Source organism: Thermobia domestica, chromosome 5 (assembly GCF_964235325.1).
Source record: "Thermobia domestica chromosome 5, izTheDome1.hap1.1, whole genome shotgun sequence".
Classification (NCBI taxonomy): Eukaryota; Metazoa; Arthropoda; class Insecta; order Zygentoma; family Lepismatidae; genus Thermobia; species Thermobia domestica.
In genome coordinates, this window is record NC_137458.1 from 266063137 (window position 1) to 266207315 (window position 144179).

Consider the following 144179-nt stretch of genomic DNA (forward strand, 5'->3'; position numbering starts at 1 on the left):
TTTATCCTCGTATGTAAGTGTTAAGTGAAGATTGTGAAGTGCAAAAAATCTCTGAGTTTTACGTCCCACGGTTATGCCGGTTAGGCTAAAGGAGACGGTGATGATGAGTAATGAATGAAATGGTGGAATGAAGAAAGTGGGAGGAAATGGGAGAACCCCGAGAAAACCCACGCACACGGTGTTTGTCCACCACAAAGTTCACTTGGCGGGGGCTGGGATCGAACCAGAGGTGAACGCTCTACCACTGAGACACCGCGGCCCCCGATTGTGAAGTGCAGTGAACACTTTTTTTTTATTTATTTATTGAGAACCAAAACACTCTTTTCGTTTTCTTATGGTACGGTACTTTTATGAAGCTGGTGCAATCTAATTGTGGTACAAGAGGAGTGTCGCAAATGGTGTTACAGATAAACTACGCGGAGTGAACGTAAGTACAAATTAGTCTATCTATATTTATCTAAATCTTTCTACCACAATGTTAATGTCTACGTAGTTATTGATTATTATTATTATTATTATTATTATTATTATTATTATTATTATTATTAATAATAATAATAATAATAATAATAATAATAATAATAATAATAATAATAATAATAATAATAATAACACAGCTTTGTGTGTATTCACTGTTCTCACCAAATTTCCACTAGAACCTATATGCTCAGATTGTAAAATCAACCAGTATACTACGTTCATATAAATGGTATTATAGAAAACACTAGGGATCATGATTAACGTAAGGGCCCCTTTTAAATTACTGCGGGGGGCCCCAAAGCCGGTTTCGCCGCCACTGTGAGATAGTCTATATAGTTTGGAAATACGGCCAGTCCCATTTTTGGGACGATATCAAAATGTGTAAGCATTTCATATCTGCTTTTCGCAAACGTATATAAAATTGGAAAATTTATTATACAGTAATTTTTAAATGGCCTACATTTTTTACACACTTGATTTTTTCACACATAAGTAATGCAAATATAATTCATTGTTATTCTATAGTGCGGTAGTTTTGTACACTTATATTGGCACATTTATTACGTTTGTTCGAGCATTTCCATCTTTAGGAAAGTGATGAAACAAAGACCATTTTGAGAAATTACAAAATGTGTGTACTTCACTAATTCACATAGGCAACAATTATTACACTACAATTTATGTGTGAAATGAGTTAAAACGTTTGCCATGAATTCCTACGTTACATCTTTCACATATCTTTATTGTCTTCTTGCAAAATGCACACCTTTTCTGTGGTTGGTTACCATTATAAGATGATTTCCTGGATCCGTACGCACGTCAATACTCGACTTCAACCTAATACTTTGTTTCAATGAGAGTCCCTTCTTGTAGCAAAACTGTTTCCCTTCGAAAGGTAGAATAAAACAATTTGGCTTCGAATATCAAACATAAAACAATTTGGCAATATGTTCTCATTTCCATTGACAATCGGAAAGATACTCCTGGTGTTGACAACTTCGACATTTAACGTTTGGTGAATCAAGTTTACCATCACTCCTTTGATCAAAGCCTTACCTTGTATAATATTATTTGTTTATCTTGAAGGTATATACTTCACTATACACTTTGAGAAATATATATATCTAGTTGTTGAAGTGATATGGTATGCGGTGGTATGGCATACCGCTTCTGGTTTTTCAATGATTAAAATATGCAAGGGCGCCCATGTTGGGGTTTCCACGGGGGGGGGGGCAAGTATAAGCGACATTTCAAATATAGTTTAAAATTTTGCTGTAACTATTTCTAAAAATTCAATTGAGTTTTCGATATTCCGAAGTACAACTTCTTCAAGGTAGGCGAGCGCCCCACCTTGCCCCCCTAATGGGTATCCTTGATCGTCACTGAAAGTGTATGCTAAATATCTTTAATAAATCAATTTTTATACACAGTAATTGACGAATAGCTTTGTAAATTAAAGATTTTATTTCCTATCTAGAAATAATTTCTAAGTTGACAACACCGACATTTTATTTATTTTTCTTACCTTTTGTTTTTAAAAATGAGGTGTATTCAAAGAAGTTCACCTAGTTTATATTTTGATGTGCCATATTAAATTGTTATGTATGTGTGTATTTCTTCTTGCCTTAATGCATATAAATGCCATGTTATGAGCATGGGCGGATTTAGGAGTTATTTGCTGTGAGTCAGGTCTTCCGGGTGTTTGGAATACCCAACAGTCGAGTGGAGGTACCGGGAGTTTTTCCGCAAGAAATTGTTAATAGCCTCATTCCGTTTTTGAGCATTTTCGTGTATAATTCTCTATAATACAACACAAGGGGATTTTTTCAGAAAGTTGTTGGTAAGGGACCAGAGTCTCTCCATATACCCCCTCATTACTACAGAGAAGCTCTCCAATGATTTTCAGTCATCATCTAAATAGAAATGCAAACTTTTAGGCAACATACCCTCACTGAATTTCAGCATTATATATATATGCGCGGATCAAGGGCTATAGAGTCTATAGCCTTCATGCTCAGGTATACACTGGATAGAATGAGCTTCTACTTAAATTCTACTTCCTTTATACTGGATAATGCGGCAAACTATGGTTTAGCCTCTCCCTGGATTCTCGGCTGTAATATATATATATATATATATATATATATATATATATATATATATATATATATATATATATATATATATATATATATATATATATATATATATATATATATATACCCTTTTTTATTTTTGCTTCTGGGAATAACACTACAATGGAGCGATCGTGTCATAGTTTGTTGCAACAGAAACGGCTTTGTTATCATTCCACAATGAGAATTTCATTTTGTTTCTCAAATCTATGCTCCAGAAACTACGTTCTGTTGTTTTTCCCTCTGTTTACTGTTTATCAGAGAGTAGTGGTTGGTACAGTTCTCACTAATAGTTCGGTTGCTTTCAGTCCGTCTTCAGTCAATGTAATAAATGTGTTTACACTACAATAAAAGTTGTAAAAAAAATATTTTATACTCCTTTCTGTCTGCAGCTGGGTTATAATCTGTAAGTTGCTGAATCGCTCTGTCACTAAGTGGTCTACTCTTCCCATTGCTACTACCAAGCATGGTGAAAAGTTGTAGAGAAAGCCTGAAGAACTAGAGTACGTTTGTTTTATCTTGGCACACTCCCTCCAGTGCACTTGGTTGACTTTTAAAGATTTTCTGCTAGTACTCACGTGAACGTTTAAATCCAATAGACATCTTATTGGCTTTATCGTGTAGGTGACGTTAGTTGCCAGCCAGCCAATCAAATGAAGTCATTGCTATTTGGCGGGTAGTTGAAATGCTTAGTTGCCACACGCGAACAAGTGTGTTACAGTGATTTGTAAGTGCTGTGGTGCATTGTTGTTTCCTAGTGTATTGTAACTTACAACTTAACCGTAGCGTTGCAAGAACGCGTTGCAGACAGATCCATCCTTTAGGCGGGAAGCGTGCCAAGATAAAAACAAACGTACTCTAGCCATACGCCATAATTTGTTACCAAATTTTATAGATTTTCCGCGAATTAACATTTTGGCAGGATGTTTCCGTACTATCGTACCATCATCTCATCTAAAGACAATTCTTGGTGGAAAATACTGAACTTCTGAAATTCTTTTCTCAAAGTGTCGAAGAATAAACGACCTTATACATCTTATGCCTCTTGTCAATTTTAGAACTATGGTTGAGATGTAAATATATTATTTCTTTATTTACTTAAACTTGTTTCTTGACATGGAGTTGAAAACGCGTGGAACACCCACATATCGTGCTTTTTCCCAGTACATATCTTCTTGTGGAAGCGTGTTTATTCATTAATTACAGAGACATACAGTGAGGTGAGTGAAGGAAGGAAAAAACATATAATCAGGAACAGGCATAACATGATGGGAGGTCAATAATGTCACATACACATTGAAGAGCGTAACATGCATTTAATGTCCTAACATGTTGAGGTACGGTGATTGCGGAATCGGAGTAAATATAATGCAGGGTACAGTAAGCAGAGAAGTAGATGGAGATGAAATGCAGTTCTCTGAACTAGGGATGGCCAAAAATTTTCGGATCCGGATATCCCGGATCCAGTGAGATCCGGATCTCGGATCTGGATCCGAAATTCGAATCTCAGATCTTGATTCGTATCCAAACCTGCATCTGAAATTGTGATGATAAAATTGAATATCTACAATTCGTTAAAACTTTTTTAGGATTCACTGATATAGTAGGTTGCTGTGCTTTTAAATGTTTTCATAACACGTTTGTGTTACCTTTGTTCTTTATTTTAACCTTGCAATATTTACATGTTGCACTTTCTGTCGAAGTCTCTTTAGTAAAATGTTTCCCAGTTTGATTTCTTCCCATTTCAGAGTATAGTGAACTGTCTGAAAACTGACGTAAATGGTAACAAATTCTTCTGTTTAGCTCCTCTTCGAAACTTAATGTTAGCTTCACATTGAAAATATTTATTTTATTATTAGAAAATAAACTTTCTTCTTTTCTCATATACAAATGAAATATCTTTTAGATAAGGCCCTTCTAATCGCAGGGATAATAGACAAAACAAACTCTTTATTAATAGTAGTTTCTGACTCACGATTCCAACCACCAACAAATGTAATAATGAATATCTTTCACTTCGAAGGTATATGCAACAAAAAATATAGACTGGTTGACGTGGAACAACAGTAGATTTTTAAACATACACACGAGAATTTCAGGAGAGCCATATGGTTGTGTTCGTTGTATGACTTTGTTACCTAACTTATGGCTTGCCCTTCTGAGGTCGGGAGTTTGTTGAAGGAGTAAATATAAAAGAGATCTCTGTTATTTTTTTTCTTCACCCTCCAGGTTTCTTTAATCATACATTGCAGGACGTAACCACAACATATCCATGCATCGTATCATTGAAGCGTTTTGTGTTTTGTATATTAAAGTGTTCAAAAATGTTTAACATATTCGCATTTGTTTAGTGATCTCTGGTTCAATTCTCGGTGGGAACATACATGAGAAAATTGAAAGCCGAAACAATCTATATATATAAAAGAGAACGTACAAATCCTTTGTCCGCTCATCACGCTAATACGGCTGAACCAATTTCTTTTATTTTTGGAGGGTTATTAGGATTTGGACCCTAGATGGTTTTTATCATATCACTTTAATTTTCAATTACCAGTGTCTTGAGATAATTGACCATTCAGGTGTCCATTACGTACAAATCCTTTGTTAGTTCATCATAGGTATAAAAATAAACGTATGTATATGCAACCCGCATGACCGTGTCACTCGGCGGGTTAACATAAATGACAGGCGTTATAATGGTTTTTATCATATCACTTGAAAGCGAAAAAGTAAAAATTATCTAAGTAACAAAGTTTATTGCGTTCGGGGGTGACCGCAGCGAAGCGGGGCGGGTTAACATAAATGACAGGCGATATAATGTTAACATTTACTGCAATCTTCTATGGTTTTTATCATATCACTTGAAAGCGAAAAAGTAAAAATTATCTAAGTAACAAAGTTTATTGCGTTCCGGGGTGACCGCAGCGAAGCGGGGTGAACGCTGCTAGTATGAAAATAGTATTTAAAAGTCAGGAAATTGATATTAAAACTTTAGCTATCTATTGGCACTGTAAGGCTGTAGTTAAATTAACCCACACGTTTCGTGAAGATATATTACGTCGTTATTGTTTATTTACTATAAGCTACCAGATACATTCTCAGAGGCCATTTTACACTGTAGTAATCAACAGATTAAAACATTGGAAAAGGAATGGAAGGAAGGTCTCCAGAGCCTTTGATCAAGGTACTAACCTAGCATTTGCCCAGTATAACTGAGGAGCAACCCTGGAAAATCTTCAGTCAGGATGGCTGGTCTCCGAATTCGAACCCGGTATTATCCAATTGCGAAGCAAGAATCCTAACAAGTAGCCTGAGCTCGCTCCGTATTATTATTATTATTATTTAATTAACGTAATGTTTTAAAATTAGTGCAAATTAAACCGTACTTTCTTTATTGCTGATGTTATACTTAATAAGCCTGCATGAGACATCTAATACTAGAACTGGAAAGCCTAAAGAATACTAGAACTGGAATTCAGGAAGCGGGGGTGAAGAGATTAATAAGGATGAGGAAACCATGTACGATGCAAAAACTGAGTAATTATGACTTCGTCCACTCTTACTTTTTATAGTGGCAGGAAAATGGCCCGCTTTTGTAAACGAACACACTAAGCACGTGCGTATAGGCGCAATGTCCGTGCAAAGAAACATAGGTAAAACTAGAAAAAAGAATAGGGTAAGCGAGGGGAAAATGATAAACCTCCCTTTAACTTGAAAAAAAAAAGAAAACAAAACAAAAATAACTAAACTTAGAGCTACGAAAGACGCGAGGTGAATTTTATTGAAAAGATTGTTTTTTCTTAGTGATTAGTTGTGCTAACTATGAACATGAATTAAAAAGAAAACAAGTAGCTAGCTCTGAGTTTCCCAAACTAGTTGAAAAGAAAATATTGGATAAAATTTAATAATAAAGAAGCCATTTATAATAATTAAAACAAACTAAATTCTTGGCAGGACAGTCCTTTGGTTCCTACCAGCGGGCTTACGTTGAAAGTGGAGATATGTAGTCAACGCATCGACACCCGAAGTCCCTAATGCCGGCTTTCTAGACTGCAGTCCGCTACCTCTTACTTAAGATAACTCCTCAATTGTCCTCACCAGTGTGCGAATTGAAAAATTTTCCCAGGGGGGGATGAATTTCACTCATAAGCGCAAGCAGTCCTCCCCCCATATATATATATATATATATATATATATATATATATATATATATATATATATATATATATATATATATATATATATATATATATATACACACTAACAAGTACAAAACAGTTGAGATGTGAGATCTTTCATAAATTTTCACTCAAGTAATATTTAGGTTAGCTACGCAAAGTAGACCTACTTATCTTTATGTCCACTTAAAAATACTCCAGACGGAGAAAAAGTTATCCCTGCCAGGGATAAAATTTTTCTTCTCCAGGGTGGGAAAGATTTTTGTCAGGGGGGGAATCCCTGGCATCCCCCCCGCCAATTCGCATCCTTGTCCTCACGATGCTGGGTCAACATCGAAATTGTTGAGTGCCTCTCCGGGAATTGAACGCATGACCACGAGCACCTAAGGCACGCTCTCTGTCTTCTATAGACGAAAAGCTATAGTTACCCACATTGTCTAATACAGAAATAAGTTCTGATTCTCTAATAGCTGCTGATGGTGATAGTCAAGGTTCACCGAAGCATGATCCCAAACCCAAACTGAGATATTGATGTCACTGGAATGCCTGAAAAGTCATTGTGGGTAAGTGAATTGCCCACTTGTCAGGATGAAGGGCGATGGTGATGTGAAATGCGGGGCTGTCAGAGGTACTACTTATGATAATTGGATTTATAATATTCTATGTTGCCATAAACCCTCTTCAGGAACAAAACTGTTAATCTTAGCTTTGAAAATGTTGCATAAGGAGTTTTATTGCTATCATTAGGTTGTATTAGGAATTATCGGATTTATTTTAACGCTTAACTTTTACATCTCTTCTGATTTACGAATATTTAAATCGCGATTATCCTCTTAAGGTCAATTAGTGATATTTTAAATCATTTCGAACCAACTTTATATATGGTTAGTCTTGTTATATGGGAATAATTGAGACCAGAAGCAGTCTACAGGCTAAGTCCAAAAGAATCTTGGCCGATCTCCTGATAAACCACGTCTTTCAGCAAGGTGAATTGTGGCAATCCGATACCCACATGAGGAAATCTTCGGTTCAGTGTGAAAGCTTCCATAAGAACCAGCACTCTAATCAGTGAAATGTGCTTTGCTAACTTTTATTCAATGTGAAAGTACCTAACTTTATTGCCAGAAAAGAAAAGGCATTTATTTCAAACAAGTCGCCATTACAGTTTTCGTATTTGAACACAACACTCATGAAAAGTCATGTTAAAGCGCAACTTGCCCCTGAAAAAGAATATTTATCTGTTTTTAGTTTATCGTGTTCCCCAAAGTACCGGTACATGCGGAATTAGTGCTCGCCTTCCGCTCGCATTACCTAGGTAAAACGGCTACGATCTTGGTACTAGCACTTGTTTCGGTGTAAAGATCTCAAATATTTATCTTTCAGCCTGATTCTATGTATGAATCCGAAATTTCAAATCTAGATAAGGGAAACCAAAATTCATAGTTTATTCTCGGTGCTCATATTGTGATTTACTAAATAATTATTAAATCTAATTGTAAGGTGTACATTTGATATTTAGAGCAGACTGAGCAAGATAAATATACGTAAAAACTAGTCAATACTTGTCTTAACTGTTTGTTTTCTTAACTGTCAAAGAAATAGGTGTATTGAGGAATTTTAAATATTCGAGTTTTGTATTCCGGTTTCAAATATAAATATGTGTGTATTTCATCTCGGTCCTGCAACCGGGTGGACCTAGATTCGACAATCGAATTCTCATCCGGGTCAAATCAGATTATTTTTTAGTAAGGCAAGCATTTGATCTTTAGTGTAGAATGAAGGAGACAAATAGACTTGTCAATATCCGTCTTAATTTTCTGTTTTCTTCTTCACTGTCAGGACTTCCTGAAATTACTTTCGATGAATTTTTGATATTCAAGTTTATCACAATTTGGGTGGGATGTGGGTTTGGATAAGAATCAAGATCTCAGATCCGGATTTCGGGTGCATATCCGAATCCAGATCCGAGATTTGAGATCCGCATCCAGATCCGAAATCAGAGATCCGGACCCAGATCCGAGATCCGAATCCAGGTACGAGATTCGAGATCCGGATCCAGATCCGAGATTCGAGATCCGGATCCAGATCCGAGATTCGAGATCCGGATCCAGATCCGAGATTCGAGATCCGGATCCAGATCCGAGATTCGAGATCCGGATCCAGATCCGAGATTCGAGATCCGGATCCAGATCCGTGATTCGAGATTCGGATCCAGATCCGAGATCCGGATCCAAAGGATCCGGACCCAATCAGATCCGGATCTTCGGATCCGGCCATCCCTACTCTGAACGCCACAGACGGGGTCCAACCCAAAATTGTCAAACGGAAAGAGGGGACAAGTGGTATATCGCTTGAAAGCTCTTGTAAAAAGAAAGAAGCTACAACAAGTCCCGATTCGCTACGATCACCCTATGCAACATGGTGGCGGGTCAAAATGTCATCAGAAGTTGCATTGAAATGAATGTGAAAAAACACATGTTCCAGTGGAATTGGCGGTAAAATTGCTGGACAGTGCTCGGCAGCCCTGAAGAGTTGCGGTGTTCATCATAAAAACACATCAGCGAGTGGTGCACACAGCCGAAATATTGAGTCAATGACACTAGTCAGTCGGGAGAAAACAACCGTTTTCACTTTGCTTGCACAGAATTCTTCGAGATGTGGAACGAGGCAAGCATGCTCTACCAATGTTTCCTGTATCTATTTTGTAAGAGGTCTGGGGCTCTTCACAGATCTTGACCTTGGTGTCCGCACAGGATGTGTGTTTGAAAGCCCTTTGTCGGTAGTTGTGATGTTGCTTCTTATGGTGGCCTCTCCCCTCCCAGACATCCGACACTATGGGATCAAGGAAATTGAACACTGTATCCTCCCGACTGGCTAGTGCAACGGACGAAATATTTCGGCTGTGTGCACTACGCGATGATTTGTTTCCATGATGCACACCATAACTCTCCAGGGTACAGCAATTATACGGACCATTCCCCTGGGACATGTTATTTTGCACCATTTGCCCGCATTCAGTCCAGAACCCAAAACGGCGGTATAAATATATCTGTATTCTGGACTTGCCGTGTGCTATCCAATGACGTATAAATCTTGCCAATCCCCGAGTGTCACGTTGCGACCCTCTCCGCGTTATTGTGTTATTTCCGTTCGAGAATGCATTTTCCCCCCAATTGCCGACCTAGGTTTGAATGATGTCACAGCCTGGTTCGTCTGTATACCTATCTTAAGCTCAGTGTTCCTCAGTAACAACAGGCGAATAATGGGATTGACGCAAGGTTCCAGCCCTGTCCTTACCTGCTCTTTTCTTCCCTATGCGTCGTGTAAAAGTGAAATTCATGAGACATTAATGTCGTGAAACGTATAACTTCAAATGAAATACCGAAATGAATAAACATACACATCTTTGATAACGGTTACTGCAACTGGATTGTGCTGTTAGCTGGTATATGTTTGTTGTGCAAAACATGCGCCTTTCGAGAGAAACAGTCGCAGACAACCTTGAATTGAAATGCACGAACGTGAGGTACGCTGGAACACAGTTTGTTCCACAGTAAGTTGAGCAGGCTTTGCTGAAGGGTCGTTAGTACTTATTGTAATGAAGTATTTGTGCTGTGCAAAAGTAATACACGCTACGAATTGAGGTGTGTGTGTGTGTGTGTCAGAAGGCTTCCATTTCATTGTAGAAGGTGGCACGTACTACCCTAATATCGTGTGTTAGTTCAGTGTCGGCTAAAGATAGCATTGTATTGGAACAATGCCATATACGAACGGGGAGGCATTTGACATGTTAATGGTGTTAGGGAAATGTAGGCAAAACTATAGAGCTGCAGCCCGAATTTATAACGCAAGGTTCCCACAGCGACAATCAATTTCCCATAATGTACTTCGACGGTTAGCAAATCGTCTGAAACAAACAGGGCGAATACCTCCTCAATATGGGGGTCACAAACATGCTCCAATTGTAGATGACAACGATGTCGTTATTGATGTTTTGGCTGCTGTCGAAGTACGTCCTAATGCATCCTCAAGAGATATTGCCTGGGATCGCGGAATTAGTCAAACAAGTGTATTGCGTATACTGTGGAAGCATAAACGCCACCCGTATCATATCTCCTTGTGCCAGGTGCTAACAGATGCCGACTGTAATAAGCCCTCCAGTTTTATAATTGGGCCCGTCAGAAATTGAGGACAAACCCAACGTTTTTCAGTATGTACGTGCTGTGGACAGACGAAGCAATATTTACAAGTGATGATCATGTCAACCTACACAATGCGCATTATTGGGCTGCGGAGAATCCGCACTGGACACTACAGATCGACCGACAAAGACGTTGGAGCATCAATGTGTGGAGTGGTATCATTGGAACACATGTAATTGGGCCCTGGTTTATTGATGGAAATTTAACGTCGGCTCCGTTCCATCAATTCTTGACAGAACATCTACCACAACTGCTGGAAAACATCCCACTTCATATGCGGCGTAATATGTGGATGCAATTGGATGGTTGTCCAGCACATGCTGCTCGTATATGCAGAGGTGCATTAAATACTTTATTTCCGCACCGTTGGTTAGGAAGAGGGTCCAATACTTCTTTCCCTCCTCGCTCTCCAGACCTTACGTGCATAGACTATTATTTCTGGGGTCGACTCAAGGAGCTTGTTTACACGAATAGACCAACTACACCAGAAGATATGAGGCAACGTATAATAACCGTATTTCGAAGCATAGGAGAGGCAGAGCTTGAAGCTGTGGGCTATAATTATTATCGCCGTCTGGACCGTTGTCTTGCTGTACATGGACGACAATTTCGGTAAAACGTGATGTAAAACGTGCTGTGTGAAGTGCACATCTGTTACATAACAGACAGCAGCCGTCTCCAAGGTAAATATGATATATCCTTTGTACGTTATGCGATGGTAAATTAATTCTTACAAGAACGTTAGACGTTTCAATATAATATGCTTACCTGTCCACCATAACGCTTCCATTTTCATACTGTTATGTTACCAGTGTTGACTACTAGACGAGACAAGACAACACTTTTCATTAGTGTCACGAAAGAGGACTGAACAGTCTCTGTAGTATTGTATCCGGAAAATGTATGTTACCAAGGAAATATAGCTGTTCAAAATGTTCAGGGTCTTCCCTCCAGCACAATCAAACTACTGCTAATTTGGAAGTGGACCCTGCCTGGATATCTAGAACTGGTTACCGTGATATGTTGTACTTTTGAAATAATGAGACACTTGTTTTTCAACTTTTACGTCTGGCTGCCCGTTTCAGATTTATAGGGGTGGCCATATTGTTTTCAATGCAACTTTTGATGACATTTTGACCCGCCGCCATGTTGCATAGGGTGATCGTAGAGAATCGGGACTTGTTGTAGCTTCTTTCTTTTAACAAGAGCTTTCAAGCGATATACCACTTGACCCCTCTTTCCATTTGACAATTTTGAGTTGGACCCCGTCGGGGACCCTGGGACGAAACTTTTTACTTCGCTCTGTTGTCCTTTCAACTAATGGGATACGTGTTTTTCAGTTTGTACATATCTCAGACCGTTTTCGATTTAAAGGCCTGGTACGCCTGGTACGGACTAACGGAATCACCCGATATATATATATATATATATATATATATATATATATATATATATGTGTGTGTGTGTGTGTGTGTGTGTGTGTGTGTGTGTGACATTTCATGCTATTTTAAGCTCTTATACGTAGACAGACAGACGAATGGACATAGCCGTTCAATTAAACTTCCTATTTATGCATGGTATAAATTGGAAGTCTAATATCCTTCAGCTGTACTCATGGATTTCTGTTTTCATAAACTTAGAGATAGTCCAACTTAGGCCTTTTTCCCCTTTCAATTGATTTACAAGGGGTATTCATTTTTCAATTTTAATTCTAATTGAAAGAAGCTTCTCTATTAATAGAGTCAACATTCATTTGTAGTATATTTGTGTCTGTCTACCATAACTTACGCAAATGTATTTAATGCTAGTGAAACTTCACATCAGTTTAGAAAATAAATCTTTACTTGTTAGTAAAATCCGTGAATTGGTATTGAAAAACAACTCCAAATGGAAGCTGGCGAATCATTATAAAACGTATCTGTCTGTAAGTAGCGCTAATTCCTAATAGTTAACATAACAGTAATGCTAATAGAGGTGCCGCTATTTGTTTGACGCCAATGGATTGCGCTAGCATGCATGGAAGTTAAAGATTTAAATCTGTTGTGACGGCTTAATTGCAATTTAATCTGTATTGTTTTCAATTTAATTATTTGAAAATGGATAGTGTTGATACTGAACATTAACGTACTTTTTTAAACTTTAAGGTTCTACGATTATGCACACAGAGGCTAAGGAAGATGGAAGAACCCCGAGACAAAAACATGTACACGGTGTTTGTCCACCACGAAGCACACATACCGAGGGCTGGGATTGAACCAGGGTCCCCGCTCACCTGAGCCACTGTGGCCACTTAGTACTTTAATGTTCATTAGGGCAAGGGGCGCAACCATACTTAGATTTGGTGAGACCAAAAGAAAACTTTAATTTAAAAGTTCTAATTCTTTACAATAAGTAATTTTCCAGCCTAAAGCGAGTATAGCAAGTCGAGGGCTTCGGGAGGGGGTGGGGGAGAAAACTTAGTTCTCATAAGTACACCCTTTAGGCAACTTTTATTGTAAGCACATACAACGTTTTTTAACGTTTAACAGGTTTATTTTAAAACTATTTTTTTCTTAATAGAATTTCTTTTTTAAAAAAACAAAAAAACTTTCCCAATTTTGATGGTCCGAAACGGGAACCAAACCTCTGAACAAAAAAGATATTTCACTTCCGTACTACGCAATCCAAGGCCAACTTCGATGCCAAGTTTGGTCACGGTCGGATAAGTTTTGTCGATAATTTATGACATATTGTCATTGATATTGTAGTATATCGTATGTCATGTTCTTAGGAGAAAAAAAAAAGTTTCTATAAACTTGAAGTCCCTTGACATTGGGCGTATTGCCAGTGTGAAAATTATCTTTCTGTTATCGGTGTGACGTCTTCAGGATAAATTATTGCCGGCTAATTTGATTGCTTTTTTTTTTCTTCTTACATACGGTATATTGCAGTATCAAAGACGACATATTATCCTTGTGATTGACTATTTCTTAGAAAAATTAGATGAACGAAAATGGAAACGGAAACAGATTTCATATAACAAGCACATACTTACCAAAATAATTATAAAAATGTAATGGAATTTGAAGAGCGAAAATATTCAATTAGCTCGATCTTGAATCGAACGTAGGTCTCCAACATAACATACTATGCTGGTCAGTAGCGTAACCAGGATTTTTGTTTGGGAGGGGCCTTAGTGTTGATACATGCACTCACACACCCACCCATCCGCACACACACACACAAACACACACACACATAAAGTACGGGACAATAAACGACCAAAATCGTCATTAATTTTAACGGTTATTGTGGTCGTTTATTTTTGTCCCGTACTTTATTTATATATATAAGCATAAATTATTCGCTTTGCTAGGTTAAATTAAGAAAAAATAGTAATATCTTTCGTTAGCAGTCATTTTTTACTATTACTAAAAAGGTTCTCTGATATTAGTCATTTTCATGTCTCCTCATTCCTCCTCCCCCATATTATGAGGCTGAATTTGGATTTAATCGGCATCGGAGCTGTCACTGTTCATCACAGCAATCCTGAAAACTATGAATTCGGTTATATATATATATGTCCCCTATCCCTACTTCCATGTTGCGGGCACGGCATTTGAAGTGTCACTGTTCATCTCACCGACTCCGAAAACCATGGATTGGTCATTTTCGTTCATTTTTATATATCTCCTTCCTCCTCCTCCCCAAGTTGCGGGATGAATTTGGATTTAGATGGGATCGGAAATGTCACTGTTTATCTCAGACCCCGAAAACTATGGATTCGATACTAATATTGGTAATTTTTTAATCATTTTTGTTTCTCACCTCCCTCTCCCAAGTCCCGGAGCGGAATTTGGATGTAAACGGGATCGGAAGTATCACTGTTCAACTCAGCAACCCCAAAAACTATGGATTCGACATTGATATTGGTGATTTTCGAACATTTTTAAATGTATCTCCCTCTTCCCCCCTCCTAAGTTGCGCTGTCAAAATGATATAATAAAAACCATCCCAGGACCGAACCTCATCAATGTCGAAAATTTGATTGAGATCGGTTGGGTGATTCAAGAGATTAAGAATCACAAACATAGTCACTTTCGATTTTATAATATGTACTAGCAGCGTTCACCCCGCTTCGCTGCGGTCACCCCGGAACGCAATAAACTTTGTTACTTAGATAATTTTTACTTTTTCGCTTTCAAATTGCAGTAAATGTTAAAATTATAGCGCCTGTCATTTATGTTAACCCGCCGAGTCACATGGTCATGCGGGTTGCATATAAATACGTTTATTTTTACCTATGATGAACTAATAACAAAGGATTTGTACGTATGGACACTTGAATGGTCAATTATCTCAAGACACTGGTAATTAAAAATTAAAGTGATATGATAAAAACCATCTAGGGTCCAAATCCTAATAACCCCCCAAAAATGAAAGAAATTGGTTCAGCCGTATTAGCGTGATGAGTTCACAAAGGATTTGTGCGTTCTCTTTTATATATATAGATTTGGGTAGCTGGGGGCTTCGTCCCCCAGACTACCGCAATTGCTTGACCTACGGCCTCGCATCTCTTTATGTATCAGCCTTTGCATCAATAGTGAATTTCGGGCATTTGTTCTTCATATTTCCTGAATTTGCCCACCTGAGGTTTCGCCCCCACACCCCCTCCTTTGCTCGTCCTACGGCCTCACACTTCATGAACTCACAATTCAAGTAAAATTTCAAGTTTCTTTTTGTATTTCACCTATCTAAAATATAAGATTTTGTATCCCAAGAAAACACCTATTTAAATAACATGGAAATTTCTTCATCCCCCTTTAGTCCCTTAATAAAATAAAAACATTCACTTTTGGTAAATTTCCTGTAGGTTAGTCCTGGAAAGCTAAAATCATGCCAAATTTAACCTTTCCACGTCAACCAGAAGTACCCTAATTTATGTCAGTTCATGTAGTTTTATGAATAGTTAGAATATATATGCGTTTGTTGCGCCAGAAAGTTTAGTTATAATAATAATAATAATAATACTCACATCTTTCTCTGAAGTACTGGCTTTTTTAGATATTTCTTCGTTGTTTCTCGATTGCTGTTTTGCATATTTTCTTCGTCAAAATTAACACCGCCACTGTCGTTTCTTCGTTCTAGCAATTTTTCTAACACGTTTCTCGAGTCTTTCTCTGAATTAATATCTTGTTTAGATTTTTCTCTGTTGATTTTGGTTTCTTTGTTTACACATTTTCGTCACCAAAATTAACATAATTGTCTTTTTTCCGCTTTAACTAATTTTGTGAAACATTTTGCGATTGTAAAGTTCTTATTACGACAAATTGAACACGTCTAACTCAAGCAAATATTCTGAATTGCTCTAATTGATCAAACATCAGAGACTGCTGTATGAGAGTCACACGCTACAAGTCTTTACTACTGTTTTCCACGCTCTCCTGTTAACAATTTTTCCTAAAATATTTTTCATCTAAATGAAACCAAAACAGCAAAGGAAAATCTTTAGTTTAACCCCTCCATTTTTTTTTTCTTTTCCTTGTGGGTTTGAGCATTTATCGAAATCCAATGACCGCCGCTTTCTTTGATACCAATTGCGGGAGGTTCCTATTGTAGTTAATCCTATTGGGAACGACGGTGAATGATACAAAATAGGCGATGACAGGTCACGTGTTCTGTTATTTCAAATATGTCTGTTCCCTATCAATCTTTCAGCTAAGTATTTTTTTTTTTCCGCAACCAACTTTTATGACCAGAAAGAAACTGATTCTTTTCTGCCTGCCTGGTTCAGTCTGGAAATGCTTTGAGTCGAAGAAGATGTGGTCATTGCTATGTCAAACAGTAGAACAATAACTTCAAGGTCACAATATGTATACAAGGTCCTCATCCTCTTTCGTTTCTTCCCTTTGAAGAGCAGGGATTCCTGGAAAACTCGATTTCCATAAACCCCCAAAATGCAAACATTTTTAAAGAATAAAGACGGCGTTGACGAACATAGCTAGTCTAGGAACTGTTTAATGACATATTTGGTTTTGAAATGGAGTACATGGAAGGCAATTGCTGATTTTTTGAGAAAAAAATTACAATCAAAATACATTGCCGGAATCCTTTTTTTGGGGGGAGGGGGTAGATTTCCTATGCCACTGATGCTGGTGAACTAACCACTACTTCACCTGTCAGCTTTATGGTTTAATCACCCATCTCAAGAGTGAAGTTTTAGTTAGTTAGGAAGGCATTAGGTAAAGAAGTAGTCAGTGTATCGACATGGTAAGCCGGATACCTGAGTGATTCTCAGTCTAGTCGAATATTTTTCTCTTTTTAAATATGAAAAATCTAGTTTAGCTGGGGAAAAGCTCTTTAGATAAGTATGTAAAAGCTTACTTTTTGCCTGTTTACAGAAGCTGAAGTAATGAATTATCCGGTACTTACTTTACAACATTTGTGATAAGAATAGTGTTGTGAAAAATGCATTCACTGTGTTATATGTAAATAAAATATACAGAACATTTATTTGAAAATAGTAATTTATTGTTGCGGACAAATATTGCATTTTAAATATCTCACTTTGGCTTAACATTTTTCATGACATTTCAATACCATGTTCAAGATAAGGACACAGAAATTCTTTATAGAAACAGGGTGAACTTGAATACATATCTTCTACTCAGTTGTCAATTCATTTTGATAATTTAATAATTTCGATATTTTTGTTATGATAGATTAATGCAAGTTTTCAAACATATTTGCTTTCTTGTTGCAAATATTTATCATTAACATCGGTATAAATTCATACAGAGAGGACACATTTCATAAAAGAAAAAAAATCATTACGCCAAAGCTACTACATACATCAGAAGCAGCATGATCACTTTCAACAATCCAGTAATGAATGATGCTATCTCTAGAAGCCTATTTGGACCTTGTTCATTTGATGAAATCCACGAAGATTACCGGCAAGATAAGCCTTTTATAAAACTAAACTCCCTGGCTTTCCAATCCATGAAAATCTATAGATTACAAAATGAGTCACGTGTAATCAGACTGACAATATGAATTATCCTATCGTTGTAATATTTGGCTCTCTACAGTGGAATTCGTTACCTCTTAATTTAAGTAGATCCCTATGTATTATGATCTGGTTTAACAACGAGGCTTTTTCGGACATTCTATATATTTAATGCATAATAAGAATATATTTGTGTATACTATGTCTAAACCATACACAATAAAAATTTCATAAGTCACAATCATGTTCATGTTCATTAAGAATATAACTTCATGTTCATTCTGAAACATATCAACATCATTTTTACATATGTAATACCATAAATGTAATTATCATTCAAATTTCACAATATCCATAATATAACAATTTATTCTGCAGTCTTTTAATTTGTATCTCAATATTGTGCAGTACAAGTAAAGTTTACAATGAAGGAATACCCGTTCAAATTTGAAAATAAAAGCTCGCCTCGAACTCCTACTAGCAATTTATGAAATCAGATGCAACGTAACACTCGAACCTGTGATTTTTTTTTTTTTTTTTTTTTTTTTTTCATTTCAACATTCTCAATACACTGGACAAATGTCAAATTTCTGAAACTATAAAACATGACAAACTTTCGAAAAGTGGTCTCACAAGATGATCAGAAATAAACTTAATAAAGTACTTCTTAAAACAGTACTCAACAGAGCCCACAGACAAAATCAAAGAAAAATGGACACAACACTAAAGTATAGATTGTGGATTGTTTAAATGGAATTAAGCCTAGGAGAAAGGAATAAAAATCAGGAATACTGCACGATTAGGAAGATTTGTATTGAAAGAAAAAAAGGTATAAATTGTTTTGATAATTTAAGGTTATCTACAGACATACACACTGAAAGCACCAAACTTTTGAGTTACAGTGGTTTATCCTGAGCATTAAAAGTATTAAGGAAAACGAAAGAAAAGAACTCGAAAAATGCATAAGATACCTGATGTTAGCTGTTAGCCTTAGACCAGACAAATGAGAGCGGAGCCCAGGAGGCTAGATGAAGACATGCAGGTGCATGTCTGTTTTTAGTTATCTATATATCCGAACGAGTAGATTGTAATTTGATTATTTGCTTACGAAAGACTTTACTGTTTTCATGAACTGGGAGAAAAACAGAAGACAAAGGTTTGCTGCACGGGCTCGTATGATAAAAGCGGGATCTTGAAGAGGTAGTACACAACCTGCACAAGGACATTCAAGAAAGAACAAGAACCTCAACCATCAACAAGTGGTGCATCGGCTCCTGTTCAGAAACCACATGAAGAAAGGAAAAAGACCTCGAAAATGCATAGGATACGAAAGAAGACTTGAATGCTTTCTGAAAGTAAATTAAAACTACATAAAGACTACACAATAATGGAAAATGTAAATGAAAAGTGAGTACCACCATAACACTGCACCCGTAATTTTTTTCTTTACATAAAACAAGTGAAATTCAAGCAAGTTCAGAGTAATAATATGCTCAATTGAGACACATTATTGTTGTATATGTCCGGTTTCAAAATAGTACTTTTTTTCTTTCTTAAATGACAGTATTTACAATTATTCATTTTTTTTTCTCAGTATATTACAGTTACACATATTTACAGTTTTCGTACATTACGACATGTATAGAAGTTCGAAAAATAGGTTTCCATAGTATCACTCGTAACTCTTAGAGAAAAAGAATAATTATCAATAATATTCGATCAAATACATTGCAGAGTGCAGTTAACTATTAACCATAATTAAGTAATGCACAAAGCCAGATATTTATAATCTCAGTAATAATCTGTCTGGTTATTTCATCTTGACATATTGTGTTAAAACAACTGAATTCTCGCTTTTGTAACATAACAACTCTTACAAGAAATGCATGTATAATAAATGCTTCTCAAGTCAATTAAAACTTCATATTTTAGTATTAATATTGGCACTAAAATATTTTATGTTGACTACTGCTGTAATTTTGCTACTTGTTCCACGTTGGCTGTTCTATTGTAAAACTACGAAGCTCGAGTCCAGAGAAGAAAGGCGATCCCACTTTTCCCCACTCCGCTAAAAGAACAATTTTAAATTTTGAAATCATAGTTTTCTTTTCTGTTCAAAATACATCTGGAACTGACAGGACGCATTTTAACATTGATATAACATGTTACTTATTTGAGCAATATACCAGGTTACGAAATTCAAATCTGATTTTTTTTAACTTTAAAGAAAATCATTTCGCCTTTCTTCTCTAAACTTTTTATATATGATTGTTAGCCTGGCCACTTGTAAAGTTAGACAGTTTACAGAGCCAATAGTGATCAATCAAACAAGTGTCACGGTATTTAGTACAGTTTCTTGTTTGTTTCTTTGTTTAGGCAAGAAAGCACTCAGATATCATCACAGAATATTTTCTTCTAAGGCGAGTTACATTTAAAATTTGAACAACAAACAGTATGTTTAACTTTCCTAAAATAACCGAAAAAATTATGTTGAACATTAAAGTATACACTAACGTCTCTGGTGCTTTCTAATAGTAATAATAATAAAAATAAATTATATTGGGCATTAACGCATGAACTACGTATAGAAATTATCAGTATAATTACAAATATGAACGGCTGTAGATTTTTGTTTCTTACCACGATTCTTAATTCAATATTAAAAGCATATGCTACTATGCTATACACTGTGTTAATAAGCAGATACAGATATGCATGATTATTATTATTATTATTATTATTATTATTATTATTATTTTAATAAAAGGAGTATCACCAAAATTACGAGAAAATGAAAATTGTTGTTGATTGAGTACCTTTGAGTTGCTGGAAATACTTCAAGTACACACACAATACGGTATGTTACAATGTAAAAATACTACAACAAAATCTACAAAAATTATTTTTAAAAAATGACAACATATAACTTAAAGTTGATTCTTTGTGTTTAAAAATAATTTAATATTTACAGGGTTCTATACAAGCACTATACAATACTATACAAATTGTGCAACATACGCCGCTGCACAGAACTATTGCGCAACTGCATGAAGATGCGCTGGTTCATTCTGTTTATCCCATTGTTCCCAATATTCTTTCGTTTGCATTTCGGACAACCGGGATACAGTTCGGTCAAAGGCGAAGATTTCTTCCGAGCCGGTAAAGAGATTGGCGGATGCGCTCTCCTGCAAAAGACACAATATAGAAAGTAAGCAATAGTTGCACAATATGAATATATTGAAGAAACTATTTGAAGAATATTAAATTCAGTCATAAACGGAAATACAATAATAAACATATAATGGCAAGGCTGATAAGACCTCCATATAGACGACTTTGAAGTGTTCACTCGCCTATGACAGTCCGGCCTTCCACTACCAGCTGAGTTTTATGTAACTACCAGCATTCTTTACGATTGTCCGAAGCGCACTTTCGATTGGAGAAGACCTCTTTGCGAGCTCCCTTGTGGCTGTGTGGATAGCGAACAATCCAGTTTCAATTCCCGGCGGAAGCTCACGTGATTCGGATCTCACGTTAAGCAGTAGGCCCATGTCTCATAGAGCCTCGCTGCTGAAAGGGACGCTAAAATCAATATTTTATTCCACTCCAGAGACCGTAAATTGTGCACATTTCTGTGCCTTCTTAAAAAAGGCGGTTTTTCGGAAATCCAAAGACACAGTATCTACTGAACTCAAATCAGGACTCTTCGCTGAGATGTCACTGTACGGGATTAAACGAATCCCTATCCTACATTTCCCTGGACGCCTTCTTCTGATGACGCTCCACTCGGTTGCTGTTTGCTTAAAACAGTGTGCGGATTTCGTTGTTGTAAATACCTGTCAAAACATATTCCTGTTAATAGCAGTATTGGTTGGCAACGCACGTAGATTTAATTTTCCCAGTAACAAAATTCAGCCACAAACATAAAAGCGTTTGGATAACTTTCACTGTATTGAAGAACGAAATTGTTTCGTCTTTGAGCATTAAAGCTTCGTACACTTCGAATTGCTCGGATCTTTATACACTCGGCCAAATATATCAATGCCTCGCTAATGTAATTACAAACTTCCACTGATATCTTGCCAAGTGGCACTCATACAATTCCTGCAGCTCGATTTCCTGTTGTAAAATATCTCTGGCTTTCAGCACAAGAACATTAGCCTTAAGCCATAACTTTTTGTAAACATCATCGTTGTTGGGACATATGAAAATGTGTGACCAAGCAAGGTATATTGATGGATTCTCCGACATCGTCAAAGTCTTAATTCCGTGCAACATCGCTAGTGCAGGTTCACTGTCGCTCATTTCAGAAGTGGCTTAGTCGGGGGACGGCTGCGTTGCATTTCGTCGCACTATGACATTCATAGTGGACCGTCCAACAGAAAATCTGTATTGGTGGTGCTGTTTGACGAAGCTGGAACAACTGAAGTGTGTATATCAGAAAGTGCTACAACGTAGCCTTCCCAGAATTGACTCACTTTCGAAACCATTAGGCTTCGACGAACACTCAACTTTCATGTTTCTGCGCTGCGCCTGCGCAGATCCATGCTCTTTGCATTTCGTTTATATGGAAGTCTATTCGCCTCTGTATATAATTGGAACAAAGAAATACCGAAGCGGAAATAGAAAATGAATTATCAGCAAATACTGGAAACATAATTACAATATAAAAAGTACACAATTAGCCCTTAGATTAGATCCCTGAGAAATTTCGTTTCACAGGCCCAAGAATTTCTAGATATACGTTCTAATTGCTATATTTTCCAAAGACGTTTGCTGAAAATGCTAAAAATTTTAAATTTTTTCTTGGTGCCGCGGTGGGTCAGTGGTAGAGCGTTCACCTCTGGTGCTTGGGGTCCCGGGTTCGATCCCAGCCCCCGCCAAGTGAACTTTGTGGTGGACAAACACCGTGTACGTGGGTTTTCTCGGGGTTCTCCCGTTTCCTCCCACTTTCTTCATTCCACCATTTCATTCATTACTCATCATCACCGTCTCCTTTAGCCTAACCGGCATAACCGTGGGACGTAAAACTCAGATTTCATTTCATTTTCATTTCAAAGTTTTTCTTTCTTTCTTTTTTTCTTAAAAAAAAGCAGTGGCGTTGCTAGATGTTTATAACACTTATCCTTACCCCATTTCAATTAACAGCGAAGAATGTGAGAACTATGGTATGTATTGAATTAAAGAATATTATATTTTATCTATCCACTATCCATCTATCTATCTATCTATCTATATATATATATCTATCTATCTATATATATATATATATATATATATATATATATATATATATACGCAATCACCACTATATAATTGAAAGTAATTATATCAATCCACCACTGATATATAGAACAAAATGTGCCTTGAGAATCTTGAAGTATAGCTGTAGTTACCCAATATTTTGATTCCAAGTAAGCAGTGATAATTCAGAGCGTGGCCCTGGAAAAAACTCCCCTCCCTACCTGGTTACATTTAATGTGTGCCACATTTCCTCTTCATCAAGCATATATTGGAAGTCCCCACTGGGGACAGTGTTTTGAAATCACTACTGTAAGAGTAAGCATTATGGAACAGGGCTTTTATCAAACTTATCACATTAATTATTATTATGAAAAATTAATGATGATACATGGGTGAGGAGAACTTAGTCAAGATGCCATCTCTAGTCAAAAAGCTTTTTCAAAGTAAATTCCTGTTTAGTAGTATTTGATATAATGATGTCAGCTTTTAGCGGTATTTTAGCTAATAACATACATTCTAGGTTCAGAATGAATGTAAATATTCTGAAATGCAAACAGAGATCAAACTAAACACAAAGAATGCTTTTCTTTGATACACTGAAAAAATTACTTGTACATACCGATCCAACTGAAATTCCCAAATCATCCATGAGTGCTCTGTGCTCATCAAATATTTGTTCGTCGGGAGCTTTCGTAAGAAACAGCTGCCGGTGAGGAACATCGGCCGTAATGACAAGCCTTACCTGTAAATATAAGAAATGTTGTTAATTTACCTCCAAATTAAGTACTAAAAACTACATGACTTTGCACGTTAAATCTTAAACCGCATACATAATCCTCAACAGAAAATAAGTAGTAATAACTATGATCATAACAACGGAATTAAGCGAGTATAAATCTAAAAACAACACTTGGAAACATTTCTGAGCGGTATCTTACAACACGTTCATACATTACAAAGGACCATGAATATGAAGGTATATTGAAATTGAATCAGACATTTCGAAAAAGGCCATATATCCACCAAAGTAAATTGTTGAGGAGAAAGAAAAAACTTTGGATTGCAAGCTCGCGTGTACAATGGCATCGATGATATTGAGGCAATAGTGTAGGATATGTAGCATAATGTCACCACACAATTGGTCTTTTCACAGGGGAGGCGCGTTCCTTTGCGCACGTCTCAAATTTGCATTAAAGTGAAAATGTGGTGGGGATGGACATATGGCCTTTTCGCAATGACTGATTCAATTAAGGAGCAACAGAGTATATATGCAAAAGTGAAATTATGAGAATTTTATGCATTACAGGTTTATTGACTTTCATATGCTGACGTAATACAACACTACAAATGGACTCACCTTGTTATCATACAGGGTGTCTATAAGTGTAATAAACCGCCTTGCTTGAGATTTAGTTTTCAAACTGAGCTGAGGAACATCACGTATGATTATTGTGTGGAACACTTGGGACATCGTCAAGTAGTCGCTCGCTCCCAGAGGCTGAAAAATAAGATGTATTAAATCAAGAAGGCAAACTATATATAAAAATGTAAACATCTAATGTTTAAGAATGCATAATCTGAAGATATCAAACTTAAAATTTCTAAATGACTGGTAAGATGCATATTTAATAATGCAATACGAACCTTAACTCCACTTACGCAGTCGCTTTATTAATTTTTTACTAAACGTTTCGACGATCCTTGTCATCATCACCGGTATGTAACTGTTTCTACATTGATTCATAGACTTACAATGGTAAAATTTTCAGTCGTTACAAAAAATTTGTTGACACAGCGCAACTGTGAATTTATTATACCAATATATCACTTGAAGGGTTGATGAACGTCAGCGTCACACAATGTGTACCTTCTAGTTTACATCTTTGGTGCGGATGCTTAAGTGGAGATCAAGGTTAGTATTTCGTTATCTACTTGTAATATGACAACATGTTAAAAAATATATCAAATTTACCACCATTCACACTAATCAAAATAACTTGCAAGACATTTCGGGGGAAGGGGGAGAGGGCTTCATCTGCGGACGATAATACTGAATAGTACGGTTGGATATTCTTTTTTCACATACTGCGTGCATACCCTTTTTATGGTCAACCCTCAATTTCAAATATATGTCCACAATGCATATATGCATAGATTAACTTCTTTTTTCTTTACCTCATTTCTCCTGATACTAACCCACTACGGTAGAACTGCATGGTATCCCCCTAGTTGAGAACCACTATCTGGTATTATAGTTTTCATTCAGAAATCGGCCGTCCGACAGTGCAACGGATATCAGTGTTTACTCTCTACAAAATCCGATTCCTCGGGTAGTGAGATCGCCGAGGAACGTCATTTCTTTTATGTGTGACGGGTCATTGACGTCGAAAGCCCGAAATTAATTCCTAATCCTAATCCAATTGAACCAAGATTTGTTTGACACAAATACATCTCAGAAATTGTACTAAGTTATTCTACTCCCAGTCAGTAATTACTTCCTTTCTCTCCTTTCTTCAAGGAAGCTTCTATTAATTTTCCGTATCAACTAACAACCAAAACAGAAAAGAAACCACAAATGAATTCAAAATGATATTAGATAGTTAAAAATTTAATCTGTGTCCAATGACTATTCTCTTCACATTTAGATACATTTTAATATTAACTATATTCAAAAACTCATTTCAAAAGTTTAGTATTTCCTATTTAGGTATAATACTCCTTTTATATAAGAAATGAGTTGATATGAATTCATTTTCAGAATATTGTTGCTGATAACAATGAATGTTCCGATGGTTGAAACTCTCCATTATCAAAAATATAAAAGCTGCATTCCTGTACAGTCTTTACTGTTGCAAAATGTAATTTAAGAACTTCTGTTGACAATTAATTGTAATATTTTTGTTTGTTTCTTTTAAATTATATATTTTGTAGAGGCAAAATTGAATTTTGTTAAATCTGTCAGAGTTTATTTTAAATTTTCGCATATTGAATTGTTATTATTTTCTACGTCTACTGTGTATATGAAGCTTCAATCCAAAGGTTAGATAAAATGAAGAAACTTTCATCGTATCGAATATCACTTCGCTGACTCACACGTCATACTACGTTTAATAGTAGACACTGGTGTAAGTAGAAAGAAAGCTGTCTTCAACGAATATGCTAAATAAAAGAATAAGATAAGTAAAGTCACGTGAAAATATTAGAGAATTTGTTAAATGCACCTAAATTTAGTTCTTTCTTTGTTCATTGAAGGCTCTAAGCTCTTTCACGGATCAGAATATTTGATTGAAGTATTAGTTTAATTCATTAGTTTGTGCCGTTTGGAGTCAATGGATACACTTGAATGGATTGAACTAATGAGATAATGAGTCACTGATATATTCTTCCTCATTGTTCGTGCGGTAATTCCCAACGTTCTTGCAGTTGGTGGATGCCTTTACGAAGAAAGGAAAAAAAAAAAAAAAAACTCGGTGGCTTAAATGTATAGAAATCCTCAATGAAATTTTGAGGCTGCTCATTATTTTCGAAGGATGTGCCACGGAGTACATTTGACAGAGACCGGAAAAGATGGTAATATCTAGGAGTAACATCTGAGAAATACGCCAGATATAAAAGAACCTTCCATTGCAGTTACTGATTAATGACAGTATCATGTGTGCTACAAGTGCTGTAGCGTTGTCCATATGGATGATGATGACATGACGTTTATCCGGTCTTTTTTCTTGAAGTGCTGCATGACGTTGGAGTTGATCACAGTATACAGAAGCAATGATAGTACGATTACGGGGTAGAAGGTCACTGTCTGAGTTTATTTTAAATTTTCACATATTGAATTGTTATTATTTTCTATGCCTACTGTGTATATGAAGCTTCAATTCAAAGGTTAGATAAATAAGAAGAAACTCTCGTTGTATCGAACATCACTTCGTTGACTCACGTCATACTAGGTTTGATAGTAGACATTTGTGTAAGGAAAAAGAAAGCTGTCTTCAACGAATATGCTAAGTAAAAAAATCAGAATAGTAAAGTCACTGTTAAACGCACTTAAATTTAGTTCTTTCTTTGTTCATTGATGACTTTAAGCTCTTTCACGGATCAGAATACTTGATGGAAATATTAGTTTAATTCATTAGTTCGTGGTTGAATTGTGTAGTTAAAAGGTTGAATTGTGTGGATTCGTATAAGGGACAAATATACAAACCATATTACAGAAAATGTTCCCCCTTCTCCGTTAGAAGCGAAATTTATGAAACCGCTCAGATACGTATTTAATTATTTTTAATTAGGAATTTATACACCGAGTTTCATTTCCCTAATTTGAAGGGCTTCGGAGATATTCGTACTTCATTTCTGGCATAAATTTTAAACTTCCCTTAGGGTCGCATAAAAATATTCTAAACAGACTACGGTGTCTTCTAGATCTCATCGGTATAGCTACCTAGAAGATAGTCAAGTCAATGATGTGGATTGGTATATGAGGCAAACATACAAACATTCATTTTTACATATAAGATTATTATTACTATTACTTTTAAAAAGTACTAAGCTTTAGTGTACAAAATGTAATTAATTCAACTTTTGACGGAAGTGTTTTATTATGTGCAGCTACAAATCCGAAACAGTATAGTTGCATACATACTATAAATAATATAAGAAGAAAACTATGCGAATATTATATTATATGATACGTGGAAACATCCGATTTCAATTTTCTTTCACTATACCTATAGGTGCGAATTAATGAAATGTAAAGACTATACCGGGAATCGAACCCAAATCTTCAGCTTAATGTGCCAGTGTCCTAACCAATACGCTACCCTGTCTGCTTCCTGACCAACCGCATACTTTCACTCATGAAGTTTGTGCTGCCATTCAAATCACATGCGTACTGTGGGGTTAGCGTACGCGCCTTTGGCGTGGGAGGCCCGAGTTCGATTCCCGGCGGGAGCTCATGTGGTGCGGATTCCACGTTAATCAGTAGGTCCACGTCTCATATAGCCTTGCTGCTGGAAAGGGACGTTAAACTCAAAAAATCAATCAATCAAATCACATGCATGTACCACAACTCCTGATGTTCTCTGATAGCCCAGTGCTTATATTCATGAACATCTATGTCGCTTAAATAAGATATTATACAATGAAGAGAACAATTGATTTTTCTCTCACAAGTATCTTTAGTACGTGCAAATTAGAATCTATTCAAAGAGTGAAAGGGTCGGGATTCTAACCTGGGTATTTGGTTTGTCGTGCCTGAGTTTGATTTGAGTGAAGGAGTACTTACCCTATCGCACAATTCTTCGAAAGTACAATCAGCCACTTGACCACAAGTCCTTTTCAGTGTCATATTTCGACCTCTGACGTTCAAGGTTCTTGGCCGTACCACATCATTCTCTTTCGCACACAGGAACTTGAAAATTCTGTCTGCTTCCTCATTGGCAGGTTCTTCGGATTTACTGTTAAAGAAGGAAATAACTTATAATAATTAAATGAAATAGAAAAGTTTCGGTATTAAACTGTGGTGTGATTATTGCAAGATCCGAAGAAATCATATTTGTGACCTAATTAGGACATAAAACAAAGTTTAAAATAGCTAGTCATGTGTTGATAATAAGCAACACTGTCATTACTATGGCCAATTATAATTTGAAATATTCACATGAGTATTTTGTTGAAATATCTTCTTACTGACCAAGAAACCACAAACGCAACAAATTTTCGCAGAACTCTGCAAATAACGGTTCTGCAGTACTGAATTTGACTGTCCTCTGTTCAGAAGATAACTATTTAAACAAGTGATCCGCAGAGTACTGTATGGAAGAAATAGTGCCAACTGAAGTTATCATTCGTTCGTATAACGCAATAGAAAGCGATGTTGCTTATAAGGAAACAGGGCCAAATAACAGAGTTAACATAAATGTCTCATCAATAGGGAATTTTGATCTATCCAGAACAGTTGAGAATTGGTATTTCAGTGCTCAAACCATAAGCATATGCACAGAAAGCACATACTTCTGCTTTGTAAAACTATTCTTTTATTACCTTCAATCACTACTACCTTTAATTGATAAAACGAACATAAACTTGTACTTTTTATACCTTAAGTTAAACTTACACATGTGTATCAAATTGGATTTATATTATTGTGGCGCCTGGTTTTCAGAGCTGGCGCCTAGGTCGAAAGAATATTTTTTTGAGCCCCCCGCCCCCGCCCCTATGAAAGACAATTTTTAGTCCAATCCAAATCAAACAAAATAAAATGAGCATAAGTGATTATTTTACACAAAGTTCGCTATGTGCAAGTTCGGACTAATTATTACTAACTTCTGTCTAAACTCTTCACCTATGTGCAAGTTCGGACTAATTATTACTAACTTCTGTCTAAACTCTTCACCAAGGAGATTGTGGGCTATACTTTACAATACTGTTGAAAATTCGTTTTTATATTTACTTTATTTTGTGTTAGGTTAAGTTCCCTTCCATTTCTAACTCTATAATCTATTTAGTAGTAAACCTCCCTTTTATTAGAAGGAGCTTACATAAAAGCTGGAAAATCGTAGATGGAATTTAACACTGCAAGACGGAATTCTACATAAGTTTAAGTATATATTTTTCTTATTCTTTACGAACTATTATATGTAAAAAGTAATTATTATGTCCGTTCTTCATAGTCGAAATACACATGCTTCAAAAGCACTGTGGGAGCTCTCTATTAGTGATAATACGCGTCAGTATTACTTTAGGTTTGCTTTCTGTTCTTCACACGTGGAATAAAAATTTCCACATAATAGAACCTTTCATGAACCAAACACGACCAAATCTTAGAATTAAAAAGGGGTGGTATTAATCAAATCCATATCGATACACCATCTTATCAGGTGCATTCATGAAGGAAAAATCATGTACGTCGTAGCTGTTAATATTCAAAATACAGCATCTAAGTTGAATCAACTAACCTTATTAATAGTTACTAACGTCTACATACAATGACTACTTAATAACTACTTAGCTATTTTCTCTATTCTTGTAACCCACTCAAGGATTATTATTCTAAATCTTCTACGAATTATTGTACAAATTACTCCATTTCTTAACGTGATTGTCAATTGATAAAATATTAATTCTCGTTACTTCCTACAACTAGTCCTCGATAGTAACATATCATCAAACACATCTCATCATATCTTGGAATCTAACAACGAATCAAAATAATATTTTCACCCTTATCAATCTTCTACCACATGCGATTAATACTAGGTGCCAACAACTAACATGGAAGAAATTATAGAATTTCTTTCATGAATTGATTTGTTTCTTTCCTCTGTTTAATCTGGCTGCGGGCCAGCTACTAATTCTCTTCAGAAATCTTGTTTCCAACATTTAATTTACGGAAGGTTTGTTGTACACTTGTAATTCGAATGTAATTACAAGAAATCTCAAAGAATATGATCACGATTCTGTCGTCCTGTGAGCTTCTCTCCAAGGTTCGGAAACAATAGTTTCACCATTAAGCACTGTATTTCTCTTAGATGTGTACAAATACTGACTTAAAACAAAGAAGAAAGAAATATACATAAGAAAGTCAGCAAACACTTACACAAAGTATGTCTTCTCTTTGCCCGGAAGAGTTTTCAATCGATAATCTATTCCAGAGTCCAGAGCTACCACTTCGCAATGGTCTTTGAGAACCTTTATGAAAGGAACAAAATTCGATCGCTGAAGGCCATTTTTATACAAATCATCCGGCGGTCTGTTGCTTGTGGCCACAACAACAACACCATTGTTAAAAAGCTCAGTAAACAGTCGCTTCAGGATCATGGCATCACCGATGTCTGTAACCTGTAAAACCAAAATAAAATTATATATTATAGCTGCAAAGAATTATTATTAAGTTCAACACTACTAACTAAATTTAATGAATCAAAATGAAACTTTCCCATGCTATTCTAAAACATGAAAGTAATCTATACTTTGTTCATTGAATACTCACGAGTAAGTATACACAAAAGCTATTGCAGTTTCAGTTAGGTTCTTAACTATTGGTTTCTTTACATATTACTACTAAATTAGTTTTGAGTTTTTTCTTCTTTGATGCATGTGAACCTACGTTCGATTCCTAGAGGGAAAACACTAAAATTCGAAAGCATTAAGTCGATTCCACTTTAAACTATCTTATATGCCTTGATGCTTCAATGGGCGCTGAACTACAACAACATAGTTATTAGTGAAATATGAGATGGTCGAAAATCATAAACCCTCATAAACATTGAAAAATAAACATATTTCACTATTTGCGATAACACATATCTTTAATTACGATATACTGTTACCGTATTCATGAGCAAAAGCGCTTCTAAAAACAGCATGTTGAAACACTTATTTGCATCTCGTGTTCTCCTATACGAGTTCAGCAAAGGTTCTAGTGCCGCAGGTATCCAGACAAAACTGAGCAGTGTATGGAGAGCACGCTACTGCTGAAGGGACCACCAAGAAATGGTCTGATACGTTCCACAATGGAGAAAGTTTAACTTGAGCAATGCCCCACGTTTTGGTTACCCATTCCATTTTGATGAGGGCAATTTGTATGACTTGATCTACTGTGGCCTATGATCTATAAGCAGTGAACAAACAACTGTTGTGCAACATCTTCAACTTACGAGAAAGGTTTAAAAACTGGGTTCGTGGGTGCATCATTTACTCAGTGCAGACAAACCCCAGCATGTTTTCATATGTGGTTCTTTACTTATGCACATCCTGTCGCCAACATCAGCCCATTCAATTACGTATTGTTACCAGAGATGAGAAATGGTACATGTACGTGAACTTTAAGCAGAGGAAGGAATGGGCCAGCCTAGACAGGCAATATCTTGACCCAACAGGATTTGTATTTCAAGAAAACAACTGGGACTATTGTGTGTCTGGTGGGACATGAAAGGAATTACTTACAGTGACCTTCTACCCCGTAATCGTACTATCATTGCTTCTGTATACTGTGATCAACTCCAACGTCATGCAGCACTTCAAGAAAAAAGACCGGATAAACGTCATGTCATCATCATCCATATGGACAACGCTACAGCACTTGTAGCACACATGATACTGTCATTAATCAGTAACTGCAATGGAAGGTTCTTCCATATCTGGCGTATTACTCAGATGTTGCTTCTAGATATTACCATCTTTTCCGGTCTCTGTCGAATGTACTCCGAGGCACATCCTTCGAAAATAATGAGCAGCTTCAAAATTTCATTGATGATTTCTATACATTTAAGCCACCGATTTTTTCTTCTTCGTAAAGGCATCATCAACTGCATGAACGTTGGGAATAACCGCACGAACAATGAGAAAGAATATATCAGTGATTCATTATCTCATTAGTTCAATCCTCAAAGTGTATCCATTGACTCCAAACGGCACAAACTAATGAATTAAACTAATACTTCCATCAAATATTCTGATCCGTGAAAGAGCTTAGAGCCTTCAATGAACAAAGAAAGAACTAAATTTAGGTGCATTTAACAAATTCTCTAATATTTTCACGTGACTTTACTTATCTTATTCTTTTATTTAGCATATTCATTCAAGACAGCTTTCTTTCTCCTTGCACAAGTGTCTACTACCGAACGTAGTATGACGTGTGAGTCAGCGAAGTGACATTTGATACGATGAGAGTTTCTTCATTTTATCTAACCTTGGATTGAAGCTTCATATACACAGTAGACGTAGAAAATAATAATTCAATATACGAAAATTTAAAATAAGCTCAGATAGATTTAACAAAATTCAACTTTGCCTCTAGAAAGTATAGAATTTAAAAGAAACAGACAAAAATATTATAATTAATTGTCAACAGAAGTTCTTAAATTACGCGATGCAACAGTAAAGACTGTACAAGAATGCAGCTTTTACATTTTTAATAATGGAGAGTGTCAACTATCGGAAAATTCATTGTTATCACAAACAATATTCTGTACAGTAATTCATATCAACTTATATGAAAGAAGTATCATGCCTAAGTAGAAAATTAAACCTGAACATCAATATAGATTACTTTCTAATATAGGAGATAACTAAAACGTGAGAAAGAAATTAGTTTCGACAGGAAGTGTGGTGGAAGGAAAATGGAGAGAATTACAATTGATAGATTATATTAAAGAGGGTAACTCACATATCAAAATCAAGAATTCGGTGGGGAATCACAGTGTACGGAAATTTTCCTATTTGCTGCAATAAAGGTTAACATTGAGAGCTAGGATCTGGCCGCTGCTCTTTCTGAAATAATTGAGACTTTAAAATGCTTGTATAAGTAAACGGGATAAATAATCAAATCTCTCCAACCAATAATGATCTCGGACAACTTCCGCAAACGGCATTCGGGTAAAGGAACTATCGTAAACCGACGGACTACCGTAACATTACATACAGCGAGTTTGCCATGTACACTAAGACAGTGTGGCTTTAAACTCAGACTCACATTCACCCTAAACGCGAGCGCATTATCCCACTCGGAAACCAAAAGTAAAATGAGTCTTGAAAATGAAATAAAATCTTTAAATTTTACGTCCCATTGTTATGCCGGCTAGGCTCAAGGGGACGGATGATGAGAAATGAATGAAATGGTGGAATGAAGAAACTGGAAGGAAACGGCAAAACCCCGAGAAAACCCACGCACGCGATGTTTGTCTACCAGAAAGCTCACTTTAAAACGAGTCTTACACTAAGTACGCATTTGTACAAGAACTCACCTGAAATTCATCAAAACAAAGTAACCATGCGTCGTTGGTAATGGTTGCAGCTACTGGTGGTATTGGATCATAAGGCTGTGGCTTCGTACTATGAACATTCTTGACAATATGCTTCTTCACTTCATGAATTCTTGCATGAACATCTAACATGAATGAATTAAAGTGTACTCTCCTTTTTCTATCAATTTCACAACAATCGTAGAATAAGTCCATCAACATTGTCTTTCCACCCCCCACAGCACCATAAAGATAGAGTCCTTTTGGAATTTTCTCTACGCTGGATGTTCCCAGCAACTTCTGAAAAAATCCTTTCGTTGGGGGAACATAATTTTTGATATCGTCATACACTCGCTGCAACTTCTCAGCGACATTGATTTGATACTCATCTGCAATCAGCTCACCGCTCTCAATTTTGCTCTGCAGTGCAACGATAGGACGGAGACCATTCGAGGATCGACACCGCTTAGCTACAGTCCATACGACTGGGCGATTGTTCAGCAGCAATTTGTAGAACTTCTGGTCTGTTAGTTGGACAATAAACCGAGGCACAACAGGGACACTCATTACTGAAAAGAAAAAACAAAATATCTTTTACAAATAGTCAAAGAAGGAATAAACTATTATATACAGTATGACAGACAAAATATACTATGCATCTGTTTTCTTTTACCTCCTACATAAATTTGTTGAGCAAGATTAGGTTTTCCCTTTCGATCCCCCATGTTCTCATCTCACTAATACTTTGATAATCATTCATTTCTATTTATCGCTTGTTTCTTTTACTTAACAGACCATAATATGAGACATTACACTAAATATCTCACTTCATATATATACATATGTATCTGTATTCCGAATATTGTGCTTATTTCAGTTACAGAAGTACAAACTGTAAATATTGTGGCAATTTGAACTTTCCTATACTATACAAGGAAAAGAGCAAAAGTTGAATGAATTCTGGAAATCATACCTAGTTCAATATCCACTATTTATGCTCCAGGTTATGGAGAACAATGATGAGTGATAGCAAACGACCTTAAAAAAAGAAAATGAGAAAGTGACCCGAAACACAAAAAATCTAAAATTTCAAGGACAAGATGCTCTTCGCCATACGCCAATAAGGCTTGAGGTCCAACGGAGAACGTACCCCACTACAAAGTCGCCATGAGTGCAGTTCTTATCTGTTTATTGATAATTATCCTTTTACAAAATGACGCATGAAAAGAAAATTATTTTGGAAATTATATGTCCACTAACACATTATGATAATAAAGAAATTAAAACGAAACTCTAAGACAAGACTACATTACATTCGGATAATAAATATTTGAAAATTCTTGCCTAACTATTAAGAGCGACTGGTCAAAAATACAGGAGGCAAAGATAGTATCCCAAGTCTCTATGGCGTTCCTCTGCATGCTATTCAACCCTCTTCGTATGGAAGTATATTAATACACACGTATCTCGACCGCTTTTCGCTTTAGCTACTTAAGAGAGTTTCAAGTGTTTCCTAGAACTGAGGATCTTACGTGCATCTATGGTCATACGTGGAAAGGATAGAAAAACATACCGAAGCTTTGGTAAGTACTGTACAAGTTGCACTATTGAAATATGTAAATAATACGCTACATTAGAAATACGTATGTTATACTCTATAATAACTTTAGTTTAGAAAATAATTTACTTTTGTAAGTTGTCCATCAGTCAAAGTTAGCCACTTTTTAATTGAAACAAAGGTAGCTAACATAGACAGGATTCACTGTTATTTCAATTTCACATACCTGACAAAATATCGTACAAAACGATCAATTTAAACACACAGCATTGGGATAGCGAAAATCGTTGTCTTCAGTAAGACTACTTCGCGGTATTACTAATAAATTCATCTTGTACATGCTATTAAATTAGCATCCCTAGTTCAAAGTCTGAACACAAATCATCTTAAATGATTTTCAGTTGTAGATAAGTTTAACTCAATTTGGGTATTGATTCTGCTGATACGTAATATTCATAACGTCTCCGTCACTTTATTTACAAAAAATTGAAAAGGAAGAAAGTTAACGCATGACCTATAACGCAGATTATCAGACATACAGACTCACTTGTGATAAATATTATTAAATAAAGAAAATCAAAGGGCAAAATCAAATTACGGTAGTAAGTGTGCTTCTTGTCGAATGTCAAGGACGGAAAATTAAATACGTCACATTCAACCTTGAAATTTGAAACACGAGGTATAACGTCTAAATGCAAAGTTGCTAAGTTGGAAAGTTTTCCCAGCAGGAAAGTTTTGAAGGTCGCGGATATTCTTTCAGGAAAAAGATATAAAATCAATAACTAAAAACAGGAAGATTCTATTAAGCTATCTTTTATGTTCAATTTAAAAAAAACATATATATAATATGAAATTCCGACCAAGGACAATTAAACTTATTAAGATGCATTGCTATTATGCTTTAATCTCAATTGCATCCTTCACGTATTAATGCCCTGTACACTAGAGAAGAGAAGTTTGATAATTGTCACTGAAGAGTGGAGAAATAACAGGTAATCGGATGGAAGAATATAGCTCAATGGAATCACTATTACGACATTAAGCATTAGAAAGAAGTGCTACTTTACTGAACTATTATATTTTCCCATCCCCAAGGAAAATCTGAACTGACTTTAAATAAATGCTTAAAATCAGTTGTTTTGTGTATTAAACAGAAAGTGAAGACGGTCCTAGCATAGCAGATAAATTTTAATAGCTGGAGTTACAACATTTGATAAAATTCAAAAGATATCTTTAAATACATGTGACCTTCTAATCACGTTTAGAACTTTCAATTGTGAGAGTATCTATATATTAAAATGCTGTTTATATGTTTGTGGCTAATTCTTTTGACAATATCTCTGAAACCACAAGCTCTAGCAAGATGCAATTTACACTGATCTAATTGCAAATATTGTGTAGATTTTCAGTTCTCATTGAATATTTAAAAATGGTCGTTATTTTTTATTGTATTTTTTAGGGTACACTGAAAGTATTGAAATTTTAAAAAGTAAAGCATCATATCCTACGAGTTATACATTCCAACACCACACATTTGTATACGTGGTTAGTATAAATTTCCAGCATTTATTTCATGGCCAAACGATAACGAAAAACGAAGGCTAACCATTTCTCCAGTCTAAGATTAATCTTTACTGTTTGGAGTGTTTTGCCTAATGAACACTATATATATCACGGACATTATAATTGTGTGCGCAATATATTTTCTTATTATATACTGAATGCAAGAAGGAAGAAAACACTGATCAGACATGAATTAGAAACTCCAACCGGAATTAGGCTCAAATCTTGCAAACGGTGGAGATATTGAAAAAATAATCGAAAAAATCTCCCCTTTTGGTACCCTTTGTCGATTTTTATCAAGACGTCTTTCACTTGTGTGTGTAAAGGGACATGTACAATGCTGTGAGGAATAACAAGATTCATGCTAATATGTGAATAATGCGCTGTGTAGAAAGCGCAAGTTCAGCTAGTTAAATTGAAATGAAATGTTTCAGTTTTACGTTTTATGCCGTGTAGGGTAAAGGAGATGTATGATGAATGAAAATGAATTATTTTTGAAAGAAATTGCTGAAATGAAATGAGAGAGGAAACGGGAGAATCCCGAGAAAACCCAAAGGACACGATGTCGTCCACCATACACTCACATGGCCCCGGATCGAACCAGGGATCCCCGCACCAGAGATGAACTTTCTACTACTGAGTCACAGTGCCTTCATAAGTACAGAAGTCCTTAATGTACACATATCCAAACAAAATAATAGTCATTTAAAACTACACTATGAAAAAGTAATTTGATCTTCGACAATATACGTTGTTTTCAACTTTAAGAATTTTCCAAATAATAAATGTTTCACTCAAAACATTAAAAACACGGGTGCTTAAGTGAGTTCAAGATCAATATTTTATCATGTGACACTCATTCCCCCCCCCCCCATTAATACACTATAATTACGTATATTGTGGGCACAAAGTCCCGTCAACCCCTTTTTAAGTATAAAATATGTAAACTGTAAATATATGACGCAATTACAATGTATTTTTTTTTTCTTATTTCAGGTATAAACAATGGCTGATATAACAGATTATATCACTGAACAACATATCGTTATAAGCACTTGGGTTTACAAGAGGCACAGAACAGGGAAAATGTTCGAGCAAGTGCGAATGGATTTCCAACTACGATTCGGACAACAGCTCCCTCCAAAGAGAACACTCTTGCGTTGGGAAAAGGGATGTTGTCTACCGACAATGTTAAGGATAAACCACGAAGTAGTAGACCATCAACATGAAAGGAATAATGCAAAGAATTTGGGGTGTCAGTGGAAAGATTACCAATGAAGTCAACTCGGGAACGGTTCGTGGAATTTGGTATACTCCGATCAACTCTGCACGAACACGTGAAACATGACTTAAAATTACACCCATATTGATCGAAATTTGTTCAAGAATTATCTGACAATGATTTAAACCGAAGGAAGAAGTCATGTGACGCACTTCTTCAATGTTTGGCACTATCCTGAAATATGAAAAATTCATTTTCAGTGATGAATGTATCATATACTGAAGCTCCTGAGCAAGAAATGTTGTCTTCTGGTCAAAGGAAAACCCTTATTTTTATGAGAAGATTGAGAATAACCCTCCCAACATCATCATATGGGCTGGCATGAACAGCAAACAAATTTACGGTTCATATTTTTTTGATGGACTTGTTAACCAACATTGACATCTTGATATGCTAAGAAACTGTTTCATTCCCCTTTTGGAAACCCGAGGATTCGAGGGGATAGTTGGTTTCAGCAAGACGGAGCACCTCCTTATTTTGTCACTTGGGTTCAAGAATATCTCAATGAGGTGGTTTCAGGACGCTGCACGGATCGCCTTTATTGTTCGCTCCACTTGACTGGTCACCTCAAAGCCCGGACTTAACATGTAATAATTCGCTCTGGGAATTCATCAAACATGTTATTGCAACAGAACATTATGCTACGACTGATGAATTGAAAGAAGGTGTGAGACTTGTTTCAGCGGCTTATTCCAGCAATTCTGAGAAGAATGTCCCAAAGGATTTGGTGACACATTATTTTGTATTCGGAGCACGATGGAACCCATATTAATGTGTTCGACATTTACATTAAAGCAACAAATGTCCATTACACATAAAACTCAATCAAAAGACCTCTGAAGTGGAGATGGTTGCATCTAAGCTGTATATTTTTATGAATTATACAACAATATTAATAACATTCTACAATCTTAAATAGCAGCATTAAAGTAAAGATGATCATTATTAGGGCTCCAAATATTCCAGGCGGCAAGTAAACTGGAAATTTCTGGCGCCTAGGTTTTCTTTTTTCTCATTAGTATTTTCAATCTTTTACTTCCCAGTAGTTCTAATTTCGGACCTAAGTTATACAACGACTCACCAAAGGTAATCGTCAACCTGGTTCGCCTAATGATAAAAGTAAATCTTGAGTGGTAATAATTGTTTATACATAAAAATATCTTCAATTATTATATACACTATTATTCTCACCTTTTCTATCGAAATTACAAGTCGATGATCGGTATTAAATGGTTTATTAGTTGATACTCTTTTAACGTATTTTCACTCAAACTGTCTTGGAAACATACATGTTGACTAGGTATCTATAAACAATTACATAGCAACGAATTATACAATAATGTATACTTCTTTACATATATTAAAAACATTCTTCTTCTGTTATTTTTAAATTAACATTATCTCAAGTATAGTGCTTGAGTATGAGCACTTTCTGCCCAAGGTACAGGTAATTATTAAACAATACAAAGTATCTCGTTATATAAAAATGTCGCCCGACGATGGGACTGAATATAAAAGTTACAAGCGAGCTTGGCTTTTATATTTAAGAATCACTGGTCCGTTTACAATAATGATGTTACATTACTTATGTCCTTTATATTTTGATCGCCCTTCGTATATATATCTTCATTAAGCTTCATATATATATATATATATATATATATATTTATAATAAATCTTTTATTCCATTATCATTTATCTTTTATTACAAAAACGTCGTCGCTTAATAACATAATTACTGAAGGGTGCGCAGTTCAAAATCGTAAGAGGCAAATTACCTTTTAAAAACATAAATCACAATGATTAGCATTTTCAATCATTATTAAAACGGTGATGTTAAGAAAAACAATATTTGATCTTTCCAGGGCGCATTATATGATAATTACGTTAGATGATGTTTTAAAATATACATTGTATCCATAAGGCATCAGAATATAGAAGAATCTTATTCGGATAATATATAAAGTAGTGCATAAAGACAGTCGTCGGATAAATAGCTTAATAGAATGAACCTTATTCTTAACATAATCTTTGACAACAAATTCTCAATACAAATCCATATAATATAAATAACCTTTGCCATTAATCAATTATAAATCAAATTATAATTCTTCACATTAACAAGAGAGAATTAAAAATCATTTGAAAATTATCATTGGTTAATAAGAATTAAAGAAAATTAAATTAAGTAAAAATCAAAAATTAAACGTAACCTATGTTCGGACGAACAAAAGGAAGAAAATAAATCTAATTTTACACAAACAGAAAACACTCTTTTATATTTTTCTTTTAGTCTCCTTCATTCTTATTAATTTGAGCAAGAATGTCAGGTGCAACTAATCTTTTTACTAGACGCATCAATTTGGTAGTCAAGGAATTCTATAGCTGATATGGGTTTGACATTATCGCTTAAATTTGAAGATAAATGTTCATAAGAATCTATAGCTGATATGGTTTTAACTCTTACTTCATCAACTACAGTCAGTTTACATTCGTACTTGCATATGACTCTAATAAAGTACATTGTACTGCACAATCGTGATTAGGTCCCACATTGTTTTGTACATGAATTGCGTCATTATCCTGATTTTGGTATAAAGTGACATCTCTTGAACTACAATTATGTCTATACATAGGATTTATAGCATTTCTAGAATTTCGCCATGAATTTCGACTGTTTTTGTGTCTACTTCGATTAAATGATCTGACATAATTATTGTCACGGTTGGTTAGGTTAGGTGGATTCCTATCATATCTCTGCCTATTTTGCTCGTTCGGATTGCTTAAATTCACTCGATTTAGGTTGCGTTCTGTATCGTTCGCATTACGGATATTTAGATTACGAACAGGTACAGAGTGATCTGAATTATTTTTAATTTTACCTACTCCCGCTAGATGATTCTGAGCGTGGTATTGAGTTTCATAACATTGTACCAGCATTAATAAATGATTAAAACTCATACACTGGGTAGAAAACAGGATCTGTTGTAGCTTAAACGGTAGCAAATTTCGGATTGATGCAATTACTCTGGATTCCGATTGCAACGGATTAACGACTTTTAATTCGTTATATGTATTTACAACAAAGTCAACAACAGATTTGTGCAAACGAGGATTGAAAGGTTGATTTCTAATTGTGGCATCTCTGTTTGCAAGCAAAAAGTCATTTTCGTAATTTGCAATCAGCGCAGCTTTAAATTCATCATATGTATTGACATGATCTCGTACTGCTTTAAACCATAAAGAACATGGTGGGAGTAATAAATGAGGGATTAGTTTCATATATTGCGATTTATCTATACACATTATATTGCACTCATCCTGAAATTTTTCTAGGAAAGAGGTAGCGTTTTCGTTACATTTACCACTGAACTTACTCATAGCACGTATTTCACTCATCTTTACACTTAACTTTACCTGTCTTTCACCTTTCCGTGTTCGTGTTGAGTGACAATTCCTACCTACTGCATGATGTGTGGTTCCACCATCTCTTTTACGCCCATCTGTATTCCTTGAATGAATTTCTTCCAAAATTATGTCCTCATCGGAAGGATTACTTGACGATGATATAATGTGAGGTCCACGTTGATCTGCTACGGGTGAACGCGAGGTCATCTCCTGTGAACAAGGGAATTCCAAATGTTCATTAACCATGTTGTTTTGGTATGCGTTGTCCTTAATCTGTAGCATCCTGATTTCCTCTTGTAAAGCAGATATCAACTGAGTATTCGTACGTATTTTGGTAGAATTATCCGTGACCTGAATCTTTTGTTGCCGTATAGACGATTCTATGACTTCCAAATCCTTTTTTACACAGTTGACTTCTTGAATTGTATGGCTATAATTATCCTGGTAATCTTCAGATACTCCTCTTAGCTTTTCATCGAACTGTGATGTAATGTCAGTCACCGCCTGGATAATAGATTGTTTCGTCTCTTCGGATGTCTGTTCCAATCGTTTACTTAATTCCTCGTACAGGTTACTGGAAGTCTGCTTTAATTCGTCATATTGTTTACTGGAAGTCTGCTTTAATTCTTCATACTGTTTACTGGAAGTCTGCTTTAATTCTTCATACTGTTTACTGGAAGTCTGCTTTAAATTTTCCGACATCTGGGCTAAACTTTGTTCCAATCGTTGTTCTTGTTTCTGTAAAGCCATTAAAATTTTGTGTTCTAACGATAACATTTCGGGTACAACAGGAACTGAACTTTGTTCTTCATTACCACTGTCTCTAGTTTCTTTCTCCATTGCCTCACCGATCATCATTTTTCTCGTAATTATTTTACCACTTCGAAGTATAGTAAAGTTCGTAGTCATGAACCTTATTACAGAAGTAAATTCACCCTTACTTTATACTTCAGGATGAGAATTTACAAAGTTCCCGGGTGAGGTAAACCAAAAATTTTACAACGACTCACCAAAGGTAATCGTCAACCTGGTTCGCCTAATGATAAAAGTAAATCTTGAGTGGTAATAATTGTTTATACATAAAAATATCTTCAATTATTATATACACTATTATTCTCACCTTTTCTATCGAAATTACAAGTCGATGATCGGTATTAAATGGTTTATTAGTTGATACTCTTTTAACGTATTTTCACTCAAACTGTCTTGGAAACATACATGTTGACTAGGTATCTATAAACAATTACATAGCAACGAATTATACAATAATGTATACTTCTTTACATATATTAAAAACATTCTTCTTCTGTTATTTTTAAATTAACATTATCTCAAGTATAGTGCTTGAGTATGAGCACTTTCTGCCCAAGGTACAGGTAATTATTAAACAATACAAAGTATCTCGTTATAGTTAAAAGCAAATTGTCCGATCCCTGATCATGGTAAATGACGATAAAACTTGAAGAAAAAAAGCCACATAACCTGGAATAGACAAGAATACGATACAAAGAGTGAAAAAACATAAGACTAGACTAAGATTCGAATCCAAGTCTGGATTACAGTGACGATACGTTAACCACTACGCTACCCACGTACAATCCATATGATCTGAATAGCTGAGCACTGACTAAAAGAGTGGCAGGATGTATGGCTATTCAGGGAGCTGACGGAATAGTATAATACTTAACGCATCTGTACGGTAAGCCGGAGAGCTGTGTTCGAATCCCGGCCTAGTCGTGCATATTTTCACTCTTTGTATATCATTGAATTTGCACCTATGAAGCAGAGAATTTGATTATATAAAATCGATTATTTTCCCCATTTATTAAAGCGGTACACATTATGATCGGGTAATGGTAATTTACATAAACATTCGAAATTTGATTACGAGAAATTTGTATGTTTATTAAAAATAGAGTCCCAGCAATTGTTTCTAAAAAAAAAATGTTACAATTTCCCTAATTTCCGTTCATATTAGGTTAGTTTAGGTAACTTCAGGTTACATTGGGTTAGATTAGTTTATATTGCATTATGTTAGCGTACGTGTCCAGCATAATTTTCCAAAAAATTATAGAATTCCGTTTATTTCTACTAATATTAGGTTAGATTAGGTTATGTTATGTTAGGTCTAAAAACTTGCATCATTCATTTCTCCTATAAAGATTATGATTTCTAAGGGCTATTATTTAGCTTTGGGGGGCCAAGTTTTTAACCGACTTTTTTTTTTCGATATTCTATTCACATTTGGTTAGGTTATGTTAATAACATTTAATTCCGACAGTACTGCCGAACAAGCGTCAGCGAGTGTAGGCGGGTTAGAGCCCCGCAGGGCACATTATTTTTTGTCTTCGTTAGTGTTGGCCCCCAATTACTAAACAATTATCTTTTCACGTGCCTCTGGACCTTTCTGTTAAACAACCAAAAATCAGGATTGGCAATAAACCATGGTTTTTATTGAAAAAAAAAACAAAAAACGCGTTCTTTTGTTTAAACCCGGTTTTTTTGGTTTAAATAATTTGCTCTATGTATTTATATCACATATGGACAGAAATAAGCTTGTTTCGCCTTGGTGTAAGTATGCAACAACCGGGTTATGCTGGAAGGGGTTACATAAGCTTAAAGCGGAATCCAAACCGCTTCTCGGCTTACATCCAAGAGAAATTGTCTTCTATTTGAACTCGAAACCGGGACTAATAGGCCACAAATGCTATACGTCTGCCGACTCACTCACGAAGGACTCCTGATAAAAATACGTTGATTAATCTTTACATATTTGTTAGTATAATCGTCAAGAGTCATTAGGACAAAAAGAAAACAATTGCACAAGTGGAACCATTATACAGAATTACATATGGACAATTTCAAAGTACTACAGAAAAACTAATTTAGTCCAAGTCAGTTCACTTGACTTTTATTAGTCCAAGTTAAAGAAATATAACGACTTACTTTGCATATCAGTAAGAAAAGTGAATAAAGATACGAATTATTTGAGTCCACTTTGGCTCTGACCCAAGTTACCAAAGATTCTTGTTATTTCAATAATTGCCTCCAGTGGGATTTGTATGACCCCACTCCCCCCAAAAGTACGGCATTTCGATGTATTTTATCAATAGTAAACATTATTAAAACGAAACAATGTTTAGAATTTTCCTTTTGTTGCATAACAATAACAAACTATAACAAAAATCACAAAAGAAACATCCATAAAGTTACATAAAAAAGTTGCTTTTGTAATATAATCTCTCTGAGTAAAGAATGGGGAATTTAGGTCGGAATATAGTACGAATATGAAACGTAATAATGAAGTAATACATGGGAGTGAAACGTAATAATCCACAAATATGTGTTCATCAATATTTTACGAATAGCTACACTTTTACGAACATTTTTTGATTTTTGGTTTAAACCAGCCAACCTGCCAAAAATAATATTAAACTATAAGCTATAAAAAATAATAAGGTCACATGCGGAAGACAACACAGAGAGAAAGAAAAAAATATATTTCTGAGTTTTTAATCTGCACATAGCTAAACTTCGAACTGGAGCATATTAATACCCTTGCTTGTATAATAAAGCTAAAGACAAAGATGAACCTTGATTTAATTTTAATTTCATGTCCGGACGAAAAGAGAGAATATTCCAAAGGAAGATAGATGTTAATTTTGGCTTCGAGCAATGATAAGAGTAAAGAAATTTTGTAGTAGTGAAAGATACTAAGATATGCTATTACGTTTCGTAACTCCTACACGCTGAAAAAGGTTTTTCGAGTCTCCGTCTGTATATGCAAAATACTCAAGACCATACAATATAGCATGAGTTTACAGGTATTTTATAAATCTGTACACTGTTAGGTGACAGGCATCATGAAAATAAGACTAGAAAACAATGGGCTACTATTTTTCACGAAGAAATATGATATTAAGGAATTGTATCAACATGACACCGTATTTTTATTATGCACGCTGAGGTTTCTAATCTATGAATTTTTAAATAGAATGATAAAAGATATGGTAACAGTTTAGAGATGGGGGCCAAAACTGACAAAAAACTGGATTGAGTAAAGTGTGATGAAAAATTTAACTAATTTGGCGCTAGATTACCGAACTTGAACTTTACAGTGACTTATGTGAGAACAGAAAGTGAACTATTCGTAACGAAGATAGAAAACAACGTGCCTTGAGGGATTCTAACCTGCCTTCACTCGTTAACCTGTTTTTCAGAAGTGATCGCTCGGCAATAATGTGTTCATTAAATATTGAAATGAAACGAAATCTTTGAGTTTTACGTCCCACGATTATGCTGGATATGCTGAAGGAGACGGTGATGATAAATGAATTAAATGGTAGAATGAAGAAAGTGGGAAGAAACGGAAGAACCCGAGGAAACCCACGCACACGGTGTTTGACTACCACAAAGTTCACTTGGCGCGAGCTGGGATCGAACCAGAGACCCCATGCACCAGAGGTGAACTGAACGTTCTACTATGAGCCACCGCGGCTCCCTGAATTACACATTGGTATCCAAACCTAATTTAACGTATGGAACCATACAACGACCGAATCTGAGTAGAATATCGCAAAAAAAAAAAAAAAAAAAAAAAAGTAGGTGAAAAAAGTGGCCCCCCATCGCTAAACAAAAGCCAAAGATATATATATAAATACGTAACATGTTAACTCGATTCAAGTACTAGTAAATACTTTACGAAATATAGAAAAGCACTTCCAATAAAATATGGAGTTAAGCAAATATTGCAGTTTTCATTGTAATTAAAATTATTTATGATAATACTAGCAGTTTATATCTGGGCAAGTTTTCACTTACTTTTCTCCTTAAAATATAAATAGCAAAATATTTAATAAAATATAACGTACTCACCTAGAATCACCCACGTAATCAACTAACCAATTTTGGCATTATGTAATACTGCTATAGCAGAAGCTAAATTCAGCAGTTTATCGCGCTTCAGTTGTTAGTTTAACAGTATTGTCAAGCTGTAACTTAATATTCACTGTTTTTCAGAAATGATTTTTATATTGATACTTGAGCCTTCATAATAACCTTAAAAGACACATTTTGTAACGTTTTCGTCAACGCAACGCAAACTTGTACGTTTTTCTTTGAGATAATTAACATAGTACTTAATATGACTTTTTTTTTTTTTTTTTTTTGCGTTGCATTGATGTAAGATGAATGTAGAGTACCTTTACTTAACTCGAAATCTCATTCCTTTAACGTTTTTCTCATAAATCCGGGATCGCAACGGAATACAAGTAATGAAATGAATAATTACAAGCGCAAAGCCTCGAAACCATAAATTTTATGCTGCATTGACTGAAACCCGTATGGAATGAGACCCAAGTCAATATACATTCGCGAGTGGTATGATTTTAGTGAAACAAGTTTATATAAGAGACTCTTGTTTCTTTCACTTGGAAATCCCAATTGTTCTTTTGAAGATTGTTCGTTCTGTTGAGGTGTGTAATATTAAATCCATTGACCAGTGGCTGATCTAGAAGGTAAAAACTCTGGGGGGGGGGGGGCAACCAGTACCTAGACTATGATAGGTACATATAAACTCAAAAATACATAAATATTACCTTAAATTATTTTGTTACTGAAAAAACTGGGGGGTTAGGCAACTGTCCCTGGCCTGGATCCGCCACTGCCATTGACATGGATGAATTTTGCGAAGAATTCAAGGTGTTTCAAGAAGTAGCAGTCTCAGATATGTTCAAGAACTGTGCAACTGTTGAAGAAAGGTTTCATGTGAAAACACCAAGCGAAAAAGGTTTTGAGAATTAAAAAAAGTGGGTTCATATATCCTTTCCATACAAAGTAATAATGCTTACACAACAAAAAATGAGGTGTTGAAATAACACAAAATGACTACCACTTTAGCGTGTTACTTGTGTGTTAATTCAGCACAAAGACATCGCCTTCCGAGCATATCAAAAATAACTAGTCACTACCTGAGAGAATTTGCATTGGTGTTTATCGTTTAATATGAGCAAAGCTTTGCGAAATATCTTTGGTACTTCTGCCAAGTAACGAATAATGTTCTATGTTTTCAATAATCGATGACAATAATATTGTTGTAAACCTGTGAATCATCTGACAACAATTACACAGGTAGCTGTGCTCCTATCTGTTTTCTTTATCTGTTATTCTTGTGTCTTAGCATATATGAACATAAGATGGCAGAACTGTTGCCTGTGTTATTGTTGTCAGACGATTCACAGTTTTACAAAAATATTATTGTGACCGATTATTGAAAACATAGAACATTATTCATTACTTGGCAGAAGTGCCAAAGATATTTCGCAAAGCTTTGCTCATATTAAACGATAAATCCAAATTCTCTCAGGTAGTAACTAATTATTTTTGATATGCTCGGAAGGCGATGTCTTTGTGCTTCTCTAGATCAATTATTCCGTCTCACCATAGCCATTTATAATCAGTTTAATACAGGCTTTCCTTCTTGCCTTGTAACGTTTGATCTAGAAAAAGTTTTTGACAAGGTTTTGCACCCTGGTTTACTATACAAACTTCGTAATTACCTTCTACCAACCTCGTACATCCGATTCATACACTCCTTCTTAATAGGGCGACTAGCTTATATCTCGATCAATGGAACGCTACCTCATCCAATCTTCTTACACTCTGGAGTACTGCAAGGCTCATTTCTGTCTCCTTTATTATACTTATTGTACGTCGCCGATCTAGTCATTCCTAATACCACCACAATATTCCAGTTTGCGGACGACACTGCGTTTTTCACAACTACCCGCACAGTATAATCTGTTAATAAAACCATGCAAGCAGCTATTGATGCATTCGTGCGTTGGTGTCATATATGGAGGTTGAACAGTAACTCTTCCAAAACACAAGTCATAGTTTTCTTGCCACGTAGACGCCGCTCTCGAGTCCATCGAAATCCAAACCTACTTCACCTTCAGGTTGATCTTACGCCTGTTCCCGTGTCAACTACTATTACGTATCTCGGTGTCATTTTTGATACTTATCTTACCTGGACTCCACATCTTACCAAACTCATAGGCCAAGCACAAAACGACTTAATCTTCTGAAACGGCTAGTTGGCACAACTTGGGGACTACGACTTGGGTACCGTAATCAATACATATAAAACATTCATGCGGAGTACGTTAACATACGGACATATAGCTTGGATATCTGCCGTTAAAATTCTACCAAAAAGTTGCTATCCTCGAGCGCCATGCTCTACGCCTAGCATATAGTATAAGTCTGCCGCATCCAACGAGATTACTTTATGAGGTGATCGACTTTCCGCCATTACTAAATCATCTTGAACAACTTCGTATACGTTTTATCTGCAAACGAATTGCTCAGCACATCCTCTGATGCTTGAAATTCTCCGCTACGACCGTGATAATGATACACCGCCTCATTACGTTGATACTCCCCTTCAGCACTTCATGACACTAATCATTTACAATTAGATAACGATATGCTGGACCCCGAAATCTTTGCACTTTATCGCCCGCATGAACTTTCATCTCATATCTATCCATCATACGCACAGTAAGTACCTATTAATTTGTCCTCATCAGTTCCTGAATCGCCCCAGGAACAGAAGATAACAAGCCCAGTGATATGACGTCCAGATCACTTCATTTCATCCATTCCATTAATTACATCTGCACCTTTATTTCTGAGTTCACAAATTCCTCCATGATCTGTTAACATATTCACTTATAGCACCTAAAATATTATAGTTCATGTATGTGTTTCTTTTTATATGTATGTGTGTCTATGATTAATATTAATATTAATATGATGAATAAATAAATTATAAATAAGAAATCTCTTAGACCACCTACATTTCCTTCAATTCAATCAGTCAAATTAATGCACTTACCCGAAGAAAGGGCACAACCCTTTAATCAGGATGAAGGACAAAAAAATCTTTGTGCTTACTTGTGCACCTCTTAGACCAGCCACATTAAACTGCAAACTACCTTTTATATAAAGCACTTACCCGAAGAAAGTGCAAAACCCTTTAGCGGGACGACGGACAAAAAAAAAAAAAAAAAAAATCTTTGTGCTGAATTAACACACAAGTAACATGCTAAAGTGGTAGTCATTTTGTGTTGTTTCAACACCTCATTTTTTACAGTGTACTGCGAACGAATATTTTCATTAATGAATGCTGCTTGACAATAGAACGCAACCGAATTAATATCTCCATAGTTAAGTCCGAAATTCAAGTTTGTTTCAACTTTGAAGGAAAAAGTGAGAATGGAACTGCAGTGACATATTTAAAGAATTCTTGCAGAACAAGCGTCTGTTGAAAGCCGCTCGCGGAGCAGAGAAATATCAACGAGGTAAGAATTTTAACATGTAAATGTAGCTATTTTTAAGTGCAGCTTTCCCAGCTTACTTGAGCCAAAGATACCTAAACGCAATTAATTAAATGAATTGTCATATGTGTGGGGAACAGTTTACAAATTCATAAAGTCTGTCTTTCTAAGTCAATGCGTCCGGCTTTTTAATCATTGTCTTCTGGTCTCGCTCTTCACGATATTTCCAAAACCGTTCGGTCTAGGAAACTGAAATTTTACACAAATGTTCTTATACGCTCTAAGTTATCGGTAATAACTTTGAGAAAGTTTACTTCGAACAATGGGTAGGGTAATTCAGAAGTTCTCAGCTTCGACAAAAACAAAAAAAAGCACATAAAAATTATATATTTCGGGGAATGGGAATAGATTAAAAGATTTTTTGTAACGAATTATGTGCATTTGGATGGATCCAAAGCTTTGGGGTACCAAACAACGATTTGGCACTTTTGATGTTATGAGAAGTTATTTAGGACGCTGGTAGTTGGTGACACTGTCACAAGATATTAGTTTTTTAACAGTAAATTGGTTTGCTTCGCTCAGTGATTAGTTTATTTTTAATTATATTATATAAGAAGGAAAGCTGGTATAATGAAGAGAAACACCAGTGAAATTGAACTGTCAGCATATGTATAGATATATTGTATATACATACCAAATGTTTTTCCTGAGTGCTATTTTTCCCGTGCAAAAAACTTCCGAGCACTTCTGTTAGTATGGAGATAATAGAGACACGATAGTAATTGTCACGTAGTTAGACCTAATATATTTTATTTACTTTACGCAATAAAGTAAACTATGCTCGATAAGACAAGTTTCTTTTAAAGAAAAAAGACTACTCAATAAATTTCTAGATTTTTTCTAAAACTAACGTTGTTGTTCTATTTATATGTATTTACTTGCGTCTACTGCTCGTAGCTATCTTTCTTCGCGTCTACAATAAACAATGTGAAAGTTCAGCGCGCGAAGATAAAACACAAGATACTCATCTTGAATGAACTTCGTTCAATGTCTTGGCTTTATACTGCTTTCCACTGGAAAATTCTCAACATAAAAAGGAACAATGTATTTGCTCTTAAGCTGCTCTGACAATGACAGATAACCTAAATCTTAGTTAAATGTTTTTTCTTCAATCTCGTGTCAAGATGCCTAAATCAAACAGAAAAGAAACATCTCACTGTATTCTGGGACAGAATTGAAGCGGCTTTTTAACGCTACATGTTTACCTTGTATTCATCTCACAGCAAATTTTCCAATGGCAATAAATACCTCAATTAAGTCATACACTTCAATACAAATCATTCAGATAATGAATGATCTTTGAAATTGTTATGTCCAGAACTTGTATGGGTCGCGTCATGCTGTTCTGGATGTTATGACTTAATTTGATTTCATAACTGCATAGGAACCTAGTAGAATTACAAGTTTTCTGCCTCTTCACAACAAAATTGTTAGGTGATTGTGTATATTTAAGTTTCAGTAGGCCGTATACAGAGTCGTTCTGACGCGTGATTAGTGCAATACTAAAGAGTTCGAAAAAATGAAATGAAATTTTGAGTTTTACGTCCCACGGTTATGCCGGTGAGGCTAAAGGAGACGGTGATAATGAGTAATGAATGAAATGGTGGAATGAAGAAAGTGGGAGAAAACGGGAGAACCCCGAGAAAACCCACGCACACGGTGTTTGTCCACCACAAAGTTCACTTGGCGGGAGCAGGGTTTGAACCCGAGACCCCTAGCACCAGAGGTGAACGCTCTACCACTGAGCCACCGCGGCCCTCTAAAGAGTTCGACTAACATATGTTTCCTGCAGTAGGCAGTCCTTTAGTATGACGCTAATCACACGTCAAACCGACTCTGCATAAGGCCCAATATGTTTAAGGATATAGGTATAGAAGAATAGACAGATGGCAGTAGCGGCTGGTGCTTTGAATTTTAGGTGGTGCACAATAGATGACCTCTCCTTTTTCATTATTATTATTATTATAAATAATAATAGTTTAATAATAATAATAATGTAAATAATAATAATACTTATTATTATATTAATATTAATATAATAATAATAGCAGTGGCGTATTCACGATTTTGTTTCGGGGGGGCTTAAGCCCGGAAGCCCCCTAAATACGCCACTGATAGATATTATAAATAATAATAGCGATTTCTTCATGGCATGCTTCAAGCATGCAATGGAGAAGCTCATTTTGTATGATTTTTGACGTACTCTTGAAAATTATTGCGCTTTCTAAATGACTCTTGAGAGCGCTGTCAAGTTCTGCACTGAAATTAATTAATCTACGAGAAACGCCTCGATTTGAAGACGAGTCTGTTTTTCATCATGTCCTCTTAAAGCCAATTCGAAGGTGCCACGAAACCAATTGCAATTGATGATTATATTGAGTACGTACCTGTTTTGAGTCACTTTTTGATTGTGATTCTCAATGGACCGCCCATAACCAGCATTTAGTTGAGCAACAATATTCACCTTTCTCAACACAGTGAGATCAGAACGTGTCTTATATGACCTGAGACTTTTTTGTCGTGCAGATGCTGGATATCCGCAATTTCTTTTTTTCTTTTTTTCTTTTTTTTTCTTTCTTTTTTTTTAACTCCATGCATCTTCCTCCGCCCCGAACAACAAACAGGGAAAACAAAACAAAACATTTTTAATTTCACATTCACATAACCACTTATGCTGTTCGTACAAGTTGAGATTAAACTTCCTTGTAAATGTTCGTTTCTGACTTCTAATTACTTGCGTTATATTGAGAGTCAGAATCGGTCTTCCGATGTCTTTCACAAGTAAGTTTGCTTCTGAAGTTCTTTTCGAAAACGGCTAATTCAACAGAGACGTTACAGAATTCATTGCTACTGCATTGCTAGTTCACGTATATCAGGGACAGACACGTAATTATGCAATTACAGCAACAATATTCCAATGAACAACAAAGACTGGCACACACACATATACGCACAAACATACAAAACAACAAAGTCCGCTACCCGCTTTAAAATCTCACCCCTTCCCCAATTAACGCCCTTTTTCTAAAAACTGCCCTCCAATTTTCTCATTCACCCATGCACACATGAAAAGGAAAACATTGTATCTATGCTGCCAAATTTCTACTTATTCAGATACGAGTCTATTAAATATCGACACCCTCTATTAGTCTTCACTCTTCACGGAGTCGCCTTTACTGTCTTCATAGCTGCCTTGACATTACTTGGTTGACAGAACCAATAGTTATGACCACTTGGCAATCTCGCTTTTAGGCAAGGCGCAAGTTTCTCTCTCTCTCTCTCTCTGTAGCGACTTGCTTACGGTACGCAACATTGTCTCAAAGGAACAGACTATTCCCCTTCAGGCGAGAACCGTGTCAGCCAATACTGCAGGGGGAAGGAAGGTGGTGAAATTCCAGTCCCAAAGCGTTATGTTTTGGAAAGGCTTTTTTTGTTTGGTAGATTTGTTTGCAAAAGATGTGCAAACATATGGATCCTTATGAGGCAGTGCATGGCGTGATAACCCCCCTCTTACTGCGCACCCCCCGCAATGGCCCAAAAGCTGTTAAAGCTGGGGAGTTTGGCAAACTATCAAGCAGAAAGCAACTAGCCAGCCCCGTTTCAAACGCACTTGTTTAAAAAAGATGATGTTGACAATAAAATGAAAAGTGATTTAGCACAAATAAAAAATGAAAATATTGGAAGGAGGTTTGTACAAACATGCAAACATTAAGAGAAACCGCCACTGACAGATGGAAACATAAAGATAAATTTGAATACACTTGTGACTCAACAAAAGAAAGCAAGTTAGTGATACTTTCTGCATCTTTGAGCTCTTCGATTAGAGCCTTGACACTTAAAAAATTTGCTAAAAATATACAACGCGTCAATTAAGTACCTAGAAAAGTGATATCAATTTAGGGATATACGAGGTATTCTGTATATTTTCTGTCATTTTCGGCAGGTCACATCTGCAACTCAGAAGCTTCCATGCTCCACGGTCTTCCGCTAACCTCTTCATGTTCATGTCCAATTTCTTTATTTTAATATCGTTCATTAATTGTAGTCTCCTTCGCCCTTTCCTTCTCTTTCCTGCCATCATACCCTCTAATACGTCCATCATGATATAGTTCCTTCTTACCCAATCTCCCAACCAGTTTCTCTTCCTCTTCTTAATAATATCTAAAATTGTTTTTTTCTCCTCCACTATTTTTAATACGCTCTCATTCGTTTTCCGCTCGACCCAGCTTTATTATTATTATTATTATTTTCCTCCAGATTCAATTTCGATAGCTTCCAGTCATTTTTCTCCCTCTTTGCGTAATGTCCATGTTTCTGGCCAATACAGCACAATACTCCACGCGAAGGATTTTATAAGTCTTTTTCTCAACTCTTTATTCAAGGTCCCAGTATCTTGTTTCCCTAAAGGTTTCTTTCGCCATTCCTATCATTGCTTTTACTTCACATTCACACTTCATATCATCACTAATAATATTACCCAGGTATCGAAAACTAGTTATCTGTTCTATTATCTCCCCACCTACTTCTCTATTTTACCGGAACCCTTCGTTCCAATCATCTTGGCTTTCGTTTTTCTAACACTTATTTTCATCCTATATTCTTCACAGCCCTTCTTCAAGTTTTCTAACATCTTGTTGATTTTCTCTTCAGATTATGCAAAAGCGTCATATCATCTGCAGACTGTAGGCCTATACATCTAATCATTCTATCTCCTACTGAAATGCTGTCTTCATTTTGTAGGATATTTTTCACTATCTCTTCTAGATAGTTATTAAATAATACAGGCGACACGACAGCATCCCTGTCGAACTCCCCTTCCAATTGCATTCCCTCTGCCATTTCCTTTCCTATTCAAACACTTACTTGTTGGTTTATGTATAAGTTTCTTATGAGCCTTCGATCTTTCCATTCCAACCCAATCTTCTTTAGAACTTCCAACAACAATTCCCAATCACACGGTCAAAAGCCTTTTCTAGATCAGTTCTCCTTGCCCTTTTCTATAAACCTTTCACCGACCACCCTTAATAATCCAATTGTATCTTTTGTGCTACCTTTTCTGAATCCGAAGTGTTCCTGTTATTTGTTCTTCCATACAATCTTCTGTTCAGTATTCGGAACAAAATTTTAGATGCGTGAGATATGAGACTAATAGTTCTATAATCTTCACATCTCTCTGGGTTTGATTTTTTAGCCATATATATATCATGATCGCCTTAAGGAAGTCTTTCGGTCACTCTTTTGTTTCATATATTTCATTGCAGAATCGGAACAATCCTTTCTTGCCTTTGTCTCCTATTTTTTAATGAATTCAACTGGTATATTATTTATCCTGGTTACCTTTACATTCCTAATCTCGGATATAGCTTTCTCAAACTCATCCCGAAGAATACTAAACCATTTATCATCCTCGCCTACTTCATTTTCTACTTCAACCTTGGCCATATGTAAATAAATATAAATATACGAAGTTTGAGGTAATTTTGTTCGAGATTTCATGGACGGTGATGTTTGAAAATAATTTCATTGGGTGTAGGATGGTCATATTAATATGAAAAATGCAATTAGAAAAGTATCGAAGCGTGGACACTTTCACTAGGAGTATCTTAAAGATTCCAACTTTGAGGTCATTTTCTGGTAACACAAGGGACAGATAAGTTTAAAAATAATTTCATTGGATTCAGTATATGCTCAAATTAATAGGACATAAACGTGCATTTGAAATGTATTCAAATGTGAGCATTTTTTAGTAGTAGCATGATCGTTAGTTCTCTGAGTCTGCGTAGCGTAGTCGCTAACGCTCTCGTCTTTGATGCGAGAGATCCTGAGTTCAATTCCCGATGGGGACGCTCTGTCGAGAAAGTATAAAAGCTTTTTCAGGTCAGTCATTCTACGTGATATTTTCCTCATTCACACCAGGCAAATGCCGGGATGGCACCTAACATATAGGTCCTAGGCCGCTTCCTTTCTTCCTTCCGTCTTCTTGGATAGTCTGATCGCCGAGAACGTCATTCCTCATAGTTACGAACTAACATGGCCATAAAAGCCGAAAGCCCAGAAACCTAATTCCTAATAATAATCATTATTTTTTTTCTTTTGTTTCTGAGAAATTTGTAAAAGCTCGAATTAGTTTACTGTTTCCGAATATGTTGGTGTAACGTCTCATCTTTGGTGTGTCGTCTCATCTGATCTGCACGCCAAGAAAGACGATAAGAGTACAGTTTTAAGGGAAAAGTAATAGAATGAGGAAAAGGGAGTGAAAGGTGATAACTTGAAAACGAAAAAGAAAACCTACACAGAAAATATTCACCACAAATTTACACATTATAAGATAAGAGCCAAACACACGTAACAACCCTATCATTAAGACACGTTGCCTTCTAAATTTGATTATGTAGGCTATACAATAACAGATGGATGCATTAGTTCCAGATTTCCATTCTTTACTTTCTGGGCTCATTAATTTCACTAATATCAATTTTAAGAAGTAATTCAGTAAAATTGTCAAGGTCAAGAAGCTTCATAATTACCAATATTAAAACAATTGATTCCTATTGATGGCCATGAAAAATTAACGATTAGAGTTACGTAATAGATATAAAAGCATGCTAATACTCTTTTGAATTAGGTAAAAGACTGCAAGCATAGTACATGAGATAACACGGAAAGTTGTTACAAAATATACTTATGTTCTGGACGAATCATCCAAATGCTTGCGTAATGTACTTTACAAATACCGGAGTACTCAATGAAACTTTGTTTACTTTGAAATACTCGTAGAGATTGAGATTTGAACTTCCTGATAGAAGACACATGCTTTCATATCTTTAATAAGGGCAAAACAAGCTTTGTTCTGTAAGAGATCAACTTATGATTTCGTTCGGTTTATATATATATATATATATATATATATATATATATATATATATATATATATATATATATATATATATATATATATATATATATATATATATATATATATATATATATTCCTTGAAGCTTAGTTTATACCTTTAAAAATTAATGAGTACAGTTATGTGCCTATAACTTATGCTTTAGCTTGCTTATAATTCCACAATAATTAATTTTATATCATTTCGATTTATGTCCACAACACCCATGAAAGATCCTATGCTTTCCATAATTTTTAATGAATCGTTTATATAATTAATTCTGCGAAACTGTTCTTATGACGCATGTTGACAGGAAGTAACCATTATCTTCTCTGTATATTCATAACGTATTGTAGATAAATATTACGTAAACATAAGAGAAACCTTCAATAAGATAATCTGACCAAATAAAATGCGACCTTATACTGACCTTTGAACGTTGACGTTTTTTTGTAATAGCTTGCAGTCCGTTTCCACGTGAATAATTTCAAGAAATGCGTTATAACTAGTTTAATTTGTTTGTTATGACTGCAGATGAAAACTATACATATTGTAAAATTGTTGATACTCTGTCATAATAAGAAGTGATTCTGGTGTACTTAGACAAGAATAAAGTCCGGATAAAGGACAGATTAGCATTTGGAACTTTTAGACTTCACACTATTATTTCACAAAGACAGGGGGAGAAGAAGAAGAAGGTAGTTGAGTTTAACGTCCCGTTCAGCAGCAAGGCTATATGAGACGTTGACCTACTGATTCACGTAGAATCCGGACCACATGAGCTCCCACCGCGAATCGAACCCGGGTCCCCCACGCCAAACGCGCGTACGCTAATCGCTTAGCCATGAAGGAGTACAAAGACAGAGGCATATAAAAGAAATTAAACTATGCTGATGATATATCGTCCGGCTTTGTATAAAGTCTTACTAAATTATCTAATCTAACCAAAGTATTCTACTCTACCTCGGCAGGAGCTCACGTGGTTCGGATTCCACGTTAATTGGTAGGTCCACGTCTCATATAGCCTAGCTGTTGAAAGGGACGTTAAAGTCAAAATCAACAATCAATCTACCTCACCACTAACCTGCCCTACTACCACGCTACCTTTGTGTAGAATGTATTCCTTTTACTTAAGAAAAATAACTTTATTTATAGTTCTTATATATGTGCAAATGTGCTTTGTATTTGCATCTAATACATATGCGTACATATTACAATTTGCAGATATTTGACTGTTCCCTTCGAAAAATGGTTCCCAACCTATGTGTCGCGCAGTCCCACAAGGTGTGTCGCGAAATTTTAGAATTTAAAAATCATGAAGCATTTAATAATGATTTAAATATTATGAGATAGATTATATCAATCAATGCCTCCAACAGTAGCAACAATACTCAATACTATTAATACATAGAGGCACTTTTATATATATATAAGCCAATAGGCTTACACTAATACGATTTATGTTATTATTAATAAAAATCAAACAAGTGTGTCACGATACCGTAGGTGCTCCGTAAAGTATGTTGTAAGTCAAAAAAGGTTGGGAACCACTGGCTTAGACTCCTGCAAGTAGAGAATCTAAAGTGGGATTTTCATTGATACGATAAATACTTTCTTGATCACGTGTTCATAATTTCGTGGTATCTTTAGTTGTCATGCCAAATGAATACCAAAGCTATGCGTGTCTTATCAATTAATTTTATTGGTCATTTTCATTACTCCTTGAATATGCGACTAAATGCATCTATGTAAACATGCCTTATTGCCATAGGCAGAGTTAGGAATTGTCTCCTGGGGGGGGGGGCAGACCTTTTTTCTGCTGGAGGGACACGGTAAATACAAATGAGAATTGAAGGATCTTATAGACGGCATTTTTGTTTGTTGTCAAAAAAGGTAGGGGGAAATGCCCTTCTATGCCCCCCCCATAGCTCCGCCTATGCTTATTGCTTAACATTTCTAGTTAAGCACTCTTATGAAAAGCGCGGTGAAAGGAAAAAATCTGCTCCTATATTTTATAAATAGAAAAGATGTGATGAGACGTCAGGGGCCACACAAAATTAGACTGGCCCATCCTGACAGAATTTGACGGTTATGGCCCTATTAATATGATAATAATATATTCCTATGATATCCAATATGACATATTTAAGATGCATTATGAAGTCCTTTTGCTGATGAGACAGTAAATTTGTTGTTCTTTAGAAAGATGAAATCATTTATAAGTTGACAAATAAGTTGCTTCAGTGGTATATTACTTATGTATCCTCGTCGCCAGAAGTGCCTTTACATCACCGTGACGGGTATATGACACCGCAGTACTCCAAGGAAGGGATGGTTGTATAAGAATTTGTGATTAATTTTGAGGAGTTTTTATTTTGACTAGGGAATTAACATAGGTGAAGGGAGTAAAGACACAGATTTGAAGCATCAGTGCACTGTTATTGAAGCATCAGTGCACGAAAAGATTCGTATTCTCAGTTTTTCTATTTATTGTTTTATATGTTAAGTTAAACACCACAATATGATATCACTGATATCGCAGATCGTATTACTTTTTAAAATCGTGTTTGTAACCTATTGTCAAAACATTCATCTCCAGATATGATGTAGAGAGAAGAGAAAGAGATACGTCATCTGTAATACATGTATATGTGATTCACTAAGTAACTGTAGAAATTAGTTAAAGGACACATAAGACAGGGAAAAGGAGGTCTAGAAGTCTGAACTTTTTAGAGACGTCCTAGATAGGTGAAAATATAGTTAAAAATTGCAAAGGGTATCACGTAATTTACCTTTCTTTTCGTATATTCTAGTATACTTTTTCTTTCACATCCAAACATCTCTATTCAGAATTATGAGATAAAGGTGAAGAGAGAAACATTTCCATTTCAAGAATTATATCAGGAAAAAAATCTTTTGACTTAGACTAGATTCGAACTCGCAACCCTTGAATCCATGGCTCAGCGCTCTACCGATTGAGCTAACAACTTCTGTTAGCAAAGCCAGATTTCTACAACTACCGGTTGCTGAATGGTGTGTATTAACCAAGTTTGCCGAGATAATTGCTTCATATAGGTATTGCAATAATAATAATAATAATAATAATAATAATAATAATAATAATAATAATAATAATAATAATAATAATAATAATAATAATAATAATAATAATAATAAAGCAGAAGAAGAAGAACAGAATTTAAAAGTCGCATATGTTAAAAGTTTGACGTACAGAGTAAGTTCTAATATGAGATTTTATTATTTATATATAATAAATGTAAGCGTGGTTTATTCGTGCTTGCTACTCAAACTGCGCAACTCACTACCTAGTCCCATAAGAGTAGGTACAGTAGCCTTGCCTCCTCCAACCGTGAAGAATGTTTGGGTTTGAACCTATGCGTGTCCTAAGAGGAAGGAAGAGATTGAAAGGAAGAAAAGTGGTTTAGAAATTATTCAAACGCAGAATATCTCACGAGGTGAGGTGATATAGAGTTCAGCGTGTCTTTCAGCTACTACTCTATACAAGACGTGCATCTACGACTTAACGTGGAACCCGAACCACACGACTCCTGACGGGAATCGAAATCCGTATCACCTCTAGTTCTATTATGGGAGACGTAGGAACATGTAAAAATAAACGAAAATGAACGATATTAATGTTAAATCCATAGCTTTTGAGTACATGAATTATGTATGATACCCTCTATACCGTTCACATCAAAGTTTAGCATTATCGACATGGAGGTTTAATGGGAGGGGTGAAAATTAAAAATTCCTAATTGAAAGATATGAGTATCTATTCAATAGCTTTCGGGGTCGCTGAAATGAATAATTACACTCCCGATACTATTAAAGCCCAAAGCTTTACTCTTTCGTTAGCAGGAAGTTTATTCATTTACTTAACTCAGGACACCTTAAAGTTAAGGATATGAAACTCGATGCATATATTTCTAATTCAAAATTATTAGATACGTATTGCAGCTTAGACTTCTAAAGAGTGGAAGGGACAATTTATGCAATGATTTCCTTCACATTCGAATAAAATACTGCCCCATTATATTGCGAAAACTCATTTCGAGTAGTGTCATTGCTAATAGTTTTCCGTATTTGTTTATATCCCTACTCATTTATAACAGTATCTCACTTTTCCTGTGACGAGAGCAACACCTAAGCAAGCATTCAGTAAAGTAAATGCCATTAAAATCTATATTCGTAGCACAGTGGTGCAAATAAAGTTGAGTTCTTTGGCAATCTTTAGCATGGGAAGCGAATAAAGCCACCACATTGGAAAAGTAGCTAATGAATTCCTTTCCGAAAAAGATCACCCACCAGGCCCGTATCCACGGGGAAGGGCGGGCCCCCCCTAAACTTTGGTTGGCTCCCATAAAATTTCAAGGTAGGATTTCAAATGAACTATAGTATGGTGATGAAGTATAATATGATTGGGTCGGGCCCCCCTAAATTCTACCGCCCCCCCCTAAATTTTTGGGCTGGCTACGGGCCTGTCACCCGCACATTTATTTTACAGATTGTGGTTTATAGCTATACTTAAGTTCGTTGAAATTGCTCCAGTGGGGCGAAACACTGAAGCCATTCGTAACAAAGGGGGAAGGGACATGTTAAAGTAGTCAAATATGAACAACATTAGTATCGAAATCATAGTTTTCGTGGTCGCAGATTAATAGTGACGCTGTCGATGTTGCTTAAGTACAAGTTAAGCCTTGGTTGGCATGGAGGTCAGAGTTGGCATGGAGGTGACAGGCAATAAATAAATAAATAAATAAAATCGAAAACATCCTATATTTGTGTCGAATATATATTTTTCGTTATCTCTGACATAAATAATAATATTCCAGATGTGGTATATGACCAAGGTCGGCCCCATTCGCATGCGGTTTCAGAGGAGAGAACCGGTGAACATTTCAGAACAGTTCCTTTTACTTAAGTTTCAGTACACTGAGAGTGAAGAGTGGTAATACACAAATACCGTTGTCACAGGTAATTATGATTTCTGGGGAACTGTCGTTGCTCCAGGGAGGCATTATCCCCTGATCAGTCCCTAAAATTCTTACTGCTTTACAGGGGTATATATATATATATATATATATATATATATATATATATATATATATATATATATATATATATAACAGTAACAGGGTCGGTTGTAGACATTTCGTAAGTATAAGCCAACCACATTTAGGCGCTCCGCCTATATGATATTAAAAAAAAAAATAGTATGCTGTAACGGACAAAAATTCTTCAGATAATTGTTACAATTACAAATTTCTTCAATATATAATAATTCAGTCTTCCTGCGAGTATTAAAGAAAATGGCGAAATTAAACCTAATTAACTGTGGATGAATCATGACCAAAGTCCCAGTGTTAATAATTTATATCTTTTTTTTATTAAATAAGCACAGGAAACAACTAAAATATATACCTAAGATGTGTTTTGACAAATACAGTTGAAACATAAAAGTCGAAATAGAATAAAACTACCGAGCTTCAAGTCTAACATTATCACAGGTTTGATTTTGACAAAGAGATATGCTCTTACACTTCAGTAAAAGCATATTTAAATATTGTTTTCTAGTGATACAAATATGGTAATTAGCTTAATTTCTCGTTTTCTTTGTTACTGTAAAGTTCATGTTATAAAGACACTTTTCTGGCTTTCAATTTGGCAAAATATCTTATTATTGCATCCATATCAATTTCATTCAGAATGTCATTTTCAATGGCCATCAAAGCTAGTCCATTTAATCGTTCTTGAGATATACTTGATTTCAAATAATTCTTTATTAATTTTAGTTAAACTAGTTCAATACACGACAAATGACAAAAGCGTGTGTCTTAATTGATATGTAATTTGTCCCCGATCAGTGGCAGAACGTTAAAATCAGGTTTCTCTGCAAAAAAATTCTTTTCAGGGCTCCTTAGGCCTATAGAACAATTCAATTCTTTCATGTTTCTTTCCAACATAGACGTTCGAAATCAGACAGTAACACAATGTAAACATAAGCAATGATGCACCCAAGATTTTTCTTTGGGGTATGAAGATTTTTTCGGAATAGCCTATAAAATGCAAATAATTTTGTGTATTTGCCCAATGAAATTGTGCTAAATGGGGGATCCAGACTCTCAGACTATATGTTCAGTGTTTCGTCCACACATATTTTTAAGGAGCCACTGCCCCCCGGGAGGAGATCAAAATAATACGTCTATAATATAATAATAAATAGAAGAGTACCAGCAGTGGCCTTCTGAATACTAAGTGTGCCCCCCGGAATATTTTTTCCGAATGGAACACTGCACCTAGCGCACGAGACAAGATTTGTGGCTGTCTCGTCTCGAAAATGTGCTGTAAAAGTGATGGCTCGACTCGAAAAATGTATATTTCTCTATTGAAAGAGCCGTGTCTCGACTCGAATTTTGTCTGGAAAATCCTGTCTCGACTCGTCTCGTGCGCATCCCTAGCACCTATGTCGGTACATCCCTGAACACAAGTAACTAATAATCAAAACTCTACTTTGCATTAGAATTATTACTAATTTAAAATATCGCTCCATCTAAATTTAATAACAGAGAATGGATTAATAATTATTGTTATCTGTCATAATAAAACGAGCATCTGTATACACTGCTGGATTGAAAGTGAGAGTACTGTAAAAAACAATACTTGTCATACACTTATATGCCGCGTGAAAACTAATTGTATTCAAACAAATTTTGAAATATTTAATACATGAAATTTAATTCAGACCCGTAACCGAAATGACCGTATCGTTCCATTTTAATTCAACAATTAAATCACTGCAATCAGGTTAAAATAAATTTGTCAGCTTCAAAAGAATGTCGACCTGCAAATGCTTCGTTAACAGTGACTGATATTGACAACTCCCCACCTCAACATTCGTATGATTTTGTCCAGCACTCGAAAGAAACTTTTTAGAGCTTTCGGTTGCCCCTTATCTTCTTTCACGTTTTGTAGGTTTCTTTTCCGATAAAATGCTCACTTGGTTTTATATCGTTGGTCATTATTATTACATGAAAAACAAAGTACTATTAAAAAGTGAAAGCACACATCATTATAAATTAAAAATATAAACAAAAACGAAACGACTTAGGACAGAAATGAAAATGTTGACGAATGACAAATGGACTAATAAATATTAACAAAGTGAGCATTAAGCAGTGGACAGCGATTGTGAGTCATTAGGAACTTAAGTTAAAATTTCCCTCAGAAATGATTTTAAAAAATCCATTTGTACCGCCTGTCTTTTCTTAGTATTCGCTCCACTCCCTGGACGAATGGACAAGAAAGTCTACTTGCTTGCATTGGGGCCCGAAGAATGTTTTTAGGGTGGTCATCTCCCTCGTTACTATATTACGTTTGGTATTTTGATTTGTATTAAGAAAATCTTAAGAAATTATACATATACATTATACTTGTCGTAAGCCAGGTGGGGCCTGGCCCCTTCGTCCCCTTTTGGGCGCCCATGCTTGATTCAACTTTAATAATGTGCATTTCATTTACGGTGATCATTTCTTGTGAGTGTGGCATTGGCATCAATTGATGTATGCGTCCATTTCATTTGTAAAGGGGTGTTTTACAGCCAACCACGCGAAGATTCAACTTTATTGTCCTTTTGGTGTATTTTATCTGTATCTCAGTCTGTACAATATTTGTTTGAAGCTATATGAGAAACATTTGTCATCATAACATTTTTTAAATAAATATTTACATTTAAAGCAAAAGTCATTTTTCTAATTTGGCGCCCTGTTCACCTGGCGCCTCCTGCGAACGCGTAGTTCGCAGGATTCAAGATCCGGCCCTGCAGTAACAATGGAATTCTGTATTACCGCCCGACTATCGTTGTTGTGAAAACATTCATCATGATATGACGTAGGAAAATGAGTTACATTAGGGTTTTAAGATCTAATATCAAAGTTGAAACATCGCAAGTAAAACAAAAACATGTAATAGCAAAAAGTTTTGAAAATAATTTCAGTTTAAACTAGCTTCGACTACATTTAATTCAAAATTGAACTTCTGGAGTGCAACATATGAGCGTAGCTAAAAGAAAAAATCAATAAAAACGGTTGGGATTTGAACCTAAGCCATACAAGTAGGAGTTCTTTACACTAACCATTCACCTACTATATTTTGTTTACTAAAAATATTTTGCATGCAGCAAAATGCCATTTCACACTGAAACATTAATAACATAAGAACAAAGATTTCAAGAAAATTTGCCAAAGCTTATGTATTAAAAGTATCCCGGTATTCGCCCAGTGGTACTGCAAAATCACTAGTCAGGATGCCTCATATCGAAATTTGAACCTGGAGACTCCCAATTACAAAGCGTCAACGCTAACCAGTAACCTACGTTCGCTCAGCAAATGTCATGAAATTACTTTTCTGTAATTATTTTTGGAAAATGTTTATTATTTTCATGAAGCAAAGAGTGCATCTTCTACTTGGGTTGAGAACTATATCTACTATACTTCTAAGAGTCAACTAATAGTTGATGTTTATTATTTCCGTCGATTTTCTACGTCTGCTAAGTTATATCAATTTTTTATAAGTTTTCCCTTCCGGTTATGACAATGATTAGAAATGAAGGCTCCTCTTCTTATACAATTCTTGATCATTGTAACATTTTTAGTCTAAATTCTGAATTATTGAAAATATTTAAATTAGTTAGAATGAAGAGGATAATACTAAAAAACATGATTAGAAAAAAAGAAGCATTGTTGTTTAACGAAGACTCAAGCTTTTTCAAAACAAAAAATACTGTATGGTATGGGATGATCATGGAAAAAGTAAAAATAGCCATCGAGAACACACTAACCAACCACTGTACGTAGATAAGTCAAGGTTCGTTAACTTGAAAATGAAATGAAATGAAATCTTTGAGTTTTACGTCCCGCGGTTATGCCGATTAGTCTAAAGGAGACGGTGATGATGAATAATGAATGAAATGGTGGAATGAAGAAAGTGGGAGGAAACGGGAGAACTCCGAGAAAACCCATGCACACGGTGTTTATCCACCACAAAGTTCACTTGGCGGGGACTGGGATCGAACCCGTGACCCCAAGCACCAGAGGTGAACGTTCTATCACTGATTCGTTAACTTGGTAGACGTATATGAAGAAATCACTAACAGAAAATAGCTGATAGCTTTACGCCTAACCATCTCAGCGACCTCGAAATGAACATCGGTTGTCGTTTTCGATCATTTTATATGTTACTACCTTTCAAGGTCGCAAGGTGTCTTGCCCCTTATCCCAATGCATGAAAAGCAAATGATATTTTTGCCAGCCAGGGGCAGGGAAGGAAGAAAGCACACAACTCGCTGTATAGCTTTAGGGCAAATACCTAAAGGCACAAGCAATAAACCACTTGACCAAGAGCAATGTTGCAAAACATAAGACAAGGTGAGCCCACGCTCAGCCAGTTCGACACAAAATCACTGACCCTTCGAACAAGATAACATTATTGCGCTCTCAGAGTCAGGTTTTAATTGCATTTGTGTTGAAGTATGTTTTCTTTGATTTTTAAACATTTTATGAATTTCTTACACACTGTTGTGTATGATATTTTCTATGTGGAATATTATTGAATATTTTCTACTGTACACATTGTGTAAATAGAACTCATCTGTATTTCTTACATTGACTTTGAAAACTTTAGCAATGCCCTCATGCGCTGTGTACGGCTTTAAAATGAACACACGAAATAGAAAAGTTGGTGAAGCGAATGTCAAGTTCCGTTCATTTCCAAAGCAGGGAGATTTACAGCAATTGTAAAGCAATATTGGTGTAATTTTGTCATCTGTGGTTGGACCCAAAAAGCCGTAGGTCCACGCTGCTTATGCCCTTAGCAGAGCTGAGCTGATTTTGAGTTTAACATCCCGTTCAGCAGCGAGGCTATATGATATGTAGACCTGCTGGTTAACGTGGAATCCGAAACACATGAGCTCCCACCGGGAATCGAACCTGGGTCTCCCACGCCAAACGCGCGTACGCTAAGCTTGTGCCCTTAGTTTTATGAATTTTACCAAATGAATGATATCTACATATTTTAACACAGTATGTGAGTTCTTTGCTATATTGCTTTTGTAGTAATATTTTTGTCATTAATTTGCTTATTATGTATCTTTCTATATAAAATAACAAGTTCTGGCTGGCTGATTGATCAACGCTAGGCCATACCGCTTAAGCTAGAAACTTGAAGTTTAGAAAGGGCATATGATTTGTAATGTAAGGTCCCACTAAAAGAAGAATATTTGGAAATTTGAAGGGAAAAGGGAGAAAGAGAAGTGGCAATTATCTTAAAATGCCCATACCTTGGAATCTTTGAGTGTTAACGACATGAAATTTGGTATATGGACTTCTCATTTAAAATAATTAGATATGTATGTAAGCGTTTTTATGATATTTGCCCTAGAAAGGAAGAAAATAGGGTAAAGTTATAATTGTTATAATTGGATGGTCATAACTCGAAAATCTTTGAGGTTATTGACATGAAAATTGGTTGAGTTGATTTTGAGTTTAACGTCCCATTCAGTAGCGAAGCTATATGAAACGTTAACCTACTGATTAACGTGGAATTCGAAATACATGAGCTCCCGCCAGGAATGAAAATTGGTGTTTAGGTTTTGCAAGTAAACCAAACCGCTTAAGCTAGACATTAAAGACGTGTTTCTGCGTTTTTTCATTTTTCCATAGAAAAAAAGCTAGAAACTGGTAAATTGTAATTGGTAAAATAGAATGGCCATATTCCAAAATCCCTTAAGAGTAGAAACATCTTGATTAAAGATGTATTTCAGCGTTATATATATATATATATATATATATATATATATATATATATATATATATATATATATATATATATTACGGTTAGAAGAAAAACAGCAGGAAGACAAAGTTGGGAGTTGAAATTGTTACAATAAGATAGCCATATCTCGAAACCACTTAAGATCAGAGTTCTTAGGGATATGAGAAGTGAGAGGTCGGAGAATGAGCAAATGCAAGCGTCTGGGGGCGGACTCCCCGCCTAGCCCAAAGCAAGTTATGCAATAAAAAAATTTGCATCAATTAGACTTTACACGGCGGTTTCTGGGTGTTGGTTTTTGAAGCTCCAAGTTAATCACATAACTTCAATTTACATGTCTTTATTTTCTAAAATTCAGCAGTTGTTTATAAGTGGGTATTTTGGACTCAAATTTTACATTTAAATTCATATGTTTTTTCGTTATTTATATCTGGTATCAACTTTGTTTTCTTTATCAGAAAGATAGAAGAAATTTTCGATTATTTTTACATGTTCCTGTGTCTCCCATGATAGAACTGGAGGTGATACGGGTTTCGATTCCCGTCAGGAGTCGTGTGGTTCGGGTTCCACGTTAAGTCGTAGATGCACGTCTTGTATAGAGTAGTAGCTGAAAGACACGCTGAATTCTATATCACCTCACCTCGTGATATATTCTAAGTTTGCATAATTTCTAAACCACTTTTCTTTCTTTCAATCTCCTCCTTCCTCTTAGGACACGCAAAGGTTCAAACGGAAACATTCTTCACGGTTGGAGGACGCAAGGCTACTGTACCATATGCGTACAACCCTTATGGGACTAGGTAGTGAGTTGCGCAGTTTGAGTAGCACACACGAATAAACCACGCTTACATTTATTATATATAATTAATAAAATCTCATATTAGGACTTACTCTGCACTTCAAACTTTCAACATATGTGACTTTTTAGATTCTGTTCTTCTTCTACTTTATTATTATTATTATTATTATTATTATTATTATTATTATTATTATTATTATTATTATTATTATTATTATTATTATTATTATTATTATTATTATAGCTATATGAAGCAATTATCTCGGCAAACTTGGTTAATACACACCATTCAGCAACCGGTAGTTGTAGAAATCTGGCTTTTGCAACAGTAGTTGTTAGCTCAATCGGTAGAGTGCTGAGCCATAGATTCAACGGTTGCGAGTTCGAATCTAGTCTAAGTCAAAAGATTTTTTTCCTGATATAATTCTTGAAATGGAAATGTTTCTCTCTTCGCCTTTATCTCGTAATTCTGAATAGAGATGTTTGGATGTGAAAGAAAAAGTATACTAGAATATAAGAAAAGAGAGGTAATTTACATCATACCTTCTGCAATTTTTAACTATATTTTCACCTATCTAGGACGTTTCTAAAAAGTTCAGACTTCTAGAGCTCCTTTTCGCTCTCTTATGTGTCCTTTAATTAATTTCTACAGTTACTTAGTGAATCACATATACATATATTACAGATGTCGTATCTCTTTCTCTTCTCTCTACATCATGTCTGGAGATGAATGTTTTGACAATAGGTTACAAACACGATTTTAAAAAATAATACGATCTGCGATATCAGTGATAAATATTGTGGTGTTTAACTTAACATATAAAACAATAAATAGAAAAACTGAGAATACGAATCTTTTCGTGCACTGATGCTTGAATAACAGTGAACTGATGCTTCAAATCTGTGTCTTTACTCCCTTCACCTATGTTAATTCCCTAGTCAAAATAAAAACTCTTCAAAATTAATCACAAATTCTTATACAACCATCCCTTCCTTGGAGTACTGCGCGGTCACATACCCGTCACTGCGATGTAAAGGCACTTATGGCGACGAGGATACAACTAAGTAACTCAATTGCTCGCTCGAAGAAGAAAGATAAAGCTATTTACTCAGGTATACTTAACTTGAATAGCAACAATAAATACTTTTTTACACATTACTTTTATTTTTATTTATTTATTTATTTATTTATTTATTTATTTATTTATTTATTTATTTTTTGTTGCAACATTTCATTCATATTGATCCTCTAAAATAAAATTTGTGTTCTAGTTGGGATCTCTGAGAGGATCCTCAAGTATTCGATCGAAAATATAGTGTTTTCGGTCTTTATTCACAAAAATGAAGCTGAGGGTTACCATTACTTTTTCCTTGTGACATTCTCTATCCACACGTTTCCCGAAATATAGAACATGGTCAATTTTACATTCACAATAAATGACAATGGAATCTATCAGAGTGGCGGCGATTGGACGTTAAAAGTGGGGGGCAAGACATTATCTGAATATTTGTGTATCAAACTTAGTTTCCGTGGTTGTTTCTAACACTTTCTTTGATGAAAGGTTGTATAACTGATAGGATACTATATTTTCAGTTAAAATACCGTATATCGTATTTCATATTTTATTAAGTAAATTGACAAGAGCAACAGAAGTAGGTACTACCCCTTTGTACTCTTAAACAACGAATGTGTAAGAAGAAATTTGATTCCTTGCTCATGAATATCTTAAAATTCTGTCTGAAAAATTGTGATCAAATTATTTAATAGCAAATTTGTAAAACAAATAAATAGAAAGGATAATATTAATCATAGTAATGAATAATGAGGCTTGTTTTTTAGAAGTTACATTGAAACTGGGATTAGTGAACAACTTAATTCTTAATTCCACACATGCTATTAAATGTGTTATTACTCTTAGAAAATGAAAGACAGTGAATCTACAAGCATGTGCTGCATTTGAAGAGATATTTACTTTTGCAGATTCGCGAAACATGGGGGCCGCGGTGGCTCAGTGGTAGAGCGTTCACCTCTGGCGCATGGGGTTCCGGGTTCAATCTCTGCTTCCGCCAAGTGAACTTTGTGGTGCACAAACATCGTGTGCGTGGGTTTTCTCGGGGTTCTCCCGTTTCCTCCCACTTTCTTTATTCCACCATATCATTCATTTCTCATCTTCACCGTCTCCTTTAGCCTAGCCTGCATAACCGTGGGATGTAAAACTCAAAAATTTCATTTCATTTCCCGAAACATGTTCGTTGCCATTAGTAGCAGTTTTCACTTTTTTGGACCAAATCAAAGCACAATACTTAGAATCACTCCACACTCCAGTTATACAAAATAATCCTAAAACCTAGAATTATGTTGAATTCACTAAATTTGATTGTATATACGTACACTCGTACGCCCCTAAAGAAGTCACTTCACTCGTATATTACACTGTAAAACAATGGAAAAGGTCCCTACTTTCATATTACTCCCTTTTTTAAATCAATATCCCTTACTATTAGAAAGAAGAAAAGACATTTTAGGAACTGTCAATTTTTGTGCAAATAAAGAATAACTTGCAAAAAATTTCTTTTTTTGCGAAATGTTCTCTGAATTAGTTTCAAAGAGGCTGACTAACATATCGAGCCCTTGTAAGAAGAAGTGAAAGTATGCTGGAATTGTTGTGCTCCAGTAGGTTAATTTTTGGGTTATTTTCGATGGCAATTAAAACAAAATACCTGTAGCTTTCTCAACTGCACGGGAAGACAACCAATACGTACTCAAGCAACGGTAAATATTATATGGCACAATTTTTTCTATGAGCCAGTGATACATACAAGAACTTTACATTTCTAGATGAAACTATATACCTTAATAGGTTACTTCAAAAAAGTGGGGGGCAACTGCCCTCCCTTTGACCCCTAATCACCGCCACCAATATCTCCAATCAACATCCTTTACAGCAGCATATTTGGTAGATTAATGGCCGACATGATTAGTAATTGATAATTGTGAAAATAGAATTGAAAAACGCGTTGGCTAATCAACAATATATCGTCATCTGTCCAATAATTTCGACTTCGCACTCCGATCCACATTTTTTTCGTAAGTGCTACATTGGCAAGTGAGTTAGTTGGCAAATGCTCAGTAAAATGACGATTTACAACGTAAATGTTGGGTAGCAATGTTGGAAGGACTCATAATGTTCATTAATTTATGTTGATTTTGAACAGTCGAAATGTTTCATTTTACCATTATGCATACTGTACATCAATATCTGATATATTACATCGTTTAAAAAATATATTCATTACTCCCTGGCCCATCTGTGACCAACCTCGGAGGAAAGGTGACGCAGTCTCTGTTCATGGCTTCTAAAAACATCTAATGACCTAGCAACACTGTACTTTAACTAACTGAGTTTTTTAATACCAAGCTGCGACACCAGTCTTTATACAAGTTAATGTGAACGTATGTGTGTATGCATTACATCATCATAATAAAAAGCAAACGTCTTAGAGTGTGCATTACACTAATTCCTAACAATAACAATCAGTCACGCTAATAGGTGTCACTACCTGCGCTATCGTTTGTCTAACTGACGCTAACAAATATCCCTTGCTACTTAATGATTTAAATCAACACGATGTTGTGTATAACTAGGCTATTGAATAATCTTCTAAATAAAGTATGGACTTTGGGTTGGTTCGTGGAATAACTTTAAAAAAGGTAAATGCAGATAATTAGAACTTCCAATTAACCCTCGTAGCACCAAGGCTAGCGAGTCACGTTAAAGGGGGCAGGCTACTAAAAATGATACAAAAGCTAACAATTTTTCTTTTGCCAGTTTTTCGTAAGTGAAGAGAGATAATGAAATGTAACTTACCACAATAATAGCTAATGTTAATCTATACCCGAAAATACGAATAGGAAGAATTTGCAGTGTTGCCATTCATAGAAATTACAATATGGCCAGAATATGAACCACCCAAAAATCTAGGCAGCGACTAGAAAAGGGAACTCAACAGTAATTGATGACTTATCATGTTGTCTTGGATTCTTGTTAACTACTTTTTAAATAATATATGTACTGTTTATTACAAAATTATTTCTTTTGTACTGTTTATTACGCACTAAATACAAATATTATTTAAAAAGTAGTTAACAAGAAACCAAGACAACGTGATAAGTAATTAATTACCGTTGAGTTCATTTTCTAGTCGCTGCCTTAACCTAGATTTTTGGGTAATTCATATTCTGGCCATACTGTAATTTCTATGAATGGCAACACTGCAAATTCTTCCGAATCGTATTTTCGTGTATAGAATAACATTATCTATTAATGTGGTAAGTTACATTTCATTATCTCTTTTTACTTACGAAAAACGGGCAAAAGAAAAAGTCCTTAAATTAGGTCCGTGTCTCATATAGGCTTGGTGCAGAAAAGAGATGCTAAACTTTAACAAATAACAACAATGCAGTGGCAAACAAAAGATAACAGTTTGTCAGTGTTTTAAGAGGCACTAAGTACCGTAGATGCATTTTTACAGTTTCTGAATGTTCAGAATATTTTCTTCCTCTTCTTCCTTCCCTCTTCATTATCTCTCTATTTTACTCACTGATTTCCAAGGAATATAACTACGTTGCATTCATATTGAAAAGCAATATGCAGGGTGTTTCTAAACAACACCGACAACGTTTGGGAGGTGATTCCTGACACCAAGATAAGGCAAAAAGTAGAGACCAATCTGGGTGCACAAGTGCTTCCTTTAGGAGTTACAGGCTGCCTAAAACATGAAAAAATGAACTTTAGAGACCCCTAGCTCCAAAACTATGAGGCCTACCGTAGTCGGGTCAAGACTTCGCTGAGGAACTGGTATGTGGCCTATCCAAATATCCAAGTTTCAGAATCCTGCGGTACTTCCGCAACAATTTTTATGAAGGTAGTTATTGAGTACTTCAAATTAAGTACTCTTAGCCAAACTACCTCTATATAAATTGTTGCGTGAGTATCTTAAGAATCTGAAACATGTATTTTTGGATAGAGCACATATTAGCTTCTAAGTGAAGTCTTGACCCGACTACTGTAGGTCCCATAGTTTTGTAACTATGGGACTTTAAAGTTCAGTTTTTCGTGTTTTCGGCAGCCTATAACTCCGAAAGGAAACATTTGTGCACCCACGTTGGCCTACAAAAATACTTTTTGTCTTATCTTGGTGTCAGGAATCACCTCCCAAACGTTGTCGGTGTTGTTTTGAAACACCCAGCGTATATATATATATATATATATATATATATATATATATATATATATATATGGTGTTACTGAACTATACCGACAAACTTTAAGAGGTGATTCCTCACATAAAAATGCCTTAGGGTATATGGACCTATGGCGAAAAGTGCATATTTCATCAATTGTCAATAGGTGTAGAGGGTTTTCAATAGGGTTTTCAGATGTATCCTGGTTTCAAGAAGGGTCCAAAGTAGGCAGGAGGTAAACCTTGATAACAATGGACATCCAATGCTTCGGAGGGAAGGCGGAAGTGTTAGGAACTGGCAGCTAAATTTTTGTTTGTGTTTGCAATAACCTGTGATGATATGTATTTCGTCATGGTATATTTCACGTTTTCTTCACTTATAAGTGTGAGAGAAAACATCGCACCATGCGTTTTCCCGAGTACGAGAGATCGTGCTGCTGACGATCCTTCGTGTTCACTGCTTTCAAGGCTTATTGTTTGCCTACTTTGGACCAATCATAAAGTCAGAGTATATCTCAAAATTCGGTTGATGGCATGTCTGGGAATTTCACTCTGCAGGGAATAGTCCGTACACCAATTGAACATTAATGAAATATGCATTTTTGGATTGCATATGCGTGACTTCCTTTATGCTGAAAAGGATCATCATCCGCAGTCTCTCGAATTTGAAATAGGACGTTTTGAAATTTGGCTTTTTCGCGATTTTGGACAGCCCTAGTTCTGAAACCATGCACTTTTCACCATAGGGCGACTTTCCATATATATAATTGTTCGTTGCATTTATACAGTAGTCGCGAAATATGGGACGATTCTACAATTTAATCTTAATTCATAAATTATGCAATATTTACATACAACAGAGAACTAGTTACTTTCATGAAGGAAAAACATATATATGTATTTTACATATCAACAGATAAGAGTTGCTTATGTGTATGTTGATATTTTATCTGGGAAAGAAGATGTTATGTCGTGTTAAACTAAAATTCCTCAATCTACCTTTAAACTACTTTGGAGACAAATATATAAAATCTGAAGTTGAGTTCGTAAAAATTTCACACAATTCAAATAATTATATTACTAATTGTATCAATATTTTTCCAAGACATTTGAGGAGTTTGATGCAATAAGGGCGAAAGTCTGAAACATGCAGTTGGAGAGAAACGATGTTGAAGATTTAAGTAGTGTTTTTCTTACATAAAACAATGTCATATGCAGCATTTTATTCCGATATTGAATTGAAATGTTACCAGAAGACTAAAAAAGCATGGCAAAAGCCACAAATGCGTTTGATGCAAAAAGGGCACTTACACTCTTATTACATCGAACTCCTCAATTTTTCTTTCACACGTAACAAACTATACTTAATAATTCAGACTTCTCCGTAATTTCCCTATACAACATTTTTAAAACTTTAATGATATATTAGTCTGAGCAAAACAAAGAGCTTATGCACTAAAGTGTTTCATAAGACACGTGTTAATGTGTTAAATGTGTCAGAGAATACTCTTGGCAGAAATTAGTTTTTAATTTCACGTTTATGCCTGTTGGGCTAAAGGAGATTGATGATTAATGAAGGTGAATGATGGTGAAAGAATTTGTAAAATGAAAAGGTGGGAGGAGACGGGGGAACCCGAAGAAACCCACAAACTCGAAAATGTTCACAACAAACTCACTTGGCATGGGATCGAACCAGCTACCTTTAGTTCCAGATCCAGAAATGAGCACTCTGCCAGTGAGCCACCATGCCCCCACTCTTGACAGAAAAAAGAAACATTCCAAGTAAACAGTGTGATCTCATACGGCCCGGAATCGAACCGACTTCCCTATATACCAGAGATGAGCGCCGTAATAACTAGTTTTTCTTGCTTGCTTCCAAATAGGAATACATAAAGAAGAAAATAACGAAATATAGAGCGTAATAAAATACAATTTTTAAACGTGAATATTACAGATGAAAGCTCATATGATAAAATAACAGAAACAAACATACGTTGTTAACACAGAACTTCTCAGGAAACTAACCTGTTATTCTCCTGAAGTCTAAGATTTGCAATGTCTCGCCCCCGTGTAGGAAGTAAGCTTATAAACCGATTGCTACATCACATGAAGGAAGCATGCATGACCCATGGTCTCTTGAAACATCTTAATTATTCCTCAATTATTACTGGTACTAGACCCATTATGTCCACGAGTCACAACGGGGTCGCTGATCCTCAACGAGTGGACACTTTATTACACTTGCATTCTCAATTACTGTGTCAATTATAAGAGAGTCATTTTCATTTTAGATCAAGCGGAACTCTGCTTATAATATACGACTCTTAATTCAAGTTAACCCCAAAGACAATTCCTCTAAACCCAAAAATTTGATTTCAAAATTCGATACACTTGCGAATGTTGTTGTTTTCCGTTATAATGTTTTAATTCAAGAATTCCACAAAGGAAGTATACAGTGCAAGGTAAGGTCTATCTATGTTGGTAGATAATATTCAGGCAGAATACCTCTTCCACAATTCTTAAATTTTTATCCGATACAATGAGTTTTAATTCGTTTTAAATGTTGTATAATAAAAATCTCGTCTTTTATTTTTCTAAATAAAATACTCTTTTGAAATATTTATGTAAGTACAACATTCGAGATGTAGAGAGGTAGTTTTATTTTATTTTATTTATATTAAAAAACGTTCTACCAAATACATAAGAATTTGTCTCGTTTTGAGATAAGGCAAATTAATGTTCTTGTTGGTGATGGTAAGCTCGTCACTTGTTGAAGTTTAGAGTTCTTTTTCAGCACCGAGGCTGTATGACACTTGAGGTTATGACAGCTTATAATGCATCACCGTGATATATTCGATGGTCTCTCACCGGAAATTGAACATAGTGGGAGAGATTCAAGATTTATCGTGCATATTTCGGGTGCAATCTGAGATAATAGTACAATTCTTTTTAACTCTATATGACATAATTATCGGATAGAAAACTAATGAGTGAATTCAAGGGCAGTTTAGAGATGTAAGTCGTGAATTACAATAAACAAAATTACTCATAGACTCATAGACTCATAGACCAATAGTTATTAATCGAATTCTGGATTCCTGTATATAAGAAACTAAACGGATCCGAAAATAAGTCTTGATTATTTCTACCTTTTAATGAACGATCGTGGATGGCAGCCATCTTTCAAATAGATTCTATCTTGTGCAAAAATTATGGTGGTAACTCACTGTTGCAAAATGTTATCAACGTTAGAGAATAGCTTACGGGAGCATGTACCGTGTGTCGAATAAAGACAGGCACCAAAACTGAGTTCATGAGAATTATGCATATACCAAGGCAGAAGAAAACCAAACTGTGTTGAGTAGCAAAAAATAGAGCCTCGCTACTTTATTGACGAAGATAAATAACTGAAGGCAAATTATTAGTATTGTTTGTTTTCGTGTAACAGTGGCCAAACGATTAGAGGCGTGACTTTTAAGAGATGTTAGCCATGTTACCGTGTTAGTTAGCCATGTTAGATGTTTGGTTCCTCTCAGCCATGTCACTCCGACTCCGAAAGACACAGAGGAATAAAATTTTTTGGGTTGTCCCACAGCATCGTAAAGTAATTGAGAAACTTCTCGAATAAACCAGAAATTATCTATGAGTGAAGAAAGATATAGATAACGGAAACGGAATTTGATGCACGCTGATCTCTCATCATCGATTTGAACGTGCTTCATGTAGAGAACATGTTTCCTAAATGGTACGCTAGTTATACAAGTGTAGAATTGATCAAAATAAATTATGATAGACGGTGGTAACGGTGTGATAGGGTATAGTAACTGTATTAGTATTTATAAATGTTTCTATTATTCTGGTGCTTTTGAATGGATTAGAGGTAACAGTGTTAGTGTTTATAAATTACATCTATTAGTATTCTGATGTTTCTCTTTTATAGAATTTGGGATTTGTAAGATCATTTTCAGAACTCGTAACTATGTTGCAATGGCCTTCTGACCTGTCATAACCTCTTGCAGGCAGTAATCCAGGAAGTTCCTTTATTTATCTCTTCATTTAAAAAGTAGGTTGCACCTAGATAATTTAAACAATCTATGAATAAAAAATATGAGAAACTTCATTGGCATTTCCCGAACTACATTCGTTCATATTTTTCATTTCAGTATATATCTAGTAATGAGCACAAGAGTGCTGGTCTTGATCATTCACGCAAGACTAAGACCAAGATCAGGATCAGGGATCCCGATATAAGACCAAGATCATGACCGTATCTACAAGACTCGGCAAGACCAAGACCAATTTGCAAGAAATTTGCACACGCACTACTTAATATTTTTAGGTGGAAAGGAAGGGAAAAATCATCATAAACTTAGCTCAAATTTCTTGGTTTCAGTAACTGTGAACTACAAAAGTATGCAAGGCTGTATTCCCTATTAGGTCGATTAGACCCGTAACTAGAGCGCAAAATTTAAGGATGCAAAGTTTAAAATTTTAAAAAATAGTTAAAACCTTTTTCTTTTTTAAAAAAAAAGAGCAAAATAAAAGATGTTCTACATTTGATGAAAACGCCCTACACGTCGAATCCATGCTGTACTAAATACAAACAAGAGTTTTAGGAATGATAAAAAAATGATCAAAAGATTGAGATCCTGGCCAAGAATTTTAGAAATGAGTAAGAAAATGCATCAAAAGATTGCGATCCTGGTCAATAATTAGTTTTTGGATCAGGGGCCACAAAATTTTGGAACGGCCCCTAAATCGAGCTTTCGTATTTTCTACGGAATAAGCACAATCATACTGAGTTAACTGAGTTAACTTAGTTTGAGTTCGGCTACACTATATGTAGTTCTCCAGATATAAGGCCTATAAGAAAATTTTTGATTGAAATATATTGGATCTCTTAATCCAAAAACTAAAATAAAAGAGCAAAATAACGGATGTTCTACATTTGATGAAAGCGCCGTACATTTCAAATCCATGGCGTAACAAATACAAAAAAAAAAAAAAAAAAGCTCATCTAAAGTAACATAGAAGCGCCCCAAATCTACGCAATAATGATATAGCACTCTTCTCTTCCTATTCGCTTCGCTTTTATTGACCACGGAAAGGCCTCAGAATCAGACGGTTTAGCTACATTGATATATTCGTTAAACAGGAAAGTATTGTTCCACAATTTCGAAAGTAAGCAATAATAATCAATCTCCGTATAACTTTCATATTCGTTTGGAATTTACCTGGAGAACAGAGAATGACAGTGAATTGGAATGCCGTGTAGAAGTCAACAGAGAGCATAATCCTATGAGTCGTCTATGTCTGATTTACTTTGTCCATCATTTAATTCATTTACAATAACCCATGATTGGATTCTGTGAAATCCTACGAGAAATGGTTGTCTGCCTAAGGCCAGCAGGTACAAACTAACAAGACATATTAGAAAAGTTTCTCTAAAACTAAAACAAATGATGTAGTACTGAACTTAGGTAATTCTGTGCACTATCATATCAAACTCATATGAAGGTGAACAATATATAATTTAAAAACACATATTTCCGTTACTATTGATGCATTAAGACAGGCAGTGGTAGAGATAGCTTTTATTCTCTTAGATCCAGTGTAAAATTGGCTACGAAAAACATAAGAATTCTTAAAAGCAAAACTTGTAAGACCCTTGCAAGCAAGACCAAGATCACTTGGGTCTTGGTCTTGCTTTGCTCATCACAATATACAGTATATCTATTTGTAATAGCTGAATCTAATCTGGCAACTGTTTTGAAAAGAATACTGTAATAATGATTGGCAAAAACGAAAATAGCATCAAGAAACACCTGCTCATTTGTTTACTAGAAGTAAACATATCAAATTCTTTAACATTATTAGCATTTAACTGCATAATTTGCAATTAATAAAGATGTTTAGTCATCAATATTTACAATCAGACATTATAATTGAAGGACTGAATTTTTTGTGTTGAATTTTGAATTACTTTATTGTATTGTCTGTCACTTCGTGAGAGACACTGTAAGTTATCATTCATAATAACATATTATGAATATTAAGTAGCAATCAAATTCAGATTTATTAAAGGTCTTTAGATCTTTTTTTAAACACCAACATTACGTTACCGAAAACCATATCCAAATAAATTATTTGATTCTAAACGTACTGGCAAAATAAGGTCTAAGGATAAAAAATAACTTTTATTGGCCACTGTCATACGTCGACTTGTAAGGATAATACATTATAATATGACTTGAATAATTGGTCTAATACGGTAATAATATCAATATTTAACAATTACTTTCAAATTGCTTTTGGAAACGTAAGTCTGCCATATAGATGTATTCTCTATAATTAAAAATAATCTTTTGAATGTCGATTGAAATTCTTGTGAATATTTTATATAAATTACAGTATAAATAAAGTAATATCTATCATGTGAAGATATCAAACATCAAAATGCAACATCTGATGTATTATAAAAGTTTTTGTTTTTGTTTTTAGTAACATGATTGTATGTGATAAATAGTAACAGTGAAATTAACAAAAGCTTGTTTTCTGAAAATGCACTCTGAACAGTTAAAAATAATTGTCCATTTATTTCGAAAGTATATTTTCTAAGAGAAAGAGGATCGACTACCACACTGTACCGTACATTAAGTACGAGAACGTGCCACCACAGAGCAATTTGGTATTATTACTCGAACACCTTAAATGTAATTTCCCAGCATTCAGATTGCATGCAACTTCCAGATCGCCTCATACTTAAAGCTGTTTTTATCAAATAGATATTCAAGTGACACATTTGAAAAAAATGACGCATTAAAATATGTATATCTGCAATGCGTAAATGAAAATCAACCAAATGAAACATTCCTACTGTAAATAATCCAAAGTAGAAGCGGTATTTGGCCCATTAACAATAGCAATGGTCATTTTAATACATTGTTCCTAAAATCTTAATGTTACACAAGATAAGTGTCACTCTCGTCAATAACATGGATACAGTGAAAATTGATTTAAAAAAATACTTGTATAATTCAACTCGATTCAATTGACGAAAATAACAGAAGTCTAAACAGACAGCAAAGAAAAATTTAGAAGGACGTTTAGGCAGAACCCTAATTTTTTTTAATGTATGAAACTTTAAAATATACAGTAGTATTGAAACGTTAAAAGTACTTACTGTAGCCCCACCGACTTGCCTTAAGCCTGTCGTGAACGGTTACAAGTTAAACTGTATTGAAAGTTGACAGTTCTTTGTTTGACGTTCAGTTAAAAATTGAGACTTCATGGAAGACAACAGCTATGATAAAACCGCTTCTTATCATCTGCTACTAAAGAAGTTTATATTTTTTAACACAGGGCATAGTCCACTCGAGACAAAACCAAGTGCTGCCAGGCACGTGTTCGTTAGTCAAAGTATCATTGTAATATTTATGTGTAGGCACGGTCAATGACGCACTTCCGATGTTGGCAGCCACTAGGAGAAAAGTAAAATATCATCGGTTAATGAGTAACTATCTTAACATTAGCACAGCAATCACGTACTCATTGCTATAACTTTACACAAATACTACCTACTTGTTTCAACAAAGACTCGTACGATACTGAAAGTATTCGTTTTTAATGGTCAATATACGGTCAAGGAACCATTTTCCCGAGTGTGAATGTTTGTTAAGTGCAACGACAGATAGGATTAAATGATTAATTAGATAAATACTTAAAAGTTCGTACTCTCAACCTAAACATACCATATGATCGATACGAATAGAGTATTTTCAACCAATCGTGGTATTGCTCAGCTTATAGCGAGTCCTTTTCCGGAATCAATATTTATAATTAGATAGACTTTACTCTAATGTCATTCCCTTCAGATGTAAGTTGATGTTACGATCAGTATATTATGATATTGTTTACTGATTTAGATATAAAAATACATTTGATATGCATATACAATGATACACGATAAAATTAACTTCGTCTAACTGGATAATTCACGTCATACGATAATTACAAATTGCTAGGACGTACGTACATAGGACATTTTCTTCCTGTCAAATGTTATAATTTTCATGAAATCAAGCAAATATTCACTGAAAAGTTTTTGGCTATATTAATTAATTTATTTATTAACGAAATTCCAGTTACAACTGTGATACCATTTTACACTGGAAACAAGTAGACCTAACAGATTTTGGAGATTTTTCAAAGAAAATTGACTACCAATTAACTTTAAAGGCACAATCACATCTTCAATTTTTTATGCTGGAAATTATTTGGTAAGACTATTTTCTCCTTTAAAATTTCACAAATGAAGCTTAATTTGGGAAAGGAATAACGTTTTGATTTCGTCACCCGTACATTGAATTCACTGAAGATTTTATTATAATGTGTCGTAAGTGTAACTTCGAATGGCTTCATTTTTATTAATTAATTTCCTTGATATGTCAATAATATTGGATTAATCTTTCATATAACATTGGCAAACGAAAATTAAAGTTTCCACGATTTCAGGAGCTATTTCATAAAAATAAATAAGTAACTAGATATGATTTCAGAAGCCAAAATTGAAGTGAAGCAGCTAAAGAGTTCCCCTATGTTCACTGTGAAACAAATTATCTAAGCCTGATCGACTTTTGGAAAGCTGACTATCAACGTCCTTGTTTGAGATATTTCAAAAAGAAAGAACGAAAAGAAAAAAGCGAATCTGTCAAAAGTTCCCAGAAAGTTATACAACACTACTAAACGCACATGATTATATCGTTGTATAAGTTAAGGTGTGGCTTTGTTTCATTGACTGCTACGAGATAAGGTTTTTCAGTGATTGTTATTCTGTGTATGTTGTACTCAATTTTGTTTTCTAAACTTGTTTACCGATAATTCTAATGATATAGAAAATTTGGTTGAGGCCACTCAAACTATTTAGAAGACTGAAAACTTAAATGCAATTTTCATGAAAAAAAAAATGAATTAAGTTTATGAATCTGTATGAATAAACTTAATGATATGTTACTACGTTATCATTATTATTAATAATTATAATAATTATAATGATAATAATAATGTACTTTGAAACTATGTTATTCATCAATTGAAAGTCTTATAGAACGGTTAAATCCATCTGTTTGCCTGTTGGCAGGTATTAAAACAAAATAATAAGGAATAGTGGTAAGAGGTCCATTTAATCGATTCAGTGTCCCAAGAGTAAGTTTTATCTTATTCCTCTTTAGCCGAAAGTGATAGGAGTCTATTACCATTTCCACCTTTAATATTGATCACCGTAGGTCAAACACGAAAAAAGATAGCGAAAAGCTTTAATTTTTTGAATTAATTCAGCATCCCAAGAATAAACCACCAATTCCAATCTTATCTGTACTATAAAGGTAACCAAGAAAGTTCTATCGCTTTTTCATCCACCACCTTTTGAACACAGATATGTCACTTAAGACATACCTGGAAGATTAAAGGCATATAATGGTGTCCGGGTCATCCCAGCCATGTGCGATTTAGCGTTGTCCTGTAACAGGAGGATCCCTTTGCGATTCAAAAGTGCTGGCTCCACAGTTTTGAGTTTTTCTTGAACACGGCCCTGCTGCTGACTGTACACAGTTGCAGTGATGTTCTGACCAGCTGGTAGCAGTTCCTGATGCACGATGCCTCGAACAGTTCACCAAACGCACAGGCGAACCTTCTTCTGGTGCTGTGATGGTTTCGGCTATTTTGGAACCAGTTCATGGGATGCTAACCAATGACGACGACCCGTGGAGCTACGTACAGGACCCACTTCTTATCACATGCCAACATCCTTTCCTCCTCAGACGAGACAGCAAAGAAACACAAGTGTCTCCTCACGTTGCCTTCTGATCCGGCGTCAAATCATGTGACTCATCGACCCAACTTGTAGTGCTTCCCAAGCTGATGGAGGTGCTGCCTAATGGTTTCTCCACTCACACTGAATTGTAGTCCCAGTTCCTCACATGTCTGACCACTGTTCGCCTCAATTCTTGCATGAAGATCTTCATTTTGTACATATGTTTGGTCTTCCGGCACGTAGTGTGTCTTCGAGTGTTTCGTCACCGTCCTTAATCTCGTTAAAGCACCGCTGCACTGTTCGCGTAGTCACGAAACCCTCGCCAAAGGCCTGGCATATCTTCCGCCCCGCTGCAGCGGCGTTTGCCGAGTTTGAACTCGTATAACATACACACCCTTATGACGCTCTTTGGAGGTCCCATGTCCACTCTGTTCTTACGGAAGTTCACGTTGTAACTGAACTGCCACAACCAAGTAGTATGTTGAATATACCACACCAACAACTTACCTTCCCCTTATCTCCATTCGCATTCAACTCACGGTGTGAGTGCCAATTGAACACAGATCTCCACAAAAAGCGACAGAACTTTCTTGGTTACTTTTATAACACATACTTGATCATGCATAATACACTTTCGATGAATAACAGCTAATGAAATGTTATATGTATACAGGCCCGTATTTAGGTAAGTGGTATTCTGTGCTCGAGCACAGGGCGGCAGAATTTAGAGGGCGGCAAAAGTTTGGATTTTTTAAAGATCCGCAATAAAGTAATATTTAAAACTAGCAACCCGCAGAGTCCCGCGCAAGAGCGAGAAATATGCTAATGTGTTTAATTCGCTCTAATTACAGTAGTTACTAATTGGTTAGTTTATCTGATTATTTTTGAAAAGTCCATCTCCCACTCCAATCCCAAGGGGTGAGGATGAACTGATGCAGTTAATTGTGAGGATGAGCATCATGAAAACTGATACCGTTAAACTCAGTGACCTCGTAAACGATTAATTCAACACTAATGCCTGTCGTTTTTGATTACTTTTAAAATCTCGCCCCTTCTCTGGGAAGTGGAGTATGACTTAGAAGTTGAATTGGATTAAAATTGTCACTATTCATCTCAGCGAACCAAAAATTATTAGTTCAACTCTAATATTGGTCGTTTTCGATCATTTTTAAAATGCCCTTTGGGAAGTTCTCTTTTAAAATTATTATTCAAGTAACCTAAAACATAAGAAAAGAAAATGCATACAGAAAAAAAAGTTTATTTGCCAATACTTTGGAAAGAGTTTCTCTTATCCGTTCGAATATCTTAAAAACATATGAAAGAATTCACATTCATTATGTAAACTAATATATTTTTTACATATAAAATTTTATAAAATACTTTTTCCTAAACTCATTATAATCTTTAATTATGTGATAAGTTCAAAATAAACAATATCAAAAACACTGCCTATCTTTTTTAATTCCATATTGTATTAGTTTTTTTAATTCCAGATTTTATTAGTTTTTTTTTAATTCCATATTTTACTATTACAATGGTAAGACTAAATATTTAAAAAATTCGATCAAAATTCAAGTGAAATAATGGAATATAAAAGGGACATAGCAGTTCATTAAGAATTAATAGAATGCATTTTCTCCGGACAGTAAATTAAAACCTACATAAATAAATTACATTCCACTATTGAGAGAATGTGTTCCCAATGGATAAGTGGTTAGCTCGTTGCCTTGTAATCAAGGTGTCCCAGGTTCGATTCTCGGTAGGGACACAAGTGATTCGGATCCCAAATTAAGCTACAGGTATCGTCCTTAGTACGTCATCATCATCCCATGGAAGGTAATGGCAAATCACCATGGGTTCACCTTGCCCAGAGACCTTCGAATCAAACACCTACCTTCGGGCAGAACACTACATAATAATCATCACTGAGAGAATTAGGCTATTTAAAATTAAGTTGTTACTTATGTAACTTGTAATACCTAAACTGCAACTCAACAAGAGCTGGAATGTTTCCAAATCACGACATATTTCCTTGTTTGAGACATAAGTTTATGCGGGTGGGAGCGGCAAATTATTTAGAGTACAGGGGCGTACAATATATAAATACGGGCCTGTATGTATAGTAAAACCGATATAATGCAGTTGCAATGGGACATGCATTTCTCCCACGTACAGTATACCCTTACCATGGTGTACTGAATGAAAATGTGGCTGTAGAAGGGACAATAATTTATTCCGCGGAACTGGAGAAGGAAACAGTCATGCACTAATGAATTATTATATTATAGAGTCCAACAGTAAGAATGTACGCATAACCACTCTTTGCAAAACTTTTTACTATTTTAAGTCAATTTTTCAAAATTAACAATTTTACTTTTTAAAAACCTACGATATATTATTATTATTATTATTATTATTATTATTATTATTATTATTATTATTATTATTATTATTATTATTATTATTATTATTATATAAGAAAATAGTAGTAGTAATAGTAGTCACTGTCACTAAGTTAAAATGAGTTTCAAGAAAACATTTTCTCATAATCTTGTGTCCTACTTTAAACATAGTTTGTGGCGTTGATATAAAATGTGTTTTCAAAATATAAATGAAAAATACACTGACATGGCAGTATATAACTCAAAAACTAGTTACATAACGAGTTATCAGTATCTTCATCAGGCAAAAGAACACTTCTAACTGATGAAGATGTTGATACAGTTTTGAAACTGTCACATAACTGTATATTTATATAAACATTGGGTATTGCAGTGTATCAGTAAATTTTTAAGATGTATATAATTGTCAAGTATTATGCGTCATTATAATGTTTGCTCAAATGAAAAGGAGACCACAGTTAAATCTAAAGAATAGTTTATTATAGAATATAAGAAATACAATTAATGTAATATGCACAGTTATTGTCATTAATACTGTTGCACTGATCCAGTGCCTAGGAAGGGAGTAGATGTCTTCGGTGCAGAAATTTCTGTGTTGCTGAGGGATTCATTTTCCCATGGTGGTCTGTATTTCCTTGTCACTGGTGAACCATTGACCTTTCAGTGACTTTTTTAAGGGGTCAAAGATATGGGAGTCAAATGAGAGTAATGCGGGTTGTATAAAGGATGTTTGAGGACTTTCAGAATGTTTAAGGAAAGCTTAAGGTGGCCTAGCGTTCTTCTGCATTATCCCGTTCAAGAGCTTCCCTCTGTGCTCGTTTTTGATGATGTGTTTAAGTCTCTACAACGTGTTGCAGTATTATTTTGCGCATGCATGCCTTCTGCACGAAGAAATTGAGTAACAGCGCGTTCACTGATCTGGAAAAATTCACCTTGCACCCGATTGCACTAAACAACTTTTCCTAACTGAAGAGACACAAGACAATGCCGTTTGCTACAAATGCAAACCGGGAATCATCTATCACCAGACATATTTCTCCACTTCGATTAGACACAACGCCCATATAGTAAAAGTCTCCTTTTCAAATAGGCATCCTTATATGTACTGAAATTGGAAGGGCTATGGTAGGCTAGATGGTGCAGTTTGAACTCGATGATGATTAGTGAAGAGCGCATCGGCTTTCCAGACTCCATTATTTCTGGATTTCTGGACTAGAGTTCGGCATCTCTTAACTTGGGTGTCTTTCCAATAGCCTCAGTTGCTTCTCCCACACAGGAAAATTTTAGTGCTCCTACAGAAAACAGAACCAGTAACTACGTACACCAAAGTTGCACGCGTTAACGATTCGGTAATCAAGAACCCAATAATACTTTAATAATAATAATAATAATAATAATAATAATAATAATAATAATAATAATAATAATAATAATAATAATAATAATAATAATAATAATAATAATAATAATAATAATAATAATAATAATAATAATCTTACTAGCTTATATTTATTTCCATCAAGTCTTTGCATACCATCGTAATGCAGTATTATTTTGTACCAACTTTGTTCTTAATGAAACAATTGTTTTTACTCAATAGTTATTTTGTGCTTATACGTTATACATATGTATAATTTAGCGCCGCATGTTATAACATTCGTTATATTTGTAATTACGAATTTCAGTTTATTTCTGTGTTTCTCTTGCTCACTCATTATGCCCCCGCCCCCCAGATTGGAAACCACTTCTCTACGGCAATAAAATATTGAAACCAGAAGTGTTTAAATGTATCAGTTCCGGTTTCAATGTACGAATAAGTGTAGACAAAAGCATACTCTTCGTACTTGAATCGAAACGGGTAAAATATATAGCTTTCTGTTACCATTTTTGCTCTTTGAAGGTCAAAATTGAAACCAGAAGTACTAGATATCTACCATCTCCAGTTTCAAAGGAGGCAAAGGTCAGAGATGACAGATATTGTTGGCACACTGAATCCGTATCAGAAAATCGGTTCTCGCTATCCATTATTACTTTTATTGTGATTTGAAGACAGAAGGACAAACGAATCAGTGGTGCCAATCTGAAACATTATAAAATTCCATCTCGAAAGGCAAACATTCCCAGTTAGCTTTTTAAATTCCCACGTTATACTAATTACAAAACTAAAATTGTAAAAAAATCATATGGAAAATTAAATTATTGTCGCACATTTTCTTCAATATATGAGTAAACTACCAGCAAATTTTGATCATCTGCGTTATCAAGTAGTTGATAAATAACTATTTCCTTAATTCAAAGAAGTGGTTGAAACTGTTGGCGAAAAAACAAGTACATTTTGTGTTCAGGATTTAGTATTCACATAATTATTATGTGTCATCGTATTGTAATGAACGCAAAGATTCTAGAAGAACTTTATTTCCCAATTGTTTTGTGTAGAACATTTTCGTAGTTAGTTGTTTCTCATGTTTCACTTTATTTTTTTTACCCGTTAATTATATTCTTTGTATTTAAAAAGTACCAGGGCAAAATTTACATTTCTTGTAGCTTGTTTTTCGAGAATCACAAGTAACTTTTGCACTAGCACTATTTTCAAGTAACAAAATTTGATAATTAACACTAATTTTAAGATTATTATAGAGTCATTGCTCTACTTTCTGTCCATAGAGAATGTTATTCTTGTCGATGAAAAGAATACGTCGATGAAAAGAAAATGTTTCATATTTGCTGCCAATTGCGATGAAAATTCCCTTTACTCCTTTTCGAAAAAAATACTGTACAATATCCCACAAAATGAACGAATGGAGTTGGTATCACTGGGACGAATGGGCAGATACAGTCTGCATATCATAATTGAAAAGTCCAAAACATTGTTTTTAAGTACTACGTAGTAAAAATAACCTTCACCTAGTTTAGAGCACATTATCACATACATACATTCATTAGAGTTTTGCGTTTTAATATTTTAACATGATATTTTTTAGATAAAATGATAATGTATTTTCAGATAACTTAAGAAAAACACTCATTCATGAAACATCAACAAAAACAGTTTTTTTTATGTGAAGTGTGTTTAAAGTTAAACATGAATGAAAAGTATGTTTTTCATCATTAATTAATATTCATGGAATCATAATTCATGCGGTAAATAAGTTCAAAACTAAGTCAAGAATAACAAAACTCTAGAAAGACGAGAAAAATACAAGAATAGTTTTTAACTATGCATTAGTTGTTTATTATTCATTAATGATGTTGATACATTATTAAGTTGTTGATTTATTGGGGAGTTACTTTTATATTTTCTTTTAAATAAACTGAGTTTATAATAGTTTGATTTTACTGATTTTTTCGCTTTAAATGTCCCATTTAAATCCATTTAAATTTCCCTTACTTCGTAAAAAAATATTATAATATATGCTTTTAATATTTAATATTTAAATTCAACTTAGGTATAATGAAATTCATATATAGTGCAAATTCATTTTGAGAAAGGCAAAGGATATTTTGCTAGACTTGAAGATGAAATCAGTGAAATGGCATCATTAAAATTCCCGTTCGTTTCAAAGAAAAGAGGAAAAAATAATCCCCACACAAAGCAACGATTTAGAAGCAAAAATGACGTAGTTATTCAACACTGTTAACAAAACCAAGTAAAAAGTGAACCATACTAGAATAAGAGAAATGAAAATATCCTTTTTTAAATCATATTCTTAAAACAAGTATATTGCAAATAAATTTACCCATCATGTATTAGTTTTGATGTAAAGAATATAAAGACACAAGTTTTATTAGAGGAAATTAGTTTCTTGCATATAATTATTTTCGACTACTATCCTTAAAGAGTAAGTCGTAATGTTAAAATAGTAATATAATGATAATTGTATAATCAGTGTGTTACCGTTCGAGGAAAATGAACTAACATTTTTACTGCATCACTATAGATCTAAGTTTTTTTGCATACAGGTAGCTATATATTGCCTCGGTAGAATTGAAGATCTAAATTGCATAAAATCCGAAGTCCACTCTGTTTATTCGTATTTTGCGTTTTTTTTTTTTTTTTTTTTTTTTTTAGCTAGCATATATGCTTTAAGGGCTATTCACTTGCAAATATGTAGGGGAAGGTAGTCGAATTCTGCGCGGTGGATAATTCTGCGCACACGTGTTTTTTCAACTTGGAGATTCTTTACGACACATTGGTTGCTACTGCCATGAAGCGACCGTTACTAGTAACTAACATTAAAGGAGGGAAGCCATTATCTCAAATGTTTAGGCTGTAAGTGGCAGTTGAATTATTTCTTCCCTGTTGATGTTAAATTCTCTTCAAAAGAAATAAGAGGTACGTTCTGTATTTTATATATTTCTAGATCGTTACTTTTATGTTCCATTTATATTGTAAATGGACATTATAATTACGGCAATTCGTAGTTCTAATCAAATTTTAATAGCTCGTAGTTTTGTGTTTTTTGTTAAATGGTGGAGTGGGGTTATTCTGCGCAAAATCGATGGGATATTCTGCGCAGTGCGCAGAATTGCACCTCAAGAAGTTTTATGTTAATAACAAGCATACGTAATAGATCTGCAAAATATCGTCACTCTCTGATTAAAGATATAGGGAAGAATAGAAAGAGCAACTACGGGAGGTAGTTATGCAGAGGAACAACTAAGAGGAGCTATCAGTGCTCTTAAAAGTGAGTGTGCGATTCGAGAAGTTGGAAGATTGTACAGAATAGCAGAATCTACTATTTGTCTACGGATGAAAACTGGAAATATGGAACATGCTACTCTCGGAAGTGTTCTCGCGAGAACGAAAGAGAATTGGTGGACTATGTGATAAGCGTTGCAAATTTATTTTTTGGTATCACACGTATAGATCATCGGCGTATGGCATACGAATTTGCTGAAGCAAGTCGAATTGCCCATAATTTTGATGGAACTACCAAATTGCTGGAAATGACTGGTTGAGACTATTTCTTTAAAGAAATCCAAGAATACGCCTAAGGAAACCTGAGGGAGTAAGTTTGAATAGGATAAATTGATTCAATGAAGAAGCGGTGACACTATTCTTTAATAACTTGGAAACAGTAATGAAAAAGCACCATTTTCCCCTAAGTAGAATGTTCAACGTGGACGAAAGGTATATTTCGAACGTGCAAAATCTTCTGAGAATTTTAGCACCTAAAGGTCAGAAACAGGTAGGAATTGCTATGTTGTGCGAGCGTGGAAAGACAGTCACTGTTGTGTATGTTTGTAGTGCATTTGGAATCTTCGTCCCTCTCATGTTTATAAATCCCACGGCGTCACATGTACTATCTTGCCAGTATTTTCGATGAAGCATACGACAAAGTTACAACTATGGAGAAAGCCATAGCTGGATTTAGGGCTGTGGCAATAATACCATAAACCCTGACAAATTTTCAGAATCAGACTTTCACAATGTCACTATGGAGGCACCTAACATAGTATTACTGCTGGAGATGATGACAGGTTGGTACAAAACGTCGAGGAAACTATTCGTGATTGTGGAATTCATACTTCAACAGAACATAGTTTTGGTGTCACATCACAGAATGACATTGTTCTTCCTTATCATCGCACGCTTATGTTTTCAATACACTCAAAAATATGTAATATTTTTGTTCGGTTATAAAACAAGTAGAGAATAAAGTATATAGTAAAACTTGTAGTCCACCTTGTCGTTCTTTTTCTGAACCCATTCCATCTATATATCTAAGTATGTTATATGTTATGAAAATGGTTTCTTGCTTTAAACATATAGATTTGCTTCGCGCAGAATTACCCCATATCACGCGCAGAATTACCCACCTAGTTGGGTAATTCTGCGCAAATGTATAGTTCAGGTTTTTTTGTCTATTATCGAGTACTGGTGTGAGCTTTTATTCAAACTACGTCTTTATCTTGTCTACTACACAGCAAACAATGACTATGCGAAGTTATGTCGTTATACTTACAAAAACAGCGGAGAAATAACGATTTTTCCTTAAGTGCGCAGAATTCGACTACTTTCCCCTAAATCCAAATTAAAACCTTAAAAAAAAAAAAAAAAAAAAAAAAAAAAATACAAAAAATCAGCTAAACAGAATAGCACGCCAAGTATAACCTTCTTGTCTTTTTTCTAAAATCACAAAAGCACTCCGGTGGACTTGGCATGTTCTGTAATTCAGGTCTTCAATTAATGTTTAATCCCAGAATGCATTCCATAGATCCGTGTGCACATGCAACTTACCTCGTAAGTTCAGTGAAAGGATTTTCTTTTCCGCAAATTATTTATTTTCGTTTATGTGAGATGATTTCCTTTTTACATTTCCCTTTTTTACGAGGGCTGCTGAAAAAGTTTTTGGAATCAATACTATGAAATTCTTGAAATGGTTTTATTGTTTTTCAAAGTATTCGCTTTCGTGATCGATATTCTTTTTCATACGTTCTAACCAATTTTGAATGCATGTTTTTCCATCTAAGCCTGCTGCCTCAGAAACCGCTGTTCGAAATGCTTCAACGGCTGCTTCAGGCGACACAAATCGCTCACAACACATCTTACTTTTCACATTGGAAACAAAAAGAAATCATCAGGTGATAAGCAAGATGAATACGGATAATGAATTACTAATTCGACGTTTTTACTGGACAAAAATTTTTTTTTAAAAAAAATCAACATTTTATGTACTGAGTGGGAACTAGCGTTCTTGTGGTGAAGAGTTTGTTTTAAGCAATTCATTGATGAGCTTTGGCAAACAAATTGTCGTATACCAGTCGTTTACAGTCTTTCGATTTTCTAAAACCACATGTCCGGTATAACCAAAGATACAAGCAATTATTTGCTTGGCAACACTCCTCGAACGAACAACTCTTGTTGGTTTCGCTCGCTTTGAAGCATCCAAACAGTGTAGATGTTCAAAGATGTCCACTCTCATGATGTCACATGCCTATCTCTCGCAATCGTTTCATGCACAGCATCATCATTACTGGCAACAACAGACGTGGAAGGACGACCTTTACGAAATTTATCACTGTAAAATAATTAACCACCTAGAATTCTGAAAGCTAACTGTACACAGTTCTATTGGATGATGCTTCAACTCCAAAAGTCAAATAAAGTTGGTCAATCCATTGTTTAGGTGTTAAACTATATTTGAAATATATATTTAAAAAAAAGTTGGAAAATGTTCACGAAAAAAATTCATTTCTCACACAAAACTGCTTCCTCAAACTACCGTGAAAAATAAACGGATAGGCTTAAATCAGGGCCGGATTAAGGGAGGGGCTTAGGGAAGCTATAGCTCCGTGTCTCCAGGTGGACAGGGGCCTCCACTCTGATTAAAATCTCAACTGTCTATCTAAAAAGAATCAAGAAGATACAATCATCATCATTAAATAAAATATGACCAAAAATAAGAAGCATATTCCCTCAACTTCCCTACTGTACTCTCACAGAAATGTATTAGGTGAAGTCAGCAAGGGCCACATATTTTTTCTAGCTACGGGCCTCCAGATTAGTTAATCCAGACCTGGCTTAAACAAAGATAGTTTAAACATAGGAACGTCTATTCTTCCGAATCTTATAATATCAGAACACTCGGCACTGTTAGTAACAACTTGTAAAACGTTTTCCATCAAGCCTCGTAAGTGTGTTACATTAGATTTTTTTCACCTCATGTCAAATCTTGTCATTTTCTCTTATACGTGAAATGAAACCATAAAATATCCATACATTCAAAGATAAATTTTAATCTTCTTTGGTTAGGAATTCACTTGTCGTAAGCTTTAAAAAATTGAGACACCAAGAAAACCTCAAGAAATGTTATTATAATGAACTTTAAAAAATTTGGCATAATCAACTTTGGGATCGTTATATTCTTCAAATTGAAAATTGTTTATTCTTCTTCAAGTAACGAAAATAAGCGTAGACATTTGAATAATTTCAATAAAAGAATAGTGTTAAAAGAATTAATCACAACATTTAAGCATGTTACACATAATTTCTGTAAAAAGAAACGAAATATAATTGTCATCAAAGAGAGAGAGATTACTAAGCACTCAAATACATGGTATAATTATTCTGGAAAATTTTATATAGGCCCTCCTTCTTTTCACCCGGAAATTACGAATTATGTTAAATAATTTCTTATTGGTTTCATATTATGAATTCAGTTAGTATTTATTGTAATTTTTCATGATTTATAATTTTACTAACATAAAGGACGCTTAAACTCTTCACTGTCTCTTTACTTTCTTATTCGCCTGTTCTACGTGCCTCTTGTTTCGCTTTGCTGGCCTCAGAAAGCTTCCTAACATACATGACTCCTCGAATTGCTACCCGTTCAGCATGATCGGAGATATTCTCCAAGAAACCACAGCTCGCATACACACCTTTGTTCCCATACTGTTTGGCAGGTAATACTAAATCTGCTTTCAATGGCTCCAACAGGTCATGTTATGTCACTGTCTTGACGTACGGTACAGCATTCTGCCGTAATTTTTCATATGAACTTACGGACTGTGAGCTGTCTCTCCCTACTCTTTGCTCGATTGTTACATAAATTGTTGCACCAATGATTTGTTTTTACTCAAAACCTTCCTGTTCTGCAATCACAGAAGAAAGACCTCTTCTAGCTCTTTACCAGTGGGTAACGTTCGCATAATAGACGACACGTTCCCACGTTGAATGGCTATGCTAATGCGTTGAATCAGGAAAGATTTTGCTAGAGTATCTCCTGATTTAATTGATAGACGGTGGCCGATTTCATTTATAAATTTGAGGCTGCCTTCTTCCCAAGAAAAGCTAAACTCAATTGCTATTGCAATAAAGCAATAGTTATCGACTAGATTACTATATTTATTCCTTTTTTCTTTTGCTCTTCGAGCAGCTAAGAGTCCAGCTTGTACTGAGGAATATTGAAGGTTGGAGGGGGGAGTATCTGAACATGTGAAATCCCAAATCAATGCCTTTCCTTTCTTCCATGGTACTAATGTTATGCCATCATGTCTTTTTACGTCTGAACGGCTATATGCATTCGGTTCCATCACTGCTGGGAGCCTCGCAGATATTAAAGCTCCTAATATTATATCATTCACACTTGAGTGACGTGGATGTCTGCTGGCACTGCTTTTGCACAACAAACCGTGTAATCCTTTTTTTATCTACTAAGGTGTTGCAATTGGGGCAGTGGCGTGGTTCATATTTGTCTGCTCCCAACCGTAGAGCGACGGATACTTGGAAACTCTCATTGGATAGATGTAGGCCCAGAGAAGGCGATGGTAGAGCTTGAAGCCATGCACCGTTTTCAGGTGACATGACCGCGAGAAGCCTGGACTTATCTTCAATATTATTTGTAGTCTGCAATAAAGAAGCTACATGGTAAAATGTTGTGAGCACCAATATAAGTATGTAGTTCTTACCATCAAGTTTGAGACTTGCACGGTCGAATTTTTTTTATCCCAAACAGAAGCCCAACCCGGAAAGTGATGCCAACCGACTCGGCTCGGTTCAACTGAGCGAACTGCTCGAGCCGGTTCGGTTGGGACAAGCCATAAACTACGCTCAGTTGAGCCGATGGTTCGAGCCTGTTTGGTTGGGATGAGCCACCGACTCGGCTCATGTGAGCTATCGGCTCGAGCCAGCTCCGTTGAAACAAGACCATCGGCTCTGTTCGACTCAGCTCAACTGAGTCGATGGCTCGAACTGGCTCGGTTGGGTGAGCAATCAGCTCAATTCGGTTCGGCTCGGGTGAACCATCGGTTCGAGCCAGCTCGGTTGGGTGAGCTGTTTGCTCGGGTCACTTCTCGATTCGGATCGATAGTGAATAGCTATGAGCCTAGTCGTTGACAAACCTAAACCCGGGCCGAGCAGTTTTGGAGCTATGTTCCTCATTTGGCAGGCGCCCTATAAGTTTTAATATATTTTGGCTCAAACCAGAATACTTGTTCCTCCGGAACACAAACCCAGAACCTCGTGACCGATGTCCTTGCCTCGTGAAGACTTCTCGACGACCGAGATTGACAATCAACTAGTTTTCAGTATTCAGATACAAACCGCCTACCTTTCATGTTTATACATGGTGTTATAATAATAATAATAATAATAATAATAATAATAATAATAATAATAATAATAATAATAATGTTTTAGTAGTAGTACTAGTATCATCGATAATTGTATTGTCTATGTAGGATACTTGGAGAGAGTACTTGGAACTACATACAGGGTTTCGCTCATTTTGACTCGACTCGACTCGAAACTCGACCCGAATTCGAGTCGAGTTGGAGGAAATTTTTTCGAGTCGAACTCAAAAATGACTGTTTCGAGTCGAGTCGAGTTGAGTTTCAAAGAAAACTCGCTCGAACTCACTCGTTCCCATCCCTAACTACTGGGCCCATGTATGACAATGTGAATGTTCTTCAAATTATAATGGAGCCACCACTAGCCTGTCATCCTCTTACTGGACACATCTTGAGCATCTGTTACCCTGAAAGAAGACGGATTCTTACCTGCTCATTAATGTGATGAAGAGAGTATTGTGATTCATTGGATCATGCAATGTTGTATCATTGCTCACATCAATGGCATGAAGATGGACGTATGTTCATTTCAATTGAAATGGACCATGCCGTGGGGAAATAGGTGTGGAACGTCGGCTATGGAGACCCGTATATCTAATAGTATACGGTAAACTGTGTCCTAGGTCACACTCGTGATTTATCGATTTTTTTAAAGTCGGCTGTTATTTGTGCAACAATTTGCCTCCTAACCTGTTGTACCAACCTTGAAACTTTATGACATTCGACATCTTTAATGAGGTGTGAATGCCCCATGCCTTCTTTTATAGTGCTTGTTTCACCGACATTTTCCCACCTTTTGAAAACACTAACCTCGGCAGCTTGCGAATATCAGACAAGTTGCGCAATTTCCGAGATGCTCGTTTCCTGCTCTCTAGACATCTCAATCTGACCCCTATCAAACATCGATATACACGGGTCTACAGAATTCTACATATAACTATCACACTGACTAATCGAGTGAGATCCCTGGTGGACGGTTCTGTCGTGCCCCTTGACTTTTACATCAGCTCAATGACTTCGTTCAAAAATAATGAGTGGTCATAATGTTTTGGCTAATCAGTGTATGTTTCTACTGTATTATATTGTGACAATTTAACTGCAACTTAAACTGTGTTCTTTCAATTTAATTATTTGAAAATGGAAGGTGATGATACTGAACATGAATGTTCTTTGTTGTTTATTATTAGGACAAGTATAGGACTAGAGTTTTTAATGAAACATGGTTTTTAACTATAGAGTTCTTGGACCGAATGTTCGGCCACAACTAGTGATTATAAATAACTAGCTGAAGGACTCGATGTTGCCTAAAAATAACGAAGTGACAAAAAAAAAGTACTTTGTGAAGAATATGTAATTTTCGAAAATCTGGGACACATGTCAACTTATTTTTAATAAAGGTTGGTTGGATTGGAACTTAACATCCCTTTCAGCATCGAGACTACATCAGACGTGGATCCACTACTTAATTGTGGCATCTGAACCACATGAGCTAGAATATGCATATTAATAAAAGTGATAGGATTTCATGTTTCGGTTTACCGTCCCAGGATTATACCCTTTAGAATAAGGAAGACGGGTCGCCGGGCAGAGCGAAGTGCAACTATGTTCAAAAATTCATCACTAAAGGAAACGCATGGCTTTGTTTTGAGGGCGTAAATTTTGAACTCTCTTCTCACTTAAGATCCGCATTTTGATGAAAGTAACGTGATGGAAAAAGTACGGCCTGAACCAAGTGCTATACTCCCAAATTCATTTGCAATTGATCAGCTCTTTTTACATGATGATGAAACAAAAACGTCGAGTGAATATGCACAGAAAAATTATAAAAAATTGCCCATTCTTTCCCTTTAGAAGCAGAATTTTTGATGACGTTGAACACGTGTCAACTTATTTTTAATGAGTTAATATTCGGAGTTTTATCTCCGTAAATTGAAAGATTTCTCAGATACTCTATTTTTGACAAATTTTGAAACCCTTCGCCCGCGTTAGAGTATGTATTTTTGTGAACATGAAATGATACCAAACCTGACCCTAGCCAAATGTTATGCTCCAAAATACATTTCAAACTCAGAGACGCTGGATTTGTATGAAGGACGGACAAATACACAGCAATGGGGAGAATAACTTTATGGAAAATTGGAAATATCTTAAGTCCTTCCGCTTAGGATACACATTTCAATAAATGTGTGTGATGATAGAAACCCATTAGATACTTTATTTGTGGCATTGATTTTGAATATCCTATCTTCCTTAGGATACGCCCTTTAATCAATGTTACATGAAAAAAAACCAACTTGAAAATGAAATGAAACCTTTGAGTTTTACGTCCCACGGTTATGCCGGTTAGGCCAAAGGAGACGGTTATGATGAGTAATGAATGAAATGGTGGAACAAATAGCTGGACAGTTTGAAATGAATTTCGGAACATAGTTCCTACCTCAAGCTGGGATCGGGGCCGCGGTGGCTCAGTCGTAGAGCGTTCACATCTGGTGCTTGGTATCCTGGGTTCGATCCCAGCCCCCGCCAAGTGAACTTTGTGGTGGACAAACACCGTGTGGGTGGGTTTCCTCGGTGTTCTCCCGTTTTCTCCCACTTTCTTCATTCCACCATTTCATTCATTACTCATCATAACCGTCTCCTTTGGCCTAACCGGCATAACCGTGGGACGTAAAACTCAAAGATTTCATTTCATTTTCAAGCTGGGGTTTTGTCATGTAACATTGATTAAAGGGCGTATCCTAAGGAAGATAGGATATTCAAAATCAATGCCATAAATAAAGTATCTAATGGTTTTCTATCATCACACACATTTATTGAAATGTGTATCCTAAGTGAAAGGACTTAAGATATTTCCAATTTTCCATAAAGTTATTCTCCCCATTGCTGTGTATTTGTCCGTCCTTCATACAAATCCAGCGTCTCTGAGTTTGAAATGCATTTTGGAGCATAACATTTGGCTACGGTCAGGTTTATATCATTTCATGTTCACAAAAATACATACTCTAACGCGGGCGAAGGGTTTCAAAATTTGTCAAAAATAGAGTATCTGAGGAATCTTTCAAGTTAGGGAGATCTATAGTGTGATCACAAATAACAGTAAATAATGATTTCTGTGTGTTAAAAAAATATATTAAAATGTGCCCCCTACCCTACTTAAAATAGGAATATTCAAACACGCTAGGATACATTTTCACTTAATTTTAACGAAGAGTTTATATACATGTGTTTCGCTTTTCTAACTAGACGGACTGGTGAAATACTAATTTTTTTTACACAAATTTTGACCTTCCGCTCGTCCTTTTGGGATAAGATTTGAGTCAAAATGACATGATAAAAACCAATTTGAGGTAGATGATTACTTTAAAAATTCATTTTGGCAAATCAGTCGTCTTCTCGTGATACGATCTCTCACAAGAACACTTTTATTTATATATTAAAATGCTAGATTTATATGTTTGTGGTCAAGAAAAGTTTGTAACCAATCCTTTCGACAATGAAATCTCGAAAACCACAAGTGGTAGAAACGTGCCGTTTTCATTGGTCGATTCCAAATTTTATGTAGATTTGTTGATTCTCATTCAAGTTTTTTTTTTTTTAAAATGAAAGTCTATATTTTTCTATTCCACATTTTAGCCGTCGTTTTGACCCTTTTTATCTATCTATTAAAATGCTACAATACCAGCAAAAGCGCCTCAGCAAAAACCTATAACTTTAAATTTCAAATCTTTGATTTCCGGTTATAACTATTGATAATTATTTGTGATTTCACGTTCAACAGAGACAAATGTTTTATATTGTGTGTACTTTCAATAAATTACTTAAATAGACCTTTCTCACAAAGTTTATTTTTTAAATTATTGTTCAAAGCCTTTGTATTTTAATTAGCCTTTTCCAAAACCAATGCAAATGAATTCTGCTGCCATTTTTGGCGTTCTTTTAAACTATACGTTTGTGGACTTATATATGTTTGTGCCCAATTCTTTCGACAATGAGATCTCGGAAACTACAGGCTCTAGAAAGGTCATGTTTTCACTGATCGATTGCAAATTTTATATAGACTGTCCAGTTCTAATTGAATATTTAAAAAGAAAAACATTATTTCTTTATTACATTTTTAGGTTTACACTGGAAGTGTTGAAATTAGAAAAAAACTAAAGCATCATATCCTACGCACTATACATTCCAACACCGCATAATTGTATACGGGAGTTGCATATCTCTCAGGCGTTTGTTTTATGGCCAAATGTTAATGAAAAACGAAGGATAACTATTTCTCCAATCTAAGATGAATTTTTATTGTTTGGAGATTTTTTTTCAATGAATACCATATATGACTGACATTATAATTAATTGTGTGTGTTTAATGCATTTGGTTATTACATACTGCATGCAAGAAGAAAAAAGCGCCGATCATATATGAATTAGAAACTCCAACCGGAAGTAGGCTCAAGTCTTGCAAACGGCGCGAGATATTGAAAACATAATCGAAAATATCTAATCTTTATGGTACTCCTTGCCGATTTTTATCCAGATGTCTTTCACGTGTGTCTGTAAAGGGATATGTACAGATGTTATGAGGAATGACAAGGAGATTCATGCTCATATGTGAATGATGCGCTGTGTAGAAATCGCAGGTTCAATAGTTAGCTTAATATTGCCAGTAGGACGTTAAGGTTGATACTCTCGTGAAAGGCATGGGAGTCCCGTTTTCGATTCCCGGTGGGAGCTCATGTGGTTCGGATTCCACGTTAATCAGTAGGTCCATGTCTCATATAGCCTCGCTGCTGAACGGGACGTTAAAATCAACTCAACCCAACCAACCTCGTGCAAGACAACCAGTAGAGAAGCTAAATATAGCGGATTGATGGACATTTCAGGCGCTTTGCTTTAATCTGAATGACAAAAGCTATTGCAAGCTGGCAATTTCGAAGGCTTGTGAACCTAAAACAGGCGTACTCGGATATGAAATTATAAGAAAAAGAAATTGCACTTGGTATCATCTATCACTTATCCAAGTTTGCCACAAACTTACCCAACATTCTATATATTACAGTTATATATTACAGTTATATATTACAGTTATATGTTTGTCTATAACAATTTACTCCCTTTGAGGGTCTTTTTGCCCTTTACTTGTGTCCGTAAAGGGATTTACACAGATATAGTGAGAAGTGGAAAAGAGATTCATGCTCATATTAAAACTGTGCGCTCTGTAATAGTTTTATATAATATTACGTTAATTTGAGATTAAACTACATTGAATCAAGAAAAGGAAAATGTTTAAATGTTTTTAAAAATGGAAAGCGGAAGATAAGATCGAAGTGTATGCGTTGTTGAAAACACTATGTGTGAAGAACCTACGGCTATTGACAGAAATGACAGTGATTACTCAGCAAATATGATCCTTGAATATTCAATTCAATACCTTGAAAAGAGCAAAACATAATAATGGATGTTTACTTTTCTCTAATAACAGCTTAGACTTTAAGTACTATCTCACATGAAAGCTAAATTCCACGTGAACATCACGTGAGCTCTAACGGTTAATTTGCGAGTTCGAAACAGAAGAAGAAAACAGCCAAGAAAATTAGACGCAATGGGATCAAAGAACATATATTTTTATCAACAAAAAAAAAAAATCTCATATTGAACACTACTCGCGATGATAAATAAGATTATAACTATTTATATGTTCACGTAAAGTTGGCCGAAAGAATTCAAATACAATCTCTGAACACTTTTAACTAACTAGTAATCAATAAAGCATAACGTTACCTACCTAAAATATTTTCGTTTCCTATCTGTTAGAAAAAAAAGACAACAGATACTTTTATCTTTTCACTTCGTTTTTTGCTTGTCAAGCACTTTTCTAGACACTTCTGAGTCTAAAAGGTACAAACAGATCAACAATTTACGTCATATAAGGGTCATAAAGATAATTTAAACGTAAATATGAAGTTTGTTCATAATAAACAACTTCCATAATTTAAAAAAAGAAAAACAGAATAAAATAAAAACCAATGCGCTGGTCACCTAACGACAGAAGTTCATTCTAGACAAACAACGAGATTATTTTCTACAAGCGACCAAAACCAGAAAATACTACTTTAAGGGCCGAGTAAAAAGACCTTCACAGACGATTTGTTGTATAACTACGAAATGTAAACGCTTGTTTTCAATAGTTATGTAAAAGTGTAACTGTTATTGTATCGCATCTTTTTCATAAATATAATTCAACATTCCTTTGTTCCCTTCATTCTACTACAGTGTTGATTAAATTTCATGATTAATGAACTAAACGTAAAGTCACACGGCAATGATAATTCATTCTTCTTTCGCTTAATCTATAGAACACAATCGTGGGTCAAAGATGTCAAACAAAATAAGCACTATGTAAAATTGCAGTATATTATGATATTGATTTCTAATATAGTACAAATGAGAAATAAACCGCCACATGCTTGTTTAAACTGCGCTGTACCAAGTGGACTCATTGTCAATATTAAAACTTCATCTTTTGTGCGAGAGACCCTTGGTTTTCTCCTAGATAAATGGTTCTTCTAGACATATTTCCAGAGCATTTTGTTCTCTGGAGTTAACCAACTGCCCCCGCCCCCCTAGAGTTAACATAAATTAAATTTCTATTACATGTCACTTTTATGCAGGGCCTTTTTTTTTTTTAACAAATAGTGTCGCAGTGCAGATCTTTCACATTTTGATTCAGTTTCCCCTGGACATAATTTACTGGAAGAAAGCCTCCCAGATCATATGAATTTGTGGCCAACGAAACAGTGTGCTTGGCTTTCTCGGGGCCCTCTCATTTCTTCTACACTGTCATTCCATAATTTATTATTATTATTATTATTATTATTATTATTATTATTATTATTATTATTATTATTATTATTATTATTATTATTATTATTAATAATAATAATAATAATAATAATAATAATAATAATAATAAAGAATCATTCACTTTTATTAGTCATCTGTTTTAACCTAAAGGGCCTAACAGGGATATTACACTGTAAATTATAAAATGCTGTCCGTATTCCTATATATTTTGGCATGTAATATCATTAATGTATATACTAAATTTCAAAACAATACCGACAACGTTTGGAAGGTGATTCCTGACACCAAGATAAGACAAAAAGTATAGACCAACCTGGGTGCACAAATGCTTCCTTTCGGAGTTATAGGCTGCCGAAACCATGAAAAAAAATAACTATAAAGATCCGTAGCTCAAAAACTATGGTACGTACCGTAGGCGGATCAAGACTTCACTTAGGAACTAATATGTGTGCTACCCAAAAATAAATGTTTCAAAACCTAAGGTACTCACGCAACAATTTTTGTAGAGGGAGTTTGGTTATGAGCATATAATTTGAAGTACTCATCAACTACCTGTATAAAAATTGTTTCGGAAGTACCGCAGGGTTGTGAAACTTGGATATTTGGATAGGGCATATACTAGCTCGTAAGTGAGGTCTTGACCCGACTGCGGTAGGTCTCATAGTATTGGAGCTATGGACCTTCAAAGTTCATTTTTTCGTGTTTTTGGCAGCCTATAACTCCGAAAGGAAGTATTTGTACACCCAGGTTGGTCAATACCTTTTGTCTTATCTTGGTGTCAGGAGTCACCTCCCAAACGTTGTCGGTGTTGTTTTGAAACACCCTGTATAATTCGATATTTACTTAACTAAATTTTATCTTAATGTTTAATTGAATTTCAATGATTTTTAATTTATTCATATTTTGGCAATTAAAATTATTGTCTTCATATAAATATTGCTTCTTCTGTTTTGAAAATTAGTTGAGTTTTTGAAGTTATTTAATCTTTTCCATATCTTTTTCTTTTCTGATTTGTCAAATTTTGCTGAACGTCAGTTGTCTATTTCGAAGAAGGGCATGGAAAAAGCACGTTAGACCACTGCTTATACCCATTTGGGGCGGAAGCACACCATCTTCTACCCAATTATTTTGAGTTAATTTCAAATCTATTATGATAGTTCCCTGACACAACAAGTTTCTAAAGTAATCCAGAATAATCAAATATAAAAGATAGTCTTTATAAATACCATATTAGACAAAATAAAGTGAGGTCATAAACTGAAAGAACTCTCTCTCTCTTTTTTTTAAAAAAAAAAAAACTTTTTAACACTATTTTAAAATTAGTTAAAGCAGAGACTGTTGATTTTATTCAAATTTTAGAAGGTTACTCAGGTTTGAAGTTCATTTTGTAAATGTCAACATATTTTTTATACTCATGTATAGATAAATTCTTAAGCAATGAGGGAAAACATTCAATGGTAGAAACTACCTTCTGATAACTACCAATAGTCCCTACAGCCTTGAGCATATTTCACTTACATACAGTGTATTTTTATTCCATTGACCTCTTAAATTACACAGGAATCAATTACCCTTCTGTAACATCAACTCATTTCCCCTGTAAGTTTCTGTTATTTTACTTACATTTGGTCCTCCACAACTAAACATAACCTAATTTGGAACCTCCAGAAAAGCTTTGGACCTTCCGAAATGATTCCCTGCGTATGTTTCTGGACTTGATCTCAAGAAAACTTTGACGGCCAATAATTCGGGATCCAAAAGTCTGTACATCAAAATATTTCACACGCTTATTAACCTTATAAAGTTCAACCATAATTATAAATTTGGTCAAGATCAAATCGATGGAGTTTCATCGATATATACTCTTCTTTCGAATGGCTCTTTTGTTTTAGAATAATCAAGTGAAGGATAGTAAACGAAGTGTATGTATATTTTATCTGCGATTATCATTGCCTTCAAGTAGTCTGTGTGTAACTGTTAGGAGCATGAGGTTACTGTTAGGAGAACACCAGCAACAATAGATATTATCTGTTAGTTAACAGTCTGTTTCTTACATATGTCGGATATTCTGAAAAACATATACAATTGTATATCTTTCGGATCCTCGTCTGGAGGCACAAATTGCAGTATGTGGCAACGTCACAGATATGGAACCACAGAGTAGATCTACCGATCCATTAAATAGTTATCTAGTTTCTTCCGAGATGGCAGTTAAAGTCGATAGACGTTGACACTAGCACCATTTATTAGGGTATCAATTGATGTACCTGCTTGATGGATACATAGAGCAATAGTAATGGTTCCAAGTAAATCCGATACGTTGCCACATAGTGAAATTTTGATTCCCCATAGCGGCTGAAGGAGATCCCAGAGGATATACCATTATATAGTATTTTCGGTTTATTTTGCCCTGAAGAATAGCGCTCTGTTGTTCGTAGGCGCTATTTTTAGAACACCAGATATAGTAAATAAATAAATATTTTCTAGGAGAATGAAAACTCCCAATTAATATTAACAACAAACGCCATACTTTCTACCGTCATAAAAATGTTTTTTCTAGAAAACTGTGCACTGTAATTTAAACTTTTAAACGTGTCATTTTGTTTAGATTGATGTCATGTATCAACTCAAGATTTCAGTTAAACAAAAATTAAAGTTTAAGAGTTAATGATAGTTTTGGACAATATCTTGTTAAACATATTTTGCGCACTACGTATCGTCTTGCTAGTGTTATAATGAAAAGCTTGGTGATGATATACTTCAGTATCAGTTTCTCCTTAAAAGGTATACTTCAGTATCAGTTTCTCTTTAAAAGGTATACTTCAGTATCAGTTTCTCTTTAAAAAGTATACTTGTCAGTATTAGTTTCTCTTTAAAAGGTATAATTCAGTATTAGTTTCTCTTTAAAAAGTATACTTCAGTATTAGTTTCTCATTAAAAGGTATACTTTCAGTATCAGTTTCTCTTTAAAAGGTATGCTTCAGTATTAGTTTCTCCTTAAAAGGTATACTTCAGTATTAGTTTCTCCTTAAAAGGTATATTTCAGTATCAGTTTCTCTTTAAAAGGTATACTTCAGTATCAGTTTCTCCTTAAAAGGTATACTTCATTATCAGTTTCTCTTTAAAAAGTATACTTCAGTATTAGTTTCTCCTTAAAAGGTATACTTCATTATTAGTTTCTCGTTAAAAGGTATACTTTCAGTATCAGTTTCTCCTTAAAAGGTATACTTCAGTATCAGTTTCTCTTTAAAAGGTATACTTCAGTATCAGTTTCTCTTTAAAAAGTATACTTGTCAGTATTAGTTTCTCTTTAAAAGGTATAATTCAGTATTAGTTTCTCTTTAAAAAGTATACTTCAGTATTAGTTTCTCATTAAAAGGTATACTTTCAGTATCAGTTTCTCTTTAAAAGGTATGCTTCAGTATTAGTTTCTCCTTAAAAGTATACTTCAGTATTAGTTTCTCCTGAAAAGGTATATTTCAGTATCAGTTTCTCTTTAAAAGGTATACTTCAGTATCAGTTTCTCCTTAAAAGGTATACTTCATTATCAGTTTCTCTTTAAAAAGTATACTTCAGTATTAGTTTCTCCTTAAAAGGTATACTTCATTATTAGTTTCTCGTTAAAAGGTATACTTTCAGTATCAGTTTCTCCTTAAAAGGTATACTTCAGTATCAGTTTCTCTTTAAAAGGTATACTTCAGTATCAGTTTCTCTTTAAAAAGTATACTTCAGTATTAGTTTCTCCTTAGGCTCATTAGTCATTAGGAGAAATGACTTGATTCACAGCATGATTCGTTCATAATGATCGAATCGTTCATGATCGACACAACACTAGTACACAGTTCGGTTAAGTGTTCGTTCGGTTGACCGACATTCGGATAATCGACGCTCTATTGTATTCAGTTTTATCTGTATAAGTTCTTACCTGAAAGAAAATGTTGAGACAAGTTGAAGCTAAAATATACTGATTGCAGTTTTAATGGCAAGAATTGTAGACTAGTGAATTTTATGTGATATAATAAACACAAAAATTTAACAATGAATCCTTTTATTCTATCCATAGAAGAAAAAGAAAGCATCTTCTTGACGTACCTATTTTCCCGGGCTACGTATTTCCCCTCTCTTGATCTTCTTTAATTCAAACATTTACTTTTCAAAATAACTAAACGATGTAAATATTCCTTTGCTATAATAACTAAAGTCCCGTTATGTTGATATCCGTGGAGGTTGGTGTGAAACATCAGTTCGGCTTATCAACTTCTCTTACACGGAATGTACTTGAACTTGAACCCACAAAGTGTGGGTGGTGTATATATTTCCTGAAAGCTTGGGTCAAGGTAAGATCAAAACCGATTACCAAAATTGGGGAGGTCTCAAGCATTCCGCTTGAGGGCAGCAAGTTACTCATTTTTATTAACACCTTTAAGCGTGTCTTAAGGCCAACATACACTAGCGTATTTTCAGCGCGCATTTTCGGTCCGTAAAATGATGTCGTAAATTTCGGTCCGTAAGTTGGCCCATACACCTAGCGTAAAAATAGGCGCGTAAAAGAAGAAGAAAAAGAAGCGGTCAGTTTTCGCTCTTCCTTTTGCCTGTTGTTTCAACACGCGGTCGTTTTCCAGTTTGCTCAAGTTGTTTGAACAGGACAGATCTATGTTTTAAATGCAGGTCCTATAAACGTTATGCTATTAAGGAAACGAATAAAAAGAAACAACAAAACAATAGCAACATTTGGACTAGCAAGTGATATTCAATGTAGGAGTACTTTATTTCTTTTCATAGTATCGGAATGTGAAAATTCCCATAGAACGTTTTAACAAAGTTAAATTAGACAGATTAAAAAAAAAAAAAGAAAGAAAGAACGAAATAAAAACAAAAGCTAAATCCATGATTTTACAAAAGCAGTAATTCAATTTAATAAATTTTCTCACTAAATTTGCTAGATTTCTCGAATAAATAAATAAATAAATCTACCCTCTGTGGCGTAACATATCTCATGGAACCAGGGCCTACCATCCAGCTTGTGTCACTCATGCCTTTAGGGCAGGGTGCGAATCCCGGGCCGAAATTTCCTTCTATTTTGTTTTACTCCCTTCCAAAAGCAACAAATTGAAACATTGGTCCCTCACAAAGCAATCAACTAGGCCTATCTCCTGTTAGGAACTATTTTATCCCCCTTCAAATATACACAACCTAATTCGCGCACTGCTATTGGGTAATATATGCTCAGCACATCTGCTGCTCTTGTAGAATCTAGTCCTTAATGAAAGGGTCAACAAAAAGAAAGAAAGTCAACCGTCTCCAAGTACAAACAAACGAAGTTTTAATTTCGAAGTGTGACTTGAGAAGCTATTTAAAAGTTACAAAGAATATCTACAATAATTAAAATTTTATATTTAGAAAACGAATTAACACTTAATCTGGGAAACATAACCAAATGAAAACAATATCAATTGTATTGTTGTACTTTACTAATATGAAATGCGGCAACTAATTCACTCTCCTGTTTTCTTTCACAATCTTTGAAGCATAGCATTTGTTCTAACAGTGACGATATTAATGCACCATGCTACATTACATTGGATAGTACATTTGCTCACAATAAGAAGTTTTTGGAAGTTAAAGTATCTTTTTAAGATAAAAAATACTTTTCCTTAAATACAACTAATTTTTAAATATATAAGTGCTTGTGTTATCCCTTATCCATTTAGCAACTGTAAAATAGATTGCTTTATATTTAGAATAGTTCTCATCAGAGTCGTAGCTAAGTTGGGGGGCCATCGGGGCGGTTGCCCCGGGCGCTGATAGCAAGAGGGTGCCGAAGAAGCAAGAAGAAAGGAAAGTATTGGAAATGAAAATAGATTTTTAAAATTTTTCTTGCTCGCTACGCCCGCAATCCAAATGTTTCAATAAGAGTTAGAACAAGTTTTTATTTATTACTTTAAAAAAAAAGCTATTATATATGATTCCTTAATGACGATGTGACATACATGCTGCCAAGTAATGACTTACAGTGTAAACAAGAGCGTTTTCAAAATCAGAAACGGTCACAGTCTTAAATACGTACGTATTCGGCATTTTGATGATGATGAGTTTGGTTGGTTAATCACGTTTTTCTAACCAATCGTTTTAATCATGACGGTGAGAATAAAGGTATGAAAAATGCAAGGAGTAAAGAGACACACAAGTTGTTGTTTGCGCGGGAATATTAAAAATGAAGGTAAACAAGGAGAATAATAACGTTCTTGAATTTGAAACAGTTATAGAAGAGGGGCTTGATGGGTCAGAACTTTACTCCACGAATTTCGTCTTTTTCAAAGACTGATCGCTACCAGTGTTTTTTTTTTTTTTTTTTTTTAATTTCATTGACATATGAAATGCTCCAATTTAAAGACATTTATTGGGATCATTTCTCCATTAACTACTTGTATCGCCAGGATTCTTTTTTGTGCTTACGTATCTAGTTGTGTGATATATATATATATATGTGTGTGGGGAGGTGTATTTTAATATTTTTATTAATAAAAGTAACCTTAAATTCAGAATTTTCAGTCATTAAGAAATTAAGTAAGTACTATAATTTTAAACATACACTATGTGATCAAAAGTATCCGGACACCCGGCTGAAAATGACTTAGAAGTTCGTGGCGTCCTCCATCAGTACTGCTGGAATTCAATATGGTGTTGACTCACCCTTAGTCTTGATAACAGCTTCCACCAGTGCAGGCATACTTATAATCAGTGCTGGAAGGTTTCTTGGGGAATGGCAGCCCATTCTTCACGGAGTGCTGAACTGAGGAGAGGTATCAATGTAGGTCTGTGAGGCCTGGCACAGTCGACGTTCCAAAACATCCCAAAGGTTCTATAGGATTCAAGTCAGGACTCTGTGCAGGCTAGTTCATCACAGGGATGTTGTGGTTGTGTAACCACTCCGCCACAGGCCATGCAGTATGAACAGGTGCTCGATCGTGTTGAAAGATGCAATCGCCATCCCCAAATTGCTCTTCAACAATGGAAAGCAAGAAGGTGCTTAAAACATCAATGTAGGTCTGCTCTGTGAGAGTGCCACGCAAAACAACAAGGGGTGCAAGCCCCCTCCAAGAAAAACACGACCACACAATAACATCATCACCTCCGAATTTTACTGTTGGCACTACACGTCCTGACAGATGACGTTTACCGGGCATTCGCCATACCCACACCCTGCCATCGAATCGCCACGTTGTGTATCGTGATTCGTCACTCCACACAACGTTTTTCCACTGTTCAATCGTCCAATGTTTACTCTCCTTACACCAAGCGAGGTATTTACCTGCATGATGTGTGGCTTATGAGCAGCCACTCGACCATGAAATCCAAGTTTTTTCTCACCTCACGCCTAACTGTCATAGTACTTGGAGTGGATCCTGATATAGTTTGGAATTCCTGTGTGGTGGTCTGGATAGATGTCTGTCCATTCTCTCTTCAACTCTCTTAATTGTCGACGGTCTCTGTCAGTCAACAGACGAGGTCGGCCTGTACGCTTTTGTGCTGTACGTGTCCCTTCACGTTTGTACTCCACTATCACATCAGACACAGTGGTCCTAGGGATGTTTAGGAGTGTGGAAATCTCGCGTACAGACTTCTGACACAAGTGACACCCAATCACTTGACCACGTTCGAAGCCCGTGAGTCCCGCGGAGCGCTCCATTTTGCTTTCTCACGATGTCTAATGACTACTGAGGTCGCTGATAATGAGTACCTGGCAGTAGATGGCAGCACAATGTACCTAATATGAAAAACGTAAGTTTTGGGGGGTGTCCGGATACTTTTGATCACGTAGTGTATGTAGTACCAAACTACATTTTGAATTTCAAGTACAAACATTAAACATATTATTTACCTCCATCGATCAATATTAAGAAATTCCCAAAGAAGGTCCCTTCATAGCTTCCGTTACATTTCACAAAATATTTTTCACCGTAAAAAAATCAAAATTAAAATCTTCTTTATGTGCTAACATACAGAATATCATAAAATTACAAAAGTATACAATTATTACTGGAAATTGATGCTGTTACCCATTTCGAACATTTTTTAAATCACATAATTTCTAACGTATTAAAATTTCATTTCTTATATATAGTATGAAACGTAAATAGTTATAAATTTTCATAATTGTTCTCAAAGTGGATTTGTGTACAGCAAAATCAGTTTTGTAAGTTTAACAAAAAGTCCAAAATAAACCTCTTGAAAACAGTTTTTATTTGTAAAAGAATAGAGAATGATCACTTTTGGCTGTTGCAGTAGTCTGTGCAAGCAGCATAATAAAAATTCAACGTAGCTAACGACAACAGCTGTTTCTTTTATTTGTAAAAAAAAAAATGAAGCTTGATAAGGTGAGTGTAGGGGCGCCAAATTCTACTTCGCTCCTGGTGCCGAAATCTCTACCAACGGCTATGTTTTTCATCCACCTTCTAAACATTTGTATTGTTTGCTAACACTATATATAGAAAATTTTTCGAACTTTTAATATTCCCCTTCACCAGACGCAAACTCTTATTAATTAATACACTGAGAGAAGTCCGTTATTCGGACAGCGGTATATTGTACAAATATACAGAATCATTATGTTTACTACAGAAATCTGCACGGAACATACGTTATCCATATGCTACAGACTTTCCCCGCTTAGATGTTACATCATTCCGTTGCAGCACGTATGTCATCTAACAGTCTTCCATATATCACATACGTATACGTATGTTACATACGCCAGTTGTATGTTACATGCGTATATCTGTATGTGAGATCCTGACCACCTACATACAGTTCTTTCGTTCGTACAGAAAGTACGTTTATTCGAAACATGTATGCGGAAAGTATGTATAAAATGTACTTTTTTCAGTTATACATTTGCTGTACGTTAAGTCCTAAAACTACATGATTTACACATGTAACCTACGTTTTTACGTACGCCACATAAATTTTTCTCAGTGTATAATTTCACAATACGCCCTTTGTCCGCCTCTAATGTTAATGTATAAGATATAAGAAATTTACAGCATTCAATGTAGGGTCTATTGAAAACCTTGTGATACAGTAAGCAGACACTTTTAATCAGTGAAACCAACTTTTGAATTAAAAAAAGAAATGATTGATTCTAATGACTGGACCAAACCACATGTTCAAATTAAATATAACAAATTTGGTGTTTTTTTTTAAAAAAAAAAAGTCATTTATTTAATTGTAAACAAATTAATTTAAGTTGTTGGCCAATGTAATGACTATTAGTGAATATTCTACGTTTGAACGCATCGTTTGATGATTAACAGTTAATGAAAATATAATGAAACTAATTGTAGATCTGAAGTGAAGTAATTCAAATAAAACCGTATAGATCTAATTAAATACTACTAAAATTATTCCTCAAAAATTTCTTAAAATTCACTTAAATTGGGAATATTATTAACAAGTTTCCTGTCCATCGGCGATTAGGGGCGTGGAGGTAATTGCTGCCTTCACTTTTTTGCTTTACACTATAGCCTAATTACATGCCCCCTTACTATTAGTAGTGCTTTGTCCCCCTTTCTAGTGTTCATACCCAATTGCCGTCACTGGTACTTTCCATTACAAGCGAATAGATCTGTTTTTTTTGCGCAACTACAATTGATTACGGAAAGTAAGATAAATTTAACGCTTTATTAAAATTATTATAGTTATTTAGTAAAAATTAAATTTGTCTAAAAGAAATATGTTTGCACGTGTATGTTATATGGGAACATAAAAAACTGCAAATAATAAAATGTGGGGTTGTTACAAATGATTGTAGCTGTTTCATGAATTTGGCATATTATCACAAAGCTTTACCATAATATAGACCTTAATTTATTTAATTTCGAACTTATAGTAGTCAAATTCGGTTCAAACATTAGCTATTCACAACTCTCTATTCTCCAATTCAACTCAGATTAGGTTATTTTCAAACAAAGTTAAACTATTCTGAACGACTGGTTTGTTTAAATTTTACTACATGTTGGTACAAACATCCAACTGCTTATTAAAATTAACTGAGCTACCCAATCTTAGTTCAGATTTCTTTTTCAAATGAAGTTTAAACTGTTAACTCATTAAAGACACTTTGAACCAAATCCATTCGTTCGTTTAAATTATTATTATTATTATTATTATTATTATTATTATTATTATTATTATTATTATTATTATTATTATTACATTTGTTTCACAACTTATGAACCAATGATTTGAAGCAATCTAAGTCGGAAGAGTTTCCATTTACTGGTTCAGAAAATAAACAGATTTGCTTTATTTTAAATTTTCATTTCTCTCAGTGTAAAGAGCCCGTCGTATTGTATGTTTTTAATACTCATAGTTCTAATATTCATTACATAAGGCATATTTCACTGTAAGAAAGCGTAGTTATAAGGAATTAAGCAGAAAGTAAAAAGAAAAATGTAAACAAACTTGTATGTTATAACGAAATTGAAAACAATTAAATATCAATTAATTTCGAAGCTCTAGTAGTAAAAATGACACTAAAATAATACTCTATTAAGTAAGAAGAAAAATAGTACACTATTAAGTCAATTATTATATAAATTCTCCTGACAGGATGGACATGCTACTTATAAAGATAGTAAAACGATTAAGTGTAGTTGATTTTGAGTTTAACGTCCCTTTCACCAGCGAGGCTATATAAGACGAGACCTACTGATTAACGTGGAATCCGAACCACATGAACTCCCACCGGGAAGCAAACCCGGCTCTCCCACGCCAAAGACACGTATGCTAACCGTTTAGTCACAGAGGAGCTGAGTAAAATGATTGAGTTGTTCGTGAAAGAAATTATTTAAGTGTCAGATATTCATTGTTATTTAATATTTTGTGATAATAGACCTTAAGTTAACGTTTATCTGGGGAGAATTGATAGTAACCACACCACAAAGGTTGAGAAATGTTTTAATGGCATACTACGAGTTAACATGAACTATTATGAGTGTAATCCTATTTCCTGCAAATGGGTGTCATTTCAATTTTGGCGTTAGGTATGTTATGTTTTGAGTCTACATAAGCTTTTCAAAGAAGTGTTGGCACAGTCCCCATCATGACGAGATATAATAAAATGTTGAAAAATATTGAACATAGCTGGTACCCTGGATTGAACTTGAACTTTTAAGGCTGAAAAGCAAGCACACTAAAACGAGCGGTACAATGATTGTGCTATTTAGACTTAGTATGTAAGCACTAATGGCGAAATAGGATTATTAGGTCTATTAAATTTAAATATATGAACAATCTGAGGTTTGAAATAATTCACAAAGAAAGAAACACTATCCTATGTATTGTGGTTTATCACATTTTCTTTTTCACGAGTAATGTTAAGATCACGTAAAAAAAAATAGACTTTCTGAACCTATTTTGTTACAAGTTCTTGTAAAATTGAGAAGGTACTTAAAATAACAATCAGCAGGTGGTCGAAATAGCAAAAAAAAATTCAGCGAATTTCGATAGTCAAACGCAATTTTTTGCTGTTTTATCAGGCAGATATCGAGATAGTATCTTGTTGAAGTATCTTGGGACTAAGTGTCAAATATTAAATTTAATGTTAAATTCGTAGTCAAAAAGACATCATGTTCGATTGGATTGGGTTTGACTTGAGCGACCTCTTATGACAGCGAGGCTATATGAGAAGTGAGATTCAAACTGCGTGAGCTTCTGCCGAGAATCGAACAGGATGTCCTGCGCCGGAGAAGCTAACGCTGACCATATAACCACGGAGGAGCTCTGATCATTTGCGAATTCTAATTCTGAAGTATTGAATTTAAATACCTTTTTCTCTATGCACTGAAAATTAATTATGAATTTTAATTAGGAAATAAGGTCTCGTTTTGTGCAATAGAAAATATTAATTTAGCCGATATCATGTATTGTATAGAAAGACAAACTAGATTGGAATGATGATTTCTGGTGAGTCTACCAGCAAACCTGAGTAACGATTCGCGAGGACAACACAAGAACAGGTTTTCTCTTCTGAAAACAATAAGACCAGACCAGGGAGAAGGCCGTGGAAAGCAAGAGACCACCTGCTGCTCGAAAACCCTTTCATCTGAGCCGTTTTTACGCGCCGTATTTACGCTCAAAGTTAAAAGCAGCCAGACTTTTCCAGCGTATAAAAATTCGGTACGTAAACGTACGCCAGGTCCCATACACTAACGTATTGACAGCTGCTAACAAGACTAGCGCATGAAATTTTATGGCTACGGCGGAAAAATACGTCAGTGTATGGCTGGTGTTAAAGTCCGTTGCAACCCCGAAAAATCTGAAACAGTGGGACAAATATGAAAACAGAAAACCATGTCTTTCATCATTTCAAAACTATAAGTATTATCAAAGTAAAATAAATTGTCCCAGAGTCCCCCGCAGGGTCCCAGGTGCGGCCCAACTCAAAATTTTTAAATGGAAAGGGGGTTTAACTTGCATATCGCATGAAAGTTGGTGTTAAATAAAAGAAGATACATCAAGTCGCGACTCTCTACGATAAGCCTGTGCAAAATAGCGGTGGGTCAAAATAACAACACAATCTTTATTGCAAAGTCTATGGCCACTCGTATGAATCTGAAAAGATGGAATAGGTGTAGAAACAAAAACAGGGATATGTCATTATTTCAAAAGTATAATGATTCAAAGTTAAAAAAAAAAATAATGTTCCAGGGTCTCTCGCAGGGTCCCAGACGGAGTCCAACTTAAAATGTTGAAATGGAAAGGGGTTCAAATTGAGAGTCGTATGAAAGCTTATGTTAAGTGAAAGAAGAGAAAACAAGCCTGGACTCTTGATGAAAAAGTCTATTGCCACTTCTATTAATCTGAAACGGCGAGACAGGTGTAAAAACAAAACAAACACTAGAATGTACAGGACGCGAAGAATAGCATGAGCTATGACCTTGAAATCCGCCACCAACACACTTGAAAGGATCAGGTAATCGTAATAGTGTTGCTAACTGCCAAAGCGGTGAACTAGAATTTGGCGATTTGAAGCATTTCTGGGAAGAATGACAAAACACTTTGAATCAATCTGCAGCCTGCATTTCTCATCTTCATTTAGAAAAATCTGAACAATAAACTGGCATATTTATTTAATAAGATGTAAAAGTGCACTCGGTCCGTTAAAGGTTTCCTTATACGTTTATTTTTTTAATGCATGATGATCGTAAAGTAATCTAAAATAACAAAAAATTATATCGCATAACACCACCTATATTTGCAATCCATTCATTCTGGGAACCATGACTCATGTCCTAGCCTTAGGGAAATCGTGGCTACAGACCTACCAACTCCTTCCCTCTCATACAGGGAAGTTTGTCATTTTCTCTGATAAAACAAAGTGGTCCTATTGGTACCCTCCCTCCCGGGGTGGTTATTTATGACACAGATGGGGGCGTCTTAAGAGACACATGCAGAAGCCGAACTGGACACAGTGTTCTTGTGTTCAGTGAAGAGTGGTTCTTTGTGCATCGTTCTGTGTTGTGTGCTGGTTTGTTCCCTTTTTTAAATCATAATGAAGGGTAAGAAGAGCGGAAAACTTGGAGGATCGAAAGTAATTCACAGCCAAAGCAGAGAGATTTTGGTTAATGTTTATGATTTTGTGAAGAGAGAGGCTGACAGTGGAAATCCAATTAATGTAAAACAAGAGCAAAAGCGAGTATCTGAAGCTACCGGTGTTTCAGTAAGTACACTAAAACGAGGTGCATTTCGCCAGCCCCCCCACCTTGGAGTTTCGAAACAAAACCTATGCCAATCGTTTGTGCTACGTTTGTGCCGGAATGTACCGCAAAAATTTTCGTTTGTATCACTTCCGGTACGAAGTTATAATAGTTTTAAAGTGGGGGGGCTGGGGAAACGGCAGCCCCCCACCTTGGAATTTCGAACCGAAACCTATGCCAATCGTTTGTGCTACGTTTGTGCCGGAATGTACCGCAAAAATTTTCGTTTGTACCACTTCCGGTACGAAGTTATAAGGGTTTTAATGTGGGAGGCTGGAGAAAGGGCAGCCTTCAAACTTGGAATTTCGAAACAAAACCTATGGCAATCGTTTGTGCTACGTTTGTGCCGGAATGTACCGCAAAAATTTTCGTTTGTACCACTTCCGGTACGAACTTATAAGGGTTTCAAAGTGGGGGGGGGCTGGAGAAACGGAAGCCTCCAACCTTGGAATTTCGAAACAAAAGCTATGCCAATTGTTTGTGCTACGTTTGTGCCGGAATGTACCGCAAAAATTTTTGTCTGTACCACTTCCGGTACGAAGTTATAAGGGTTCTAAAGTGGGGGGCTGGAGAAACGGCTGCCTCCAAACTTGGAATTTCGAAACAAAACCTATGCCAATCCTTTGTGCTACGTTTGTGCCGGAATGTACCGTAAACATTTTCGTTTGTACCACTTCCGGTACGAAGTTATAAGGGTTTTAAAGTGGGGGGGCTGGAGAAACGGCAGCCTCCTAACTTGGAATTTCGAAACAAAAGCTATGCCAATTGTTTGTGCTACGTTTGTGCCGGAATGTACCGCAAAAATTTTTGTCTGTACCATTTCCGGTACGAAGTTATAAGGGTTTTAAAGTGGGGGGCTGGAGAAACGGCTGCCTCCAAACTTGGAATTTCGAAACAAAACCTATGCCAATCCTTTGTGCTACGTTTGTGCCGGAATGTACCGTAAACATTTTCGTTTGTACCACTTCCGGTACGAAGTTATAAGGGTTTTAAAGTCGTGGGGCTGGAGAAACGGCAGCCTCCTAACTTGCAATTTCGAAACAAAAACTATGGCAATCGTTTGTGCTACGTTTGTGCCGGAATGTACCGGAAAAATTTTCATTTGTACCACTTCCGGTACGAAGTTATAAGGGTTTTAAAGTGGGGGGCTGAAGAAGCGGCAGCCTCCAAACTTGGAATTCCGAAAGAAAACCTATGGCAATCGTTTGTGCTACGTTTGTGCCGGAATGTACCGCAAAAATTTTTGTTTGTACCACTTCCGGTACTAAGTTATAAGGGTTTTGAAGTGGGGGCTGGGGAAACGGCAGCCCCCCCACCTAGGAATTTCGAAACAAAAACTATGCTAATCGTTTGTGCTACGTTTGTGCCGGAATCTACCGCAAAAATTTTCGGTTGTACCACTTCCGGTACGAAATTGTAAGGGTTTTGAAGTGGCGGGCTGGGGAGACGGCAGCCCCCCCACCTAGGAATTTCAAAGCAAAATTTATGTCAATCGTTTGTGCTAGGTTGTGGCTGAATGTACCGCAAAAATTTTCGTTTGTACCACTTCCGGTACGAAGTTGTAAGGGTTTCAAAGTGGGAGCTGGGGAAACGGCAGCCCCCCACCTAAAAATTTCAAAACAAAACCTATGCCAATCGTGTGTGCTACGTTTGTGCCGGAACGTACCGCAAAAATTTTCGTTTGTACCACTTTCGGTACGAAGTTATAAGGGTTTTGAAGTGGGGGGCTGGGGAAACGGCAGCCCCCCACCTAGGAATTTCAAAGCAAAATTTATGTCAATCGTTTGTGCTAGGTTTGTGCCTGAATGTACCGCAAAAATTTTCGTTTGTACCAATTCCGGTACGAAGTTATAAGGGTTTAAAAGTGGGGGCTGGGGAAACGGCAGCCCCCCTACCTAAAAATTCAAAACAAAACCTATGCCAATCGTTTGTGCTACGTTTGTGCCGGAATGTACCGCAAAAATTTTCGTTTGTACCACTTCCGGTACGAAGTTAAAAGGGTTTTAAAGTGGGGGGGGGGCTGGAGAAACGGCAGCCTCCAAACTTGGAATTTCAAAACAAAATCTATGCCAATCGTTTGTGCTACGTTTGTTCCAAAATGTACCGCAAAAATTTTCGTTTGTACCACTTCGGGTACGAAGTTATAATCGTTTTGAAGTGGAGGGGCTGCAGAAACGGCAGCCTCCAAACTTGGAATTTCGAAACAAAAACTATGCCATTCGTGTGTGCTACATTTGTGCCGGAATGTGCCGGAAAAATTTTCGTTTGTACCACTTCCGGTACGAAGTTATAATAGTTTTAAAGTGGGGGGCTGGGGAAACGGCAGTCCCCCACCTTGGAATTTCGAAACGAAACCTATGCCAATCGTTTGTGCTACGTTTGTGCCAAAATGTACTGCAAAAATTTTCGTTTGTACCACTTCCGGTACGAAGTTATAATCGTTTTGAAGTGGAGGGGCTGCAGAAACGGAAACCTGCAACCTTGGAATTTCGAAACAAAAACTATGCTAATCGTTTGTGCTACGCTTGTGGCGGAATGTACCGCAAAAATTTTCGGTTGTACCACTTCAGGTACGAAGTTATAAGGGTTTTAAAGTGGGGGGCTGGGGAAACGGCAGCCTCCAACCTAGGAATTTCAAAACAAAATCTATGCCAATCGTTTGTGCTACGTTTGTGCCAAAATGTACCGCAAAAATTTTCGTTTGTACCACTTCGGGTACGAAGTTATAATCGTTTTGAAGTGGAGGGGCTGCAGAAACGGAAGCCTACAACCTTGGAATTTCGAAACAAAAACCATGCTAATCGTTTGTGCTAGGTTTGTGCCTGAATGTACCGCAAAAATTTTCGTTTGTACCACTTCCGGTACGAAATTGTAAGGGTTTTGAAGTGGCGGGCTGGGGAAACGGCAGCCCACCCACCTCAAAATTTGAAAGCAAAATTTATGTCAATCGTTTGTGCTAGGTTTGTGCCCGAATGTACCGCAAAAATTTTCGTTTGTACCACTTCCGGTACGAAGTTATAATAGTTTTAAAGTGGGGGGCAAACTTCAGAAACATCAAATTCAATACAAATAGAGATAGAAACATTGAGTTAACGGGAATCGTTAGTGCACTTATAAGCACTAAGCACTAACGTTAGTGCTATCATATTTTGAGATGTATTCAAGATTTTTGGTGGGGGGGCCAACTTCAGAAATATCAAATTGTATAGAAATAAAGGTAGAAACATAGTGTTAACAGCAATCATAAGTGCATCATTAGTGCACTTAAACGCACTAAGCACTAACGTTAGCGCTACTATATTTTGAGATTTATTCAAAAAATTTGGTAGGGTGGTCAACTTCACATATATCAAATTCTATACAAATAGGGATAAAAACATGGGGTTAATGGCAAACGTTAGTGCACTTAAACGTACTAAGCACTATCGTTGGTGCTACCATATTTTGGAATTCATTCAAGATTTTCGGTGGGATGGGCAACTTCAGTAATTTCAAATTCCATACAAATAGAGATAGGAACATAGAGTTAACGGCAATCGTTAGTGCATCGTTAGTGCACTTAAAATACTAAACACTGACGTTAGTGCTACAATATTTTGGGATTTATTCAAGATTTTAGATGGGGGCCAACTTCAGAAATATCAAATTCTATACAAATAGAGGTAGAAACATGCAGTTAAAGACAATCGTTATTGCATCGTTAGTGCACTTAAATGCACTAAGCATTAAGGTTAGCATTACCATATTTTGGGATTTATTCAAGATTTCTGGTGGGACCAACTTAAGAAATATCAAATTTCATACAAACATTTAGTGCTTTCTAGAAGCACTAACGATACACTAATGAATGACATTAATTTTTCGTTAGTGCTTGAAGTTGACGCAAGTTCACCGTGCCCTCCAAAGATATTGTACCTGTAGTACCTACACTAATGAAGTACTAACGTTAGGGGTTGGTGCACTAAGAACCACTAACAATTGCACTAGAAGATATCATTAGTGCTTTTGAATATGGCGGAAATTTGATGCAATTAAAAATTCCCAATAAATGTCTTATAGGAGTTTAGTGACATGTAATTGTCCATAACTACACTAATATTGAAGGACAAACGAAACTGTTAGTGTTTTTTAGAAGCACTAACGATGCACTAACGATTGCACTAGAATAGATCATTAGTACTCTTGAATTTGACGGAAATTTGACGCAATAAAAATTTCCCATAAATTTATTATGTGTTTCGTTACATGTAATTGGCCATAAGTAAACTAATATTGAAGTTCTAACTAAATTGTTAGTGTTTTCCAGAAGCCACACCAATGCACTAACGAATGGCACTAAGTTTTAGTTAGTGCTTGAAGTGGGGGCGCTAAGTTTACTCTGGCCTCAAAAGGTATTTTAATTGTAGCACATTTACTAATGAAGCACTAACCTTAGGTGTAGATGCGCTAAGAAGCACTAACAATGCACTAACGATCGCTCTAGAAGAGATCATTAGTGATTTTGAATTTGGCAGAAATTTGATTCAATGAAAAATTTGCCTAAATTTCTTGTGAGTCTCGTGATATGTAATTGGCCATAACTACACTAATAGTGAAGCACTAACGAAATTGTTAGTGCTTTATAGAAGCACTAACGAATTGGACTATTTTTTCCGTTAGTGCTTAAAGTGTCGGTGCGAAATTCACGCTGACTTCTCCATAGGTTTTTTTACTTGTAACACCTACACTAATGAAGCACTAACGTTAGGTGTTTGTGCTCTAAGAAGCAATTACGATGCACTAACAATTGCACTAACAGAGGTAATTAGTGCTTTTGAATGAGATGGGAATTTGATACAATGAATAATTCCCCATGTGTTTCTTATGGGAGTTTTGAGACTTATAATTGGCCATTTCTACACTAATGGTGAAACACTAACGAAACTACTTGTATCTTCTAGAAGTACTAACAATGCACTAACGTATAAAACTAATTTTTTCGTTAGTGCTTGTAGTGGGGGCTAAGTTCACGATAAATTCGAAAGTTTTCTTTCCTTGTAATATTAGTGCTTCCTAGTGCACCAACACCTAAGTTTCGTGCTTCATTAGTGTAGGTGCTACAAGTAAGAAACCTTTGCGGGCCAGCGTGAACTTGGTTCCCACTTCAAGCAGTAACGAAAAATAAGTCCATTCGTTAATGTATCGTTAGCGCTTCTGCAAAACACTCATAGTTCCGTTAATGCTTAACTATTGATGTAGATATGGCCAATTATATGCCACAAAAATCCCATAAGAGATTCATGTGGAATTTTTCATTGCGTCAAATTTCCGCCAAAATCAAAAGCACTAATGACCTCTTATACTGAAATCGTTAGTGTTTCTTAGTGCATTAACACCTAACGTTAGTTCTTCATTAATGTAGGTCCTACAAGTAAAAAAACCTTTGGAAGCTTTCATGAACTTGGCGCCCCACTTCAACCAATAACGAAAAAATTAGAGCTGTTTTCGTTAGTGCTTCACTATTAGTGTAGTTATGGTCAGTTACATCTCAGGAAACTCACATAAGAAATTTAAGGGGAGTTTTTCACTGTGTCAAATTTCTGCCAAATTAAAAAGCACTAATGATCATTTCCAGTACAATCCTTAGTGCATCGTTAGTGCTTCTTCGTGCACCAACCCCTAACGTTAGTGCTTAATTAGTGTAGGTGCTACAAGTAAAATATCTTTGGTGGTCAGCGTGAATTTGCGCCCTCTTCAAGCACTAACAAAGTAATTAGTGCATTCGTTACTGATTCCTGAAAATACTGACACTTTGTATGGAATTTGATATTTCTGAAGTTGCCCCCCACCAAAAATTTTGAATAAATTTCAAAATGTGGTAACACTAACATTAGTGCTTAGTGCATTTAAGTGCACTAATCACGCTCTAATGATTGCCGTTAACTCCATGTTTCTACCTCTATTTGTATAAAATTTGATATTTTTGAAGTGGGCCCCCACCAAAGATCTTGAATAAATCCCATAATATGGTAATGTTAGTGCTTATTGCGTTTAAGTGCACTAACAATGCACTAACGATTACCGTCAACCCCATGTTTCTACCTCTATTTGTATAGAATTTGATATTTCTGAAGTTGGCCCCCCCACCGAAAATCTTGAATAATCCCAAAATATGGTAGCACTTACGGTAGTGCTTAGTGTGTTTAAGTGCACTAACGATGCACTAACGATGCGCTAAGTTTAGTGAAAATCTGTCTGCATAAAGATGGGTGGGGGGCTAACTTCATATGAAGTAGGTCCCAAACCAAAATCTTCAATATCTCGTAAACGCTGATAGCACTAACGTTAGTTCTAAATGCACTAACGTGCACTAACGATGCATTAACGATGTGCAACGTTTGGTGTGATTTGGGAGAGGTAGGGGGCCAACTTCAGGCACGTAATTTTTTTTGCGGTACATTCCGGTAAAAACGTACCACAAACGATTGACAGAGTCTTATCTCGAAATTCCAAGATGGGGGGTTCTGGAAACGGCAGCCCCCTAGTTAAAACTGTCATACTTTTGTACTGGAAGTGATACATACAAAACTGTTTGCGATACATTCCGACACAAATGTTGTTAAACGATTTGCATAGGTCTCGTTTCGAAATTCCGAGGGGGCATCAAAACGGCAGCCCCGTAGCTTGAAACTCTCGTATCTTTGTACCGGAAGTGGTACAGAAAAGAGTTTAGCGAAACGTTCCTGTTCAAAAGCAGTGCAAAGAGTGGGCATAGGTTTCATTTCGAAATTACTGGGTGCGGGGCTGCCGTTACCACAGCCCCTCTTGAAAACTCATATAACTTCGTACCGGAAGTGGAACAAACGAAAATTTTTGCGGTACATTCTGGCACAAACGTAGCACACACGATTGGCATAGGTTTTGTTTCGAAATTCCAAGGTTGGAGGCTGCCGTTTTTCCAGCCCCCCCACTTTAAAACCCTTATAACTACGTACCGGAAGTGGTACAAACGAAAATGTTTGCGGTACATTTCGGCACAAACGTAGCACACACGATTGGCATAGGTTTTGTTTCGAAATTCCAAGGTTGGAGGCTGCCGTTTCTCCAGCCCCCCCACTTTGAAACCCTTATAACTTCGTACCGGAAGTGGTACAACCGAAAATTTTTGCGGTACATTCCGGCACAAAGGATTGGCATAGGTTTTGTTTCGAAATTCCAAGTTTAGAGGCAGCCGTTTCTCCAGCCCCCAACTTTAAAACCCTTATAACTTCGTACCGGAAGTGGTACAAACGCAAATTTTTGCGGTACATTCCGGCACAAACGTAGCACAAACAATTGGCATAGCTTTTGTTTCGAAATTCCTAGTTGGGGGGGCTGCCCTTTTTCCAGCCCCCCCACTTTAAAACCCTTATAACTTCGTACCGGAAGTGGTACAAACGAAAATTTTTGCGGTACATTCCGGCACAAACGTAGCACAAACGATTGGCATAGGTTTCGGTTCGAAATTCCAAGGTGGGGGGCTACCATTTCCCCAGCCCCTCACTTTAAAACTATTATAACTTCATACCGGAAGTGGTACAAACATTAGTTTCTCCTTGAACTGTCATTTAGTTAACATTTTGTGGAAATGAATGGTCTAAGCTAACTAACTAACTAACTCTATGGAATATGGAACACGGAGGTTCAATGCTGAGTTCACAAAAGCTCTCCACTGACTTCTATCCTTAGCCAACTGGATCCAGTTTCTACTTTGTATTCCTATCTCTGCGAGATCCATTTTAATAGTCTTCCCATCTGCGCCTTAGTTTTCCTAATGGTCGTTTTCCTGTTGGTCTTCCAGTTAAGACTTTAAAAGCGTTCGTACTTTCTTCCATCCTAGCTGCATGACCTGCCCACCTGAGTCTCCTAGACTTGATGACCCTAACAATGTTGGGTAAACCGTATAAATTCCTCGTTATGGACTTCCCGCATTCCCCATTCCCGTTCCTCTTGGGTCCGAATATTTGTCTCATCATCTTGTTGTTAAATACTTTCAGTCTACGTTCTTCCCTCAGAGTAAGCGACCGTATTTCGCGACCATACAGAACAACATGCATGATTATCGTTTTATATATATTTTAAGCTTCAAATTCCTCGACAGAATTCTAGACGACAAGAGATTTTGAACGCCTTGCCCTGCGTCAGAAGACGAATTCCCTGCTTCTAGTCGATATTTAATTTCTTCTCTTCTTTCTGAATTTTGGATAATCTTCATTGTGCTTGTTATCCATAAAAACTGTTAAGCAGCTAGATTTTGAAAAGACCCTTAGTTTGAAATCAGTTCTCAACCACCTTTTTTTGTGACCTCTTACCAGGGATTCAATCTGGAACTATCTCCCAAAACCGGTACTCACAGGCTTCTTCTCAAATTTTAAATAATAATAATAATAATAATAATAATAATAATAATAATAATAATAATAATAATAATAATAATAATAATAATAATAATAATAAATAAAATACCAGGATAATTTTAGCAGTGATTCTGATGATTAATGAACCCATTACATCTGTGTTTTTTCTATTGCCCTTGTGTTTTCTGAAATTTCGAACAGGCGACAATGATAGTATGTATTTTGTCCTACTCAAACCTGATACATCACTTCACCCACCGTCCTTTAATCAGGGATAGTGAGAAAGATTTTAAATACCATAATACTTATAATAATTATAAAGACCGTTCGCTTTAACGAAAGTGATAAGCAAGTCTGCTATGCTACTGGGAGCAGCATACGGAGTTTTTGAAATACACAGCAAAAAATCTAATAACAGAATAATCTTTATATATCCAGGTATTAACGACTTGGAGAAAGACACTGATACGTCACATTTTCAAACTTTCCTGTAAACTGGGAAAAAAGTTCAACATTCTTATGCAATGCAATATAATGACATCAAGCAAGCAGTGGAGCATGAAGTCCTTGGTTTGATGATAGCTCGCGCCAAGTGAACATTGTGGTGGACAAACACCGCGTACGTGGGTTTTCTAGGAGTTCTCCCGTTTCCTCCCACTTTATTCATTCCACCATTCATTTCTCATCATCACCATCTCCTTTAGCCTAGCCAGCATAAACGTGGGACGTAAAACTTAAATATTTCATTTCATTTCATTTTCATAAAGCAAGCAAGCTGGTCTGCCATCTAAGGTAGATCTACATTTCAGAAATTAAACTCAACTGCTTTGTGGTCCGATCCTAACCTATACTATCTAATAATTCAATTTCACTGGAAACGGCACTCAACATTGTCTGCCCCCCCCCCCAAGCATCTCATAGATAGATAGATAGATAGATAGATATCTTGAACAGGTTTCTTGGTCCCCATTTTGGGACGTATCGACCTCTTGCAATTTTCTCCAGAAAGCACAAGCGGTCACTTTGTCCCCGTAAGGTCTCTTCGTCCCCAAAAAAAGGTCTCTTCCTCCCCAAATGGATATCCAAACAGGTCGTTTTGAAGCTTCGAGGTCTCTTCATCCCAATCAGGCTTACCAACTAACTTTTGTATGGAAATTGTTGACTTAAGATTTTTAAGCACAGAATTCACTGTTCAATACTTTATAGATGTGTATATTGTTCTACACATCAGCAATAACATATTGATTAAAATTTTCAAATTATATCCTACTTTCGTGATCAGGATTTTATTTTGGGTATATCAATAACAAAGAAAGGAGAAAGAGAAAAGAAAATATATATGAGAATATTCATTTCAACTGTTAATATTTCAAATTTGAAACATGTGCAATGATCTCGCACTATTAAGGCAGTTATTTAAACCAATTCTATCTTTAAAGTAAAGATGTAAAAAATATAATCTTTCAGTTTAACGTCCCACGATTATGACCGTAGACTAAGGCAGTCGATGATTAAGACAAGTTAATGATAACGGAGGAATTAATTGAATCAGAATCTTAGATGAAACGAGAGTACCCCGAGAAAATCCACGAAAAAATTGTCCACCACAAACTTACGTGGCCGGGGATCGAGTCAGGGACTAGATGCTTCAGAGGTAAGCATCTTACTACTGAGACACCGTGCCCCCTTTCTTTAAAATTTTCGTTGCACGAGTATTACATGAACAATACTCTAATGGTTTTCAATAATATGCTAGTAACACAAGTAATTGAGTGACTGACATGGTAACAAAAATGTTTACGTACATATCGTTGAAATATAAAATTCGACTATACGTAGGAGTTCTAATACCACTACCTCTGGTGTAGTCGGAAATATTATATGAGGGATATGCCATAAATCTAATAACAGTAATAATCTATTTTATAAGATATAGTTAAATTCTTTTTGACACATTATCCCTCTCCTCATTCATGTTTAGACTCCAAGTACAATATCATGGTATTCCGAATTCCTATCATTCGTTTATTTATGGCTCATTCGATTCTAGTTTACATTCTTTGTGTAACAACAATAAAATATCTTCCTGAGCTCCTCCGTGGCTAAGCGGTTAGCGTACGCGCCTTTGGCGTGAGAGGCCCGGGTTCGATTCCCGACGGGAGCTCAAGTGTTTCGAATTCCACGTTAATCAGTAGGTCCACGTCTCATATAGCCTCTTTGCTGAACGGGACGTTAAACTCAAAATCAAGTCAACTCAAAATATTTTCCCCGCCACCACACACACACTAAACAGGTCTTTAAAGGAGTTTGAGACAAAAGAACCTCCCTCTGGGCCATCCGCGAAATGTATGTATTAAATCCAAGATCTCACCCGTGTCTTCCGAATATGTAAATCAATTATAGTGCAGTGCATCAAGAATCATTTATATATTTTTTCAAGCTGAACATGGAAACGACATACGACATACAAAGGACATACGACTATCTTCAATATTAAGTATCAAATCTTTTAGTCCCCTTGCCTTCCGTAAATAGGCATATACTCAAGCCCAGTGTGTTGCAAACTGTAGTCCGCGAATCAAAAGTGATACTCGAGATCTAACCTTCTGGTGCTCTTAGAAATGAACATTGGTCCAAAAAAGAGAGAGAAGATAAGATTGAAACAAATCAGATATGAAAATCAGACACTACAGCTAAGAATCTCAAACATAATTTGAAAATTACGTACGCAACCATAATTTACTTTCTGCTTCAAGACTGACATTTTATAAACTTTGTGACTCTAATGTATAAGATATTCTTCTTCGTTTTCAATTACAAAACTGACAAACCCGTACGCAGGACACCATTGTTGTCTGAATGATTGAATATAATAGAAAATTTAAAATATTTATGGCTAGCAAAGTAGCTTTAATAACACGTTAATAACATCTTTAATTAAGAATTTCTCGATAATTACTCGAATTTAAGACGTCCTCGAATCCAAGACGCACCCCAATTTCGCTGGGTTAAATTAAGAAAATAGTATTATGTTCCATTTTTACTATTAATAAAGAGTTCTTTGATATTGGTCATTTTCGGTTATTTTTATATAACCCTCTCCCCTTCCCATGTTGGGGGGAATAGTATGATAAAAATTATCCCAGTCCTGAATGTCATGTATGTTGAAAATTTGACCGAGATCGGTCGGGTGGTCGGTTCAAGAGTTACTAAGTCTTATTTATTTTTCTATATCTCTCCCCTCCTCTCCTCCTACCGTAAGTTCTTTCGTCAAAGGGATATGATGAAAACCACCTCAGGTCCGAACCTCATCTATGTTGATAATTTGATTAAGATCGGTTCGGTGGTTTAAGCGTGATGAAGTCACAAAATCACTTACTTTATATTTCTTCTATTCTATTTTTTTTTTCTTACGTATATGTCCCCCTTAACCTCCTCTACATTGTGCCGTCAAAGTAAAATGATGAAAACATTCCAGGTACGGACCTTATCTATGTTAAAAGTTTGATCGAGATCGGCCGGGTGATTCAAGAGTTATTAAGTTTTATTCATTTTCATATATTTGCCCTCCTCCCTTCCCCTCCCCTAAGTTCTACCATCAAAATGAAATAATAAAAAAACGTCCCAGGTTCGAACTTCACCTATACTGAAAATTTGATTGAGATCGATCGGGTGGTTCAAGAGTTATTAACTCACAAACCTGAGCACATTTTTTTATGTTTATTGATTTTTGTATATCTCCCCTCCTCCCCATTGCCAACTTTGTTCCATCAAAGTGAAATGGTAAAATCCATCCCAGGCATGAGCGCCATCTATGTTGAAAATTTGATCGAGATTGGTCGTTCGATTCAAGTATTATTAAGTTTTATTTATTTTTGTATAATTCCTCCTCCTCCCCCTCGCCTAAGCTCTAACGTCAAAGTGAATAGTTAAAAACACTCCTGAGCCAGAACTGCATCTACGTCAAAATTTGATCGAGATCATTCGGGTGGTTTAAGAAATTAAGAGTCACAATCATAGCCACTTTCAATTTGGGACTAAAGTTTTTTGTTCACAGACACCGCTATTAATATATAGATGAAATGAAATATTTAAGTTTTACGTTCCACGATTATGCCGGCTAGACTAAAGGAAATTCTTATGATGAGAAATAAATGAAATGGTGGCATAAAGAATGTGATAGGAAAGGGGAGAACCCCGAGAAAACCTACGCACACGGTTGAATTTTTTTTATACAAAAACAAAATAAGGGAACCTTAATTGATATTCGAAATTATTTTTATTTATTTTTTTTTTTTTTTTTGTAAAAATGAACGTACTGTATTGTTATTAATGTATGCAGACATAGTCAAATGTTGATTATAAATGAGCTTTTCAAAGTGTAAAGAGTATTGTGGTCCACAAAACATTCTAAATAGTGAAAATAGTCCTGATTTTAAAAATGTTTGGGAAATGCCGTTCTAGTCCATTTTGAGGTGATGAGATGTAAGTATAAATTAATCTTTCCCGACACACAAGGAGATAGTTCCAGTTCCAACGTATAAAATTTAATACTACTACTACTACTACTACTACTACTACTACTACTACTACTACTACTACTACTACTACTACTACTACTAATAATAATAATAATAATAATAATAATAATAATAATAATAATAATAATAATAATAATAATAATAATAATAATAATAATAATAATAATAATAATAATAATAAGTGAGTTTCGTTTCAGTGTGAAACACTAGGATAGACTTCCAAACTGCGTGGTTGCAACAGAGGAATAAGATCAAAGATTGATTCTGTTCCTCGGACACTGAATAAATTACAAAGAATCATTACTCGATATTTCTTATTGTTTTTGTTTTACGAAGATTAATTTTGAAACTGTAATTCCTAATTGATATCAGTTCTGAAAAAGAGGAATAAAATCAGAGGTGAAACATATTGTTCAGGATTGTATCCCATATACAAAAACAAAAACAAAAAAAAAAAAAAAAAAAGGTTATCGTTATCTATTTCCATTTTATCAATTATGTGATCAGTGTTGTAACCAAAAAATCGTAGATTTTTACCATTTCCAGGTTGAACAAGTAGATGAAAGTCGAAATAAAACACAATTTTTTTAATCAACGAAACCAAGTTTTGAAACCAGAAGTACTAGTAAATTTCAACCACTTACGGTTTTGGTAAAATTGCTGAGTATGGTGATGATATATTCTATTGGACGCTGAATCGATTAACAGAAACCACTTGTCGCTATCTATTACCATTTTTGTTCTATGGCTATGAACGTAGCTTTCTATGGCGGAAATGGTTGATTTCTACCCCTTCCGATTTGAATAGAGGGTTAAAGAAAGAAATGGAATCTACTCGTCGAACAATGAGTAGACCGAAAAGAAAACTTTCTTGAGTCATCATTTTTGTGTTATGAAAATCAATATTGAAACTTGAAACACTAGTAAATTTCAACCATTTCTGGTATTAGTAGACTGTTGCAGGCAGTGATGATGTATTCTCTTGAGACATTGAATCGATTTCAGAAACACGTTTGTTGTTTATGTACACATGGTACTAATGTTGAAACTGGAAATGGTTTATCTGAGAAGCTTCCGTTGTGAATAGAGAGTTAACAGAGGAGATAGAATCCATTCTTGCGACGCTAAATTGACTGAAAAATAATCGCTTGCGTATCTTAAAGTTTTCGCTCTGGTATATATTGACAGACGGACGGACGGAGACGAACGTTCACACTTTTCCACACTTATGGACAGCACAGTTTGGAAATCTTTAAAAGAAAAAAAAATAGTCCTGGGGGGTCATGGGCGTCTCAAGTTTGCTTGGGATCCCCAGAATCTAAGTGTATGTGTTTGGATATATGACAATTTAACACACACACATTACCGGGACCAACAAATTTAATAAATATCAGCACCACTGGTGCAGGGATATGTCGCCAACTACATTACTGGTTAGTTAGTTGCACGTTCGCAACTAGAAGAATCAGGTGCCCTCCAAAAATTCTCGGACCTTTGAACCTATGAAATATTATTATTGCATTTTATTAAAAGAAGAAAAAAAGATTCTTGTTATTTAATTTGACAGGAGAAAACTAATGAAAACATAGGTATTCATAGTATATTATCTTGTGTGAAGAGAAATGACCGGATATCCTATATTTGAACTGTTTTAGTTACCTTACTACATCCCCCCCCCCATTAACTATTAGCATTTTCTTAAATGTGTCTGTGCTTAAGTGGTGTAGCACTTACGGTCCAACATTTCTAACTGATACTAGAAGTAAATTTAAATAATTCTGTTGACAGATAAAAATATTTTAAGAGGGAATATTATATAGGTAGTACGAAATGTTTTAAAGTTAAAAAATAAAACTGCATTATTATATCTAACTCAGTTTTTCATATACAACACTTTAGTTATATTTGTAATTTCTTTCCATTTTTTTATACAGGAAACTACCATTATGCACAACCTCTGAATCCCTTTGTATAGCGAAGAAACATCGGTGAAGTTGTAGTTAGTCAGTATTCACGACATAGATATACTCGTAGTGAACTAATGGCGATCTACGATAGTTAATTTAATTTCAGGGATGCTGAAATAGTAGATGAAACTTAAGAGGCCCTGGAAGCAACTGCAATTGTAGAGAAAATAATTACTATTACATTTTTCCGGAGTCAAAATATACATTTTGTGAAGGTTAGGCAGAACAGGAATTATGTTCTGGTTAAAGATAAAATAAGATACAAAATGTGCCACAAAGTGCTGGAGAGTCATTAGCTAGAGCACGAAGATACCGATGAGAATGTAAGAAATGCAACTTTACTCTCATTTCGAAGGAGAGAAGATATCATAGCCGGCAATGGGTTTGTACTTAAATGTATATACAATATATTCTTGTAAAAGGCTGCTGCACCGGGCAACCCGTGATATATATATTCGAATGCCTTGCAATTAAAAAAGATCATACCTTCCCATCCTCCTTGCAGATCTGCTGCGAGTTCGCTAGATGAACAATTTCGATTTGTCTCTCGACAAACAATGTGGATTTGGATGAAATAAACAATAATATTTTTGTAGGCTGTAACGACACGTCGATATGAAATTTCATTAGAGAGCAAACTATTAAAAGAAAACACTGTAACATGAAATAATGTCTATAGGGAATAAGAAAATTAATGTTACCATGCAGAGCAGAAGAAAAAAATATGAAAGAAATTTCGTTCACTATACCCATTTAATGACCCCACAAAATCTCTCTTGTTCTAAATTAAGGCAGTAGAAAAAACGTTACTTTCAAAGGTTCGGATAGTCCTTGAAAATAAAGTTGTGGTTATCTTTGACCTTTACAGGAATTAACTTCCATATTACGTCCCGTTCATCTTTAATAGTAATGAAGTAAAAGCTTTTGTGTATCAACTACGTATCACAACATATTGAACTTCTTTATTTTATTTATTTATACATATATTTATTTATTTATTTTAAATAGGGTCTACTGACAAATTATATTTAACATAAATAATTCCTAAGTATATTTGTAAAGTTTTGTGCACATTCCAATTCCAAGCAGGGCCGGATCCAGGATTTTCTGATGGGGTGCATTAATAACTACCAGTACATTTGAATTAAATTTGATTTTTTAAAAGTCTTTAGGCACCTGTGGTGTGAATTAAGAATTGCCCTGGAAGTGCTAAGTGTCTGCTCTCGGTGAATCCTTTTCATTCAACCTTCAAAAAATTGACTTAAACTATTGATTTTTGCAAAACTTCACTTTCTTTTAAACCCAAATGGAAACATGGCAGCAGAAGTTTTCAGAAAGTGTTACTACTTTCACTGCTACACTGTAAAAAATCGTTGTGTTATTTCAACAACATGCCTATGTGTTAACACGATTGTGTTAAAATATAACACAAACAAGTGGTTAGAACAACTCACTCTCCATTTGGAGTTGTGTGTCAAATGTCAGTAGTTGAAATGACACACAGCCTGTGTGTTAAATCAACACAAGTGTAGAATCTTCGGTGTTGTTTTCTGCGTGATTGTCAAATATGTTGGGCATCTAATTATAAAGGCTTATGAATTGAAGCTACAGACAAACACAAGAGAAAGAAATACTTAAACAAATCCAACGCAAAATTTCATCTCCCACATTTGATGCATTTATTGCTTCTTTTTCTAAGCGATTGCATACTAGAAGCAACAAACGCATCAACTTTATTAGATGGAACTGGCGCAGATTATTTGAAAGTGTATATGGAAGAACTATAAAAGCGTTAATGAACCGGTTAAAGACGTAACACACCGCCTGTGTTAAACGCTAACACCGCGGGGCATGTGTTAAACTAACACCGCATAGTGATAGTCACGCTAGAACCATTGCCCTGTGTTGAAATTGAGTTGAATTAATACAACCACTTTTTACTGTGTAGCTTCTCACTTTAGGTACTGTATATTTACAATGAAGAAGGGTGTATGTGCACCTTTGCATCCCCCTAAATCCGGCTCTGATTCCAAGTATAAACAGATTTTTATCAAGGGCAATTTCTACTGATCCAAAAGCCTTACATTTTTAAACGTATAAGATCTACTTCTTCTTTATATACATTTAGGTAAATATTTCTACTATCACCTAAGCACTTCGGAAATCACTGCCTGGCGTGCCCTATTGGGATTTTTATTTTAATTTCAATTTTAACGTATCAATATATCTTTCTTAACTTTCCAATGATGATAGTAATATCTTGTCATTGTGCAAAGAACAGATTTCAACAGATTCAGGCGCGTACCCAGAAATTCTCAATGGGAGGGGAGGGGCTGAAAATTTTTGGGCAAAACTATATACAACACATTCCTGTTTTGTGTTGAACATGAATCCAAGTATGCAAGTATGGCTATTACGCACACTCACACATACACACACACACACACACACATATATATATTCTATATATATATATATACTAGCAGCGTTCACCCCGCTTCGCTGCGGTCACCCCGGAACGCAATAAACTTTGTTACTTAGATAATTTTTACTTTTTCGCTTTCAAATTGCATCGCCTGTCATTTATGTTAACCCGCCGAGTCCCGTGGTCATGCGGGTTGCATATACATACGTTTATTTTTACCTATGATGAACTATGGAGACTTGAATGGTCCATTATCTCAAGACACTGGTAATTAAAAATTAAAGTGATATGATAAAAACCATCTAGGGTCCAAATCCTAACAACCCCCCAAAAATGAAAGAAATCGGTTCAGCCGTATTAGCGTGATGAGTTCACAAAGGATTTGTACGTTCTCTTTTATATATATAGATATATATATATATATATATATATATATATGTGTGTGTGTGTGTGTGTGTGTAGTGGCGGATGCAAGAGATGCTATAGCCCCCCTTGACGCTCAGATATACACTGGATAAAACGGCAAAATATATCCTGGATCCCTTGATCATATCCTGGATCCGCCCCTATATATATATATATATATATATATATATAAATGCACAGGAGAAAAGTGCCAAGAACAGAGAGAGCCGAATTGAAATGGGGCTTTAAAGCGTTCCATTACAATTACATTTTCGCTTGTTAAAAGTGTTCGTTGGTGTGTGTGTTTGGAGATGGATTTGAAGAGGGATGGGTCATTTTGTTGCAGATATGCTGCCTTTTGTTCTTCATTTCGACAAGAGACGTTAGGTGACAATTTCGTGAGTTTTTCTCTTATGGTTGCAAGTACATTAAAAAAAAAAAAAAACTTTGCACTCAATGAGGGAGCTCGAGCCAGGTGCACCTCCCCCTAAATACGCCACTGAACAGATTTACATATTTTAGGGCTCTTATATGTTGAAAAGGCTATGTCAGTTCATGTTTTTCATGTCAGTTCGTCACGACGTATGTGTGCACACTTAGAGACTATACGGTCAACGTATCGGACCAAAGTTTAATCATAAGGTTGTGTATAAGTTTCTCTAGAGTAAGGGGCATCGAATTTAATAATTACTCCCGTATAAAAGTAATTTTCTTATAGCTGAAAACTTGAAATCGCTATTTCTTCGAAAATGACTCTAACAATTATGATTGTGTCATATACAAGTATTACATCAACAACTTCATGTAGTGTTTCTCTGGGGAAATCCCTGTCGATTTACTGAGTTTCTCTTGAAGTAAGTTTGTTCGGATAATTTTCTCAAAAACGGCTCAAGTAATTATTTTTCCACATTTTGTAAGATACCTCAGTTTAGTTTAACGTCCCATGAATATAAATCCAAGGTTAACGGTAATGACGTGAAAATAGTGATGATGAGGTGAATGATAATGGAGAAATGAAGAAAATGGAAGGAAACGGGAGAACTATGAGACTATCCACGCAGTGTTTGACCGCCACAAAGTCCACTTGCCACGAATGAGATCTATCCGGTGACCTCATACACCAGAGGAGCGTCCTACTATTGGTGCGTAGAGTTCCTGCCTCGATCCCAGCTCGCGCTAAGTGGACTTTGTGGCAGACAAAAATCGTGTGCGTATGTTTCCTCGGGGGTTCTCCTATATAACCTTACAATATAGAAAATAGAATACCTTTTTTCTTAGGAAAGCCTGAAGAGATCACGTCACGATGTATGTGAAGAGAGAGTTTACAGGTAGGATGTGCTTTTGGTTTTGGAACAACAGTACTAGTAAAGAGTCTTGTGGTTATAATTCAAAACAAAAGTTTCGTCGGATTTACGCGTTTCATGTCGTATACATGACTTAAAACTGGCTTTCTGATTCGGTCTGTCTGTCCTCCCCTTTACAGACCTAGAAGTCACACTGTCCAATGTATCAAGACAAATTTCTGGAAACCTATTTTAATAAAATCTCTCTAGGAAGGATTTGGAATGTCCCTCGCGCAGCATAAAGGTAAAATAGCAAACATTCTTTTCAATCATTAGAAAGTAGCTACCTTTTGAAGAAATTGAAAAATCTCGTCAAAATACTTAATGTTTCACAAAATAAAGTGTGCAACAATGTGTTTTGGCAGGGAGAAATTTACTATTAATACTTGTAATTTACACATTTACTCGTAATATGTAAATTGGTTGCAGTGGAGTACAGAAAGGCGGGATTTCCTGGTTTTAACTCCCCATTTAACAAGATACTATGAAAAAATAAACAATTACTATATTAAGACATGTGTTCAAAAATGTGTTTGAAACAATGAGATTTTGGGTGATTGAACTTATTCCTTCATGAAATTTTGTGTACGTCACTAGTTGGTTGATTGATTTGATGGGAGTTTAGAGTGGAACCCGAATCACTGTAGTCCATTTAAATTTCTGAATCGCAGGTGCTCGCTCTAGGTACTAATTAGCGTGGAAGGCATAGTAGTATTTAGTTCCATGAGCTAGCTTTCATTTTTTAGAGATTTAGACTATATATGGAGGGTAGAGGGTAGAAGTGACACGAGAAAACGTAGAAGATCTTACTAAGGGACATTTTCAGCAATACTTTAGGATAATGATGTAGTTCTACCTTAAACTAAAAAAAAAAAAAATGTTCTTATCAATATACGTATAAAAAACCTCCTACTATTGATAGTCTATATAGCTTCTTTGGATTCAACAATAAAATCATATTATAATAGCAATACTTCGTGATCAACGCTAATTTCTATCAGTTAACAATTGCCGCTCCATGGAAAAACGTGCAAAATAAGATATTCATCAATAGGTGTCATTAAGCTGAATGACTTGTGCGAATCTTATTACTTATAAGCGATCCTCATGCGATAAAAATCGATAAAACTAATTTTTTATGGTACAAACATGTCATTCGTAAATAACATTAACAGGGTCAATAATTAAAATGAAACTTTTTCCAAAATATACACTATTCAGCCTTTAATTACTACACTAGCATGAGGACAGTCCACCCTATCCTTAATAAGATATAACAACCTAAATGTCCTAAAATTATGATTACCTTTTAAATTTTAAATACATTTCAATTAACCTTTTCAGAGTTACATGCATTTCTATATGGACACTATAAAGTTGCAACACTTTGCACCTTTTAGATCAAAATACCATATTATTATTATTATTATTATTATTATTATTATTATTATTATTATTATTATTATTATTATTATTATTATTATTATTATTATTATTATTATTATTATTGAAAATGTCAAACTTTAAGTGAAATATTCAATTTTAGTCAAGTGAAATATTAGTCAATTTTCAACATTGTAGTTGTAATAAGGTATCCTCATAAAGCGGGATCGTTTGAAACTTACCGCCTCGGGGAATACTCTGATGTGAACTATGACATATTTATCAGGGTGATCCCGTGGGAAAATTTCACCTATGAATAATCCGTGCCAAACTGATGTGGCCATTCGTCTGAAAAGATTTCTAGCGGACAAGAAAACTTTTTTAGATAATGCCAATAAGAAACAAAATGTTTGTTAATAAAATATCAAATAAAAGCAGCAACTGTCTTGTCTAAACTTCAAGGTTCTGAGTGGTTTCGACTGGTCGCTGATGAATAATCACTTTGCTTGATCGTTTAGTTTAAATTATGTCGTCTCTTTTCAGCACCGAAACTATATGGGAAATGCACTTTCATTTTAACTTGGACGAAACGAGCTTCCAATGAGAATTGAACAAGACTATAGTACGAAGAAACTGCGTAAGCTAACCCCTAACTATTCTGTTTAATTATTATAGTATCATCGGAAATGGAGATATTAACTTGTTTGTTTGCTTGTAAAATTTAGCGTCATTTTCAAAACTGAGTCTATATGAGAAGTTGACCTACAGTTTTAAATGTGGAATCCAAACCATCGTAATGCATTTAATGCTCTCCAACAAAGAATGGAACCCGCGACCACGTACTCCAAAGGCGCGATTACTAGCCGCAATTACTAAACCAGCGGGGAGGGCAATAAATATCAAGTGTAGTGCGATGGAAATGATTCAGTATTATCTCGAACTTTCTCATTTCGTCTGTCATTGACAGCTAATCGGTGCACCGCTAATTTTAGAGTTTTTCTGTAATATCTTCAAACCAAATAAAAATATTCGAAAAGCAGAAACGTAGTAAACTAGACAATACGATTTTGCATGTGATACCGTTATCACAACTCATCTATCTGCCTTCGATTTGCAACTGTAGATAGATTTAGCATTTTTGCGGGTTCTGTAAATAGCGGCATACTAAAACCAGATACGTGAATTGTGATAAAGCTATCACATGCAAAATCATATTGTCTACTTCACTACGTTCCTGCTTTTCCATTTTTTTTGTTAGGTATTACAGAAAAACTTTAAAATTATAGGTAGTTTAATTTCGCTGTAATGAAACCCTTAACACCCGTAAGTATTATCCTGTATCCTACGCGCAACATGTCTATGATTCGGCATAAAGTGGTTACGCATTCTCATGTTCAACTAAATGCCGACATTTTCTTCGTAGTAAACTTACTTATAGTTGCCAAATGCTCTAATACAATCATTTTAAAAACATAGTTTGTAATAACCTGTAAGGTTACAAAATTTACAGTGCATGCTTGAATATCATAACTTCATACATTCCAAATAAATGACTATAAATAATATTTTAGGCTATTGAGTAGTAAATCTTTAAATAAATGTCGATTATGCTTACTTTATTTAAATTATCGTATCAATTGTTGATTTTATTTAAGTATCCCTTTCAGCTGTAAGGCTATATGAAACGTGAACCTACAGCTTAACGTGGAATCCGAACCGCATGAGCGCCATCGGGAGTCAAACTTGGGTCTCCCGTGCCTATTGATTAATTAAGGATGTTGCTCAGTTATTCCTTGTGATTGGAGACAGTTCTTTGACCTCGTCTGGAATCTAAAAAATGGGTAAAATTGATTCAGATTAACTTAAACCAACAAATGAGGAAGAACATTAGAAACTGAGAAGCGAATATTCTTTCTAGAATTGGAACAAAAGAATAAGCAATTATAATATAAAATAAAAGCATATGACATAGTTGAATTGTATGGTCGGCTTAGAAGTAATATGTGCGTAAGAGGGAGTGTCACCATCCAAAAAGACAAACAACAAATGGGACTACAATCTGCTAGTAAACAGTGCATTTTACTACACATACACTTTTAAATTCAAAAACAACTAATTTCAGTAAAATTAAGAATGGCAGTTATTATTATTGACAACGAATGACAGTTTATAGGACCATTCTGCTCAGTGCATTGTAGACAGCTAGGGATGCGCACGAGTCGAGTCGAGTCGAGATTTAAGACTGTCTCGACTCGACTCGAGAAAATGTTGTCTCGACTCGTGTCTCGACTCAAAAATATGTTTCTGACTCGACTCGTGTCTCGACTCGACTCGAATTCGAGTCGAGACGTCTCGGAATTCAAGTCGGGACAAAATATCCGAATTAAAATATACGTACACATCAGCCAGAGCATTATGACTACCTACCTAATTGTCAGTATGTCTACCTTTGGCACTGATAACAACAGCGAATGCTCTTGGCATGGACGTAATGATCCTTTGTAGGTCGCTGGAGAGAGTTGGCACCACATGTGCGCACACAGGTCACCTAATTCCCGTAAATTCTGGGGAGGGGGCGATGCGATCTGACGTCACGTTCAATCACATCTCAGATGTGTTCGATTGGGTTCAGATCCGGCGAGTTGGGGGCCAACACATTACTGGGAACTCGCCCCTATGTTCCTCGAACCACTCTATCACACTCCTGGCCTTGTGACATGTTGCATTATCTTGTCGAAAAATGCCACTACCGTTGGAAAACATGGTCGTCATGAAGGCGTGTACGTAGTCTCCAAGCAGTGTGCGATACGCCTCGGCCGTCATGGTGCTTTACTCGGGCTCCACTAGACACATGGATACATAAGCATAACCTTGACCCATATGGTTCGGGGGGGAAGCACAAACACATACATACACGCACACACACACACACACACACACACACACACACATATATATATATATATATATATATATATATAATTCTCAACCTTTGCTGACCCACTTCTGGATGAAGGTTTCTCCAATACTTTTTCACACGTATCTATTTTCGGCAGTTCGTTTCCACGTTACTCCACGCTGTTTCCTAATTTCGCCACACCACATTGTATTACAACGTTTTCTGGATCGTTTTCGTTCCCTTAGGATCCCTCAAGAATTGCTTTTGTCCACCTATCGTCAGCTCTTCTTGCAATATGACCAGCTCACTGACACTTCAGTCCTTTTATTTTCACGATGATATCGGTCACTTCTGTCATCTTCCTTATCCATGTATTTCTTTTTCTGTCTCTTCGGGTTATTCCAAGCATACATCTATCCATGCTTCTTTGAGTTGTATATGCTCTCTCCCTTTGGAAGTTTAAGAAAGAGCATTATACATTAACAACTGATCACAAAAAGTTGTGAATTCAACCAAGCGTAGATTTTAATTCCTACTTTAGATTGGAAGCAGCAACACATTTCAAATTATTGCCTTTGGTATAAAAAACAATTATAAAGTTGGAATTTGCGGTGGCAGCTACATGGCATGAGTGTGAACTGCAATTCTTCTTTTCTTTCATTATTAAGAGAGTTTTATTTATTGACTTTAAGATTCACAAGCTGTAATTAGACGTATATAATATACATTACTCACTTGTGCACGTTAAACTTTTCTTTGTTCCGACAAAAATATATTCACAATTTTTTACTTGGGCAGGTAGTCTTCGACCTTAAATTATCACTTTTTGAAACCAACCATACATTTGCTTCTAATGTTTTAACCAAATATTTAGTACCGTAGTTTCGAAAAACCCTCCTGATTTTGGATCACCATTGTGTAGTTGGAGTGTGTGAATGATATAAATACTACTCAGGCAGATATCCAGCCTAACTTTACGTCAGTTTTTGAGGATGAGACCTAAAATTAAGCCTTTGCCTCTGTGCTCAAAATTGTTTTAGTCAATAGCCGGAACGTTTCACGAATTTTCACTTTCGTTATTTTCCTTATGGTCTCTAAGAGGAACACATTGGCGAGCACAATACAAAATACTATTTAGAAGTGCTTCCAAATATATTCTATTGCCATAAACTATTTGGTTCGTCTGCAAATCTAATTTACGCGCAACTGGTCCGTGCAATAGTGCGTTTCGGAATTCCGCAGTCTTAGAAATACAAGTCTTATGAGCGTTACTTGCCTCATGAGTACCGAATTTATCTACGACCTTCTTCCAGTTACGGAAACCCTCTTTAGTAAAACTGTCTTCAGATTTCGGAATATTTTCGGAGAATGCGCGACAATAAAAGCGAAAAGCACTATCACGAGAAATGTTATATTCTAACCAACTAAATTGCTTATACCAGTGGTCGAAATGAGACGGTATGCGGTGGTATGCCATACTGACTCTGGTTTTTCAGTAATGAGGACATACCGTCTGTGGTTTTTCAGTGATCAAGACAATATTTAAGTAGCCGGTATGTTGAGTCAAAATCATAATAAAACATACCGCCTCTGCTTTTTTTCACTTCGAACACTGGCCTATACCACTCAGATTGGAACTGGCGGCCATTTTTATTGGGGTACGTTTTCAATTGCGGTTGGAAGGGACCTAAACCTACTGCCAGAAATGTCTTTGCTTTTTCACAACCTTTGACTGGATCACGATCTTCTGAAATTTCATCTTGTGACACTGTTTTCACACTAGCACTTGAATTCTTATCTTCTGAAACGCAAGAAGTAGATTGTTTAGTCACTATTTCATTATCTCCGCTGACTGTCAATATTGCTAAGTTTCGGCTTCTTACTAAAATATTCCAACACAGTCTCTTTTCTTTTTCTTTTTTTCTTTTTTTTTTTTTGAGCACTGCATATTAGTCAGAACTTCCTGTGAAACTTGAGAAATCTTCAAATACTCTAGGTAAAATATAAAAAATGAAACCACTATACACCGATACACGTGAAGGCTATATATACAGGAAAAAAAAAAAACGAACTGCTCACTGCCAAGGGCGCCGATTTCTCTGTAACTTTGGGGGGGGCCATTCAGACGTGGGTTTGTATTTCACACGTGGGTTTGTATTTGTTTTATGAATATATGTAAATATATTCATAAAAAATACATATAACAATACAAAATGCATATAAATATACATATTCAAAAAATACATGGGGGCCCATATGAGCTTTGGAGGGCTCTTGCTCACAGCAAACACAAACTTCAGAATAATTCAAGTGTATTATTTTTGGTTTGGGTGCCAGGGTGGCTATTAGTAAAAGTAACTCGTTGTTTTAACCTTACAATTCTCCCTTTCCACTTTACAACAATAGATGTTGCTATTTTTGTGACACAGGGAAAGGATTAAAATATCTTTTGTATTTAGGACCACAAGATTTCCGACAAAGAGCCGAGTTCTGATGTATCTGCTTATCCTTATAAAACACCCTGTATCCCAGACAACAGACCGACCTGTTCTTCCTTTGACCATCAACGTACACCGCATTCCCTTTCTCCAGCACGCTCAAAGTTCACTAACCTTTATTAAGATGGATGTGGCAAAACATTTATTGCAAGACATTACCAGATATGATTAAAATCAGAGTTCAATTCCCATTGTTATTCTAGAACATTTTTCAGACTTAAAGACAGTTTACAGTCGAACAGTTTATAATAATATCAGCATAGGTACCGTAAGACAAAATTTTTAATAACTGTCCATTGCCTAGGAAACAGCCAGAGTCAGTAAGAGAGAAAGTATATGAACATCTCTGAACATGAGAAATTTCTTTAAAATATATATTCAATCACAATTTTACACTGCCTCTGTGATCCTCCCCCCCCCCCCAAAAAAAAATGTTCCGAATAAGTCCTATATTTATTCAAATTACAAGCATTTATGATATAACAGAAAAATAAAAAAAATCATGACAATACAGTTTATAAATTATTATTACCGTCGTAAAGGAACATGTAATGTCTAAAAACGAAAAAAGCAATGAAGTGAGGTGTGAATCAATTCAGAACACATGCATCGAAAGTGAGTGACAATTACCAAGCTAGTAGTAGAGAGGCAGTGTCAAGGCTTAAAGTGAGCCGGAACGCTCGGCACAAAGTTCTGGCAAATCAGCCTGTTGTCAGAATTTAGTTCGTGTGCAACAACAGTCACTGTACAAACTGTGCATTAATTTTTAACATATTTTGGTTCCGTCTATGAAACGACTAGTAATATGATCTATCAAACCAGATCTGGAACATGGATCATGGATTATTTACTTTCATTGTTGACTGCGTTCTCGCAAACAATTGTGGATAAGCATTCTGGTGAGGTGGCTATTCACTGAAAGCACTTTAAGCCCTGGGCAGTGTGTATGCCTAACGAGCAGCATTTTAAAGGTGGAGCATGGCCACGAACTCTGTTCCGACCGGCCATCCTGACTGAGTGACTGAAGTTCTACCTGGTACCTTTTGTCAGGCCAGAGTCGCTATCTTTTCACTTCCTTGCCCTTCCGTTCTCTTGGCCTGGTTAGTCGCCCCAAGACCTTAATACTGTGAAACAAAAACATAAAATTAAGCAAAATGGTGTTGTATTCGCTTCAGCTCAGTTCATAGATAACACTGGATGACTATCCTATTAAACTTCAGAAATGCGGGGGGCAGTTGCCCCTTGACCCCCTAAGTTACGTCTATGCATGGGTGCTCACTTGAATTAGTTTCAAGACTGTTTCTGAGTAAGTACTTTCTTCAAAATAATATTAAAAATTATAGAAAGATTTTCGAGACATTCGAGTCGAGTCGAGATATTTACGAACAGTCTCGACTCGAAAATTCGAGTCGAGAAATACGTCTGTCTCGACTCGTCTCGAATTTTACAGAGTTTGTCTCAACTCGAATCTCGACTCGAAT

The 144179-nt window shown here is 35.6% G+C and overlaps 1 protein-coding gene across 4 annotated transcripts; it reads right to left on the reverse strand.

The window, feature by feature from the left end:
- Positions 1–17483: 17483 nt before the first annotated feature.
- LOC145686579 (putative ATPase N2B) lies at positions 17484–102047 on the reverse strand. 4 transcript variants are annotated; one of them, XM_081760019.1, is made up of 7 exons: positions 102024–102047; positions 33970–34535; positions 30822–31063; positions 28509–28680; positions 24585–24725; positions 23847–23969; positions 17484–21168 (listed from the first exon to the last, which is right to left on the reverse strand). In XM_081760019.1, exons 2-7 carry the CDS (start codon positions 34531–34533, stop codon positions 21016–21018), a joined length of 1395 nt encoding a protein of 464 aa, XP_081616145.1. In that variant the 5' UTR covers positions 34534–34535; positions 102024–102047; the 3' UTR covers positions 17484–21015. The 4 variants fall into 4 exon arrangements, with proteins under 4 accessions (XP_081616145.1, XP_081616142.1, XP_081616143.1 ...); XM_081760016.1 differs by lacking the exon at positions 102024–102047 and adding an exon at positions 81144–81332; XM_081760017.1 differs by lacking the exon at positions 102024–102047 and adding an exon at positions 46653–46801.
- Positions 102048–144179: the final 42132 nt, after the last annotated feature.

Coding starts and splice junctions, on each gene's coding strand:
- LOC145686579 (XM_081760019.1), bottom strand. CDS start 34,533: ATGAGTGTCCCTGTTGTGCCTCGGTTTATTGTCCAACTAACAGACCAG. Junction 31,064..33,969: donor TTTGTTTTGATGAATTTCAG/GTGAGTTCTTGT, acceptor TTGGTTTTACAG/GTTACAGACATCGGTGATGC. Junction 28,681..30,821: donor AAAGAGAAGACATACTTTGT/GTAAGTGTTTGC, acceptor CTTCTTTAACAG/TAAATCCGAAGAACCTGCCA.